We start from the raw sequence: 141,913 nt of genomic DNA, 5'->3' as shown, positions 1-141,913 counted from the left end.
GTCTAGGTCCGTCCCTGATTTTACCTTAATAAAATATCTAATTACAATGAACCCTTGACTTTGGAGATGTTCTTTACCTAACTGCTGAACAAACTCTTTAAAACAAAAGTGACTTCCTTTATATCTAACCCAATTTTAGTAAGTTCCTCTTCGTTGTTCCTCAGGTTAAATCCTTTAAGAACGTACCAATCAACTTTTATTTTAAAATTGTCTTCTGTTAAAACTACAATCAATGATTTGGTTAAACATTTAGGTGTGAGTGTGGAAACTCCTCTGTATTGAACCCCCGTCTCGCCCTCCTACATAAATTCAAGGTCGCAATCTGTATTGTCAAATAAAAAAATGCCAGGATAGACCTCTTAGCCAAAAGAGTGTGTCCCTTGGTATTCCTACATGGCAAATGGTTGTGCATTAAAAATGTGACGAGATGGGCATAGATCGACCATTCAACAACACTGAAAATGCACGACACACCCCTCGTGTTTGTTCGATCGGAAGGCAAGAAGTCGGACGAAAATCCAAATCCCTTGATATTTTACACAACGTGCAAGTACGTCTGATTTTACCCATACACTTCCGATTTCTTTGCCCGATCGTGCCAACTGAAGAAAAAATGCAAGTCTAAGGGGCTCTTAAGTCGTGAATTTCGGCGCCTTACACAAGGCGAGATTGGGAAATGTTTGTGACTGGTGCAACAGTTTAAAACCGACTTGAAACTCAAGCGAGGCTTTAGCAACCCATTACCAAGGATTGATTTTTAATTTCCATTTAAGCTGTGATTGATTTTAGTCAGTAGGAATTTTCATGTAAATAGGTTCGAATGTATTAGTCGTAAGATATATTTTTTTGTTACGAAATCACGTGTATTTTGAATGTGTGGTTATTGAAATAAATTATAGTGAAACCATCTACTTTCGGTAGTAAGAAGTTATTGCCCTCTTACGCAAGAAAATGTGTAGCTGTCACTGCTGCGAGGAATCTAATTCTGGTTTTTCTGGAAAATGTGCTCTAATATATTCTTGCTAGTCTGAAAAGTACTTTAACACATTTACATTCTGGATTATGCAAAGGCAGGACGTTATCTGTTACACTCATTGTTTTACCAATAATCAAGATGTGTTTTTATGGCATGGACAAATTGAATATCGACAACACTAATACAAAAAATGACCACTTTATTGGGTAAGCAACAGTCATAAAGACCCACGGTAGAAGAAGCCGAGATTATATCGCTTCGTTATTAAATTATCCAATGGTTCATAACCCTATGTGACTTTGAGGAAAAAAAGATGGACCGATGAGCTTCTGTGTTGAATAGCAGGAGCACGGTGAGTTTTCAACCTTAGGTATGGAGAAATATGAGTTTTAAAACAAAAAGGCAGAAGGAACTAATCCAAAAAGATTAAAGTCAAGTAGGTACACGCTGTCAACAATACGACTGTGGATAGATTGCATACCAATAGTTAAACTTACACTGAGATAGCGATTGGCTGAATTTTTTGCTGAATCCGTCACGTACTTCATTCAATTATTTTTTGAATCCCCTTAATTGAATAATTAGCATAAAGTAAAACAAGGGATTGTCAACTGAAGACGTTCATAACGCCACCCTAAAACGTTTCAGTTCATATTTCACTACAGAGCGCTGACCCACCGCTACATAACGTTAACCAAAGCTGAAATTAAAATTCAATCCCGCAGAAATAACGACGTCTCATTCCGTCTGGATTAACGCCGTCTTTCATTTTACATACTTTGTATTACCTTCATAATGGAATAAATAGTAAAATAGGTCTCGTATAATTGATTGGCATTCGCAAATTTTCATTCGATTGAATCGAAAATACAATAAAAGCTCACGCCGGGAGGGAGCTTAGGAATCGGCGGAGTGTAACAAATTATTAAGAGAAAAATTCGAGGGACAAAGGTAAAAAAGAAAAAGTTTCGAGTCACTTACAAAAATAATGCGTTTTATTGAAATTTGAGTAGGCCAAAATGGGGGGAAAAAGATCAAATGGACAGTGAAAGAAAATCTGTTCCGATTACCATCTTACACACAAGAGTCCTTTAGAGAAATTCAACGAGAAGCGAATAAAGCTTTTTCCGATAAAAGTGAAGCTAGTAAACAAGGCGTGAGGGATCAGTCAGTAAGACAGGCAGACTGGATGTTGTAAGGATGGGGGAGGCAGAAGTGTAGGTCCCGTCGAAGAACAAGTGTATCAACACGTAGCGGCGGGCGCGTGGCGTACCCAATCTAACCGATGTCTGCCCATTTCCGGCTCTGATCCCACGGCGTTTCCGTGCCATGCCAGCCGGGACGTCACGCTCACGCTTACGCTTACCGAGCGCCGACACGCCACGGGACATCTCCATTCATTGCGGCGACAATTAACACCGACTAATATCCTAAGTCTATAACCTGTCGGGAATTTCCATTTAGGGATGACAGGATTTTTATGTCGTTATGCAGATCGCGATTACTCTTTTCCACCCCCTACCCCTTCGACTGGCTAGCGCCTCTGACTGAACAGATGGTCGGTGATAATAAAGTTTTTATATTGTTGACTGACTGCACGAGCGTTGAATGATGCAATAAAATTTTCGAAATTACTTACCAGTAGTAAAAGAAGTTAAAAGCCGTTGGACGTCGAGGTTGTGGGCAATAAGCGAGCTGTAAAAGAAGATTCGGTATTAAAAGTAATTCTTGTAATCTCTATCATAAAACAAAGTGTCAATTTAATAACAAGTGCTTGAATGAAAGAGGCGCGTGCCTAAAATTTACAAGGTGCGTGACTGCTGTTGGCAATCTTCGCCATGGGATGCGTCATTAACAATGTCTAAACATGAAACGGGACTTTTAGTAGTCGGTGCATCAGGAAGCCTTAACGGCGCCTTTAGTTAGCAATTGGCACCGTGAGATCCAGAATAATGGCTGCATTTGCCTACAGGATCCCCACCCGCCGCGGAAACACAACACCAATGAAAACCATCTTTCCCGTCGCACCCCCCTCGGTGTTTTCTCCTCATTTCGACATGGCGCGCGCAACATACCGAGCTATTACAGTAAGAAAACAGACATATAAAACTGAGAGCGGGTTAGGGGTTGAGGGACGTAAAATCAATATCCCCGGGGCTGCTAAATCACGCTTATCAAGAGCACTTTTCCCCCTCGGACCTCGCGATCTGCACACCCTTACAATCCCCCTCCTCCTCCCCCGTCGCACTACAAAACATTCAATTTGAACGTCAAGTTAAAACGAAATGGATTTTGCAGCGGGCTGAGAGAATGAGATTTAGATTTCAAATTTCATTTCAACGGGAACTGTGAATGTCTCTAACTCGCACGTTGCACGCGAGCTCTTATTACCCAACTTCAGGAAGGAACAGGTAGGGCCGTTCATAAACAACCTTCAGGAAGTCGCATAATAAATCCTTCCTTTAAAGAAAAAAGGAGGGAGAAAAACTCTTAACTATGTATGCATTACGTGCGCGATTATAAATTGAGTTATTGTTGTTAATAATTGTATACGAGCCGAAAACAAACGTTTTAATTCGAAGGGTTAACCGCGCCAAAGTTGTCTTGTGGGGGTTGGGACGCGACGCACTCCCCCCTTTCAACTAGCGTCCACTGAATGAAAATTGAAATTCATCGATTAGGTAACGTATAAAAAGTGAACTTTACAAAACTAAAGTCTACTTCCACGCGATGATGGTCTTCCCTAAGGAGAACTCCTTATTGTAAAAGAAGCTAGTTTACACATATGAAGCCATTCGCAGACTTTTCAACATCAGTTACTTCCAGAGTATAACTAGTAAGAAACATTCAACAAGTTTGACTTAATTTGGACCACCGATAACCCCTTCGGGCGTCCTACGAGAGAGGCGCGAGAATTTGTTATTGTCCACAAATTTACTACAAATAGGAATATTCAACACAATTGTACACAGAGGGGGTTAAGCCAACAACATCGACAGAACGTGTAGCCAAGTATCTGAGATGATTTGCAGGGGTAGGTATGTGATAAATCCGCTGGCAGATACCCAGATATATTCTTGGGCTTCGGGAAAGTAGCTTGATGATCAGCCTCTCGAAAAGAGTGTTGAATCATCATTCTGTGCGAAAAGCATCATACACAGTAGCTATAAGTGCCGACTCACGGATTTATAATTAAACCAAACAACCCTGTCATACGCCTCCAATTTGGCGTTGCACCGAATACATCGATGATGATTCGAAACCGAGAAAGTCATCGCATTGCCTAGAGGTAGGTACAGGCATGCAGTTGGTGTAAATAAGTAGATTCATTAGATTCATTGAACAAGAAACAAGAAAATGTATTTCTGCGCTGAAAATACAAATAAATTAATAATTGTAGATAAATAACAACGATGAAGAGTTCGGTAATTCGGACCGTGTACGTTATAAAAATCGAAAAAGTTATCTAGATTTGAGTTTCACAAACATTGGTATTGGCTGCAGGTTCTAGCTGAAACCCTACAAATTTAATAGTCCTGTTAGTCCAGGAAAATTATACTTTTTACAAAAGAAAATTGTTGATGGAACTTTGCCAAGTCGATATGTTAAAATTTTCCATACAAATAAATAAATACGTGAGCAAAGGAATGGGTCTAAGTTTTTGGGAAGGGTGAACAGGAATGAAAATCGTATGACAGGACAGCCATTGACGACAAAAGTTAAGATCAGAGACAAAAGTGTCCAATGGAAAAGTAGATCCTGACAACTTTCTTTCTAGTCACTTTCTCACATCTCAAAATATCCGAAAACATCCTGGAAAACCGTGATTATCGTTTTTTATTGTTCATTTCCACAAAAATGATTTTCTTTTAACGAGACTTGGTTGAAATATACTATTTTATGATTCAAACAAATTTTTTCACTTATAATTGCACAAGAGGGTCGATTTTTGGTAAAAAAGGAAGGTTATACACTGCCTTTTTTTGAGCCCCCAAAAAAAATTCTAGATCGACCCGGAAAAAAAATTTTCTTATATGTGGCCTGTAGAATCCATAATTTCAAACAGTTCCAAGATTGGGCTACTAGTTCAAAAAGTTACAGCCCTTTAAATTTTTTTTCGAAATTGGTTTCTAGTCTATAACTTTTGATTGAGAAGTCTAATCGAAAAAGTACGAATTGTTTTGGATTCTACGCACCAAACTTAATAAGAAAAAGTGTTTTTCCGAGAAATTTTTGTGCAGTTGATTTTTGGTAAAAAAGGAAGGTAATAACTGCCTTTTTTTGAGCCCCGAAAAAAATTGTCTCAGATCGCCCCTGAAAAAAAAATTTCTTATAGAATGTGGCCTGTAGAATCCATAATTTCAAACAGTTCCAAGATTGGGCTACTAGTTCAAAAGTTACAGCCCTTTGAATTTTCTTTTGATTGAGAAGTCTGATCGAAAAAGTACGAATTGTTTTGGATTCTACGCTCCAAAATTAATAAGAAAAAGTGTTTTTCATTGTAAAACACTTCAATTCAAACAGAATTTTTTAACAACCTAACATCAACCCCAATTAGAGAAACGTGTTAATAATTTATTAATAGTGCAAGAAACTAAATACAGCACATACTTATAAATTTCCAACGGGCCATTATGATCTACAGGCTAGGTGGCAATCGCCACCCGCCCCTCCGTGCCAGTCCGCCCCTGCATATTTTCAATGTAATTTCTATACATACGATTTTCACAAGTTCAAGTGTTCTGACTACGGCAACTATTGGTAGGTACTAAAGACATGTTTTGATAGCACCTCACGGAGTATTTTAACTAGAATCATCAATTTACTTTCAGAATTTTGCTGTACGTCGATCTAAATCAAAATGACAAAAATTGAATGATCGCAATGTTACTGCAACGTACAGAATAGGTAGTTGACATACACTTCGTTCGGAAATACCTATCAATTATGAAGGGGATGCGCCATTCAAAATAAGCAAAAAACATCCATCGTGGAGAGAAATTGTAGGGAATCTAAATTTAAATCTTACGCTTATCGGAAATATTAAAGCTTTCCTCTTGCAAACTTTTTGTATTGATTTTATAATTATCCTGTAAATACATAAAGCTGAGAAGTTGTAAGGAAACTTCTTTAATTGGTAATTACAGTGTATTGCGCAAACAACCTTTGCCCTTCCCTTACTATTGAAATTTAATGCAATGAAAGGTGAGCTTTTACAAACAGCCATCCACGAAGGTATTCTTGTGCATTCAAAATTAAATACGTTGGCGTTCTATGTATGTACATATGGAAAGTATAATGCACAGCCTCAATTTGGAGAAGCACTTCAATTATTCTTAATATAAAGGATATGTTCGTGTTCGCTCCACATGCTAGGGAGGGAAGATTAAATGAAAAGCGACCAGCACTGGAACGGCATGAAAATGAACAATAGAAGCTTAGATTATTTCTGCATGCCTTGCCCACCGAGACATAAATGGATTTATATGAGATCAAAAGTGAAGACCATTGTGTAAACCAATTTATTTCGTATGTGATTTGACGTTTGTTTAAAACAAATAAAATAAGGAAATGGTAGGTTCGCTAAGTTTTTCAATTCCCCATCATCACAAGATGACGAAGGAATATCGTGACTAATTAATTGCCATTGTATAATTTCACAGCTAATATTATTGGACGGTGATGGTTTTTTTTTGGCATCTTTCCATTTGCTACAAATACTCCCAATGCTACTAAAACAATATAAAGGTAAAAAATAAAAATCTAGGCATCATAGTTCAGCCGTATTGAATATATTTTTAGACGTACGATTCAATTAGTGTTACTAATACAAAATATCACTTTCCCTTCTAAGAAAACGTGCTTAACACGCTTTTCAATGAAATCTTCGTAAGCGAGCTCTAAAAATAAGCACACGTTTATAAGTGGAAATAAATGTGTGAGAAATTCCTCTTCGATTTTATTAGTTGAACCAGATATGCGTGAAATTATTATTATTAGATCAATGAACATTGCAAATATAGATAACAATATGTACTTGCCTATGCATTCGAGAAAGATGCATACCATAACAAAATAAAATATAAATTATATAGATACTAAATAGCAATTAACTCTTCAAGGTGGTACAAATCTTCCACGTTTTGTTTCAAATGGCTGTCGTGTTTCAGTTCTATTTTACATTTTTTAACTTTTCGGATGATAAGACGGCTATGGCGAATGGCTAGAAGTTAAAACTAAAAGAACGTAAAGATTTTCTCTAAAGTACATTTTCGTTTTTTGTTTTTGAAAATATTACTCCAGAATAAAAATGTCGGCAGTACCAGTTGTGTTTCGATTCCCGTATGGAAATCAAGATGGGTAGGTACCATAACAAAATAACTTGCTAAAATTAAATAAGATGATTCGTGACAGAACTTTTTATTATACGCACATGACTCGCTCCTTTTAGTGACAAATCTGAAATCGCCAAGTTTGGCTACAGATTTGGAATATTGTGGAGGTTGCAGAAAGTTCTGCTACAAATCTTGGTTGGTAACAAAGCTTGCATCCGATGGGGATGATTTTCTCATAGTTAGCGTAATTCCATAGTTGAGTTGGATTACAAGTTATACGTACTAAAATTGTTTGTAGCTTTACATCGTGAAAACATCCTCGAATTATAGAGTATATCATTTTTATTCGGGAGTTTTTAGTAAAAACATACTTTCACTATGGGTAACTTTTGAAGTTGTTGGGAATCTTGCACTTTTGTCTCGAATGTCTTTCGTGTTTTAGTTATATTGTATATACGTCGATACATATTTATATCTTTCTTCCTCGTGCGAGGAAAGACAGAAAAATTTTGTGTTTTTGTCTTTTTTTGGTTTTCAAAATCAAGTTCGACACACAGAACAAAAATGCACAAACAGAAACGTTCAGGTGCTTACACGTACCATTCTTGACATTATTCTGTTGTACTTGTAGGTATATTTTTGGTATAATTCAAACCAGTGCTTTCTATTTTGTAATCCAACCACAAATGCAACTACTTCGCAGAATTTATTTTAAAGCGCGTGAAGCAAATAAGAATAGCTTATTTCTGATTTCATACAAAGTACGACCACGTATATTCAAGTATTCCTAATCGTTTTTCAGAAATAAACATAAAAACGATGGCACATAAAGGTAAATCAACAAATAGAAAAAAACAAACTGCCACGCCTATCTCAAAAGATTGTTTAGATTTTAAAAAATTACAAGATGTTCGTCCTACACGTTTTAAACAGTATGTCACTATCCCTCTTCTAATATTTTATTAAATGCAAGTTACAGATACATTTAGTAACGTTAATTGATTTGGCACATCTGTAAATAAATAGGAATATAGGTATAAAGTGTAATGTTGTTACATTAACAGCCCTCAGAGTTAAATCAAGTGTAAAATGCTTAATTTAATTAACGAGTGCACTTAAATATTCACAACTATCAACAGTGAACTTTTAAAATAGGTATAAGTTGTAAAAATGAATGAATATAAGAATATTAGCCCAAATATTGATCAGTTTAAATAACAGGAGGATAAAGGACATTTTAATTATTCGTTAGAAAATAGAAAACGGCAATGATTTCAAAAAGTTGGTGATCACTTCGTTTACGGAAGGGACACAATTTGGGGAGAGAAATTTAAAAACGCGCTATAAAGGATTTATAGTCCTTTGTACACAAACTAGCGATTTCTTTGTGATCAAAGGAAGATGAGATAAAATTCAGCTGAATAGTTAGGCAGGACCTTCAAAGGATATATAGTAACCTACATGCTGCCTATATCGATCGTAGTAGGGCGTGGTATGGTTCTGTGTGATTGCCCTATATATTCAAATCAAATTTGAAAGATGGCCATTGACTTCAACGGAAAAAATAATTTTCATAACAGTAAAAGTGTCCGCTATGAACATGCAGAACAGTGTTAAAAATTGCTTCGACGCAGCATCCAAACTTGGCCAACTCAAAACAAGGTAGGTGTGTGCGAACAACACGCGAGCTACAATTTTTTTAAACAACTTCGGGAAGTTTCAATTGTTAGTTTACGATTGTTAAAATTTTTGCAATTACATTTTGTGGGCGATGTAAAGGGGCAAGGAAACAATTCTTACCGGAGCATACGACAGACTGATCCATAATAAACAATTCTTTGGTTATTTCTGTGAGAAGTTAAAGCACAGTCGATCTCCATAGCTGAATCACTGACATTACAATAGACACAATATTAGAATGTTACAAATATAGGCGATCGCTAAATCACTTTTACATTTTTACTTTAGCGTAATATATTTTAAAGCCTCACCCCGCATTATATTTTGCGAGTTCGGCGGCTAACAAACTCGACGGTGCGACAACGAGCGTCTCGGCGCTCATTTCAGTGCGCCCTCGCCCGATTTCAGTTAGAAGTAGGTTCGGACGTCGTCGTCGTTCTGAACTGCAGAATTAGATTTTATTTTCCATTCTAACTGCTCGTCGCCGTACAACTTAAACCAAACATCCGTTTTACGTCTTATATTGAGCTGACACTGTCTAGCTTTTACTAAAAATAAATCACCACAAAATATCTATTACTTGCTTTATAAAATCGCTTCCGACGAAAGGATATTTCTTAATTAATAGGCGGTAAACTATAACTTTGAGATTAAATCACAGCAGTAGTTGAACTTACCAGTATCGATAAAGTATCATATTGTCCCAAAAAAAGCAACTTCCCTCACAAACTTATTTTAAATTTAAAAAGTCTACAAAATATTTCATTTAAACGGATTAGTTAATAGCGAAACGTTTATAACGTGCGATTCAGATGCGCGTTACGTATACTCTCGACAGAAACAGAAAATGACCTGCTATAACGAGCAGAGACTAAAATATACATGGAAGGTTCCACTAGGAACAGGGAATATGTAATACATACGAAAATGTTCAGCTCCTTTCAAAATTTTGACAGCTGTTCACGGCGCTGTATGTGTTGTCTACCATAAAGCAACTTAAAACGAACAATTTCGACCGCAAACCAAGAGAAAAATGGGATAAAAAATTCCGGCCGAAATTTATTGAGATATTTTGACGTAGCATAGAAACAATTAAGTATAGGTAAAAGTATTGAGAAGAAAAAAGAACAAGGAAACTATAACAACTTAGCTCACAAATAGAAAACTAAGTGTACCTATACTCAAAACTTTGTACGAGATGAAACTAAAATCAATAAAGTAATTTAAAATTTGAAAACAATGGAACGTGTTTGAATATGTTGGCTGGACCGCGCCGACATCACATACGTTGTCGCCTCGGTTCAATCATTTGGAAAACGCTTGTAATGGGAATAACAATAAATTTTAATTGATTAGAGCAAAAAGTATATCCCTTGGTCTGACCAGCAGTAATTTTACCTGCAATGCTAACGTAATACTCATGAATTCGATATTCAATCTAGATTTCAGCATTGTAACACGTTGTATGAAGATGCTGTGATAAATGTAAACGCAGCAGCATACATCAGTTTTAATTTTATTTTGGCCCCTTTTACTCGTACTATCTCTGACTGTAAATCCCTGTTCTCGTTATGCCTAAAAGTACGAACCCCATTCCCAAGTGATAATTTTTTGAGCTTTTTTCAACCCATTCTTCTATTGCTCCGCCGCCATCACCACAGTAACGCTGATGGTCTGTGGTAAGGCTGATACCTCCACGGTGATGCCTATCGAATGAAACTTTTCGGAGCATTCTGCAAGGTGTCCAGAAAGGGCGGGGGGTATTTGTAGCGTTGTTATGGAAGGACGCGTACTCTTTGGAGATTTAGTACCAATGGAAGCGTACCCGAGAGATCATCGTGCTTTTTGCATACGCGCCTATTACCGTAATGGTCTCAGTGCGTCAAAAAACAGAACTGCCACTACTGGGCTAACGAAAATCCAAGAAAGAAACATGAACGACCACCACATAGTCCAAAAGTTATTATGTGGGCATGTTTTTTGAAGACGGCTAATTTCCGTTTTCCATTAGAAGAGTGCCAGAGGCACGAAGGTCATCATTTGGAAAACACAATCTCTGCCACATAATTTTCCAAAGCTTTATTTATACAAAGATTCCGACTTCTTTTTTAAATTGAATTTACAAAAACTCCCTACCCTTTCTGAACACTCGTTACAACATCCCTGTGTGTTTCCTTAACCTAAAATCTGCATATAGAAGGCTACTATCGGTATCTAACAATGCATCAGGGCTTAGTTTCATATAGCCATTCTTACAGATGTATGTTTTATATCTTCAAATTTCATCGATGCAATAAATAATAAGTAAATATAACTTATGATACACCAAGTACAATATTGATGGTAATCTCCAGTGTGTAAGTCAATTTGGCTTAATGTACATTTGAACGGGAAATTATAGATACCACTGGAAATCGCCGTAAATCAATTAGTACCAAAGACTGGCGCAGTATGTGTGTACTTAATCTGGCTTTTTTTGCATACATCTTAATAGAACAGGCGAAGTGTCCTTTCGTTCATCGCCTTTTTTGTGTTATCTTTTGACAACGACAACTGCTCTCGACTTTCATATGAAAGAAAAACGTAAGCCTGCGTGATGTAAAGTACCTATAGCTGATATTTGTTTGCGCCGAGTCTCGAACTCATAATTTATTGAAATAGGTATATATTAATTGCTCGTGAAAGAATGACCATTTTAAGAGTGCCAAATAGACACCCTTTTAATTTGAACATACACCATTATATACCTATTATATTTGAATAGACCGGTAGCAAGCTATTTTTGTCAATAAATTGCTCAATGGCTTATTCAGTAGTTCTAACATCTTTATGAAATTGTATTTCGTGTACGTAAAATCAAACTCACGATCAGGGAGAAAGCAAACATTTATCCAGGATATCATATCATTTCACGAGCTACTGCAGATTGAGCACCGAGTCAACTATATAAATGAGCAAGAGGGGTTGAATTTATTTTAAACGTCCCATTGTTAATTTAAAATTAGCAAAAGGTATACATATTAGAGTATCTCCTTTCATTTTGGAATACTCCCATTTGAAAACACGTGACTATTTCTCAGTACTATGCGACACTCTACCGTATAAGGGTAGAGATAGGATTGCTCCAAGAGGTAGTGATTGTGATATAATAAAACATCCTTTTTTCCTGAAAACAGGCGGAACAAAAATTGCGTTGAATTTTAAGAAATTCAATTAGACCGGAGGCAAATTTAATTTTCAATTTCCAATAACGTATCTACTGCTTACTAACTTCGTTAACACCATTTTATGTAATTATAGCCGATCTGTAATTCCGCTACTCATTCAATTACTTTTTTCCATTTTTAATTCGGAACTTGAAATGTACATGTTTTACATTTAAATGCTTGCCTTTATTTCGAAACACAAAACCTTCAACACGTTTGCAACACGAAATATTTTTTTATTTTCCTTCATCCTTCCATACCTAACAAAACCCGAATTCTAAACAATTTCACTCATTTTCTCAATTCCATCATCCAAATGTTAAAATTAAAAGCTCTGTTTATAAAACTTATGGTATATGGTTTTGTTAATAAAATCCAGTTGTATGGAACTTCTTAAAACCTACTTCTGTTTATTCTCACCTTAGAAAATGCTTTTTTTGCGAAACATTAACCACTTCTATGGACATTTGAAGTACCTGTCGAAACATCAAATAATAGGTCACTATACCGTGCACAAAATTCTTCCTTAAGAAATTAGTTTACCGTCCCAATTTTTTCTAAACCTTTGTTTGGTAATAGATAAGTATGTTGTCTGTGGTAATAGTTGCGATGGCATTCTCGCTAGCAACATTGTTCAAGAGAATAACATGCATTTTTCCAAAATAGTGCTATTTCAACTGTCATCAATCGAATGCGTTGACAGCTTTATCGTGATCAGCTAGGGAGGCGTCTTTTTTAAACTTTCGTTATTATTACACGCTTAGGTATATACTGAAAGGCGGTATTAAATTGCCAAAAAAACGCCACATTTTTTTGGGAAAACATATGCATTATCATCCATTAAGTGTAAAAATTTCTGAAAGTAATGAAATTCTCACAGCTTATGCAGCTCAATAGCCTTCTATTTTTCATTTTAATCTTTGCTTTACGCTATAGACAATAAACTGCTACAGTTTGTGGGTCACATGTAGATATAAACTTGATAACTTCAAATATAGATGGTGGGTACCGCAGTAGACAAATCGATAAATCGTGAGCAAAAACCATAAATACGGATATCTCTTTCGTAAAAACGCAGCTATCGATTTTAAAAGTTTTAATAAAGTTCTCTGTATTTTCTTTATGATGAGAAAGCACATCATAGTTTACTTGGCGGTAATGACAACAGGCTCTGCCAATAGGTGTTTTCAAGCATACGTACCTATACTTCCAATTTTCTACCCTACCCTGCCAGGCCCTATGACAATGACCCTATACAAGACACGAAACACTTATTGCTGCGTCCCCATACATATGAATTTACCTTTTTTCCTTATTTTAATCATTCCCACCGCAGAATACCTTTTAGTTTGAAGGTAACTGTATAATTATGAAACGCGCCCGTCGACTCAAATAGGACTGTTTCCATTGCCAGAGGAAGAATCAGTCTGTGTACGGAACATTTTCCATTTTCTTCTTCAAAAGTATGTTCCATATATGAATTTATCTGTTACTTCCAGGAGGGACTTTACTCTGTTTAAATTATTTTCCCTAGGGGCCGTCGAATAATCTTGTGATGTTTTTCAGCAACTTTGTAACCCCCCCCCCCTGGTGATGCGTGGTGCGGTTAAGACTTAGCCCCCACCTCTACCCAAAATCACGTGTATTTCTTTATTACAAACCTTTTCAGAATGTACCTTATAAATAATCTAATTTCATTCTGGAAAGGATCGTGATAGAAATGTCCACACACATTAAGGTTGCTGGTTTAAAAATCGCGTGTTTTAGCAAAAAATAAATACACATGATTGTCTGACTACACCCCTCTCCCTCTTGTGATATTTCATGATTTTTACTTTACTTAACTTTGTCTTAAAGTTTTTAGTCTGAAAAACCATTACTACGAGGCGTCTTTTACAAACTCTCAACTCGATAAGATCTTCCTGCAAAAGATTTGCGTGAGGAACAAACGGTCTAACAATAGTTACTTCTCCTTCTCCAATTTTTTGCGTAAACATTATAAACATAAGAAGCCACCCCTTAAATTAATTATGTTTTTTTAATGTGGTTCAGTGCAAGAGACGGAAATTCGCAAAATACATTTCTATTTCTCACGATGAGTAAACATACAAAGTATCGGGTTGGAAATATTTACTTGTGAAGTGCATGATATGGCACTATATGGTAGCTATCTATCAAATAATAAACGCACCCCTAGCTGCTGCAAATGCATAATGTTGAAGGGTAATTGAAACGAAAACGAAGTAGTGAAAGCGTCGTGAGAAACAAATATAACAAAATTAATATTTAACAATGAGAAATAAATGTAAATGTACAAAGTACTTCTTCACGGTGCTACAAAAATATAACAACGTTAATAATTACGGCGGCATGTCAGTTTCAACACGAACTTAAGCTACTAATTGTTACACTTTCTAGGATTGAATTTGTCTCATTTAAAATGGTAGGTACTTAATATGTAGATAGAAATAGGTATACCATGAGTACATACATCATCACTTACATATTTATTGAATTGTTTAGTTTATTTCTATATGTTTAGTATCAGTAACTGAATGTATATAGTCAACATATACACAATTTTGATGTATTTATTGGTGTATTACCAATAGATTTAGAATGTAGACACAAGACCGTAAAATAGGAAAAAACGTTGTACGTCCATACCTACATTAAAATATTAAATATAAATAAACCGATACAACAAAATATCGAAGGATCCTCAGTATTACCATCACTTTTAACGACAATTTATTTTAATCTTACAAAATACATCAAATTCATGTCTTGGGTATTGAGATAATGCTCTTAATCTTGTTCCCAATAATCTTGATGCATGATGCACATCTTTTGATCAAAATCCATGTCGTCGCCAAACATGCATCAAATTCATGTGGTGGTCATTGAGCAATCTTGGTGGGGGGGTTTAGCTCTGAGGTGCACCACAAAAACATTTTAAAGTACTCCTTTCTCGAAAATAAATTACCATACAGTTTTTTTTAAATTGCAGCTGATAATTAAAAGTAACAAAATATACAATCCACACGAGGTGCGTCGCCTATCATTGTATTTCAGCACTTTCATGCTACGACAAAAAATGATAAATTCATTGTAAAACACTTCAATTAAAACAGAATTTTTTAACAACCTAACATCAACCCCAATATTAGAGAAACGTGTTAATAATTTATTAATAGTGCAAGAAACTAAATACAGCACATACTTATCAATTTCCAACGGGCCATTATGATCTACAGGCCAGGTGGCAATCGCCACCCGCCCGCCTTTTTTGAGCCCCGAAAAAAAAAATTGTCCCAGATCGACCCGGAAAAAAAATTTCTTATAGAATGTGGCCTGTAGAATCCATAATTTCAAACAGTTCCAAGATTGGACTACTAGTTCAAAAGTTACAGCCCTTTGAATTTTTTTTCGAAATTGGTTTCAGTCTATAACTTTTGATTGAGAAGTCTGATCGAAAAAGTACGAATTGATTTGGATTCTACGCGCCCAAATTAATAAGAAAAAGTGTTTTCCCGAGAAATTTTGGTGTAGTCGATTTTTGGTAAAAAAGGAAGGTTATACACTGCCTTTTTTTAGCCCCGAAAAAAAAATTGTCTCAGATCGACCCGGAAAAAAATTTTCTTATAGAATGTGGCCTGTAGAATCCATAATTTCAAACAGTTCCAAGATTGGCTACTAGTTCAAAAGTTACAGCCCTTTGAATTTTTTTTCGAAATTGGTTTCTAGTCTATAACTTTTGATTGAGAAGTTTGATCGAAAAAGTACGAATTGTTTTGGATTCTACGCACCAAAATTAATAAGAAAAAGTGTTTTCCCGAGAAATTTTGGTACAGTCGATTTTTGGTAAAAAAGGAAGGTTATACACTGCCTTTTTTTGAGCCCCGAAAAAAAATTGCCTCAGATCGACCCGGAAAAAAATTTTCACTTATAATTGCACAAGAGGTTTGTATTTTACCGAGTAAATTTGGGTTGTTTAGGTAATAAAAATGTGTTGCCTAGTAATTAGACGAGAAAAACTGTCAACTAATAAAAATGCGACACCGCAGGTGGAGCATTTTTAGGTTGACAGTTTTTCGAGTCCAATTGCTAAAAGGAAACAGATTTGAATTGCCACAACCCAAATTTACTCGGTTTAAATACAAACCTCGAGTGTAATTCGGCAGGACAATTTAACGAACAAGAAATTCACCAAATTAATCAATTATTGACAGACGTCAAACTAGTCATATGGGAAAGGATAATGCGATATTGGTTCGAAAATGAATAAGTGAAAAAACCACTAGTGCATTTGTCGCTGGAAAAGTTGCAGGTAACTTTTGCCGCTGTCAAAGTGACAATTTCACTGCGGCTTATGCGATTTTTTATACATGAGTTGAATTGTCTTATAGAATGTGGCCTGTAGGCTCCATAATTTCAAACAGTTCCAAGATTGGACTACTAGTTCAAAAGTTACAGCCCTTTGAATTTTTTTTCGAAATTGGTTTCTAGTCTATAACTTTTGATTGAGAAGTCTGATCGAAAAAGTACGAATTGATTTGGATTCTACGCGCCCAAAGTAATAAGAAAAAGTGTTTTCCTGAGAAATTTTGGTGCAGTCGATTTTTGGTAAAAAAGGAAGGTAAGGATTAACCAAAAAAATCGAAAACATTCGTTCCATCCATTATAGGCGCCAATACAATCGAAGTAAAGTCCATTTAAAATTTCGCCCTCATAATTAACTGAAGATAATATAGATATATTTATTGTGATGATTTTGACCTTACTCTTTTCTAGATAATATAACGCTGAACATCTACCTATATAGCGGTTATTAAATACCATCCACCATCCAAACATATGAATGGAATAATTTGCTTCGTGGTTGCTGCTTGATATGTTTCATTTACGTGAAACCCTTTCGATTTTCAATTATCCCGATAATTAAATTGCTTAGTTGTAGAGTTTAATTGTTAAACAATAAACGCGTCAGTCGCAGTAATATGCCAATATGTGTAATACATTAGGTAAATTACATTTATTTTCATAATCACCTATTTTACGATGTACAGTATTGCCTATACAACATAGACGCCCTACTATATCCACTAAAGTTCGGCGTGTTCCATTTGAGAGGGTGATGGATAATAAATCACCATTGCGAACTAGAGCGCATACTATAAAGCGAGGACTAGATATACCTACAGTGTTTCTACTCCAAGTGGACAACGCAATAGGGGTTATAAAACTCGTCATAACTAACACTTTTTTAGAGTAATTTTTTTTTCATTTTGGCTTTTGTTTCCGAATTATGCACCTTTACAAAATGGCGGTCACTTTACATTTTGGAAATTGAAATTGAATTGTGCTAATCAAAAATGAAAAAAAATTACTTTAAAAAAGTGTTAGTTTTGACGAGTTTTACAACCCCTATTGCGTTTTCCACTTTGACTAGAAATACCCTGTATATTATATATTCTTTGGTTTATGCATTCTGGATTAACTTTATTTATGCACTATAAACATATACAAGGGCTACGAAGAGGCAAGTGAAACAAACCCGCAATAACAATATTAGTCGTAATTCCTGAATGTTGTATCTGATTCTTACTCTGCTTGAGAAGAGGCAGCACTCTCCTAAGAGAAAATGTGGAAAAAAAGCTCCTGATTTACCAATTAGTAAAAAAAAAAGCTCTCGTCGCCATATTTCCGGACGAACAATATATACCTTGGAAGAACGGCGAGCAAACGTAGTGTATAGGTTTGAAACTTTGAAGTGATACAATTATTGCCGTCTACAAAGTTTACAAAACGAAGCAGTACGCCCAAACAAAATTCAAGACAGAACCACCTATTCATACCATCTCCGAAAATTAACAAAAACGCAACCAAATCTCATAGTAGGTAGTCCTTTTTTGGTTACACTTGGGAAGAATACAGAAAAAAGGAACTTCTTCGTTTCTTTACCGTGACTAAACCAGAATACAGAAAGTTCTTGATAACATTTACGCTACTTTTACTTTGCAAAGTAATGTAAAGGAACATGCTCTACAGTTTACACGTTTCTTTACATTTAATGGACCGTCAGGGTGCCCTGTTCGTGGAAAAATTTTAGTTAGTAGTTCCAAAATGTTGTAACCACTTTTGATTCGACTGCTTTTATAAGTAGATTTTTCTAGTCCAGGCCAAGGTTAAATATATCTAGACTTCCTATAGAAATTATCTTGGTGTCCTAGTAATTTTACTTTGTATTTCGGAAGCAGTTTTCTGGCGGTTGGAGAAAAATATTTCTGTCATATGTTTGAATACAATCTTATATATAAAGGAGCCTGACGACAAAATGCGATTGGTAGGTACGTAAGACGCTTTTCATTTCCACACTGTAGTTCGCTTTTAGCAAGATTTAGTTTATTCTGTGCCATACAGATTGGCTTTTCGTTTTTCTATTGGCATAGAATTCCATATGCATTTAAATTTAAAAATAGGTTATCAGTTTTCCTAAAATTAAATCTTGGGCGCTTCTCTCTTTTAAGCGTTAAAAAACAAAGAGACAGGATATAATCTCTTGGGAAGCACGATTCATCCCGTGTAAGTTGTGTTCATCCATCGGGAATTTAAATGATGAAAAAATTATGTCGTGATTCCATTACATCGATACCGTGCCTTTTTTTGAGCCCCGAAAAAAAAATTGTCTCTTCAATTAAAACAGAATTTTTTAACAACCTAACATCAACCCCCAATATTAGAGAAACGTGTTAATAATTTATTAATAGTGCAAGAAACTAAATACAGCACATACTTATAAATTTCCAACGGGCCATTATGATCTACAGGCTAGCTGGCAATCGCCACCCGCCCCCCCCACCGTGCCAGTCCGCCCCTGAGCATACCTGCAATATATCCATTTAGTATACACTTTCCGTCTTGGAGGATTTGTGTCTTTATGTGATGTTTTGGTTTACAAATTAACAGCATTGATGAACATTAGCGAACCTACTAGTTTGTTTATATAATATGCATAATGTAAGGTAGTTTCTTTTGTTTTCCCTTTCAAGTAATGAGATATCGCCTTAGGAGTTTTAAGTGCAACTTGAGTTGCTTATCTTCTCGTTAGCGTTTTACTTTTTTGTGAAAATCTCGGAATCTATTTTTTAAAATAAAAAAATGAATTATCATAATGGATGAAAATATCATCTTAAAGTGCCAACGTAAAAAATACTGTCGCATTTCCATATTGATGGTTGGTCGTTTTTCTACTCTCATTAAAACGACTTTTCTATTCATGGATCTAACTGAAAAACTTCATTTAGATTTGCTGGAAAATGTATCCCTGGGATGTATCCGTTTAGTAAATGCAACGAATCGCTTTAATTTGTTGCATTTCGATTAAACAAGTTCGATAATTTTATTTTAAGTTTTACACTTGCTCCAATACTCTTTTACTGATTTAATGGCATGAAATTTGTGTATCTACTGATCCAAAACGAATGTTTGAAGAATTTTTTTAATTAGTTCTATAGATAAATATGTTATAATCGTATATACCTAAGTTTTAATTAACGTTTATCAACAAAAATTGTGAACACAAAAACATAAATTACGAACAGTAAAAATGAAGATTGAAAACAGAAAAACCGAAAATATAAAATTTAAACTATCTTGTCAAAAACTGTCGTCATCCGAGCGCTTACATTTCATTTTCAATAACACAATCGTTTAATCCTGAAATTATTAACAAGCAAGGATAGGTAATCAAAATGTATTATTTGTTCTTATTCAGCAACTTTCTAGTAATTGCTTGCAAGTGGGTATATTACTATTTTGAAATTTGATCAAAGATCTACATTCGAAAATATACTTAGTCCAGTCCATCCCCATCACAGTTCTCTTTCAAGTTGATTAAACAAAAAGTCGTTTCCCCAATCTGCCAGAAGATTCGAAAAGTGGAGTACCTATACCTTATTCCTGCATTGCACCTTTGAAATTTAAAGGAAAAACCCATGCATTTCTATCTCACTAACTTAAATCGGATCACGTTGTTTTACCAAAAGGTGTCTTTTGATTAAAGTGAAACAACGACCACCACAATATTAAGTAAAGGTAAATTGTGGTTTCTGGTTGACCAAAAAGCGTACAGCATTACAATATCCGTATAGGTATAAACGCATGGAAGAATAGTGAACATTACAAGCGAATGTTTTATTTTTGGTAAAAACTATTTTTAGCAACGTTAACGTTGGTTTTTTTTTTATTTTATACTGATTACTTTCAAAACTTTTACTTTCATTCTAAGTTTAGTTTATTGGGGCATAAAACTACTCTGATAGTCACGATAATGTTAAAAACGACGAAGCCACTCAATGTGGGACAAGCAACACCATTTTGCACCTCGAGGTATAAAGATGCTACTAAGCATTTCACCTCTTCAGTAACTTCTTCGAGTCTGACCTGCATGGCTATTCGTGTCGTGTTAGCATTATTTACTTGTGATTAGTTGTGAGTGTGCACTATGAGAATTGATAGATTTACACATATTTTAGTGAGTATCACGATTTTATTGATAATTGATCAATTAATCCTAATAAAAATTGATCGCCCTAATTCTAAGAAGAAAGTTATATCTGCCAATCTCTTATATTTCAAACGAGTGCGCCTTTTTAATTTCATAAGATGATTGGTATTAAACTTTAATTAGTGTAAGTGCATCAGAAAATAGGTCGGATGTAGGATAATTGTAAATGTTGGACCACTATCCGCAATTTTCGGTGATTATTCCTTGTAAAAGTATGGCTTCTCAAAATTTTAGCTTTTAGTACTTTTATTGGTTAAAATCCGGGTACTAAAGAATTATTGAACTGAACTATAATTATGAATTAAGTGTTACTAATATGTAAATAACTACGTGATTTCCGCTCAATGGAATATGTCGATACATGGTGAAGTTATGAATAAGAATAATCTAACATGTTTAGGTATATATGTAGAGTAACACATGAACCTTTGGATTTAGGACAAAAATTGGGATAACCTTCCACGGTGCTTCACGTATATAGGTAACGATGTTTCTAACAGCATGCCTTCTACAAACAGGAAATGCATTATATTTGATGTGCATTCCTGTGACCATTTTGAAAAGTTAGTAGCGTAATCAATATAGGTACTTTACTATTAAAAGTTGATTTGTAAATATTCAATTTTGTAAGACCAACAAGTAAACATTTTGCAGTTGTGTCAAAAAGGACATATTGTAATGGACTATTGGAGGGAAAAAAATTTAACATGTATATGAACTAATTACCTACCCAGCACTACACCATAAAATGGTGACAATTATATACGCTCTAATACTTTGTACGTATACAGATTCAAATGAAAGATTCATGCGGTAAAATTTTCCTTTCCTTGACCTTCCTTTTACTGCAAATTGGTGCCGGTTTCGACATTCTTTAATTATCTTGCAAGCGCATTTGCTTTTGTTAACATCGTACTTAATCTACTAATTTAAAAACATTTCTTGAAAATCTTCATAGAGAAAGTGGTTGTGGCTGGTCGATCGGTACCTACATCTTTTTAAGAATAGTTATCTTTTTGTAAAAAACGACAAATGTGGGAAATGTGGATGTAATAAGTTTAGATAAAATCATGTGGGCGCGGATGTAACTTTCTAGTATAATTCAAATACGAAAACGACCCGCATATCTTATTGCTTACTGGAATTATTGAAGGTTTCTAGGCATCAATATGAATATTTGAAGATGCGTACTAATGAAATTTTTGTTCAATATAGAGTTTTTTGGGTCACATTGTTGTGTATGAATATTAATTTTTAAACTTTTTATAATGTATCCCCGTTAAATCACATATTCACGTGGTTGAATACAATGTACCTTTATTTCAAGTTATATTATATTTGAATACAAATAGTAATTAAATCTGCACTAGTAGAACAAGTTGCATTTTAAAGTTATATGGCAATGACAAGCAGAATATTTTTTGTAACGTTAGATTTCGTTTCAGCTTTTCGTAGCTACGTGCCTTAACGTGGACGTGCAAGGAGATGTATCGCTTATCACGAATCTAAAACGTCCCAAAAGAGAACCTCCAGTATATAGACCAACAAAAATTATACGCACAACAAGAAGGAAGCCAAAACCAATTTATGGCCCACCAAAATTGAAATATGGACCTCCACCTAAACCAGTATATGGACCACCATTTTTCTCATATCGCCCCTCGATTTCACAATCCTACGGTACACCATCTTCATTTTATGGAGCCCCATCTCCGACATATTCAGATCCTTCACCCAGTTATGGTATTCCATCCGCATCATATGGACCTCCTGCATCAGCAAGTCAAACGTATGGGGCGCCTAGTCCAAGTTATGGACCACCATCGCAAAGTTATGGTGCACCATCCGTAAGTTACGGTCCTCCTAGTCCTAGTTACGGCACACCTAGCATGAGTTACGGACCACCCAGCTCAAGCTACGGAGCTCCTAGCCAAAGCTACGCATCCGCAATGCATAATTACGGACCTCCTCTATCGACGTATTCACAACCGAAACAAAACTATGGTGCTCCACAGAGCCCATATAGTAGTCCTGTAGTATCAACTACTAGCTACAACTCTCCTACCCACACCTACCGGGCACCCATAGTCAACGAAGTTTATAGTACTTATAGTGCTCCTTCAAGTACTTACGGACAACCTTCGACAACTTACAGCCAATCTACGTCTCAATTCCCATCAATGCCAACATATCCTGCTACGGTACCATCTCATGGCTACGGTTCCCCTTCGCCAAGCTACGCTCCAAGTATGCCATCTCATTCTCCAAACTATCCTTCACCTTCAAGCGGGTACGAACTTCCATCGCCGCATTATGGCACACCACCGCTGAGCTACGAGCCACCATCTGCAAGTTACGGAACACCAGGAGCAGTTACATCATATGGTACACCTGTGCAGTCGTCGGCTACAGGAGATACTTACAATCCATCACACAAAAGATCTGAGTATGTGGAAAACAGTGCCTTCGTAACACTTGACGACAGTTATACGGCACATACTTTTATCTCTCCCATTGCAACCAACAGGACTAAGGCACAATTAGACAGCAAACCTAAAACAAACCATTATAAACCAAGTACAACTATCGAATTACACAAACTTACAAATCATTCATCCGCAGATTATAAACAATCCAACCACAATTACGAAGGTGGTGGAATTCAAGACGAGCACTTCATCACCTTCGCAAATGTTTTTAGAAAGCCTTCAAGTAAAACGAAGCCAGAAAAGCATCTGAGTAAATATTATCAAAATTACAAATCGACGAAGAAAGTTTTTAAACCTTCACCGGAAATAAAAGCAGATTCTAACTTTTATTCCAATGACGACAATCCTATGGCCTTTGATTTTAAACACGATTCAGAAACGGGAAAATTGTTGCAAGAAGTTTTATAAAGTACGCACCTAACCAGATAAAACGGTGTGCAATTATAAATTGGGAATGTTTACTTTTTCATTTTACATGGCCATAAAGAGTTAGTGCATAAAGTAAGTTGTTTCTTCAACTAATTTATTTATTGTAAAATCATAAAGCGCAATAGGTATATATCTATTACCGATGATGCGTCTAATTTCGGTTTTATTTTTATTTATATGTAATTTAACCAAAGATATATATAATAAAGTGATGAAAGTCGTAATTATTGCATCCAAATTACCCATCAGTACAGCAAAAGAGCTGGAGGAGATCGGGTCCACTAAAATGTATACTATAACGGAAAGTGATAAAATTGTACATATATTTCATTTAATGTACGTAATTAAATATCGCTTGAGATTTATAACTCTCATGGGACTCTTAGATATAGAGTGATCTAGTAGAAATATTTCAGTGCTGTTGCTGATAACTCTCAATTTAGTCGATCTGTCTACGAAAGGGAAAAAGTCTATCAGAAAAATTTGGTTCCGCAGTAAAAGCAGGAGTTAGTAATCCCTCTACGGTGAAGGTATAGTATTGATCTAGTAAAATATCCAGCAGGCCGCTACCGACTCTCGAACTGTAGTACTAACAGGAAACGCTATAGTTCGAGGGGCGTTCGCATTCTGAAATAAGCGGTTCATATCTTCAAAAAGCTGCAATAAAAATCCATGTACTCCTTTTTAAATTCTGTATATAAGAAGTTGTGAAAGATATATTGAAATACTTCGATATGTTCGATATTAAATGTACTAATTACAAATTGTAATTAATGATGAAAACAAACTCGTTAATAAAGTGTTATGTTTGTATGTAGCAGTTAAAATTCTTAAACAACGATTTGTTATAAAATAAATATATTTTATCTATATTTAAATTATGTGCGCTCGTACAAAAATACAATGTTATAATCATTTTTTGAGGAGAATTTGTAGGTAAGTGTTTATTTCGTAACTATGCACGTTGCCTTAATCCCCTACATATACACAGCTGAAAATGCGTGATCAATACGTAATGATAATTTTTAAACCATCTCAATTGATGTATTAACGCAAAGATTTTTTTGTTTTTCATGTATAGGTATTGCCCACCACACAATTTAATGTACGCAAAGTGTGTTTAGGATAGGCACAACAATAATGTTTTATTGTAAAGTATAGTTTCATTCAAATGTCTTATTTTGCAGATGTTTACCTAGACATATTCATTGTATGTAAGTGCAGTAGTTAGAGCGCTAAGCACCCTATCTAAATGAACTTTTAGAATACCTACATATATAAGCCCTTAACCATTGATGATAACAGTTCAGTAACGCATAAAACGTGGACACGGGATTTGGCGTCATCAGCTTTTAAAAAATATGGAAAATTCAAATCCACTTGGTGGAACAGATTGTTGAGTTTATTTGATTAGCCACCCTCCAGAAGAAGGCACCTTTGGTAAACCCAATGATCGGCATTGATCTGTTTCTTGAGTTTTTCATTTACAAATTGGAGTAGGTACCTACACTTAGCTTCATACCTTTTTAAACGAAGGGCATTTTTAAAATATGATGCTTTGGAGATGAGTGACGCCCGTCCACATGTTGTAAGTGATGAAAATTGAAAAATTTATTTACATTCCTGTTAAAGGTGTTACGAATTATTTATTCATTGAAAAATGAAAAACATATCTGTCTCAGTAATCCCTCTATGAATCATTTTCCGTTAGTATTGATTACTCGCTCATTTTAAGGAGTACCGTTTTAAGTAACCGATTTAAATGTAATAGGAGTAATTTCAATGGCAGTTTTGCTACAAGTGAGAGAAGGAAATATAAACTGAAGTGAATAACTTTTGCTATTCTCACGTAGTTACATCAAAATTTAATTACTTAATATTCTGAACCCTCCCTCTAGAGAATGACAATAAAGTCTGCACTCTAGAATTCCACAGAAATATAAAAACTCGAGGCCAAAACTGAGGGTTTTATATACAAAATTAAGTCGGGATTCACATTTAGATGAACGAAGTCTATATACTGCGCCAACTTCTGAATTTGGAATTTTGCCATTTAAGTTCTGAAATGCTTCTTTCTCTATGTAAATTTGCATTTTATATAGGTACTTCTGACACTTAAAACTTAAAAATTCGTATTCCTAAATTTCTTCCGAATTCGATGTAGGTAGGTATAGGTAAGAGTTGAGTGCAGGAATCGCCTTAACCGTATAAGTTGTACCTTTTGGTTGCGTTACTGCCAAATTATTATGAAATACAGGTAGGTACCCTTTCTACTAAATAAAATGCTACTAACAAAATTCATTGTTGTACAATGACACGTGTAAAATTTGTTTTTAAGGAAAGAAAACTTGATTTTCGGGAAATGTCAATAGTTACACTCAAATATAAGCACAATTCCATCACCTCCTTTGCGACTATCTATATTGGAAAATTGAAAGTAAATATCACTCTCCTAAAAAAATGAAGTTGAATATTACTTGTCTCTAATTACTTATTTTAACGACATTCCTATAGAATTTTCATAAACTAAATTCAACAACAATAGGTATCGATTATATAGCAATGCGACCGTTGATATTACATTATTTTTAGAATACACCCCAAAAAACCCAATAAAATAACCCTAATGTCCAACGTGAAACGATCATGGAAAAGATAAAAGCGGTCTGAAGTAATATACTGAATATGAAATGCTTATGGTTCTAATTTTGTAACACGCATAAAGGCAATTTAGAAAACAGAACATAATATATCATCTGGCACCGGATTTGACAAGTGAATTTGAAAGAAGATATAGAAGTGTTTTTATTATATTATCGCTTCAGAATTAGTTGCATTAGTTACTAATTCGTAACGCACAAAAAATTTTTACACCTGCTTCATTGACCATTGTCGACTACATACACCATTAACCTAGCAACTTCAACTCCCATAAATGTACCCTGTTTAATACCAAAAGATATTAAACAGAGGAACAAGGAAGCTGCAGCAAATACATCGCTGTCGCAATAGTATAATTAGAACTAGGTTACAGTTATTACATTATCATGAATTCGTAAGGTAACAATTTATTAAGAGTTGTGAAACGCAAGCCAGCAATCTGGCCGCGAAATACTACAAAGGCATCAAGTTTCAATGGAAAATTAGGTACTATAATTGCATACGTAAAATGCAACGTATGCCAACTAATGCAATAAGAAATAAGGACACTATGTCAAACAAACACAAATACGTCATAATTAATTGTATATATAAACTGTAAATAGTACTCAATAAATCACTATCGATTTGAATGTCGTTTAGTCGTTGGGGTTGCGAGGTCTCCAGTCTTTCAATTTGTACAAGTGACGGTGTACAGCCTCATCTAGCAACCCCCCGTCAAGCAGTCTTCTATTATCCAGAAGATTGTTCATACCCACTATTTTAACTTCAGTTATCAAAATCACTACACTTTGACATAGCTACTATAGTTTCGTCATTACAATATTACCATTATTAGCTATGAGTGTGTCATCAATGATAAAAACGTTCACCCTCGTGACGAACGGTCTGTCTGTATCACTTTTGAGTGACTGTGGCCGCCCATAAAGTCATTTAGCTCTCACAAACCAACCCTCACCGGGGTTGATCTCGTCATCAAAGGGTCAATCGATTACCAACTTCTCGAAAAGAGCTCGAAAGCTAGTATGAGTATAATTGTATAAATCTCCCCCGCCTCTGAAACAATAAAATAAAATCTTAAACTGTATATACTTAGCGCATCTCATATGGTAATGGTCAATGTTTTTAGCAGACCACAACCAACTTGAAAAAGATGCAATTGTTGCCATCTATTGCCTTACGAACTGTCAGCTAGCCAACTGACGATAGGTTCATAAAAAACGAAACCATCTGACATGCCCTACCCGAGTACATCAGAAAAGTCTTTGAGAAGCTGGACCACCTAAAAACCCTCACTCGCTCAAGCGTCCTAACCTCTTAACTACAATGAAATAACAATAACCATCGCATACCTACATATTCACTTTACCAGTGTTATAATTTTTTAACGATTTATAAATGGATAGCAGACGACAGTTTTAGACCTCCATTCTCACTTGGAAGTCCGGATAAGATATTCAAGATCCTTCTGGTCTAATAACAGTTACAAAATAAATGCCTAAACACAAGATTCCAACTATTATATGAAGTTGTCCTGTTCATACTAACATAAATAAATAAATAGTATAGAAACAGAAGGCTACAGTTGCTAAAGGGTGGGTTTTTTGTGATTAAATTTCAGATGATCATTTCTATGAACAAAAGTAGCTTTAATTTGAATTGACGATGGCTAAGAAAAGAGGAAAAGCTCTTGAAACTAATACTTCACAAACCATACTATAAGTATCACTGAACACAGTTAAGGACGGCATACGAATTAAAAAATTGAACCAGTTATGAAATGAGGCAACCCTGATTCAGCTAATAAATATCAGAGGGCGCAGCATGTTTTAAAATCGAAAGATAGTGAAGTATTATCTTTGTAGTAAATAAATTGTGCTGCCACATCGTGTCGAGTAGGTAGTACTCTACTTACACAATTGGTTTGTGTATGCTCTAAATTTAATTACTTTTACATGTTGGCTTCCATATGACCTTGTGCACATTCCTTTGCTTATTTTAACGAGATAAAAAACAGCTGGTTGACATAGATTAAATTACATTTAAAAGTACACGCAAAAACAGATTATGCACTATTACCAGAGATTATTCAACAAATTGAAGGCATGTTTTTTTGTTCAAATACCTAGCCCTTCTGCTCTCGCTCTGCAGTCGAAATCGCAAATAAAATTTTTGACGTTCATTTGTCAATATTCTTATAATTCTTTGACGTGGTGAATTTAAAGGATACATAGGGGAATTTGCTTTATTTACAACCAACTGTTTATTTTGTCAAACCTACAATTTGTAATCATTATTTTCACGAATACTTCATACTATGCGATCAAAAAAGAGTTGTTGTTGAGCAACCTTTGGAATTTTTGGTTACCCAGAAAATCGGCGACTCGATTGTCAATCCTTTTTTGATCGCTCCTTATATGAAAAGCGGGAGAAATCCTACTCGGGGGTTATTGGGGGTGTAGAGTCCATCTCTGCTCTCGAAATTGACAGACGATGCCCAGGAGCGGCGCTACGAGGGTGCAGTGAAGTAAAAAATTAACCGTGCTGAAAAAATTGTTACTCGGGGCAATTCATATTTTTTTACTGAAAATTCACCCCCGCCCCCATGATCTCTACCCCTGAGCATACCCGGATAATTTGGACAGTAGATCTGGTCTCTGCGCCAACGAAGATAATAAATGCATTTTTGCACCCCTGTGATTTTTAGGAAATGCACGTCGTAGGATAGACATAGGATAAGGGCAGCGTTGCACAATCGTGTAAAATTACCAAACGGATTTAACTACCTGTCTTCTTTTCTGGAGGGTCGCCCACACACATTCAAATCACAAATGTCATTTTATCTTAGTAAAAGAGAAAGGAATGTTGGCATAGGTCGCGTTTATGTACTCGTGTTTAGACAAACAACCATTCATTGTACTCAATGACATCATAATGGGATGCAGCAGTTCCTTTATATTTTTTACAGACGCGCGCCAAGTTAAGTTGTACCTTAGCGACATCTAGAAGTAAATAGCTGCACTACTGCTGCTTGCCGCCATTGTGATTGATGTAACTTTTTAAAAATGAAATCTTTGAGAATGACTCCTGGCCGCAATATTGGGTTTTAAATGACAAAACTTTCAATATTGAAAGAGGAGGAGCAGTTTTACAGCGACTGTACTTTAAAATTCAACAATTGCTTAAAATAAAATATGAAATGTGCCCTCTTATTTTAGCAATATTGTAGTAATTACTGTCTTTTTAGTAAAACCTTTATACAGTCGCTCTAGAGTAATGTATGTAGAATTTATATTTTCAAAAACCAAGCTAAAAAATGATTGTATAAGCCCAGGAGTCATTCTCAAAGTTTGATATAATTTTACAATGCAATTTGTCAGTGGCGACCTCTATTGGTTCTCATGAATAGTATGCCGTCCTTAAATAGAATAAAAATAAAAAGTACAATGACTTAAGCAATTATGTACCTACTTTTAAGCAAAGAGCAAATTATAAAAGTGTTTTTGAGACTGAAATTGACATCGTTGATGCGTGAAATTAGGACTCTTTGTTTCATTGTTAATTCACTCTTCTAATTTTTTGTTACAGATCTAAAATTGACTCAACGTCAATCTTTTTATTGTATTTTTATAATGTTTTTCCAACATAACACAATATATATTTTAACAAAGGCATAATCACAATATACTATCAATAGTAGTTTTGATAAAATTCAATAATGCAATAATTATTGCGTAATTAATTTAGCCACACAAATTTAACGACGCTGCATTCATACAGACATGAACCACATTTGACTATAATTAATTCCAATGACTTTGTAGATCTTTATTTTGTGTACGCCCTCTTTATTTCTACTTTCGTTAATTTATTACATTGCGTTAGGTTTCCCGGAGGGTAATTGTGAATAGCGTATTCTCCTATTACAGTCAATGGTGTGATGACTCTGACTGATTAAAACGTATATGCTAAATAAATGTACTTGACAAATAGGTACCTCTCCCTACACATTTTGATAACACCTATACACAAACCTGATACTTGAAATAAATAACTGTAATAAATGAAATAAACGGATAGAAAATGTGTTGATCTTGTTACTGGTAGCACAGATATACGTATATCTGTGCTGGTAGTTATAGTATAAGATACGCTTATAAACTGAACTGAAGCATAGCATGTAACAGCTAGTTACAGATTACAAGGGAAAACGGAAATGTCCCCTTATACTAATAGTTTTGATTTTTTTAAATAATACAAAAATATGTCACGTTCTTGCTCATAAACCTCATTCACCTCCACCGCTTTTTTCAACAAGGGTTCCTCCTAATATAAAAAACAAAAAAAAAGTAAACCTGATGCGATGTGAGTTTCAAATCTGGTACATTTTAATATAAAACAAGGACGAGGTATTCCTATCGGTGACGTCGAACCGAAGGGGGTTCATAAAGGGTAAGTCGAACGTCTATACGTGACACATCTACTGATGATGTTAAAACTTCTACAAGCGACGTGAAAGGTTAAGTGTGACTATATCGAAAATGGAGATTCGGAGGAAGGAAAAATGCAATATATTGCCACTTGATTCTTTTTGCATTATATAACGTAGATTTTAAATGTGTATATATAAAGAGCCCCCGTCGCATTACTATTAATCATCTAGCAAGAAGCTACAGATCGAGAAATATAGCATGCTACTACCGTATAACCCAATTATAATCTACTTTGGTTTAAAAATTGCCCTTTATCAAACGAAAACCTACTACTTTATACATTTTTCACGTCGTTATAACATCCTTTACCTATAAAATGGTTTCAACTACCATCTAACCGCATAAATCTGTTCAGCACGAAACACTATGTCTTAATTAAACAAATATGTATAGATCTCCAAAGCCCTTACTATAATTATAAAGTTTATTTATTTCATCTAAGGTTTAAGAAACTTAAGGTTTTGTACAGCTTCAATTTAATAGTCAGTCTGACTTTCACCACTAAATTTCTCGCGTCTTGTAGAGAGCGTAATACGCCCGGTTTTGGTACAAATTTATTTAGAATGTCGATTCCTGAGCTTCACCACGTTATCTCGCAAACATGTACCTAGCTACTACCTTCACAAATAATTTGAATTTTTGACAATGATCAAAAACGCCCAATACGAATTTAGTATTTAGTTTTTGGGCACGTGTTTTATAAAATTTGAAGGTCTCTATCTGAAACGTTACTCCAACGCGCAACTTGACTTTAGCAGACGCAAAAGCTACTACCCTATAGGGCTCGCCTGGCTGCCACCAACTCGTTTACGGCGCATTTAGTACTACCCTTACAAGCATTCAGAACCAGAAGACTCTGGTAAAAAGCTATACATACTTGTAGAATCACAGAACCTTATGACTTCTTCAAGAGTTACTTGCGCCTTTCCATTGGCATGTACTCGAATCCATACCTACATTTTATCAGTGTGTCTGGGACGAAATTTGGTTGTCGGTATTCATTATCATAAAAGATTCTTGTGTCTCTTTCTGGAATAAATTGCAATTTTCCAGAGTTGTATGCAATTTCTATTGGGTGGCCATTTAAAACTGAAATCTAAATTAATTATCTTATTACATAGTTTTTGTAACGTGAAAAAGACAGTATGACTAGCCAATTCATTTTTTAACATTGTCCCTAAAATTGAAATAATAGTTAGGAACCTTAATCACATTTGATTAGATAAGAAAGGAAAACAATACTTCCTGCCGAGCGTTAGTTTCGCTTAGTTCTCTCTTGCAGTGGATACTTTATTGCAGATGTGTGTGTGAGGCTCTCTAACGTTACAGTGCTTTATTGAAGTATCTATTTAATGAATAATGATTGTATATTGAACGTGAGTAATATAGAAGTGCTACTTATATAGGTACATAGAGTCATCATTGAACTCCTTGTACGCTTACCTATATTTTTAAGGACATACTTATTATTCTGTATAAAAGAAAAACATTCGAAAAATGAAGTTTTCAACATTAATAAAATCTGGCAATATCATTAGGTATTGCATAAACTAAAAGGAAATAATGGAACTTGACGCGACTGACTAAGCAAAAGTCAAGTACATTAATTACAGATATCAGCTGGAATTACTTTTTCTTGGCCTATCTAGTCTAATCGTGCAGTTTTTCAAATTACCTCAATTTATAATCTGTAATTTGTCAGTATACTTACGTCAAATTTCCACTTCTACTCATTAGATCAGTCGTGTCACAAAGTCACATAATCACTAGGTTTCAAAAGATAATAATCACAAATTTGCAATTCTTCACATATTATGTGTAGGTATCTTTAGACTGGGGTACTGATTGCCTTTGTTTTGTTGAAATTAATTAGGTAGTTATCTGTTTATACCTACTGCGATTAAATGACATCCGCCAGATAATGTTGCAACTTTGTATTCATCGCAAGGAGGATTCGAGTAGATTTTAAATGAATTAGCGACGTCAGCAAACCACACCAATTGTTATGAGTTTTCCATGGCAAATAAAATAGCACATTCAGCATATTTAAACCGATTACCGCATAAGAACACATATATAACAAAACAATACAGTCTTCCATTGTTATGGCGTTGCCAGGAACATATAGGGTCTAAACTATACTATTTGACATTCATCTTCATTATTAGGTACAGTGGGTCAAGTACAGTATTGAATTGAAACTCTTAAGTCGAAGTAAATAATTCTGTAACAAAAATGTCGATTATATGAAAAATAACAGCCGTTTTTTGTAGACCGAAAATCATATTCGTTAAAACAAATCAAGTACTAAACATATCTAAAGACATTTCGTTCGCGGTACAACGGTCAACGGTGGAATGGTGGTGCATTTTCTGAAGAAGAAGCCTACCCAGCAAACACAGGTATTACTTCTACCTAAATGTTACTTTAGAAATGTTGCAGTAAGTGGTGTAACTGGAATGTTGCATGTAGCCTGCAATATCCTCAGAGGCTGATTAGAGATTTTTGCTCCCTTAGGCCAATAAGAATTTGCCGCCCTTTAAAATTGAATAAATAATTTAAGAATAAAAGAACATTTTCACACAAAGTACTACAAACAATGTTATTCTTTTACACCACCTAAAATATATTTCTATTTATCTATTTGGTTTTAAAATAACATTTTTTGGCAAAAAAATACTACATTCAAAATTTTAACTAAGCAAACAAAATGTTTTAATCATTACAATGCAAATGATTTTTTTCTAGCTTTTTTTTCTGCAAACTTTTGCAGTACTAACTCAAAATCTAATTTTTTACACTACTCGGCTTCAATACATAAGATATCGTGAGACATGCTAGATCGTAAGTAATTCAAAATTCGTTTTAATACGGAGCAGTTTGTAACGGCAATATCCAAGTAAGGAAAAATGTGTACTAACCTCTCAGTACTCATCTCAAGTAGACTTTAGTTTGAGCTACGTATGCTTTAAAGTGCAAACATTTATCGTAAAGCACTAAAGCTTCAGATTCAATAATTTTTATAATTTTATAATTTTTTGAATTTTAGACATTTTATTTATTATTTTATTAATCATTTTTTTGTACTTTGGTAAAAATTTACCGCCCCTAAAACACTGCAGCCCCTAGACCATGGCCTATAGTGGCTAATATGCCCCTAAATATCCTACTCAAAGCAGCACTATAACTGTAGTAGTGCAGCCGTTATATACCGTTGTGGAAAAGGAAAAGTGCCAATATAAAGTTTACATAACATAGGGTGCTAACCACACTACCTAATACTGCAGCTTTCATTTAAAGATTTGGAGGTTATTGATGTAATAATAAACTGATGTTTAATTAAGTTTCTATTTGCATTTTTGTTATGAGTAACATTTGTAACAAACACAATTCGAAGTATTATACCTTCTGTTAACATGCACGTACTGCTCTTATAAGCTAATGATTTGTGCAGACAAGAAGCCCATTATTCTTTTCGCTTTAGTTTTAACATCGATACTCTATCGCCTAATTGCATTTTGTCATTTTCGAAGAAGCGATAAATACTTATATCGTTGAGTGAAGGATTAGTTACTCAATGCTTATATTAAATCTTACCTATTGCTGTTAACGTAACCGAACGTGAATATATTGATAATTATAAATCAGAAGAGCAATAAATGACCGCAAACTGTGGTTAAGGGTTACGAATATGGTATTGAATACTTTGTGACTATGTAGAAGTTTTTGTTATACGAGGGTCGTTTTTTTTCAATCTCAAATTATGGTCCACTCGAAGCACTCCATTCTTCAGGTCTATAGTAAACACGAATTTTCTCCTCAAATCCATTCCTAAAATGTATATCTATAACATCAACCTACATATAAACTATTTGGTTGATTCATCAATGACGCAAGTTGGATGACAGTCTTCGGGATAACGCGCTGCTTATACCCTCTTCCCATCAACCCGTTCTAGTTTTCTTGATTATAGGTCGCTGTATTGTCGGGGCAATTTCGTTTAATGTGCCATTTTTAACCACATCCCCACGCAGTCCTCGCCGTCTGTCGTCTTCATAGCATTATTCTGCCTAAATGTCTAAATTGTCGCCACGATCGTTTTTCATTACTATCACCTTCGCCAATAGCACAATCCAGCAGCATCTTCCCGAATGGTCAATGGATTGCACGACTTCTGCTGTTCATTTGTTTTTCTTTTTCAGTAAGAACGGAACTTTTATTGCACCCGAATCTCTCCTATGATTCAGTGGAACTCGCTAATACATGAATATGCCTGCTAATCTCGCAAAATTATGTACCAACAAGAACAACGTTAAATATGTACTCATTATTTATAACACATACAGTAGTGACTCTACAAAACAAGATGGATTATGGTAATCAATAACTATATAACGTATATGAATTATACAATTGTGGACGCGTTCCAATTGAAATAAACTTATTTTGAATAATTTCAAACGTATGATAGTTCGTGATCTTGTCACTTGCTATTGCTATTTTTTAAACCATTTTTTGTCGTGTCATATTTATATTTTGTATTGAGTCTACTCGAATCCCAGGTCAATATCAATCAATACCCAAAGCTGTGTATATGCCTGTCAATACATTCTTGAAAAATAATTAATCAATGTTTCCTTTCCAGGAATGGATTTCTTCAATTATGCGTCTTCCTATCAAAATGTGTCTCCTTATAATTATCGGATGCCTAGTGGTATTGTATCAGTACCACCTGACAAGATCGTGGGTATTACCACAGCAACATTCCGACATTCAAGAAATGTACAATATAAAGGGATTAGATGGAAATAAAATACTCGATTCCAAAGACAGTGACGCAAATAATAACTGTGTAAGATTCTACGGAATGTGACGGAAATCTTTTAAATTTTAACTTTCAGTGTTCAATGATGCCGCCGTATTTACGAAAAGATATCAATGTACCTCCATTGTATATAATTACTCCTACATATAAAAGGGCCGAGCAACTGGCAGAATTAACCCGATTTGCTCATACTTTGATGCTGGTTCCAAATGTTTCTTGGCTTGTGATTGAAGATGCCTTTGAAAAATCACCCCTAGTAGCTAAGTTACTAGACAAAACTGGTCTTCGTTATGAACATCTTACAGGTAAGGGTTAAAAATTATTGTGCGTTGAACTTTTAACTGGAGTTCAATCTTGGTAATCAATGTAGTACGCGATTATCTAGGTGATTATAATGTTGGTTTCCTGTGCGTTATCAAACTTATTGATATCCATATATCGCAACCTACAGGAGGGTCATTTATGGCCAAACAGTAAATAGGTCACCGTTAGGAGAAATTCTTATTTTACCACCCGCACGTTAGTAAGGGCCTAAGGGGGTATTTAATTGGGGTAAAAAATGACCCTCCGCTTTTTTAGGAAAATACACATTTCGCAACACCAGGAGTCCGTATCAAACAAATCTCTATGTCTGTCGGTCTGTCTGCCTGGACTCTTATTTAAAATACACATTTCGCAACACCAGGAGTCCGTATCAAACAAATCTCTATGTCTGTCGGTCTGTCTGCCTGGACTCTTATTTCCGGTTTAACGCCTAAACCGATTGGAACGGGTAGTATACGCGCATGTTCGAGTGGTATATGCGCTAGCCACACCAAATTTTTGAAAAACCACCGTCGTTATTGATATAAATACCTAATATAGTGTAGTGGCGGATATACAAATATAAAATTGACCATGACCAAAACCAAGCGACAGTTTTTTTCATTCAATACCTTCCATACCTACGCGATATTTAATTTAAATGATTTCATAAGTCAAAAAGTTGGTATTGTGCATGCGCAAAATTAAATTTTAAAACTGGTGTTAAATTTGCTTTTATTCCAAGTGCCTATATGTATTAAATTTCATTTAAACCTTTCGTAAATACGAAAGTTGGCGTTGCGCATGCTTAAATCCACATTTTTAAATCGTTACCAGTTTTACTTTTTTGCAAAGTACCTACCTACATGAAATACCTATGAGATTTAATTTAAATAACATCATAAGAAAACATTGCACATTTTCGCCTCCCAAGATATAGGACTCGCGAGAGCCAGGGTTGCAGAACGGCAAAACATGTAGCAAAAATTCGGGTAACAGACTACTTTATGTGTTCAAGATAAAATAAAGAACTTTCTTGCCAATAAGCAAAACTGAACGTTTTGACAAGACAATGTATACCCAACCTTCTGAGTTGCCGATTGGGTTTTCAGTGAAACTTTTGATTATGCAAATTTTAATGTGATTGAACATAAAAAATACCTACAGCAGAAAGGAATTACCTAAGCCAGTTATCTTAATTGAGATAACGAATGACTTTACTGTCCCCTACACGCCCTGCCCTAATTTTCTATTGTTTGACAAAAATATGCGTATTTTAAATTTAAGACAGTGATGCAATTATTAATGAATTTTTATGACAATTTTAAGCGGATATACTTATTCGATATACACTGTGTCGGAGATAAACACTGAACCGGAATTAAACCGTAAAGAACTATCATAATTGAATTTAGAATAAGAACGAGATTTAAGAATATAATATCGGAATATTACGAAGCCGTACACGGGCCACATATACACTTGGTGTTCTTCTTCTACAAAAAAGTTAAAATTTCGCCAAAAAAGTGAACATTTCTACAAAAAAGTGGAAATTTCTACAAAAAAGTGGAAATTCCCATAAAAAAGTGGAAATTTCGACAAAAATATTTGATGGCCTTTAAAATGATGGGTCACTCGATGGGGCGGCGGGGGAAGGTCAAATTTCTGCTTTGTTGTCGCCGCTTTCACTTTTTTTCGAAATTTTCACTTTTTTGTCGAAATTTCCACTTTTTGTAGAAATTTTCAGTTTTTTGTGAAAATTTCCACTTTTTTGTCGAAGTTTCCACTTTTTTTGTCGAAATTTCCACTTATTTTTGGAATAAGAACACCAAGTGTGTGTATGGCCCGTGTACGGCTTCGTAGAATATAAGAGCCGTGTTTAAAAAACCTTCGACTGCACAACATTTCTCTTATAATATTAAATTAGTATCTCTTATTGTTTCTAGAATACCTATTGGCCCGTATGAATAAAAATAAGCAAATGCCTATACTTGCAAAATTCAAAGTAAATACTCGTAAGTGCTCCTTCGCACTGGCCGACTTAGCAGAAGGACAGGACGTAGTGCAGCGCTGCTAAACCATGCTAAACAGACCAGTATGAAGGGGCAGTTACGAGTATTTACTTTGAATTTTGCAAGTATAAGCATTTGCTTACTTTTATTCATACGGGCCATTATAGTGGCCCTCCCTATCTAGTATTTCGGACACAGTGTATGTGTAACGGGTCTCCTCTTCACAATAAAATACTGAAACACAATTTGAGAGATTCTAACAGAGGCTAAAAGAGTAGGTGAATTAATATGAAAGAAACTTGCAAAATGAAATAAATACCAAAGTAAAGCAGATTGTGCTGATTCCAGGCAGTAATAATAATATTTAATATTCATGTAATAATAGTTTACCCAAATGATGTACTTTTATAGCTCCGATGCCAGAAGAATACAAAAACAAGAAAAGTGGTCCTAAGCCTAGAGGGGTGTCCAATAGAAATAAAGGTATTCAATGGGTAAGAGCCAATGCAGTCGATGGGGTTTTGTATTTTGCTGATGATGATAACACTTACGATTTGGAATTATTTCACGAGGTAAGTGTCAATTTCTCAATCAACGTTATAGCACTAATTACTATAGATCCGTTACACTAAACGCGTTTCTATGTTTCCTGTTGGATTAGTAACAAAATTAGGAGTTAGTTCACCTATTGTAAAGAATGGAATTTTTTCGGGTTTTTATGATGGTTGGATAGCGGGTCGCAAATTTCCAGTGGATATGGCGGGTTTCGCTATATCCGTAAAATTTTTGTTGCAACGCCCTAATGCAACAATGCCGTACAAGCCAGGATACGAAGAGGATGGATTCTTAAAAAGCTTAACACCTTTTGAACCAAAGGAGATCGAATTATTAGCGTCAAACTGCTCTAAGGTAATAATTAGGCCAAACATAGACTGAACAATAATTGTATATTTATTTAGATACTAGTATGGCATACTCAAACTAAACGAAACGATCCGTCAACTACCTTGGACTTAACCAAATACGGAAGCACAAACATAGAGATACTAAAGAAGAGTATTATGTAGATGAATTGCAATGAAGGGAACTTTCAAAATGGAATACCAGAGTAAAGCAGCTGATTGAACAAGATCCGACTGAATAATTATAAGTATACCTACTTGAATTACGACGATAAAGTTCGAGCCAAACACGAAATGAATATATTTTAGATTCATTATAAACTTGAATGATTGTACCTACGTATATAGGTACATCAGAAGTATAACAGCCTTGCTGAATGTATTCATTAATATTCATAAAGGCATCTTCACAACAAAACTTAACCATTCAAACACTTTTGAGTTCTGTTTTGTTAGAGAATGATACAGTATAAACTAAATATTTTGTTATAAGCAATTTTTTTTATTTAAAATTTATTTAAAAACTATTACTATTTGAAAAACATAGGTATTAATCCATGGTATATTTTCATGGCATTTGTGATAAACATCGTAAATAGTAGTTTTTATAATACCAACTATTCAAAAAGTTTAAAAATGGCAGCTTTTCACACTTCCTAAATTCCAATATTCCCTTTTATTGCGTTTTCGCATTAAATTAGTTTTAACTCTTATAATTAACGTATGTTAACAATCTTTTCAAAGCAAATCCCTAGAGGGGCACCTACTGCTCATTGTATAGGTTTATACTATTTCATCAAAGAATAAAACTATAAAATCTCGATATTGTACCCTTAACATAATCAAAATGAATATCTACATCATATGCTTCAGTTTTTTTGTGTCTTTGGCATGAACTTTCTTCTAAAGAAGCGGTGCTTCAAGTTGTGATTTTTACGTAGTTTCATATTATGACAATTTTTTGACATATCAAAAGTTAGTTACACTTATATACTTTATATTTTGTTATTGAATTCTTTCGTAAACCATGTGCTAGGCATGTACTTAATTCAGTATGATGTTATCAGCGACTATATGAATCGATGAGGAAAGAGTAGTGGATTCCTATTAGTTATAGGTAAATTTTTGGTTTAATTTTTGAGTTTTATAAACTTAGTAGTAAATTTTCAATACTACTCCTTTCTCGTCCTTATTTATACATAGGAACAAATTGTAGCATAGTTTATTTTAGATAGGTAAACCATAAGGCAATATTGTTTTCATTCTCAGGAATTTGCGGTTAAGCACATTCGCAATATTTATTTAATAAATAGTTACAAAACCATTTATACCTACTCTGAAAAGACATGCTTCGTTTTATTTCCATTCCATACCCAGTTTCTTATCGGTTTCTAAGACTCTGTGTGGAAGCAGGGGCGGACTGGGTAACTGCGGGCCAGGTGGAATTGCATCGGTTACGGGCCATTAAAGTATTAGTGTAGTAATGATGGGGAGGGGGGGGGTAGCTCTGAGGTGCACCACAAAAACATATTAAAGTATACTCCTTTCTCGAAAATCAATTACCATACAGTTTTTTTAAATTGCAGCTGATAATTAAAAGTAACAAAATATACAATCCACACGAGGTGCGTCGCCTATCATTGTATTTCAGCACTTTCATGCTTCGACAAAAAATGATAAATTCATTGTAAAACACTTCAATTAAAACAGAATTTTTTAACAACCTAACATCAACCCCAATATTAGTGAAAAGTGTTAATAATTTTTATTAATAGTGCAAGAAACTAAATACGGCACATACTTATAAATTTCCAACGGGCCATTATGATCTACAGGCCAGGTGGCAATCGCCACCCCCCCCCCGGGCCAGTGCGCCCCTGGTTATACACTGCCTTTTTTTGACCCCGAAAAAAACATTGTCTCAGATCGACCCGGAAAAAAAATTTTCTTATAGAATGTGGCCTGTAGAATCCATAATTTCAAACAGTTCCAAGATTGGGCTACTAGTTCAAAAGTTACAGCCCTTTGAATTTTTTTTCGAAATTGGTTTCTAGTCTATAACTTTTGATTGAGAAGTCTGATCGAAAAAGTACGAATTGTTTTGGATTCTACGCACCAAAATTAATAAGAAAAAGTGTTTTCCCGAGAATTTTGGTGTAGTCGATTTTTGGTAAAAAAGGAAGGTTATACACTGCCTTTTTTGGGCCCCAAAAAAAATTGTCTAGATCGACCCGGAAAAAAAATTTCTTATAGAATGTGGCCTGTAGAATCCATAATTTCAAACAGTTCCAAGATTGGGCTACTAGTTCAAAAGTTACAGCCCTTTGAATTTTTTTTCGAAATTGGTTTCTAGTCTATAACTTTTGATTGAGAAGTCTGATCGAAAAAGTACGAATTGTTTTGGATTCTACGCACCAAATTAATAAGAAAAAGTGTTTTCCCGAGAAATTTTGGTGTAGTCGATTTTTGGTAAAAAAGGAAGGTTATACACTGCCTTTTTTTGAGGCCCGAAAAAAATTGTCTCAGATCGCCCCTGAAAAAAAAATTTCTTATAGAATGTGGCCTGTAGAATCCATAATTTCAAACAGTTCCAAGATAGGGCTACTAGTTCAAAAGTTACAGCCCTTTGAATTTTTTTTCGAAATTGGTTTCTAGTCTATAACTTTTGATTGAGAAGTCTTATCGAAAAAGTACGAATTGATTTGGATTCTACGCGCCCAAATTAATAAGAAAAAGTGTTTTCCCGAGAAATTTTGGTGTAGTTGAATTTTGGTAAAAAAGGATGGTTATACACAGGGGCGGACTGGGTACTTACGGGCCATTAAAGTATACTAATACTTTAATAGTAATGAAGGTGGCGAGGGGGGGGGGTTAGCTCTGAGGTGCACCACAAAAACATTTTAAAGTACTCCTTTCTCGAAAATCAATTACCATACAGTTTTTTTTAAAATTGCAGCTGATAATTAAAAGTACCTAACAAAATACACAATCCACACGAGTTGCGTCGCCTATCATTGTATTTCAGCACTTTCAAAATACTACGACAAAAAATGATAAATTCATTGTAAAACACTTCAATTAAAACAGAATTTTTTAACAACCTAACATCAACCCCAATTAGAGAAACGTGTTAATAATTTATTAATAGTGCAAGAAACTAAATACAGCACATACTTATAAATTTCCAACGGGCCATTATGATCTACAGGCTAGGTGGCAATCGCCCCCCCCCCCCCCGTGCCAGTCCGCCCCTGTGTGGAAGCAGCTTCTATAGAAGAAAAAAAAGAAAAAATATACCGCCAAGTAAGTATAACAAATTGTCGAGAATATAATTGGTATGGAGATCAAGTAGATTTGAGAAGAAATGCGTTACAGTTTCCTACCCTCCATCCTTACGACTCATAGTGACTAATAAAATGGCGACCGATCCAAGATGACGGATTTAGTGACTAATAAAATGACAACCGATCAAAGATGGTGGAATTAGAGACTATTAAAATGGCGACCGATCCAAGATGGCGGATTTGGGAACTAATAACATAGCGCTCGGTCCAAGATGGCGCCTAATAAAATGGCAGACCACACCGTCCATTGTCCCTAAAGGCTCCGCCTGGCGCCTAACGTATCCCATTGCCCAAGAGAAGGGGCATAGGGCTCGTCTCTGATTGGTGTGACGTCAGTTCCTGGTCCAGAACATACATAGGTCTGCTACTTTGATAGATGTCCAAAAATGGAAAACGAAAAAAGAGTAGTAAAATTGCTCTCAAGAGTAATTGTACACTGGTTAAATCATGGCCTAACTCTTATTAGGCCATGTGTTAAATCTCAATATGCGTAACTGCTATTGCATAAATAATAAACATTGATATTTAAAATAGAAAAGGTAATAAGTAATGTAATGTAATGAACAATTGATGCTATAGTGGCACAATATTTTCATCTACCTAATAAGGTACCACCAAGCAATAGGTACCCACTCGACTTATTTAGCTTGGAAATGATCTAATGACCTCGTCAGACAATATAAGAAATTTTTAAATCGCATAAATGAGTTGTGGAATGTGGATGTATGTCAGCATCATTATGCTCTTCTGATCAAATATCACATACATTCCGTATTATTAGGGATTGTTTGGCAGAATTGGTGTATGTTTGCCTTTTACCCACTTCGTTTCTTGAACTTGTCACAGTACAGAAGGTGGCTAACAGTTTTTTTCCAGATAGATAATAATAATAAATCATAGTTGATGTGTTACAAAGAAGCCATTTGAGAAAATGCAACTTGTGTCAATTATGTCAGGATACAGTGTTATATCCAGTCTTAATAATACGCGATTGGTATTTCTGCATAATTATGACTGTATCTGGGCATGGTTTACTTTTTGCTATATGCAATTTATAAACTCTGACATTAAAGCAATGTAGGTGATGACGAATAGTATTATTATAAATTTGAGTAAAAACAATCTTTATTGAATTACCCACATAAATACATTAAATATTCACTTAGTTTCCTTGGTAGCACTTTGAGTGCTCGACTTACTCTCCCTTAAACTTGCAGATCTTCGACGTTTCGCTTCTAGCTTCTTTGCTTTAGTTTCCTTTTTACGTTGGGCCAATAATTTGGCATAGCTGTCCGCTTGCTCCTTGCGTCTCAGACAACGCTTCTTCTTAAGAGCCAATCGATGGCGTTTTCTCTATAACAGAAATCAAGTTAGAAAGCAAATTAATACCAATGTAACAAAACTGTAACTAAATATGGTAACTTTTTTCAAAACAGGAGTGAAAAAATTACTCATTTTAGTTTTACTTTTTCATACATTTGAACGTTCTATAGCTATTAAAACTATGGAACTGCCTGAGTATGAATGCATCACTTTTTTATAACTTAGATGGAACTTTAAAAAGAGAGAGGTTTAGAGAAAAAGGAAAAACTACCTGTAATACACTGGGCGTAATTAATCTTTGAATTTTAGGTGCCTTAAACCTTGGTTTTTTACCATCCTTTTGAGGCAATGGACGTTTTACAACATATTGACGTACATCATCCTCTTTAGTTAAGTTAAATAGCTTACGAATACGAGATGCCCGTTTGGGCCCTAATCTACGTGGTATAGTAGTGTCTGTAAGTCCAGGAATTTCCTAAAAAAAACCTTACACATAAATTACACCTCAGTTAATACATCGTACCTGTTCACCTTTCCGAACAATAACTAGTGCCAAAACACTTAGATTGGCATCAACAATACAGCCTCTTACAGATTTTCTTTTCCTTTCACCTGTACGACGAGGTCGGTAACATGAGTGTCCCTTCGACAGTAACAACCTAACACGACCTACAACGTAATTCCTACACAAAAGCACCCAGTTAAGCTGCCATACCGTTTGTTAGCACTCCTTGTTTCATTGGGAACCCTTGCTTGTCATTGCCGCCTGTAATTTTGAGAACATAGCCTTTCCATTCATTTCCTAGAGGATCAGCCTCAATTTCGGCACCCATACGCTTCTCGTAAAATATACGTATTTTGTGCTCATCTACAACTTCGAATAGCTTCTGACATCCCGTTGCCGGGAACGAAACATTTAGCTGAAAAATAAAACCGAACATGTACCGTTAAATCTGAAAATATGTTCATAATCCTATTAAAGAACGACAAGTTTTCGAGACAGTTCTCTTCAAAAATCATCATTTAGCAATGTGTTGCGTATATTGGGAGATCCTTTGAATTACCTTCATGTTTTAAACAGAAGCTAATGTTAACCAACACGTCAACACGATTCCAGAACCAGCAGATGTACCTTCCGCCGCAAAACCGAAGAGTTTAGTAACAAATTACAAATGTTGTTTTGTTGGCCCTCCTGTTCTAGGTCAAAAAAGTCACCAGGATCATAGAATACTCACTTGCCCTTCAATGAACTACACACCATTCCATTGGTGCATTTAATTTAAATTCCATAGATTTGGGGGATGAGATTTATAAAAGCTATGGTAAACTCTTAGGTGATTCTAAGAGCCTTTGATAGCTCTAGAAAGTTTTCAAGTCATTTAGTACTTGGTAGATCATTTACTCAATATTGTAGCGAATATTCCAGAAAGTTGGCAAACTTTCGAAAAAGATTGGAGTTTGCTATGTAAGCCAATAAGGGCTTCAGTCAGTTTTAACTTGGATGCCAAAATGATAAATAGCTCCAACCACAAACCAAGCATTTAATTTCAAAGTACGCCCATAAAAGAAATCTTCCAAATTGAATCATCACAATTTGCAGAATAAATGTCTACTACTCACAACGTTGTTTAATAACTCTTAAGAATATATTAACAATATATAAATCAAGTTAAAATGCAATAAGACATTGTAACGTCACGGAATAACAAAAGTCTATGCACATACACACACATATATTAAAAAAAGCACAGTTCAGAACTGAATATTGTGGTATACATCATACAAGAGAATAAAAACATTTTGTTTTATTGTTTGTCACCTATTTCACATTTATGTATTCCAACAAGCAATTTTTCCAGTTGAACAAATGTTGTACAAACGCAGTGACAAACAGGGAAACCACCACAGATTCAATGCCTATTCCAACAACTCGTGACATGGTGTCATTTACAGATCTTTCTTTTACACTATTCAAGATTAATGGAGGTTTTTGGACTAACTTTTAATAGCTTTGGCACATTTTTTTCAAAATAAAATCATGTTCGCTCTCATTTGATTTATTGCTTGAATGGTAAACAGCGGAAGTCCTGGCAACAATTAAAAAATTTACGCTATAATTAGCACCTAAATTTATGCAATTTTTAATCTTTATACAATACAATACTAACGGTTTATGTGATATATCTGCACATTATATTTATTTTGTTACTTTTGGTCTTATTTCTAATTGCTGGGGTTTCAGCCAAGGCTGCTCTACCAGCCCAACCGCTATACATTCCCTCAGCACCGCAGTCAAGCTTCCACTCCAGTGCGCTACACAAGCGTTTTCTTTGATGAAATTACAGATATTTCAATTTCGGAATCAAAAAAAGAATTTTAGTAGCCATTCTAATCTGTTGTTTTAATATTTTCCATTTTCATTCGGAAGATACATTTTCTTTTAGTCGCTTTGGTCAGAATAATAAAGTTTAAAACTAAATTGGCGAATATTGCATAACAATTTCAATAAAGTGAAAATTGCAAAATAAAATTCAGTTAATTGTATCAAATTTGGAGAGTCATTATTAAAAAATGTTTACCAGTAATCAAGCAAAAAATTGGAAATCCCACAACTTCCGCTCACTAGATATTATTATAACCTTCCCTTCAGTCACTGTTCCCTTTATAGTCTGGCAGATTTCAGTAAAAAATAGCAACAACTGTGCATTAGATGAAGAAAACATGAAACTCACAGGTATTGATCAGGGTATAGTCCTGATGATTTTAAGATCGGGAGGCCTACAAAAAGTTATCAAAAATCAAAATGGCGGCCGTTCAAAGATTAGGCCTTACTTAATATGGGGAGTGCCTTATTCTGCAGAAACTATGAGTTTTTATGGAAACATGCTTTTGATCTTTGTTATAACTCTTAAAAATACCTTTACAGCGATATATTACACGACTACTTCCTACTTCCGGTTACCGGAAATGGCGTAAAAATCCGAGGTTTTCGTATTCATGCAGTTGCGTACTTTGGTTATAATTGAATAGCCCCTGGTTTTAAGAAAACCATGCTTCTAGCTTTTTTTATAGCTATTAAAAATTATTATATTGCACAAAATCCTAGTTTTTAGTATTTTAACTCCGTTAAACGCGAAAGAAATGGATACGGCCCAAAACGTGTCAGCTCCGTTACGTGTGTAACGTTCATTGCCACATATATTTTTTCTTTTGTTTACAGATAAAGGGACTACAGTTAATTTAAGTCAGATAAAGAAAAGAAGAATAGAAGGAGAAGAATAGGACAAGAAAAGAATAAGGATAAGAAAAGAAGGGGGAAAAGAATGGAAGGAATATGGATTGTAACGCACTTAAGGCGTCAGTTATGGACTGGAAAAAATGTGCCCTTTGTCAATGTGTTTCATCCAAAAAACTAATTGACCCAAGAAAGAGAAAAGGTCTGACTCCCGAAGACTGCTACAAGATCTTGGAGGAAATCATTAATTCATTAAAGAGCCTAGGAACCGTCCCGGTAAAGATCGACATATTCACATATCACTACTACAGCGCGTTCGCACCTCCAGATTCAGTATGGGGTCATTCTTCGATAATACTATCCTTGTTTCTGACGGCATTGATCTCAAATTGACATATGATTCAATTGAAGTATTAAAACAAAACATAATCTCCTTGTGCTGTCATTGTCACAGCATGCACTGTAAGCACAATACTGAATTTGGAGGTGTGAACGCGCTATAGATGAAGAGCGGAGGAGATACGTTAATGAACCATAACGCAAAGTGGCACAAGCCTTGAAGGGCATTCGGTTCCGGTTCCCTGAGCCTTTTTTTAGTTAGCCCTTCCATTGTCTTTGAGGTCAGCTTTAGGCGGCACGACTTGTGCCACTTTGCATTGTGGTTCATTAACATATCTTTTAACCCCCGCCCTTCATCTAGTAGTGATATGTCGATCTTTACCGGGACGGTTCCTAGGCTCTTGAATGAATTAATGACTTCCTCCAGGATCTTGTAGCAGTTTTCGGGAGTCAGACCTTTGCTCTTTCCCGGGTCAATTAGTTTTTCGGATGAAACACATTGACAAAGGGCACTTTTTTCCCAGTCCATAACTGACGCGTTAAGTGCGTTACAATCCATATTCCTTATATCCCTCTCCCCCTTCTTTTCTTATCCTTATTTTCTTATCATTATTCTTTTCTTGTCCTATTCTTCCCCTTACTTATTCTTACTTTTCCTTATTTGACTTAAATTAACTGTACTCCCTTTATCTGTAAACAAAAGAAAAAATATATGTGGCAATGAACGTTACACACGTAACGGAGCTGACACGTTTTGGGCCGTATCCGTTTCTTTCGCGTTTAGCGGAGTTAAAATAGGTACTTAAAACTAGGATTACAGTACAATATAACAATTTTTAAGAGCTATAAGAAAGGCTAGAAGCATGGTTTTCTTAAAACTAGGGGTTATTGAATTATAACCAAAGTACGCAACTGCATGAATACGAAAACATCGGATTTTGACTCATTTCCGGTAACCGGAAGTAGGAAGTAGTCGTGTAATATATCGCTGTAAAGGTATTTTTAAGAGCTATAAAAAAGATCAGAAGCATGTTTCCATAAAAACTCATAGTTCCTGTAGAGTAAGGCACTCCCCATATTAAGTAAGGCCTAATCTTTGAACGGCCGCCATTTTGTTTTTTGATAACTTTTTGTAGGCCTCCCGATCTTAAAATCATCAGGACTATACCCTGATCAATACCTGTGAGTTTCATGCTTTCTTCATCTAATGCGCAATTTTTACTGAAATCTGCCAGACTATTACCCAGAACATAGGAAGTTGAAAACATAACAATGGTTTGATTGGAAACATAAATGTGTTGTGCATTTTTTGTAAAAATACCATTATGTATAAGTATCAGGTAACAATTAAAAAATTACCACAAAAATCAGATTGCATAATAATGATGATACAATGCTAAATAAATGTGACATTCTACTTCTTTGTTTAAGTATAGTCCAAATGTGTTGTGTGTTTTAAATTAAGATTTGGCATTACGAGGATGACCTTCCCATGCATCCTTTTCACTTTGTCGTTCAAGTCTTCTTTGTTCTGCAAAAGTTCGTTAAACAGTGCCGTCCAACAGAAATCTTACCTCTAGCATCACGAAGCGCTTGTCGTTCTAATTCAACCTCTTCCTTACTTAATGACGATTTTGTACCTAAATGTCTATTAATTAAACGCCTAGCAGTTTGCATACTAGTTTGAGGTCTTTTCATGGCAGGTTTTAGATCACTGCTATTTGCTGTAACTATGGCGATTGTACTGCCACACTCCAATGGACGTGATTTTATAATGTCATGTTCTATTTGCAACGCTCTTTGTGCTAAAAATTGAAAGTAAATGCGCTATTGACGAAAGAGGACCGCCCACCTTGCGCTGGCGAACTCAGAACCAGTAAACAGTGTGTGTCGTCGCACCATTTAACATACATCGGATTTTCAGATGCATCTCTATACAATTGCATTATATCTTGAGTCTTAAGTGTAGATGGAAAGTCGTACAACTCTATAACGTGTTCTAAGTCTCCATATTTTGTATTTTCGTAAGCGCTATAGTCATTAGTGGCTTTTACTACTTTCACTTCACAGCCTATTTGTTTCAAAATCTGAAAGAAAAATGTAGTGTCGACGTTACTGTTAAAACTGTTTAAGGTTTAAAACTTCTAGTCAGTGAAAATTAATTGCAACTGTAAACCAGTTGACACTATCCAAATTTGTGAAAAATCTTTTGCTTGTACTGGACTATATCCATTTTTACCTAAACCCCTAAGTTGCTTTAAATAGCGAGTCAAATGATGAAGACAATGTTCCTTAGTCTCTACCCTTTCAGGCTCTAGTGCATTTACTTGCAATTTATGTTAAAAAAAAGTATATCTTATACAAAAAATAAACATTTTAGTTTGAAACTAGGCATATTGAAGAGATGCGTACTCTTGGTTGCATACGTTGTGTACACTTAGGGGTATCCAAAAATCATTTCAACAGTCATTGGTGATATACTGATATACATTATTTATCTTAGAGTAATAGCAAAATAAGAGATACAGCGCAATGCTATAAACGCGTGTTGGCTATAAGAACTCGCCCACTAGGATTCCAAAAGCGGGCCCTCGCGTAGAGGTGGCCAGAACTAACCGCCTCTTTAAATATTGGCGCGTATTGAAAATTTACAGAATTCTTTATAGAATTTCGGTTTAAAATATTTGCGCGGTTGTCACATTTAATTTTCTTTCTTATTGGCTGTATAAAATGTGGACATGATATAATTAGAAAACATTACTTAAGTATAAAAGAAAAAGAAATCAGCAACGATTCAGTACCTATTGTTAATTACATTGGTATTTTCCTGTTTAGTTGGCGTCTATTGAATAGACAGTAATTACTATTTAATTTAATAACCAATAACAGATACAATTGTAAAAATGTAAATTAAATTTGTTATTATCCATCCTTTTTAGATCGTCTACTACAATCAAATTAAAGTAGACAACATATTTCATAAAATTGGATTTTATGATGAGCATAGCGATTATTTTACAGGAAATTTTTTTTTCTTTAATTTTGTATAGATGCCTACATATGCTGAGTTGTTTAATCATTAACAATCAATCATTACAATGCAATAATCCTTATGTCCTCAGAAAAAAAACATCAGTCTAATCCAATAATCAGTCAAAATATATAGTGCAGTTAAATAATAAATTAATAAATCTGCACCCGTCGAATAAATTTAATTAAATATTTACACGTTATTCTCATTTAAACGATTCAATTAAAAAAATACTCTCGACCCGCATTTTAAGCTGCAGCACTAGCGCGCATCGGTCTCCTAGCAACTAAGCGTCATACACGTTTTTCAATCACCATTGGCTAGTAGCGGAAAAAACACATAAGTATATGTATTTAAATTTTCCGCTCAACTTGAGCCACCGCGCACTCTGCTAGTGATTCATCCATCTAAACGATTGATAATGCAGTGTATGTTCTCATTTTTGAAAACAACATTGGCTTCCACTCCAAATATAGGGTTTCTGGAGCTTTTAAATATCTCCGGAATGCGTGGGTCGATCGGACTGAAATGTATTGAGATTAAAGGGGACATTAGTCACATCGACTGGTAAAAAATATGGTCCAAATCGGTCAAGTAGTTTTTCAGTTATCGCAAAGAAACCATTTTTAAAGAGGTGGGGTTGCGTCAGGGGTTGCGTTGGTCCACAGTTTACATTTTTAACTGATTTGAAACCATTCGATCACAACTATAATCCAATTGAGGCAGTTTATTTTGGATTTATTATATTGTTTATAGTTTGGCCGGCAAAAATTAAAAAGTGATTGCAACATTTTTTTCCGGGAATCTTTCATTATCTCATTATTTGTACAATAAATGCTATAAAACGTCTATTGGCCTTTTTTTTAACAAAAATGTTCGTTTATTTCCGCGCAAGTCGGAAGTAAGTATCGTTCGTTAGACTACTTCCTCTACCTAAACTATCTAGTTCGGTCGACTTTTCCATACGGCCGTCGACGGTAGGGCGACGAACAGTGTGCACAAAGGGCAGAGACGTAATCAAAGCGAGCTTATTACTCGCGCTTACTGGGAATACACAATACACACTAAAAAATCTATTATTTACCGCTCAAAAAACGGCTTATTGTTACACGAAGAACATATCTTCGCACCTATGAATCAAACCAACAAGCGTTCGGACCTTAATAAATTGTGCCATAAGCTTAGAATGGTATAACATATCTCTAAACATCATACATTTCAAGGAATAATAGATTCCTAAATAAGTTCAAGCAAACACTAAACATTTGGCAACGCTGGGATTTCTGCAATGATATTTATAAACTTCTAAACAAGTAGTTGCCTTGAAATAGCCCCTTAGGCGTAGCGTACGCCAATAAAATTGAGAAAAAGCAGTACGCAACACACAATACATATGCAACACTATTCTCTATGCCGTTGAATCTCTTATTATGGTTACTCTTTGGTAATAGTTAACAAGTTGTGAGGAAGCTGTATTTTTAAAACAATAAGTAAATTTTTTATTTCAAAGTGCAAGTTAGGTGCATACTGCTGGGCGACCCTACCCTACACACATACATAGTAAAATTGACATTTTTTTCTATTACTCTCGATAATCCGGTACTTTGATAATCTGGCGATTGCGTGGTCCCGTATCTGTCGGATTATCAAGATAATCAATCAATGATAACGTGTCAGATGTCTTGATAAAACGTTACCTAATTGTTTGAATAGAAACATTCATAGATGGGAAATTGTAAAAATGCCATTTCAATAAGCCATGCCACAAACTATACCTGCGAAATTGCCTACTGAAACATCTGCTTGAATACTTTACCGCATAACTATTTTTACTATGTAATGAGTAATCTGTAGTGTTTCAATCGGTGATACAGTACTTGATTACGATTAGTTCAGCAACCCGTCATGTAGGTCTAGGTATTTTCTAGTTCCACAGATTGAATTTATTGAATATTATAATAGGGCATTTATCTTAACATTGCGCGAAAAATATTTCAAAATTGTAAATCGTTAAAATAATTAGTGAAACATGGTTTGTGAAACCCACATTATTTTAAAATGCCTTTTTTATCTCTATGTCTCATAAGGCTTTGAAGAACAACGCAGAATTTAATGATATTGAAAAGTAGAATAAAAAACAGCAAAAATAATTCAGTCCCCACCACAACACACTACTTACTTCTCCTAAATATTCTGAATGTAATTCCCCATTTTCGTCAAACATATCTTCCCAACAAGCAAGATGGCTTTGTTCATCATTAGTGTCCGGTTCAAGTTGGCCTAGATTTTTTGCATTTTCTGTTAAATTGGTACTATGCTGAGAAGTCTCCTTCGATTCGCTCGTCCACAATGAATTACCATTATGGGTATTTTTAATCAATGGCCTTCTTTTCCTGCTTATGTTTTCGATGGCTCTCTGCATCTCCTCCTTCTCATTATCAGTGTCACAATCTTCTAGCTTCTTCTGATCTTCAATATTATACGAAATATACAATTGCGAAAAATTCACATCTTCTTCCACAACAGTAGAATTGGTATCGATAGGTGCCACAGCACTGTGAGATGATTCAGTGTGTTCCTCTTTCTCACAGTCATACTTTTCTGTTTCTTCATTTTTGGATTCAATTTGTACATTCATTTCTTTTTTATCACAATCTAATGTGGCACATGGAGGCAATTCCTTAGTACTGTCATTTTCACAAGATTGCACAATGTCATTGGCATTTGTTAACTCAACACTACTAATTTGATCGAGGGCGACACTATTATTATCATCATTACTAGATATCGCCTGACTAGCACACAAACTATCATTAGAGGCAGTAAATAAAGATTCTTCGACATTACCTTTGCATTTTGGTAACTGTTTCGTGCCTTTTTTAGTTACATCATGTTCTTTTACCTTCCTGAAAATCCTTTGAGCACAATAATGTCACGATGAACACAATACTTACTGTTTTCTTGTTACGGAACGCTGTGCAGGTGGAACGTAGAATGGTTGTGTTGGTCTTGTTTTTGATTTCTTTGAACTTTTCGTAAGGTTTTCCTCCGATTCCATAGTTTTCGGTTTTGGTACCGAAGGACAATCATCAGTTCGCTCTCTAGAAGAATGAAATTGCAGTCAAAAATAAATACAAGAGAGAAAATGGTTACAAAAGTGCCATGTTCCAATATATTCTGTAGGTACACGATTGCTTTTGCAAGGAAAGAAAACGAATTTAAAAATAAGCAAGATTACAACAGATTAAACTCAATCCGCAGGTACGTGAAACGTGACATAATGAATACAACTTTTAACCAAAATAGACGCAAACCGATTTATGTAAATACCGCTTTTTAACAATATTACCACATAATAACCCACTATTAACAACAGCGCAATTATTATGAGTACAGAAACATGACATTAGTAAAACTAGAAATATGCTACTTACTTTATTTTTTTACACACAACAGTAGTCTTCTGATGGGGTGCTGTTCCAATACAAAACACGCTTAAATCAAAGATAAGCGCTTGATATCTTAAAACCTTCAGAAAGATGGGCTTCAACTTGGGAAATAAAACACTGAAAGTAAATGAAAGTAAAAGCATTAAATTTTACATAATAGTGAAGTCACAGACTTTCTCTTTCCTTCCGTATGTAACAACATTCCTTTAGAAGGCTTCTGGTCTCGCAATGAGAGTTATTAATTGTTTAAAGTATTTCCTTGTTTACCTGAATAACATTAAATTTATACGTACCAGTATTTATTGTCTTTTAGAATGATATTAAAATCATCTCGTACACAAGCAACAAATTCACGATCACAGAAGATTTTGTTTATTTTAGTAGATATTAACGACAATATTTCGTCTAAATCGCCATCACACATAATCATTAAGTGATTTAATTACAAGGTTACATTGAATTGAAAATGAAAGTTGTCATGTGGTCTATGGTCAAGAAGACTCAGGATCGTAATCAGAACATACGCCCTTTACTTTCTTTACCTATGTTATTGATTATATACACTTATATAATCAATGCCTATGTTGAATTATAATGTAACCAGAGCTGGACAGAGCTTGAGGGGTTTGTGCTTGTAAAAACTAAACCAAAACTAAACTTTAAGCGCACTTTCTTGTGTTTGTAATTAGGACTTGGGGCTTTAAACTTCAAGGAAAAGTGCTTCAAGCCCTTTTTCCTCTACAAGCTCTTTTCAAAAGTGCTTTGTGCTTGTAAAAGTGCTTTCAAGCTCTTTCAGGGCTTCCGAGCTTGTCTAAATTACAATTTTATTCAAGCACTTTAATCACACATGAACATTGTGTGGTACGAAAAATTACCTCTCAGCATTTCTTTTTTAAGAACACAGTATCACATAGTGCAGAGCATTCAGATTCAGTATGCTTTAGCGTTAATGAGATGTGTTTGTGTTTTAATCTTACAATTTAATTTTTTTTTAAGTTTTTGGGCAGCCTACGTAGCTGAAAGACTATAGTGACTTTTCATATACCCTTAAGAACATGTGTACCAATTTTCAAAGCGACTGGACGTTTCTAAACAAAGTTGTTGTCAGAGCTGGACAAAGCCCTCTTGAAAAGGGCTTGAAGCACTAAACACCGAGCACTTTGTTTTGATAAAAGTGCTTGCAACCCTAAGCACTTTTATGTGATGAAAGAGCTTGGAATTACCAAGCACTTTTTAAAGTAATTGAAAATACAAAGCACCAAGCCCTTGGAAAGTGCTTGAAGCCATTTAAAGTGCTTGAAGCCCTTTGAAAGTGCTTGAAGCCATTAAAAGGGCTTGAATCACCGTAATTGACAATATAAATTAATATAAATATAAACAATATAAAGCAGCTTTCATATTACTGGAAACACTCTAAAAAACACGCTAAAAACAGTACTTCCGCATCGTAATTATACTGGAGGAATTAGTGGTTTCGCTAAAGTTTTGCTTGTCCAAATTTTCGTTTAAAACTATTAGGTAAACAAAAAAATGTTGTTATCGGTACAGTACTCTCCCCGTAACCATGGGTAATGTAGAAGTAATAACTGATGCATGTGCTATAAAAGTAGGTACTACAAGAAAAAAATCCAGAATGTTGCTCAGAAATTCCTTGACACTTGTTACTTGTAAGTACCTACCGAGACGTATCTTCTGAAATAATTGAAATTAGTGATAGTATGTTATGTGAAGAAATACACAGATAAAATTTGTAAACTTTTAGTATGTAGGCAATCATTCTTAATTTACAAATATAAAAGGACAATAAAAGATAACAATTCCTTATAATCAAAGTAATACAGATATAAGGGTTAAGACTTAAATAAAAAAATAACTTGCAAACAAAAATTTAAACTTCTACTATTCTTGGTATTTACTATTTTGGTGGTTTGATGTTATATTCTGGCCTTTTATAAAAATGGTTAGTTTAGTGGCAAGTGCGTGGTAATTGATTAGGTACTTTTTTTGCCGTTCAGGTAATGTATTATATACGCGGCATTAAATTATCTGATTATACCTATCGTAATAACTATAACAAAACTTAGCGTATGCCGGTATGCCCTGAATATGAGAGGGCAGCGTTAATAAATGGCAGAACCTACCTCTTCCTTTTTTTGTTCGCGAAATCGTACGACCCCTTTCACAGGAAACCACACAATACGAAAAACAAGAAGTCAAAAGTGGGATGTGCAGACATGCAGACTAATCACTAACGAAGCACAGAGCACGGTGGTAACGTCAGAGTAGGAGCGAAGGAATGAGTAAGACCTTTGAATAGAAATTATATTCAAAGGTAAAATTATATTCAAAGGTAAGACTAAGGGTCTTATAAATTCGTCACCTAATTCACGATAAGAGCTTCGTTATGAAAGTGCTTGAAACTCTTTGTAAGTGCTCGAAGCCCTTAAAAAGTGCTTGAAGTTCTTTGAAAGTGCTTTAAGCTCTTGGAAAGTGCTTTAAGCTCTTTGAAAAAGCTTGAAGCTCTTTATAAGTGCTTGAAGCCCTTGAGAAATGCTCGAAATTGTATGAAAGTGCTGCAAACACTTCGATAGGGCTTGAAGCCCCAAGCACTTTTAAAAAGTGCTTGGTAATTGAAGCACTTTTTCCTGAATTAGAAAAGTAATTGAAGCACAGAGATCTAAGCACTAAAAGTAATTGAAGTCCTTTAGCAAGCACGTTTTTTCAAAGCACTACCCAGCTCTGGTTGTTGTGCACACGGCCAAACAGCAATGACAAAATTATAAACGATCTCAAGGATCGTTAATAAGGACTCAGGACTTCGAGCAAAAGTGCTTCAAGCCATTTTCCTAAAAGTGCTTTGGAAAAGTGTTCGAGTCCTTTCAGGGCTTCAATCCCTCAAATTGTGTACAAGAGTCTTGTCCTGAAGTGCTTTGTGCTTGCAGTTCAAAGCCCTTTTAGAAGTAATTTCAAGTCTTTCTGATGACCGGTAGTAATTTGTGCCTGAGTAGCGAAGCACATTGACTAAGGGCTTTGTGCTTAGAGCTTCAAGCCCTTTCAGTAAGGGCTTTGCCCAGTTCTGAATGTAACGAACTGTACATCTAAGCATTGATTATTTATACAGTTGGTGTATAATCATTAATCAATGATCAAAAGTTTCTATAAAGCATACCTACCACCTACCACTTACTGACATACGCAATGTTGACAAAGTTGTCAGAGCTATTTTTATTTATTTCCGACTTCATTCAAAATGCAATTCAGAAAAAGTTTAATGAAAATTTCTTAAAATATGGTAAGTAGGTATATTACCTATCCTACTTTATTTAGAAGAACATAAAAATTTTTAATTGATTATACAGTGTGTAAAGCGATGGGGTATACAAGAGGGAATTTGTGTTTAAATATTGATTTATGAAAAACAATTATTATTCATGATATGTTTTGCTTGCTTTGAAAGTACCAATAACGTTTTGATAATCTAAAATTTATTTATAGAAATCTGGAAAAAGAATAATACTAATTTTTTTAATTGAAACTTATCATTCTACATTATAATTAAAATAGAGTATTGCTATCAAACCACAAACAATCGAAACGTTATTGGTACTTTCAAAGCAAGCAAAAAATATTATGAAGAATAAATTTTTTTCATAAATCAATATTTAAAAAAAATTCCCTCTTGTATACCCCATCGCTTTACACACTGTATATGTGTATGCAATGTATAAAACAACATATAGTAACACATGATGGATAAACAATTTAGTGCGAACATGATATGGGGTAACACGCGTATCTTAACTGTAGTAACATTTACCACATAGGTACCTATTTCATAAGGCTTCGAATTTAGGTAGTTCAGGGTATTATCTTTGTTTTTGTTTATTCATTTATTTATTATTTCATGAATAAACAATGGTATTACTGTTGTTCAGAGCTGGGAAGAAATCGATTACAATTGTGATCTATTACAGTATTTAATTACTTTCTGACTTCTGTGTAATCAGTAACTAAATACTTTTAAAGTACTGTAATCAGTATTGTAATTTAATTACTTTTCTCAGTAATATAACACACTACAAAACGAATGTATCAAAAAGGAATTATAACATTTCACATTCACAGTTTATTTTATGAAGTATATGAAAAATGAATTAAAAAATTACACTCCATGCTCTAGTACTTAAAACACTTTTCTTAACAAAATCTTGCCAACTGTGATATAAAATTTTAACGCCTCTTATTTTTCTTCTTATTTTGTTGAGGCTTCTTTTGTCGGTTTTTAGGTTGTGGGGAAGGTTCGACACTTGACATAGGTGGACTCTTTTGAATCTCCTCCGAAATTTTCGAAAAGTCACTAAAAACGAACACTGTAAAACCAAAATTCAGAAATCAGATTCGTACTATTGATCAGCCTGGGCTGATGTCGTTCCCTGAGAGCCTTTAATAACCTCCTTAGCCCTACGGTCGCGTCTTTTCCTAAAACCTGTTCTTTCATACTTTGGTAACCACCGCTCTGGATCTGGCGCCACAGTTGAATCGTAATTTTTGGGTAATCTGGGTTTACGTTTCTTTTTATTTTTGACTTTATTCAATTCAGCTTTTGGAGTGCTACAAAAATTTTGTAATGATAGTTCTACTAAACTTGGGCTCAGTTCTTACCCGGGGGATTGTTCCGGTTTATGTGCAGTTTTCTTGAGAGTTATCCAACTTGCACTTTCCAGGGCATCAATTTCACGTTGAGACAATTGCTTTTCAGATTTGGGAAATTTGTTCATTAACGTTGCGGCCTTTTTCTTATCAAACTGGAGAAAATGAACTACAGGATTTGGAACTTTGTATTTGACATACCTGCATGTAAGCGAGAGCTAAATGAGCAACGGACTTAAAGTCAGACGGATTACTGCGTACGAGCTCCTCAAGGCTATTTGCTGCTACCACCGCTTGACCATTACGCATATGCATGTCAGCGGCTTGCCTCCACATACTGCTCAGATCAGCTTTTATCTGCGTGAATTTTTGATTTTACATTCAGAGATGTAAATATAGGTCATGTTATAGACTAATCTGTGACATTAATAAATTACCTTATTAGTTTTGTACCAGTCAACCGTCCTCTCGAAGACTTTTAAGGCAGTATCTTTCTTCTTCATTCCTAAGTATAACGTAATCAACGCTCCAACAATGGCTGGCTTGTAGCTATCAGGTCCCATGCTTTCTAAAACTTTACAAGCCTCTGCTTGCTCTCCCTGAACCGAACTATGTACTACATTCTGTGGTTAAAGAATGTCCACATACCTGTGTGAGAAGAAGGTGAACAATAACCAATTTGACATAAAGTTGCTCCTCATTATTTTGGGACTTATAATTATTCAAGAGTGCAATTGCTTTGCTATGGCTGTTACATTTGGTTAAAGAAAGAGCGTGAGTAATTCTGGCTTGCAAAGCAACAGACGGCCACGCTTCTTCAACTCGTTCGCATGCCTTATTGCACAAATCAAAATTATTCGTGTAATACGTTAAGATTGCATTGTTCAGAGCAATTTGCCTCCTTTGATTTGCAGGAAGTTTATGAATTAAGCCTTCGCTCGTAGCTGCTTTCATTTTCTTCTTTGAGTCAAACACATTTTCACCCTTGTTAATGGAAACAATATTATTACTCGCCACTGCAATTAATGCTGTATCGTCTAACTTCAATTTTAAGGCAGCCGTATACATTTCATACGCCTCTTTCGTTTGGCCTCGTTTTTGATAAACGTAAGCTAATTGCACTCTGAAAATCAAACTCTGAGATCAAGTAAATAATTGCGCGTAAAGTACTTTAATAAAGCCAACTCGATTTCAATCTCATCCTCAGAAGCGCCATCTTCTTCCAAAGAGCCACGACACAACTTCTCACACACCTTTAGTTTCTTCTCCGCGTCACTGTACCGTCCTTGTGCAATTAAGATACATGCCCAATTGTAGCATAGTTCGTACGTGTCGCTTCTGAGCTTTACTGTATCATTTTTCTGTGAATATAAAGTATTTAAAATTACAAGTAGGTACAGTGTGGCACAAAAAGAATGCACGAATTTCCAACCCTCGCAAATAGTTTTATTTTCATCATACAAGTTTTTTATTGCCAGCAATAACTCAATTTCAGAATTGATAATTGCTTCTTTTTTAAGTACACACATTAAATATTTATCTTTGAAATTTTGGATTGTGTTTGTTTGATGTAGAAACGCAGCAACCTATTTACATTGTGAAGTGATCCAGGTTACACTACGCTACTGAAATCCAAGCGTTCTTTTTGTATCACTCAATAATAATAATAATAACCATGTTTACTTCATTTTGATATTGATTATTTACAGAAAGTCAATACAAAAATCGAATTACTTACAACATTCATATGCTGTAACTGTGTAACGACAGCAGTCAAATTCGTCTCGCGTTCATCGGAATAATCATCATGAGTGTTCTTAATTACATCTCTGTATAACGATAAACACTCACTGAACGACTCTAGGCGATATAAAATTTGCGCCTTAAGTTCCTTTATGCGGTAACTCTGTTCAGCTTGTTCCACCGTAGCCAATGCTTCCTCAGTTTGATTTAATCGATACTGACAGTAGGCCTTCTCGAAGTGTAAATCTCTGAAAATGAATGTGATGGTATTGATGATGTCAGAAGCCACTTACGTACTTTGAAAGTGCAGCTTGCCTTTGCATTAGCTGCAACACCTCATTAAACTTCGATAAGTGAATTAAGCAAACAATTTTGCAATTAAACGCATTTTCATCTTGGGGACTGAGTTGTAGGACTATAAAGCAAAAGATATAAGTTCTAGGAAGAGGAATATCTTAGCCTACTTCGATTCGTGACTTTTAGTGCACGATCATATTCTCCATTCTGGCCTAAACGCTGGAGATCCAAAAAAGCATTTGACAACAACTTCTCCTTAGGGTCTGCTTTATCGCCATCCATCTTTCTATATGCAATATCTAAAATTAATTAACTAATGATCACAGTCACTTGTTACACTAATTGCTTTATTTAACTGTGCTTCTTTTATTTATTAAACAACAAAATCATGCACGAATCACTTCCATCTGTGAAAGTGAAATTGGAATGTATCACGTGTCGCTCATGCGGGTTCACTACCACAACACAACCAAATTAAATGGCTGTGGTTAAAATCTCTACAGTGTAAACTTCGCGGGGGGGGGGGGGGGGGGGGATGAAGGGGCTTTAATTAAATACCCTCTATTATTGTATATGTATTACAAGTAGGCCAACGGTCGTTTTTCTTGATCCAAAAATGGTTCAACTTTTTGTGTAATTCATTGTGTAATGTTAGACAGCCTTTATGTAACTAGGTAGGTATATATCTGTTTGGCCCTGGTCATTGAATATTAATTTTTTATTCAATGCCCTGGTGTAATCTATTCTTGATAGCATCTCGTTTGCTCTGACTTTCAGCGGTCTAGTATGGATCTGATTCCAGTTTTACTTTTGATACATGATTTCTTCATCTACCATTAGGGAATTTAGTACATGGTTATATAGATAGTTACCTTTTACTTTTAGGAGCTTGGTTGGCAAGTTTTTCAATTGGCAGAAGAGTTTTTCGTCACTCCGAACCATAAATATATCACTTCCATATTTTATTCTAGCCATAGGGTTGCAACAGTTATACTTCTTATACTTTCAAAATCTGCACCCCGTGTATAATGTGCTATGGTTCTTATTACTTGGAGATGATTTCTTAGACTTTTTGCAGATTTCATGAACATGGGTCCTTACCCAAGTAACACAAGGCGTACTTGATGGCTTTTTAAACTAAAATGTAGTTGTGAAAACGTTTTGATGACATTTGTTTCGCTGTATTCTGGCATGCTGAATTGCGGCACTCGGTTTTCGCCGTAAAGTAGCACGGGCATGCCCTCTTTAGCTGGTTAAACTAAAACTTGGTTATGAAAACGTTTAGATAGCAGCCAATAAATAGCTGAAATGTGGAATCATTTTTTCGTTGTGAGAAGGTGTTTACAACCACATAAACAGACAATTTGGCTTAGAGACACTATATAGCTATTTGTAGCTCATAAACAGTCATAACCACTTAAAAGCTATTTGGTTATGAAGCTATATTTTGCTGTGTCCTAGAAATCACAGCCACCTTAAATACTATTATGCAGTTAAATGGCATTGAAATCCATTTTACTTTTCACATGTACTAATACAGCAGTTTTGGCTGCAAAACATTTTCCAACACCTAACCTTTAAATCTTTAATAATGAACAAATTGAAATTATCAACCTCCGATATAAAAAAGTTAAAAAAGTTCAAGATGAGTGGTACATACCATAGACAGATCCAAAAATCAGTGAAATCAAAATTAGCTACTTATAAAACGAAAAAGTATGAAATAACTACTGTAGATGATACGGCTGAGTACACTTCGACAACCAAAAAAGCGACTGAAACTATGGACAATTTAGATAAAAGCCATTTCATTAGTGAGGTAAGTCTGTTTTTATACTACCTTGTCAAGACTTTGGACAATGATTATGTTAATATTTTAATTGATATCTACTAATTGTAGATAGTATAATTGTGCATATTTGTTCTAGGCTTTGTCGTCTCAACAGTTAGTCAAGGATCTACCAAACCTGTTACAGAATAATTTAGATAACGATGAAGAAATTGAAGAGCATTATCTATTTAGTGAAGACAGTGATACTGATGAATATGATGGTAGTAATATCTCCAATGAAACATTAAACGAAAAGTTAAGAAATTGGGCTATTTCATTTAATATATCACACAGTGCTGTAACAGCATTATTAGGCATCTTGAAGCTACCTAATTTACCAAAATCTTCTCGAACTTTGTTGAGAACACCTAGAGATGTAACAATTAAAAAAATGGGAAGTGGTAATTATTGGCACAATGGATTAGAAAATTGTCTTCTACATTATTTACGAACTAGTGATAATTATTTAAGTAATTTGGAACTAAGCTTTAATGTGGATGGCTTACCCATTTATAATAGCTCAAAAATGGAGTTTTGGCCTATTTTATGTTCAATATCAAATTTGCAACCCATGGTTGTAGGCATATACTGTGGTACAACAAAACCACCAAGTGTCAAGGAGTTTATGACACCTTTTGTTGATGAACTAAAACATCTTTTAAAAAATGGCATTTCTGTGAGCAAACAGCATTGGACTATCAGCATTAGATGTTTTATTTGTGACACACCAGCTAGAGCGTTTGTGAAAGGTGGGTACAATAATTACACTTATATAAAGTAATTTTAATATTCCGAGTAGGTGTTGTTAATTTCAACGCATACAGTGGTTGTACAAGATGTACTGTAGTTGGGGAATATAGTCACGAATCCCATCGGATGAGTTTTCCTAGAACCGACTTGCCTAGAAGAACCAATAACAGCTTTCGGGAAAGAACTGATCCTGACCACCATAAAGAAGATAGTACACCTCTAGAAGATTTACCAATTGACATGATAAAAGACTTTCCTGTTGGAGATTCGTTGCACCTACTTCATTTGGGTATTATGAAAAGGTGTCTGATTGGATGGAGAGAGGGGAAATTTAAAAAACATTCAAAATGGTCTGTGCATGATACTGATTTAATTACAAATTTTCTTCATCGCTGTAAAATGCCCAAGGAAATTCACAGAGCAGTGAGAGGCCTCGATACTCTTGCATTTTGGAAAGGGGTAGAATTTAGAACTTTTTTATTATATATTGCACCCGTTATTTTAAAAGATTTTTTGCCAGTAGATGTTTATCAACACTTCTTAATGCTTTTTGTTGCAATAACAATTTGTTCAAGTAGTAGATATTCAAAATATCTCAAAGTAGCTGAATCATTATTAGAAAAATATATAGACAAATACATAGATATATATGGACTTGATTCGATTACTAGTAACGTGCACAGTTTATGTCACCTAGTAGACGATGTGGAAAGATTTGGTGAACTAGAAACCTTTAGCGCATATCAATATGAAAACAAGCTTTATAAAATTAAGCGTTTGCTACGAACCGGAAACAACCCACTGGCTCAAGCAGCTAAACGAATTCAAGAAATAGAAATTTCCCAAAATTGTGATAAACATAAAACTCCTAATCCATTTCCAATTGTTAAGAAACAAATTAAATCAAATCTGGACGAATTGAAACATCGTCTACCACATTGTAATGAATTTTTTGCACATATAGAAGTAAATGACAGTTTAATGTTTAATTATGAAGAGAAAAATAGGTGGTTTTTAACAAAAAATCAAATTGTCAAAATGAAATGTGCTACTAAAGTAGACAATAACTGGTGTTTGTATGGTAGCCCTTTAAGGAAAACTGAGGATTTTTTTGAAACCCCTATTAAGTCAAGTCGATTGAACATTTTTATGTCGACATGTGAAGAAGAACCTGCAGTACTGTTTCCATTAGCAGACATAGAATGTAAATTAGTGGCAATTCAGTGTCATGATACAAAGGTTTTTATTCCACTAATTCACTCACTTATATAAAAAAACATGAATAAACAAAAATTTGTTACTTTAAACTTATTGCTAATTATGTTATAGTTGTCTAAATACCAAGATCATTGTTGTATATGATAATGGGCGCATTTAAAATCGTGTCATCATTGACTATAGCGTTTACATCTATTTCTATATTATCCATAGGTTTGGTAGGATGTACGTTTTTATTGTTATTTGCTCTAGTGGCACTGTTCTTTAGCACTCTTTTAAAAAAACTTTCATTTTCTTCCATGGTGTACCTGGAAATTAGATTTTAAATAAAAAAAATGCACATAAGAATAAATACCTTGAATCGGCCATTTTTATGACTTTAAAAAACATTTGTAATGTTTCCTTATATTGCAACATCGAAATCTTTTTTTTACCTTTGGTTTTTGTGGAACCGGTCCACGAGATTTCCATTAAGAATTTTCTTTCAAATATGGCATCTAGTACCATATACACTATTTTATTGAAATTTTTTTTACCATCAGTACCACCAATGTCAGACAATTTCTTAATCTATGAAAAAGATTATCAACTTCATAAATTTGTAAATATATTGACTTACTAATAACATCTGAAAGTCTTTATCTTGAAGTCTCTGTTCCACTTCGTTTAATTTGACAGTATCATCAATGGGAAACAATCCTAAATCATTTAGTGTGTCATCAGCACTTTCTATGAGTGGTTCACGATTGCTGCTCGCAGTATTTGCAGCCATTAAATCCAATAGTTTATCAAATTTAATATGAAGTCCTGCTACAGACTTGAGCAGTTCTTCTTGTTTTTTTTCTAAATACTTCAGTTTTTCTTCTATTGCTAATAAAAAACCGAGTAAAAAACCTAATAAAAATTTTGTTTCTTTAATTTGTACCTAAAGAATGTAATACAGGATTTTCGACCTCAAGTTCCAATGCTTTATCCTCGGCTTTATCACCAGGTAGAGATTGCACATTATTAATATCTTGAACAGAGTTAATTACTGTCAATTCCATGTTTGGAGTATTGTGGGTGTTGTTATTCATCAGTTCAGGTTCCGGGTCAGGGTCGGCTTCAGTCATTAAATGATTAAAATCATCTACTGCGATGGTTTTCATTACTGGATGTAATCTATTAATTGTCTTGCATAATCTGTAACTGAAACACATCTATTATAAGTATAAAATAATTGCTGTACATTATTAATGATGAGTTTGCAACATTAATTCGTATTTTCAAGAATGTGTATAATTTGTACATACTTTTCCTCATCCTCAGTGTCCTCAAATTCTGCTAGTATTTTCTCCTGATGTAATGCTTCTTTTAACGTCAGAATGTTATCCCGTTTGATTTGACATTTTGTCTTGGTCCATGTATTGAGATTCGGTAAGTTACTCGCATCCTTGCGAAGCGTATACGCTTTCTTACCAGGTCCAGGTGGCCAAAACAAGATCCCATTTTTTTCCCAACTTTGAGGCACCGCAGTTAACACTTTTAAATTGTCTTCAATGGTTTGTACAATTTTGAACATTATAAAGTGATGTAACCTCAAAATATGTATTGTAGTAAATTGAATAAATAAATACAATAGTTACCTTTGAAATAAAATATACCTAAGAGCACGATACACAAATACCCTACGAGTTAAAGAAACAAACAATGGTTAAAGTTCGCAAAAAAATCCGCACGGCGCACACAGATTATTTAGATATGGAATTGACAATTTACACACCTACAATTTATATAAGCCATGTGATGAACGCACTTAATACAAAAAAACCAACTCGTTTAGCATGTTACAGATTGGTCGAGTGGTTTCGTTCGGTGGATCTATAGGGTTTCTACAGTAAGTAATGGTAAACGTCCGGTTGAGCGGTTGTGGTTCGAATCCCGTCGAAGGTAATGTAAAATAAAATACGTAAGTATGGTATGAAGCACAATATACGGAACGGGAACGCAAGAAAGTTTAGTAAACTCCTCAAGTGTACTTCCTAAAAGTAACAGTAATAACGCGACCATTAAATTAAAATTGTTGATTTTTCATTACATTTTTTATTTTATTTTCATTTTTTTATTTTATCCCGCAGCAGCCAATTAGCTTCTGTGGCGTTTTGGCAGAGTATGAAAAGGCGATACGACAGCTTCTGCGATTTCGTCACAACAAGGTTATCACAGCTTCAAATATTCGTCATAAACGACAAAGCCAAATAGCTTTTATGGCGTTTTAGAAGCTGTAATTCGTCTCTCCATTCGGGCATAGAAAACGATTTCATATCGCTGATATATAGTTTAGACAGTCTCTGTCATAGACAATTTGGTCACGCTACCCAGCTGTCATGACCTTCTCATTATCAAAATACAGCAGCTTGTGTTACTTGGGNTCAAAAGTTATAGACTAGAAACCAATTTCGAAAGAAAATTCAAAGGGCTGTAACTTTTGAACTAGTAGGGCAATCTTGGAACTGTTTGAAATTATGGATTCTACAGGCCACATTCTATAAGAAAATTTTTTTTCCGGGTCGATCTGAGACAATCTTTTTTGAGGGGCTCAAAAAAAGGCAGTGTACAACCTTCCTTTTTTACCAAAAATCGACTGCACCAAAATTTCTCGGGAAAACACTTTTCTTATTAATTTTGGAATGTAGAATCCAAAACAATTCGTACTTTTTCGATCAGACTTCTCAATCAAAAGTTATAGACTAGAAAAATACCAATTTCAAAAGAAAATTCAAAGGGCTGTAACTTTTGAACTAGTAGCCCAATCTGGGAACTGTTTGAAATTATGGATTCTACAGGCCACATTCTATAAGACAATTTTTTGCATTAATTATGATCGAGAAACACAATCGTGGCAACATATTTCTGGTTTACAATGTACAATGAAATATCAAAGTACCTTTAATTTGCCATTGGCCATCAAACCACATGGAAGAGCAGTGCCTTCATCCTTTTTCCACCCGTTGTTTCACTTGCAGGGGGGGACCGGCACGGGGGGGCGGGTGGCGATTGCCACCTAGCCTGTAGATCATAATGGCCCGTTGGAAATTTATAAGTATGTGCTGTATTTAGTTTCTTGGACTATTAATAAATTATTAACACGTTTCTCTAATTGGGGTTGATGTTAGATTGTTAAAAAATTCGGTTTTAATTGAAGTGTTTTACAATGAATTTATCATTTTTTGTCGTAGCATGAAAGTGCTGAAATACAATGATAGGCGACGCACCTCGTGTGGATTGTATATTTTGTTACTTTTAATTATCAGCTGCAATTTAAAAAAAAACTGTATGGTAATTGATTTTCGAGAAAGGAGTACTTTAACATGGTTTTGTGGTGCACCTCAGAGCTAACCCCCCCCCACGCCACCTTCATTACTACACTAATACTTTAATGGCCCGTAAGTACCCAGTCCGCCCCTGTGTATAGCCTTCCTTTTTTACCAAAATTCAACTACACCAAAATTTCTCGGGAAAACACTTTTCTTATTAATTTGGGTTGGGTGCGTAGAATCCAAAACAATTCGTACTTTTTCGATTAGACTTCTCAGTCAAAAGTTATAGACTAGAAACCAATTTGGAAAGAAAATTCAAAGGGCTGTAACTTTTGAAATAGTAGCCCAATCTTGGAACTGTTTGAAATTATGGATTCTACAGGCCACATTCTATAAGAAAATTTTTTTTTCGGGTCGATCTGAGAATTTTTTTTCGGGGCCAAAAAAAGGCAGTGTATAACCTTCCTTTTTTACCAAAAATCGACTGCACCAAAATTTCTCGGGAAAACACTTTTTCTTATTAATTTTGGAACGTAGAATCCAAAACAATTCGTACTTTTTCGATCAGACTTCTCAATCAATTAAAGTTATAGACTAGAAAAGATACCAATTTCGAAAGAAAATTCAAAGGGCTGTAACTTTTGAACTAGTAGCCCAATCTGGGAACTGTTTGAAATTATGGATTCTACAGGCCACATTCTATAAGACAATTTTTTTTCCGGGTCGATATGAGACAATTTTTCTTGAGGGGCTCAAAAAAAAGGCAGTGTACAACCTTCCTTTTTTACCAAAAATCGACTGCACTAAAATTTCTCGGGAAAACAGTTTTTCTTATTAATGTTGGTGCGTAGAATCCAAAACAATTCGTACTTTTTCGATCAGACTTCTCAATCAAAACTTATAGGTAGATTAGAAACCAATTTCGAAAGAAAATTCAAAGGGCTGTAACTTTTGAACTAGTAGCCCAATCTTGGAACTGATTGAAATTATGGATTCTACAGGCCACATTCTATAAGACAATTTTTTTTCCGGGTCGATCTGAGACAATTTGTCTTGAGGGGCTCAAAAAAAGGCAGTGTACAACCTTCCTTTTTTACAAAAAATCGACTGCACCAAAATTTCTCGGGAAAACACTTTTTGTTATTAATTTTGGAGCGTAGAATCCAAAACAATTCGTACTTTTTCGATCAGACTTCTCAATCAAAAGTTATAGACTGGAAAAGAAACCAATTTCGAAAGGAAATTCAAAGGGCTGTAACTTTTGAACTAGTAGCTCAATCTTGGAACTGTTTGAAATTATGGATTCTACAGGCTACATTCTATAAGAAAATTTCTTTTCCGGGTCGATCTGAGACAATTTTTTGCGGGCCTCAAAAACAGGCAGTGTACAACCTTCCTTTTTCACCAAAAATCAACTACACCAAAATTTCTCGAGAACACACTTTTTCTTATTAATTTTGGTGCGTAGAATCCAAAACAATTCGTACTTTTTCGATCAGACTTCTCAATCAAAAGCTATAGACCAGAAACCAATTTCGAAAGAAAATTCAAAGGGCTGTAACTTTTGAAATAGTAGCCCAATCTTGGAACTGTTTGAAATTATGGATTCTACACGCCACATTCTATAAGAAAATTTTTTGCATTAATTATGATTGAGAAACAAACACAATCGTGGCAACATATTTCTGGTTTACAATGTACATACAATGAAATATCAAAGTACCTTTAATTTGCCATTGGCCATCAAACCAGCGGACTATATCCTTATTGTCTTAATCTGGAAACGCAGTAGCCTAAATTCCTTTTTGTGACTATCAACTGCGGCATTTCTATTGATTGCAATTTCGTTTCATAATTTCATTTTTCGGTTTTCTGACGAGAAGTTTCATCAGATCTTCAGATTCATAGTTATATTCCTCTATTTCCGTAAAACTAATCGTTCAACCAATCAATCATTTAATAGCTACAAGAAACCTACTATCTATGTACTGCATGTTGTAGACATTGCAAGATTCTTGTAAGGAATAAAACAGTAGGTCAGTAAATATGTCTATGATATAATTGAAAAAGAGGAAGATTTGAACTGTACTACATCCATGCGTATGCTGATCACCGCGTTCCAAGATACACTGTTTCCACAAGAAAGTCTGATGTGAGGGTACCTTATATGTACCTACCTAGTGACAATTGGCGACGAGATATAATCTAATTATAAAAGGTCGTTGTAAACAGTAAGTAAACCAGTGACTCTTTTGTCACGTCGTCAAAGACTTGATATGACTTTTAGACGCATTTCTTTTTAGAAACACTTCATTGTCACTTATCTAGTCTTATAAAACATCATGTTATCATGTTAATAGAAGTATATGTATGTCCGTCCGTCGTTCGTTTAAAGTTTGATGAACTAATACCTAGGCAGATATGAATTATATGATTCAGGGTATTTGCTACTGAATTAAAATATTTGCCATCAGCTCTTGGATTTCGAAATTTGCGTTTTTTGTGAAGTTTGTTAGTAGTTGGGTTTGTTGTAAACGTACGCAACGCAACATATCCGATATAATACATACCTATGTAGATAAGATTATTGCTATCTATTGATTAGTTCTTTTTTGACACAAAAAAGTATTCTTTTACAGATCGTGTAAAGCATAGATTCAAGAATGCTTCAAATTCAATTACAAAGTGCACCGGAAAATTCGTATATTATAGAAAACCATATTACAGGTGAGTTCATTTTCACACCTCTATCATCTTCTGGTTTCAATTGTGCTGATTAGTCATTTTGATGGATCTGATTGCTTTCTTATCTTTTTGAAAATGTTTAGGAATAACTACAATTTTTAGACATAGATTTACCCGTCTATAACGACAGAGATGGTGCAGCAATTTCAATTCAGCCGCAGAATACTGGTATGAACAAACCGCAATGAATTGCACAAACATATAAGTAATCCGTAGATCACAATAATGCCGTCCCCAGAAGACCTATACCAGTTTCAACTGTAGATTGGCAAACAACAAACATTTCGCAATTTATACCATTGCACGGTTTGGATTTTTTGAGAGGCGCGGAACAGCTTTACATTCAACAAACAATTGAGCTTACTGATTGCAAGTTTTTATGCGTGTTTTTCCATTGTCATATTGCAACCATTTGATTCTTTTAGTATTGGCACATTTAGAATCTGAAAGTCGATACACAGTAAAAGTGCCTCATGGTGAAACGTTATACTATGCCGCTGAACAATCCTCGTCGTTTCAACGGTTGTGTTTCGGAACATCTAGATCGTTTGTTATGAAGTTGTATGACCAAACTCAACAAGAAGCTTTACAATTTCGAAGAAGAAGCTCATGTATTTTCTGCTACGCACAAGTTAGCGATAAGATTTACTTAATCCTTGTATCATAGTACCTATATCACTCTCTTGCAGAGTTTAGAAGTTTGGCTGTCTCCGGGAGATTTTGTGGGGGTTGTAAAACAGCAGTTGAAGTTGTCTGTACCGACATTCAATATTTATAATAGAGATAATGACATTGTATATCGCATTGAAGGTCCTCATACGTTTGCATGTACTTCGTTAGGAAAAGATGCTCATTTCAAGGTAATTTGTCCATTCAACCGTAGATTTGTGTAAAATTTTTAGGTATTGAATTTGAAAAACGAGTTTAATTTTTTAAGATATTCACTGCTGATGGAATGACTCAAGTAGGAAGCGTAAATCATCAATGGGATCAGTTACAAGTTGCATACAATTTATGTGTCCAGTTTCCCAGCCGCACCACTGACACAAAGCATAAGGCTCTTTTACTAGGAGCAGCATTTTTATTGGCAAGTTACATATCGTGTCTACTGATTGATAATGTTCATTTTGTAGGAATATATGTATTACCAAGGCTCAAAACTATTAAGGTGTAGATGCTAACAATGGAGTAGGTATCTTCTTTTATTGCAATATACCTGGCTCGCTTGTATTCAATATGCGATAAATGGCTACGAAACGATATTGTTTTACTTACCTGCATGTGACTTTATACTTCTTATGATGTAGATGCTTTTGAACATATTGATTAGGTACAATATTTAAATTAGTTTTGTGACTTGAACCGATTCTTTACCTACATATAGCATATTGAATTAAATATATCTCTTTAAATCTCTATTCTTGAAACACCAATTGGCGGCTAATGTAATAATCAGACGTTATATCATTGAACAAAAGAAATACTAATTCTGGTTCGAACATTACACATTCCGCCTTTAGGGAGACGGAATGGTAACATGACTAGTCAAACATGAGTCTTGAAGTACCTACACACACAAAAAGGGACGGCAAATTTTTGAGAAATCTAGAGAGAGTTGTTCAAACGAATTTTTTAAGCAGCGTATAAGCGTATATCCATAACCATATCAAAAATGTTTCAACGAAGTTTTTTACATTGAACTTACTTTGTTATTACATGCGAAACGTTGATACTTACTCCTTTCCTATTGAAGAAAGTTAAAAGATAAAAAAATTAAAGTTTTATTATTAAACAATAAAAAATTACTTTACAAAATTTTAATAGGTCATGATATTTAAAATTGAGTCTTTCTTTTGTCTGTTTGAATAACAAAAATTATTCGCTATCACTGTAGACACTAGCCTTAATATTACGTTCCAATTGTCTTATATTTTTGATCATACCTAATTGAGTTAATTCATTCATTAAATTATTGCGCAAGCGTCGTTCTCTGATAATATACAGTATTACTCCTATCACAAATAAGCCAAACATAATCCAAAGGAAAATATAAACTTTAAAATACAATTTGTCTAGTTGAGTATTTGTTACTACATAATTAGGGTAACAATAATGTTCTAAACTAGAAACTTGCATCAATATTGCATCTGGATAGCATAATGTGCACTGGTAATCGTTTGACCCGGAACACCTCTTGCAACTGTAGTGGCACGACAAACAAACATTCATTTTCTTATCCATATTTTTTTTCGCGCCCAACTCATCTAGGAAACTTGCATAAAATTTTTCAGGACACTCTGAATAACATCTACCATTATGCATAAAATAATTAACCTGGCATTCTGAAAATAAACAGCATTTAATAGTTGGAACAAGACTACAAAAAATAAATTGTGACTGAAACAGTAGCATGCAATTTAGAAGTGTAAACACTTACCTGAGGCATTTCTGGTACAGTATTTCACAATTACGACTACTACATCACTCAAATTTCAAAATGAAACAAATGTTGACAAAATTTCAGCCACAATTTATTTTTTGAATATAATTACAAACACTTGCTTTTACATAGGTCAACAATCTTTTTAAATTCAGTAAACCTGCCTGTTGAGATACAGAAATTATGATTTGGAAATGAAATTAAGTACTTTGTCGAATAAAAAATATATACCTCAACAGAGAAGGATTAGTGCGCTAGGCCATTATCATGACTAACAATCACTGTTAAAATTACCTAATCCTACTGAATTGCCGTACACACATACTATACATTTTTCCATGAGCTAAAACACTGAGTAGTACTAGATTGAACACATATTATATAAATGAGGAAGGTGCAAAGAACTAAATACAGATCTATAGCAATATTAATAAAGTCATTGCAAACTCTCCTCATTATGCAACATTAAAATCTACTTACTTAAACATAAATAAAAGAATCTTTGGTATATTTTGTAATATAAATAAGTTAAAAATTATTGGAAGGCAAAGAAATAGGAACCGCTGTGGTTTTATGTTGTAAATTCGCATATGTACTAAATTTACTAAGTTCTCTATATTTATACAACTAAAAGTAAATCACAGCAAATTCCTCAAATCAATTCTTACAAACATGCACAAACACCGTTCATAAATTTCTAAAGTAACAGAGTATGCAGAGGTTTTGCGGATGATTGATTAACTGGAAATTAGACATAGTTTGTATTTATTAAAAAAAGAAATTTCAAAGTTAATCACAGTGGCCAAGGTATCTATCAAATTGATGGTTAAATCCCTACCCTGAAACTTTTGTTGGATTCTGATTCTAGAAACAGTACTAATAAAACAACATGGTAGAGAAACCATACAAATAGTTGCTCTCAAAGTTTTTGCAGAGCATAATGATATGTTTGTTATAAGGGAAAGACAGACCAAACAATATCAAAAAGATTTCTGGTGGACAAGGAAATACTGATTTAGCACAAGTCATTATTTGCAATAGAAATCCCAAGCAGTCACAGCCCTAGACAATCAATTAAAAACGAACTGTGGTCAAAATTGATATGATTCGTTCAATTTATACAAAAGACCTACATTTGGCAATTCTGGAGGATAATTAAAAAAATGATTAACTTAACAGCATAGAAATATATGAATGGTTATTGCACATATTATTACTAAGATACGGATTTTCTAAGATGAGTGATGTTATCCACATTTTTCAAGATGCATTGGTACCTTTAAATATTAATTAATTGCACTTATATAATCTTAATAATGTTCAGTCATCAATGCACAGAAACGATCATACATTATTTCTAATTACTACATTTATTAGGTAGATAGGTTATAAATTTGGCACATGTAATATCTTTAAAGGGAAGATCTGTCTTATATTGTTTTTGCGCTAATGAAAGATTTCAATCTTAATACTTGTCAATTTACAAAACATAATTGTAAATAATTTTTCATTGACACACTAACTCGGGAACTGACTAGATTAAGCTAAATGTGTACCTACATCAGACAAACCAATAGGCAGCACAGATTGAAATTATCGAGGTGACTAGCATAAACCACCTGCAAATGGTTTATTACAAAACTTCAAAAAAAAAATTATAAACGCGACACTAAACAAAGCAATGGATACAACAAAAAAACCTATTTTTGTAACGCACACAGCCTCTATAAGAGTGCAAACCATGTAATTAAAATATTAGCACCATTAAATCATAGCAAATTAAAAAAATTAACCCGTAATAGCACTGTAATAGTACAGAGTATTCCGCCATGACCATCTATTAATATTTTAAAATGACACCTAAACAACTTTTTTTTTAATTAATCAGTGACAACTAACTCTCTACTAATTATTTCTTTAGTCTGCATCCATGGTCACATCGCAGTGGCATATTTCCTTGAAATCACATATTATGTACAGTGCATTTACTACCGCAAAATAACATGAGAGATAGATCATGGTAAAATACACTGCACGTAGATACTTTTAATATAACAATACAGCTATAGATATTTGCCAATAAGAATAATGAGTATTTACATAGGGCCGCTTTACCAATTGGTAGATGTGGTTAATGATAAGAACAAGTGGCAAACATTTTAGCAAACATATCATGTAATAGTTTAATCGATCTACAGGTTTTTGGATTTCTCCTATTGCGATTAAAATCTATGGCCATATCACATATATAGTCTATCGAACTGAATACTACAGTTTTTAAAAAATTAAATTTAATTATATTTACTAAAAATTGAGATATATATCTTTTTAATTTGTTACAAAATATTTTTTCTAATTGCTTGCTGTTACGTGTTGAACAATAAACGTTCTTAAATGACCTATTTATTGGAACATCTATGCAAATTTCTTTGCACCGAGTTAGTTCCAAAGTTGTGTTTGTAAAATATATTTCATCGTAATTTTGAAATCTGCGATTCTCCAAAAATGAAGATTTCAAGTACGTTACCAGATCAAGCACGTTTTTGCTTTTACTGTATAGATTAATATCAGTACACGTTTGTAGTATGAACCTCCAAGTTATGTTTACGAGGGACATGAAAATGTGATGAAAATACGTACAGCATAACATAAGTGTAGCAAACAAACCTAAACAAAATTGTCCATTGGATTTTGCGCAATTTTGAGCAGCATTGGCAGGTAAGAATTCTTCTAATACTGATGTATCTTTTCTGATCTGAAAGCGTATAAAGCCCCGGTGTTAAATATAAAACAACAGTGTCCTTTAACGTTTGAAATTGTAAGTCTTACCTCAGCATCACTTTTCCATGATTCGTTTGGTGGATTCAAATCCAAGGAGTTGTGGTCCATTTCATTTACTTCTATGTTTGTTTTACCCGGTTTGTTGTTAACCTTTTCGTCTTCATCAATTTTTGGGGGAGATGATGTTCCGTACAATATCAAATCCCATGTTTCTATTTCAGCTAAAATAAGTTTTCAGGTACAAATTTATATTCATACAAACGTACCACCTATGTATACTAATACGAAAAATTGGAATCAAAGTTGCGGTAGCATGATTCAAATTCTCTTCGCGATTTGGAAAACATGCAAAATTTTAAAAAGCAATAGCATGCACTAAGACACAATTAATATTGCTGAGTTACCCAATGCTTTGTCCTTGGAAGTGATTACATCAATTAAAGTAGTTGCTTCAGGAGGTCTAGACGTAAACGTTTTAGTATTGCGATTGGAATTAAGATCGCGACTCTTTTCTTTTTGCTTTTGCGCCTTTTTAAATGGATCGCGAGACTTTATGCCTTCGCGTGCAGGGATCATGATGGGATATGTGATGCTGATATTTTTAATAAACTTCCAATAGGGCTTTCCACCTTCGCCTACGCTTTGAAACTTTGTGTTGTTCACAGAATAGAAGTAAGGAGATGTGGTTGTTAATAAAGAAATATTTGAAAATTGCTTTTTTTTGTTGAACTGCACGTTCATATTTGTAGTATCCAAGTCTTTTGTAGTGGAGGTGAAAGTTTTGTTTTTTCCTCGATTTAGGTTTTTGAACGGTTTGGGAGACGGATTGATTAATTTTAAAATGTTTTTCGAATTTTTTGGTTTTTTTGCGGGTTTCTTTTTATTGGCGTTTTTATTTTTTACCGGTTTGTCTGAATCTGTATTATCAGAAGCAGAAAAAAATATTTTAGTTCCATAAAGAATAAGTGACCAATTTTGGAGCGTAGCTCGCCCTGTAAAGCGAATAGTGGGTTAGTAAAGCAAAATGGAATAGTATAATGTTAATTTTAAAGTGTCAATTTTTCATTGTGAGCGCTTACCTAACATTCGTCCATCATTATGAATTTCCAATTGCCACGTCCCAAATGGCGTTTCCCCCCATGAATGGACAGACATAAAAGGCCAATGATTAAATCCTGATCGAGCAATGTCGTGTCCTCTGTAATCAACTTGTAGAAATAGAAGCTAATTTGAAAATCTTTGTACCTATGAGCAAGAAGGGTTACTCTGGTACCCATTGGGGACGTTAACTGGATATGTAAATCACCGCGCCTTTGTGAGAAAATTGTAAGTTTCGCCTGAACATGTTCTAAAATTTGAACACCTTCACATTCTGTTACTTGCAACTGTAAAACAACAACACTCTTAGCTGGGATCGACCTATAATCACTTGTTAATGTAAGCGCAACCGCGAAGTATAACTGACTTTTGCACATGAGGCGCAGTAATTTCGCATTTATGTTGTTCAGGAACCGTCACCCATTTCCTTGCCAATTGGACCATCGCGTACGCATCCATAAGTCCGTATCCAAAACTGTGCGAGACGTTCCTTCCCACCCCATTAATTTGCCAATCTGAGGTAACCAAATGATGAGGTCTAGCAGTTCTGACAACGATGTGTTGCATATCTCGCCATGTAAGATTCGGATTTGCTTCAAGCGCTAGTGCACAAATACCTGCAGCTAATGGCGCAGAAGCACTGGTACCAGTGTGACTGCTTGTGCAGGAGTGATGAAGATCAGTGGTAACAACCTGCCTTTCTCCAACAGCGCCACTGCTATACGTAGATGCCAAAGTAGAACTGCATGCTTCACTGTACCATGGCACATGACCTTGCTCTGTGGCACTAGAAATTGATAAGCTATAGATGGAGTTTGTATAGCCATCGCAGTTGCAATTATCATGATCCCTTCCGCCATTTCCCGAAGCCCACACAAATATAGACCCTTTGCCGTTACGACCCTAAAACTGTAACATTAAATCGCGCAAAAATCACCGCATCATACTTTTGTAACTCCTTCAATAAATGCACGAGTAGCCAATTCCCCTGGGCCATCCACAGTTTTACCATCATCATCTGGTCCCCACGAGGCACTATAAATATCAATGTGTTGTGGATTTAAACTTAATGACCGTGCCTCAACCGCATCAGTAACATCTCCATCAAGCATGCGTACGCCGCCTACTTGAGCACCATGTGCAACACCTAGCGCGCATACAGAGTTATTACTTGTTGCTGCTACTTCGCCTGCGCACCTAGTACCATGACGGTTGGAATCAATCATGTCATAGCGAGGACTAGGATCCGAGTCATGATTGTTCACATCGTAAGATGCCATTGGATCCTATATGAAAAAAGTACCGTACAAAATATTCTGTTACAGATTAACCCACAAAGTTAAGATACTAACATAGTTTTTCACCAAATCAGGATGGTCTTTTTCCAATCCATCGTCCAATATCGTCACAACTGCACCTTTACCTGTAACACCCTCTAACCAAGCGGGAATAACATTCATGTCTAAACCGTTACCGCGATTCTAAAATTTAATAGCGTAGGTACACTTGCGGTGATACGTGAAGAGTTTACTTACCAAATACCACATACTAGGCCACCGTGGATCTGAATCTTGAAGTCTTAAATCTCTTTTAACTCTTTTTTTCACTATTTGTTGCTGAGCCCACTTTACCCTGATGTCAGCTGCTAACTGAATTTTCTTTTCTAAATGTGGAGTTGATCTTTTGGTAATACCCGGATGCGTAAAATGGTAGTGATCGTCGAAAATCTGCAAAAGAAAATTATTTTCAGTAAAGGATTTTTGCAAAAAAAATTAGGTACCTATGTGTTAATCAAACCCTCGCTTCAAAATTCATTTCCCTAAAGTGAATAACTGTCTATGTCTAAAATGTGTAACAGGAGTTCATTTGCATTGAAGAGCAGCATTTTTTGTTGAATATGTACATCGTTTTCCCTTTCCCTTGGGGGAAAGTTAAAAACATAATCCGAAAATTTAAATTCTATATCCCTGTATAAAGTAAGATAAATGAGTATGAATGAACATGCCCTTCGAATGGAGTTCACGATGGTAGACTTTAGCTTATTTTCCCGTTGATTTGTAAATAAAATGTGCAAACTATAAGATCACATGTGTTGTTCATTATTTAGCACTTTCATTGGACTTGTGTGCTTTTTCGTATGTGACAATTTAATGCACAATTCTTAATTCCATTCATAAACATTATGTAGCTGTAGGTATACTTGACTTAGCTTTACGTATATAATTAAAAAAGCCTTGCAGTAGGACTTTCATCACAAAATTAATGAATATAAAACTTTTTATGCATCAAGATTAAACGTAAGATAAAAGTTTTAAAAAATGGTTTGTAAGAACTTAATTGGAATACGGATTTAAACCCTATTGCTCATTTTTTCATTACAATTAATGGCATCAGATTAAAGAGTAAAGAAATTGCGGGTGCAGGATATATAAACGAATTTGAAATGCAAACCTAAGCCTTTAAATTTAAATCAGCCTGGATCAGAAAGATATAACGAAATGAAGCTGTGGCGAAACGTTAAGGCTTGTTGAACTTGTAACTCTTCGTCCCTTTTACATTGGATAGAAATTTGGCAATTAAATCGGTTTGAAAAAATTACTATTTTGAATGCGTTGTGTTGGAAAATGCCGTTCGCGATTAAACGAGGTACAAAGTCAACTGCACCATTGCATTTCTCAATCGGGTTCAATTTAAATTGTAGGAAACATGAAAACGCTTTCAGGATTCACCTTTTTCAATTACTGCATCTCTGCAGTAGATTATCAAATAGACAAACCTGCTGTAGGTGATAGGTGTAATTTAATGGTACAAAATATAGATTTAGGGAAATTCGAAATCCTATAATAAAAAGCGTGCCAAAAATTAAAAAACAATCACCCTTGAATCCGACAAGTCAATAAAATTAAAAAAATCATTTCGGAAACAAAACATGCGATTGCAATTACTATAATAATGTAATTCAACGCAGACAATTGCTCGCTCTACTTGATGATGTACACATTTATATTACTTTCTATAAATTACTATTGATCACCATTCGTAGGAGCGACAAAAGTTAGGTTCGCCAACTTCATTTACCAAAAGGTTTCACTAAACAGCATTCTTCGGCATTTGCCGTGGAAATGGGTAAACATGCATACTTCTCGTATCTCCCGGTCGGAAAATACTAAGCTTTTGAATATGTTATGGTTGTTCATGTGAATAACTTAGAAAACAGACGCAATTTTTACTTATAATATCTAAATTGCAATATCGTAAATAAATCAAATCTAAAAGAACGTATTATAATCCCAAAATAGAACCATTTGCGAAATTTTCGATTAAAACTCCGTGACACTCAACAACAATTAAATTACAATTGACTTGATTGACAAACCTATCGTCTCGAATTAGTATCAATGTTGATTTCTTTGTACATCAGTTAACCTTTATATTCGCGTTTCTAGTTCAATATAACACAATTTTACTGAACGAAGCAACCAACGCGTAACTTTTTGACTTTCGAGTCGCAATTTATACCTTATTGCGAAATGGCAAACGTATATGAGACTCCTTCCTTTTGTACAACAAAAATCGGAATAAGTGTGGCGGAACATCGTCATGCAAATTATGACAGCATAATGATCATAACACTCAATGCAACTACGCCCTTATATAACTCCAAGAGTTCTTGAATATCCGTAAAGGGTTAAAATTGGATATACATCGCACTTTATAAATCGAATTCATTATTCACATTAAATGAGCTTACTGAAAAGCTTATTCGCAAAAATCCATTGTAAATGTCCATTTGGGCGGCTTCCACCGCTTTTTTGTATGTCATTATTTTTAATAACAACAGGCTAACAACACAATTTTAAATAATTTCTCCCACTCCAAATGAAAAATACCATTTTTACGGTAACAACAATATTTTAATCCGTAAACAAGTACAAGTAGTTTACTTAAACAGTAAGAAAATAATTCCTCAATGCTTCTCATGAAACAAAATAGACACAAATAACACAATAACAGACGTAGAATAGCGTACGTAATTGGCGTTTAACATCTAAGAGAACAAATGGCATTTAGTTGAATGAAGCTTACAGGCACAGAAAGTTAATCTTAGGGGAGAACGATAAGGGGACATTTTTTATTATGACAATTTTAATTGGGCACAAAAAGGAATGGCGTGGTAATATATCTCTATAATATCCACGAGTTTCCTTCCATGCGCACCGCCAAAATTTATCAGCTAGGTAACTTATTTGAAAACAGCTTATGATGTGGTAAACCGTGTAGGAAATAAAGATATCGGTTATTTACTACGGTTAATAAATGATATTTGTTACAAAAACACAGGCAATTCTTTTAGTCACTTGTACTAAATTCAACTGTTATCTCGACATCCGCAAACGTCGGTTTTAAACACTCGGCTGCAGTAAAAAACAATGTGCGGCAGGTTAAATTGTCAGAAAAGTCCGTTTATTTCAAATCGCCACCAAAACTTTAATACAAAACATTTTAAACCCCTAAAACTTATTTATTACTATTATTGAAGAATTAAGTGCATGGAAGGCCAATTTATTGTGAACATATTATAATACAAATTAAAAGATGTTAATCGACATCGTTTTCCATATTGCACCTTTTGTAGCCATCCTAGCACAAACTCCTCGCAAGGTTGAATGGTCAGTATGAAGTAATTGACTGGTACCTTTGCATCCTTTTGTTCCTTCCAGCTTAGCCCATTAATTTTTTGTTCCGTGTTGATAGCTTCGTTATTTTTCCTTGTCTTTTGCTATAAAATCCTCTTGAAGCGTGGCCTGACACCGATACCCTTAAAAATCTTTGCAATTAGTTATACCGTAGCGTAGGTGATGCGTTTACTTTATCGAAATGTTTTCAGAACTTTATCCGTCTGTCCATGGTGACCAACAGACTTGAACTTATAAGGAGTAATATTGTCAGCAGGTGGTAAGGATTTAGGAAGCACGATCACGACCTGGTATTTTCCGGACAAGGTAAGATATGCCTTATTGGTTCTGGGGATGCCTTTTGGTTTTGTTACAAACTTAAAGAGCGCAAGTACCATGAGACAGCCATCCCCAAATAGACCACGCTTTCCGTATTCCGATAAGATAATCGTACGTAATGAAGAGATGAGACAGTAGTTTTCTATTATCATTTCTTTTTTAGAGAAAACTAGGTACCTATCCTTATTTTTAAGTGGAAAAATGGTTATGAAAATAGCACAAAGGGTGTCAATAAAATGAAGGGTGCAATACTTAAAACAATCGAATTCGTGCTGACATGCCTGTTTTCAAATTCGTTTAGTTTTCTTTTTTAAGGCACGTCATCAAAGTAGACCTTTACACATATACCTATACTCCATACATTGTGCGGTGTGCAGGCCACTAAAGCTAAACTGCATTACGGAAAATATGATGAGGTTTTATAAAGGCAAGTTGGGTTTGGTAGAGTGCATTGAATCTGAAATCTGAAATACAAAGCTCGAGATTGGTGTTCTAAATGTAACACAACGGGCTTTGCTAGTTCCTTTAACCGAACACATTGCGACTTGTAATTTTCGATGGTTCTGATTTTGAATATATGAAACAAGCGAAAAAGAAATGCAAGACGAATAGAAGTATTTTGCTATAATATAATCGTATTGTTTGCGTATATTGCACTCTGCAAAATATAAATCGACTAAAGGACTAAAAAGACACGACAGCTAATGAAGAATAACATTTCAATTACATTCGGTTGCTACAGATAAAGGGGTTGGGGATAGATTGAATAAGCGAAAAAGACCTAGGTTGACATTATTGTTTTGTTGAGATAACGAATATTGTGATGTTTCCATCATGAACAAAGTATAACATAAAAACGAAAGAAATTTTTTATATATTTAGATACATGATATACCTACGCAGATCATATATTTTTTATGGAAAGTAGACTGCCTCTTGGGTATCACAAAGATGTTGTGGCAATGTATATTGGGTTGTCAGTTCACTTATAAAGTTACTTCTCATGACAATTTTAAAAAGAAGTTGACAAGCAACATATGTTACTCCTTTGTTAGACGTTTGCGAGTTGTCGCCTTTTACGTTAAACTTTAAAAAAAATCCTGAATGAATGAAAATGCCACGAGTTTCTTTCTCTGCAGATATTGATTCTCAAGTGCAAATCATAGAAACACATAGGACGCTGTTAATGTTCCAGCTTTAAACAAAATTTATGGTTCAATATAGGGTATAACCTGCTTTATATTTACGTAAGAGCTAAACGTTCCGTGATTCTCGTACAACTTTTAAGTGTTTTCAGAAATAAATTTCAGATTTAAACTCTTGCAATGTAAAGGAAATTAGTTTTATTGTAGAAAACAGCAGCTAGAGGCAAAGGAAATGTTTTGAAACGGAAATCAATGGCTACGGCGGTCACCATACAAACACATGTATAAAACGTCAACATCTCTAACCACAAATCATATTTTCTGATAAGTGAACGTTTAGAACAACTTTTAATACATAAATAAAGTGATCTTCAAGTGGGCTTTCGAAAAGTACAGTTACTGACTGAATTATACATTAGTCACACATATAACAGAGTCTCCAATGATGAAAAAACCAATTGTGTTAAGCAAGTACGGTTCGGTAATATGACAATTGGACATTGGACATGTTTTTCCATTTGAAGTGCCGCGATATTCTTGCAGAACGTATTTTAATCTGTTGTTTATCCCCGCTTCTGCTACTGTATGGTCTCGTGACCAGTGAGTGTTGGTACCTCAGGCACACTTTACCACAACCTTTTAGCGGGTATCATATGCAAAAACTATAGGCCCAAACATTTTACGCTATAATGTCACCCGCTCGATCAGAGCGTAGCTGCGTATAGGACATGAGTTCTTGTGAAGAAAACCTACATTTGAATGAATGGTAATCCTTCAGAGAGTACTACCTACTCCCTTAAATCGTCAACATTGCGTTATAGTGAATATTTCACGATGTTACTGCAGCGAACCTCGAGAAGAAATTAGCCACGACTGGCCAAGGGGAGCGGATCTTCTAGCGAAAGCTGATATAGTGTTGGGCGCCAATTTAAACAAGTCACAGCAATTGAATAAATAAAAATACAAACTAAAAGTGAAATAAGAATACGAGCTTTGTAGATCCTCAAGCACTGGTGGGCATAATACTCTTCGCTTGGGAAAGAACGATATACATATACATATGATATGTAATTGCATAAAACAATAAATAAATTGACAATTCGGATCAAGGTTACTAAAAGTACTTAAGGTTATTAAACGCGATTCTTTGGTCAGAATGATCACAAATATTTTAGAAACATAGCGAGGATAAATTGTGCACAATTTTACTCCCACGATTTTTTCAGTATCTTTTCTGATTGTTGTGCGTTTAGTTTTACTCGACAACTTGTACTACTACACAAGGGTGTACTAAGTATATCACAACAAACCACAACTTTTTGACATCTTTTCTTGTCTCCATTTTGTTTCACTAAATCATTTCCGCAGAAGATGTTTTCCATCATATTTCATATTTTCAGCTGCTATATATTAGTTTTGGCCAACAGTTTTGTTATTTTTCATTTTTTATGTGATCTGATATTTCTTGCTTCTTCTATGTCGCTTAAATCATTTTTTGTTCCGTGTCTTCCTCATTAAGACGTCTCGAAAGCATTCTTTCCATGTTATTTTCATTTGTACATATTCTCCTAATAATTTATTTCCCTTTCTTATCCTTTATAGGTTTAGTGTGTCTGATCTATAAGATGTTCTTTTCGTTCAGCTCTTTATAAAATTTCCTTCCGTTTTTATATTAACCCGAAATGTTTAACTTTTCGTTTTGTGTTTTTCGGTGTCTCTGCATTTTTCATACCACCATATGATTCTTTTCATACGCATCACTCGTAAAAATCTTATCTCGTATTTAATACGAGATTCACTTAATTTTTTTGTGAAAAGGAGAAATTCTCTACCCACGCTACTTATTTCTGTTCAAGGATATCACATTTGCTTTTTACTATTTCGGTGGTCATTTCGGTTAGTTTAATGGACATCGACAGTCTCATCTGAAACGTTACCTTTTATCCTGCCTTTTATATCTTTTGTACTGAAAGAGTTACCTATGCGAATAAAATAATAGTCTTGCTATCATATACATCGTATTTCTTTATTTGTAATAAAAAGTTTTAGAAAACTGTCAAGTTGAGATACATTATTCATAAAGCACTAAAGCTGAAACACTCTTCTAAATAGCTTGAAACTGAACAGTTTTATGTAGTAATAGCCTCATTTTTAAACTGGCACCTATGACACCTACAAATACTTAACGCTTTGCAAACTAATAGGACAATTACTTACATCTTCCGTTAATTTTTCTACCGATGAGACAACTTAGCGTACAAATTTCGATTCGTAAGTATCGTTACTATGTTTTAATAAATAGTTTGAGGAGACTTATTTGTGTATCGAAATTACAGTACAGCGTTCTAACAAAAGGATCCACTTTCGCTTCCTTTATTTCACTCTGAAAAACTTAAGACAAATTGAGTTTGATGATCGAGATCAGCGAATTCAATTGAATTCAAAACGTTGCTCTCGGAGTTCTACATTGTAGGGGTTGATATGAGATAAGCGTCCAACTGTCCTTCTCCATCGATAAAGAAATTCAATTCCGATTGCTTTTTGTGATATATAGCTGGTCCCCTTGCGTACCTACATATGAAAGAAAATAATGAATCACCCTTAAATGTTACGACCATTTTTATGTACCTATGTCCATGCCATTTTCTAGATATGTACCCATTACATTAAACTGTTTCCTACTCTCGCGAATAAAAACAGTGGTATGAAGTACATAAGAGTGTCTGTCATTGCCATATAAAATACCTAACTTGATTTGTTAATTAGCAGCATCGTTGCTCTCAACGAATGAAACTATTTTCTACTTGATTAGACATCGCGGTGAAGAGCAATTTCAGGCTGTCGAGATATTGGGTGTCGATTAACAAATATCCCAAAAATGCGACGTGGAACCAAGACTCGAAACGCAATAACTATAAGGGGAGGATAGTATAATGAAGATGTTTCTACTGGCGCCCGACGCCTTGCTGTCTTGTCTTGGCACACTAGTCATATTATATTAGAAAGTTATAGACTGCTGAAATTATTGCTTTTACACGACATAAAGTCGGTCGAATACTTCTCAAAGCGTCTTGGTGCTGCATCCTTCTCCCATGCATTACTTGCTTAAAGGTTGACAAAGTTGTGGGTACTTTATGGAAGTGAAATGGACAAAAAATTTGGTATACCCTTGAGAGGCTGAAGTCACGTAAATGTTACCTGTTAATTTTTGTTAGATATATCGTATCGTTACACAATTTCTAAGAGCAAAGGCTTATGGGTAGAATTCTTTGTCATGTGAATCCGAACGTTATGCTATTGACAATTAGTAATGCAGAAACATATGAATTGGCAGATATTGTGCATGCCCTCCAAGGGTTAAACTTGCAATACAAAATGCATCAACGTCAAGCAATGGCATTGGGAATCGTTGAGCACATCTCTATAATTAATCTAATGCTGCAATCAATCAGCAACAATGACATATTCTGTGAATGCGCGCATCGATTATTAGGCAGTTTGCAAAGGATATCGATGTAAAGCACACAATTGGGGAATTCGTTGGTTCATACAAATTAAATCTGATTTAGTTTTTAATTATCTTTGATTTGTTAGACATTTATTCCTATCCACGAAATATATAACTAGGTACAAAATTAATTAAAATGTAATCCAAATATCTGCCACAATGAGGTTGTGCATACAATGTCTAAAAATAAAATTGCAAACAATTATTACGGTGGGTGTTACATTTTATGTAATCATTGTTTGATTAAGCGTATCGACTGAACATGATAAAGAGGTATTACGCGTACCCTGACTGCAATAGTAATTTTTCGTGGATACATTGCACTACAGATTTTCCGAAGAGGAAATTTATAACGGTAGAAATTGATTGCAGATTACTCTCCCATATAATCACGTAGTCGCAATAAATTAAACGCACTCCAAGTTGCGATACAATTTTTCAAATAACGTCTACATGTGTACTAAACGATTATTGTTACACATTCCAATAAAATTACGGCATGTTGCCAAACTCGTGAGCATTTTACAATTGGTTCCAACTTAGTGCATATGGTTTATAGCAAAGGAAAAGTGATTGCTCAAATTAGCGGGTAGGTACACATTGCGAAATACTATAACAGATTTTTACTATACTACGCCGAGTACGAAATTGCATAAATAACAATTAGAAGACAGGTTCTTTTAAAATACCACGTAACAAAAAACGTAAGTATAACTCGCTTGCTCTTGGACAACTTATATTTAATAGTTAGTACCTGTAGATACATAATCCTAATATATTAAAATAATGTTATGGGAATTGGGAAGCATATAGGTACTATCGTAATTTAATTACCGGACTGTATGTATGGTCCACGTATTGACCAAAGAGATTACACGAGAATTCAAAAGATCCAGAATATGTATGTGGAATACGTAAGATGACAGTGATACATTTAAGCTAACGAACTTGAAATGGCTAAATATGTGTAATGGTAGATTGTTATGCATTCCGCTTGTTTGTTCCATAATTTGGCTGAACATGTTACTCTCTGGGCTTGTACCAATGAACGTATTACTATTATTATAATCCGCCGGTGCGATTTAGTTTCGCTCCAATAAAAATCACTAACATGAAGAGTATAGCATGTTACATAAAATAAGTACCTACTTTTCCAATACTTTTCAAATCTGCAATAAAAGATGAGGTGTTCCAGTTAAACAAACGTAAATTTAATTCGCCACGGGTGATCAGAACTATTTTAGAAACATAGCGATGATAATTGGACTAAAGAAGGAAAACACTTCAAACAACCCCCGCAATTTTTTTTATTAATAAGAGTTATAATTCATATATCGAATTTAAAACAATCATTCCGGGAGTTGTTTGAAGAGTTTTCCTTCCCTCTATGTTGTGTTTGTGTATATTCACATTGACCAGTCATTATGAATAATCCCCAATTAATTACTTTGACCGTAACATATACAGTACCAGGTCTTTACTAATTTTCCCAATTAATTGTTCTTGTCCATCTTGTTTATTGAAGGGTTGAGTGGTAGAGCAGACGGGACAATTTGATAGCTCTAGTCTCGGTTGTTCCTTTTTTAATACATGAGTTAAACTGTGACTTATATAACTCAATAAGTGTCATTATTATTATTAATATATAACACAAAAAATCCAGTAAAAATAGTGATTTGGACAAATGCGTATACAAGCTTCAAATGTAGCCCAGACAATAAATACGATTGGTCACATGTGTAAATAGTAGCACCTCATTTGATTTGCAAATATTGTATAATGTGTATTATATACACATTGAAATGGCAAGTAATGAGGATGAGGTCAGTGGTTCATTTTTGGATCGAAATGTCTTTACAACGTTACCAGTAAGGAAGCACCGATCTTTATCAACCCTTTATGAACAATTCCAAGAGATCTTGCAAACTGTTTGGTATAATAAAAATCCAAATAAATCAACGGAAATTTCGCATATTAATGTTTCATTAATGAATATGTAATGAGTACTGAATCATCTGCGTTTTGTGTGAAATGTTACAGCAAAGCATCCATGTGCCCATGAACAAGTAAAAGTCCGGATCGATTCTTATTTACCCACACTTCAACAGCGCGATATACGTTCTGAAATATTTACCAAAGTGTGAATTAATAAGCAAAACTATAGTGATGAAATAAAACCTACTGTGTGTTAAGGTGCAATAGTACGTAGACTTGATGCAATTAGCATGAAAAATTACTCAATTGCTTTTTTTATTTGTAACACAAATACTGCAAAACAAAAAACAATTGATTATACTGTATAGACTTGGCCAATGCGTTGGTGCTTTATATTAGATGGGTTACGGTTCTAACAAGAAGTAATTGAACATTGTTCAGAATACAGTGTGTAATGCGAAATACCCACCTCAATGGAAGTAATTAAAGTTGCAGTTTTCGTAAAAAGATATTCCCCATTGGAAGTTTGAGACAGGTATTGGAAGAACTACTGCAGGTGGAACAGCTCGCTGATTGTGCCATAGAAAGTGTAATATTATAAAAAGCTCATCGACTTACGTAATTCTACTGTGCTCTGTGCCTAAGGTGTATTTATATCCACATGTGCTTGAAATAGAATTAAATTTAGTGTATACGTTAGATTATGAACTATTGCATTTCATATGACAGGAGTAGCCTTAAAAATGTCGATTACTAAATAATCAAGACTATGTATACGTGTTCCATAACATTCAATTGAATGTGAATTAGTAGGGATGAGATTTAAAAACGTCATACGCAAAAACAACACAGTTTCCCGGTAATTAATTACGGAATTAGTAGCATAATCCATAAATGCTGATAAGTAAATTAGCATTGTACGTTGGGAATGATATGGGAGAGACATATATTAGCTAACCGGTTTGTAAGGTATTATCTTGTCGAACACGGTTTTCAGAGAAGCGAAATTTCTGTTTGGATTTAGAATAAGGCAATTTTGCTCAAATTTCAATAAGATTTGAATACGCAGATACATCAATTTTATGCTAATAAAAAATTTATAATTCCCAACTGAATATTGCAATCTGTATCAAGCTAGAACCATTTTATGGAAGCTTTTATAAAATATTCCTTTCTGTTTCTACTCAATGCTTTTCGCGAAACTATTTCTGAGATTAAAACAAAAGGAAAAAAGAATTTCCATAATTTACCAACTGCATTTGTAATATGTTTACAATCGTAATTAGCAATAAATTGCGAATCCCACTGCGCCGAGTTCTTACCACAAAAGTTTAGAATTGGATAGATAAAGAAATCCTTTGAGGTTTAAAAGAATACAGTAAATAAACACGTCTACAGTCTTAATTGTTTTGTTGCTAAGCGACTATATCTTCAGAATATTGTTCTATTCCACCCGTGCGAACAAGCAAATAAATAGACACAAAAAAACGCAGTTCAGCGATGAAATAATTGAATTCCTTTTTTCTTATTTTCCGATTTCTAGATACGAGAACACCTATAATTACTATTTAATAGCAGCAACACTCTATCATTGTTTTTAATTATTTTTTAGTTTCATTAACTTTATACCCGTTATTGACATTTTCGCAGTTACGAAAAAATAAAAAGCCTTTCCATTATTTCGTAGTAATTCATCCTTAGTTACCTAATCTGGTGTAATCGAGTACCTCCATCCTTGACTCTCGTCAATAAATTACCATATTTTGGATATGCATTATCACATTTTGCCCCCTAGTAATCTACTTTGGAGTAGGAATAGGTTTTTACAGTCGACCTAAACCTAGTGTGCTTATAGAAAGGTTGTTAACGAAGCACAAGTTTGTCCCAAATCTATCCAAAATACATAGCGCATGCTTTCAAAATATTGGTAAATCTCAGTCTTAAAACACCTTGAGAGAAATTGTTTTGTTGAAATACAGCAATTAAAGTCCTATTCTCATTTTATCTTAAAAGGATTGTCCCCATTCCTAACTTTGCATTATAATCCCTAATTCATCAATCAAAATAAGAAAATATTGCTGTGGATTGTAAAGACTACGAAGTTACCACTGGAGCATGAAATTGCATAGAGAATAGATTCTGTATACGACTAAAAGTTGACAACTTGCTAAATAACAAACTTGTGTTAATAATTAAACCTGTTAAACAATGAAAGTGTGCACTCATAGTTATTCAGAGTACTTACACCTCACTTCACACCTTCTGCTGCACATTAATATCAATTTTATAAAGACAAACGAGATGAATTTTTAAACTTTCTATACTCGGGAGGCAACTAAATTCACGTTAGATAAAAAGTTGAATCCCCGATTACAGCGTATATATTTTCACAAAAAACTTCCTCCCAGTTTTGTTTACATCGAAGAAAAAGCATACCCTGCAGTGTAGAAGCTAATTAGAATTAAATTTCAATTGAAGGTTAAATGAAATATCAGTTGCTTTTGACAACGTCTCTAATTTCTTTCATGTTCCATTTCAATATAATTATCCACATGACAAATCAAATTGTTTTCGACTGTAAAAAGGTACAGCATACCTACCAGGTTAGGCATCCAAATACGTACATAAAATTACAAACATGTCAGGCTCATAAAAAGTAATAAAGCATATTGTCAATTTTGATGTAGGTAACCTTGTTAGGGGGTCTCATAAAATTACGCTTGTCAAGCTTAGCCGCAATTGCAAAATCGGAAAGGTGTATTCGAGAGAAATCACATTCTGAAATTGTTAATATAATTTATTTTACTTTGCTTTATCTGATAGCGAACATTTTGAATACAAACAAAAATTGGAGATTGGTTTACCAGTGGGTCACCACAAAAAAATTGTTTAGAAGGCTAATATATAAGATTATCACACTTAAATAGTTTAGACTTCACCATTCGCGGTGTAAAAAGTATTGTAGCGAATATTCCACAAATCCCGATACACATAGAGGCGCCATGAAAGATTAGTCATCGGCGGTAAATAACCAAGGCAGATGTGACGCAGTCTTTCCCAGAAATATAACCTTCTAGAATATTCGGGAGCGTTCGAGAACTTTCTAGTAAGAAAGGCGTTTGCTATATACGAATTGCGTTTCAGTCAGTTCCAATTTCAACATCGATGTAATAAATAATTCGCGCTTTATAAATTGTGAGTGATGCATAATATTTTAACGATTATAAATTAATTCATTTCAAGACTGTTCAATTTTTATTGTTAATCAATTGTAAATAAAGGACATAATTAAATTTACGTTACACTAATGTGCGTGAAGAATAAATTAATAGAGCATGGATTCTTTTAAAGTTCATTTCACTAGTAAGATTGTTAAACCAAAGGAAGTCGCCATAGACCTCACTTCAAGTAAAAAAGTAAAAGTACCTCTATTTTCATACACTTTTTAAAGTAATTTTGACCACCAGGAAAGCGTCGCAATGAACCTTATACACTATTAAATTAACTGCCGTCATTTGTGCTAATAGCTCGATATAATATTTGTAATCTGTACTTTCTTTTCAACGTTCCCGGTTGTCAAAAAGAACTTCATTCTTTTATATCCAAAGGCCTTTTTAGCTTCGAAAGGTTGACGCTGTCGCAAATAACAATAGAGTTGTAGGACTCTATTATTATCCCATGCAATTATACACAACAAACAAAATAAAGAACGCCGCCATTCATACAGTAAGCGTGTGCTTGACAATTCATACTTCATTTTTGTTTTATATTTTAAGGTTCGATACCGCAAAATTATTTTAAGGTAATTGTAATTTGTATATGATACCCGTTAGTCTAGTCTAGAAACGTTAGCAAAAGACGGTAATTAGCAATAGCAATGAATTGTTGCTTCGCACATAGTACCTTCAATTCGTGATGCTATTTAACATACTAAACGTTATGACTGGTATGCGCTAAAGCCACCACTTTGTAGTGGATAGGTTAGTTAGTGCTCCACATTTTGGTGAAGACTTGGATCTGTTTGGTCAAACTAGCAGCAAATCCTCAACCGGAATTCACTATTATTTGTAGATTGAAACTGAAACATTTTTGGCGTGGTGTTTTTAAATTAGATCAAGTTTTGGCGTGAGAGACTTGTGATAAAAGTAAATGCAGGAGTCACACATAGCTTTTAGTCTCTCGCGCCTTTGGCTCTTTTTAATTACTCCTCTTCATTTTCAATATAGGAAATGAATTTATACTTATACCGTGAATTTCGTATCCAAATTCTGGTAATTAATATACGACGCAATTTAATAATTTCGCATGCATGTACGTTGAGAAATTCATACCCATAATATAGAAAACGAATAAGGGTGAATAGTTGACAAAGTATTTCTTATAAATTATTGTGATGCTGAGAGTGTATTACTATTACGTACCTAATGGTTTTGCTAAGTTAGAAACCTGGTTTCAAGCTCCACTGACCTCCCATTACTTGCAATCTGGCATTAATAAATTTCTAATAAGTTTTGTTCACTCTCCCGTACCATATTTATTATACATCCAATATAATCTGAAAAATATGACGTAGAAGGATGCAGTTCATGCAGTGGGGGTCAAAATATACATTGTGTACTGAGCACATTAATATTGAAGCCTTCGATACATTATAGGTTTTTTCAAATTTTCATGTACCTATAAGCTCAAACGCAGAAAAGCGCCACTATTCCACTATGCGAATGAAACTGTATTTATTACAGCATGTTAACAATTTTTTCTTACAGGGTAAGAGTATACAAAGATTCTCGATCAAGGGAACTCTATACTAAGGGCTAAGTTTTACGGTTCTGATAAGAACACAAACTAAAGTACGCTCGCAACATTTTATCTTTAAATGATTCTGATGGATTCCCGAAGAAATGGGTGAAGTTACCGCTCCTTACAATTCTAAAGAAATGCATGTTGGTTCTTTTGTAAAGTACTTTCAATAAATTAAATACTATACCACAATTGTCATGGGGAAACGATAAATTCAAATAGGTAGGCTGGAAAATTGTAGGCACACCAATTATTTTATAGATCTATTACGCCCTATTCAATATTGCGTAAGAATCTGATTAACTTACCTACCTAAATATTTTATTGTAAGGTACAATTTATTTTGAGCGGCTGACGCCACATTATGCGAAAAATTAACATTTTTCCTATTGGAAGGTGTCGTTAACGCAGATATCCGCAACGGATTTCTTTTAAATTTCTTATTCCCGAATAAACCTCGGGGGATTTATTTTCTGCTGTGCTACACACATTCCTAAAGGAAGCTGATTTCTACTAGCGGTATCCCCTTTGTTGTACCTGAGGGAGATTCACTATGGATACGTTCAGGAAAATAACCCACGAGACAACTTTTTTACTATTCAACACACTTACAAACCCCTTGATTATTTTATATAATGTGTATCACAAGTAGCTAGAAAAGTATACGTATCATCATGTATGCAATACAAGCTAAACATTCATATACACTTCAAACTTGGAATAACAATAAGGGGATGGTAATAATAATGTTTATCTGCAATGAAAAATATAAACTGAGACGAGACAGAAGTAAGACGAAGGAAAAAGAGGGACATTATAAATGCTTACTCCAAAAAAAATGTACAAATTGGAGATACTAAAAAGTATACTAAAGTTTTTATTGCACTTTACTTTTGTCGTCAACTCCTAATGCAAAAGAACATTATACCTACATTTTGCGGAGTTACATACGTTTTATTTCCTGATAAAAGTCGGTGTTAATTTCCTGATTTTGTTTAGAATCATTTTTGCTAAATCTACTTTTTACGGGGAAAAGGAAATGTCGGCGGCGACTGCTATCTGCTTTCCGAAAACGAAAGAAGTTGTAATTCAAATGTCGTTAACGAGCTCAATTTGTCACGTAAAGGTGGATAAAAACAACTTTCAAGCCGCACAGATTACCAAGATTCCATAAAACTGCCGACTATTATACGTTTACTGAAATGGTTGGCATATTATCGCAATTAGTGTTATACCCTTATTCGTCACGTAAATGACGTTTAAACGTCAATTTTCACACAAGATCAAAACTGGAGTGTATACAGGCAAACACATCAGGGGTGTGTGTTTGTTTTTTCCTCCTAGACGAAACGTAGAGTATACCTAACCATGTTTGTGGTATAGATATCATATTACAATATAAGAGCCGTGACAGATTCAAACGTTTACTCCGTTTATACATTGGAGGAAATTGCCAAATTCAAAATCAAATAAATTGCAAACCCATCAACTTTTTGTTTGCCAAATAATGAGTAATTGATTCAGGAGTAACAATTAGGGAAGAGTTATCTGAATTCAGATAAACAGACAGAGCGACAAAGTAAAAAAAATTATTAAAGTCCTCGTGTGAGATCGAAGGGACTTCAGCGCACTTTTATGTGGCAGATTAGTTTTATTAGTCCGTTTTGACTCCACCATCAATAAGATCTTGTCGAAGGCTACCACATTCACTTTGATGTCCGTACCCGCTTCCCACTTCCCGTGTATCCGCAATTCACATTTATAGTTTTGACTCCACCATCTGTACCACTTCCGCTGTCCCTTTCACTCGCAATTTGAGTTTGAAGATTTGACTCCACCATCAGTAAAATATTGTTGGGAGCAGAGCTGGGCAGAAGTATTTGAATACTAAATACTTTTACGTCCAGCACAAGCGAATACTAGATACAGATACATTGAAAAGTATTGATAAGTATTCAAATACTTTAGAATGTATTCGAATACTATAAAAAGTATTCGAATACTTTGAAAAGTATTTCATTATCTTACTTTGAAAAGTAAAAAGTATTCAAATACTTGTCACTCAAATACATTAAAAATTTAAAATAGACTAGATAAAAGGCTTAATACTACTAAACAAGTTGTAAACTTCAGCATAGCATGGATTAAAGCGCATTTTTGGTAATGCAGGTCAGTATTTATTAGCGAAGTTATGAAAATTATCGATCTCACGAGTAATTTTGGCTGCGTTTAAATAATTAATTGTATTTAATTTCAATTCACCGGTACGTCTTCATTTGTAAAACAAATCAACAAAGTAAAATAATAAGTTTAACTGTACGCTATCTTAACGGTAAAATTATAGCCACCTCCGAACCCATATCGAAATTATTTTCTTCAATTATTCTACTACAAGTAAGAACTCAAAAAGGACTAGTGCCTGCACATCTACAACTAAGCAGGAAGCTTTATTGAAAATTATGAAGTCTGCTAGCTATTGTAGTTGTGGAGATCTAACGCGGACAGCCGGCCTCCGAGCAATAACGAAATAAATAGCTATTTTTCAAAAATGCGCTAAAATTAAGTTATACTTTGTATGGGGTTAGCTTTTTTTATATTTCTATTGTTATATACAAATTTAAGGGGAGTAAAAGCGTATTATTATTATATAGGAGGTACCTACCAGGACCTTTCTTATACCAGTTATATCCTTAAGAATACGTGTACCAGTTTTCACAGCGATCGTACGTCGTGCACATGATACGTACGCCTTTCTTAAATTAATCCTAGCGATTTTGGAACAGATCCATTTTTGACCATCCGTTTGTCCGTGTGCATGATAACTTGTTTAGAAACGTGCGATCGCTTTGAAAATTGGTACATATGGTCTTAAGGATATAAGAAAGGTCCCTATTGTTTTTAAGTTACGTAGACTATCGAGTTCGGTATTCAGATGTATCAGATTTTTATATTTGATTTTGTGACAATGGAAACTTTCCCTAAACATTTCTAAGTTGTTCTCAAATATTTGAATAACTTAAAAGTACTGACTTTTTTTGAGGCCGGAAAAAAATTCTCTGAGATCGACCGGGAAAAAACATTTTCCTATAGAATTTGACCCGTAGAATCCATAATTTCAAACAGTTTGAAGATTGGGCTACTAGATCAAAAGTTACAGCCCTTTGAATTTGTTTTCGAAATTTGTTTTTTATCCATAACTATTTATTGAGAGGTCTAATCGAAAACGTACGAATTGTTTTGGATTCTACGCACCAAAATTAATAAGAAAAAGTGTTTTCCCGAGAAATTTTGGTGTAGTCGATTTTTGGTAAAAAGGGAAGGTAATACACTCCCTTTTTTTGAGGCCCGAAAAAAAAATTGTCTCAGATTGGCCCGAAGAAAAATTGTCTCAGATTGACCCGGAAAAAATTTTTTTCTTATAGAATGTGGCCTGTAGAATCCATAATGTCAAACAGTTCCAAGATTGGGCTACTAGTTCAAAAGTTACAGCCCTTTGAATTTTTTTTCGAAATTGGTTTCTAGTCTATAACTTTTGATTGAGAAATCTGATCGAAAAAGTACGAATTGTTTTGGATTCTACGCACCAAAATTAATAAGAAAAAGTGTTTTCCCGAGAAATTTTGGTGTAGTCGATTTTTGGTAAAAAAGGAAGGTTGTACACTGCCTTTTTTTGAGGCCCGCAAAAAAAATTGTCTGAGATCGACCGGGAAAAACATTTTCCTATAGAATTTGGCCCATAGAATCCATAATTTCAAACAGTTTGAAAATTGGGCTACTAGATCAAAAGTTACAGCCCTTGGATTTTTTTTCGAAATTTGTTTTTTGTCCATAACTATTTATTGAGAGGTTTAATCGAAAACGTACGAATTGTTTTGGATACTACGCACCAAAATTAATAAGAAAAAGTGTGTTCTCGAGAAATTTTGGTGTAGTTGATTTTTGGTGAAAAAGGAAGGTTGTACACTCACTGCCTTTTTTTGAGGCCCGCAAAAAAAATTGTCTCAGATCGACCCGGAAAAGAAATTTTCTTATAGAATGTGGTCTGTAGAATCCATAATTTCAAACAGTTCCAAGATTGGGCTACTATTTCAAAAGTTACAGCCCTTTGAATTTTCTTTCGAAATTGGTTTCTAGTCTATAACTTTTGATTGAGAAGTCTGATCGAAAAAGTACAAATTGTTTTTGATTCTACGCACCAAAATTAATAAGAAAAAGTGTTTTCCCGGGAAACTATGCGAAGTATTCGAATACATCTCAAAGTATTCAAATACCTTGCGAAGTATTCGAATACTAAATATTTGTGAAAGTATTTGAGTTACAAATACAAATACTGCTTCCATAAAAGTATTTAATTACAAAGTATTTGAATGCTTTAAAGGATTTGAATGGTAGTAGATACACCCCATACATGTGTAAAATCCAACCCAATCTTGACTCGGACTAATAAGAAAATATGAAATTTTAAGTCAATCATTTAGTCATTTATATTAAGGTTGATGTCTCACTCCCGTTTCATGTAAATTTTAAATGCACGAACGATAAAAGGGAAAGGTTGAACTTTAATCCTATTTAGCTTCAAGCCATAGGGTGGCAATTTTGAGCGACCAATTATTATAATCCTTTGCTACTTTTCATGCCGTAAATCTCTTAGGGAATTACGAAAATTACCTTACATTAATCAATTGCAGGTGGCGCGTTCATTCATTGCGATTTCACCGTTTTATTTAATCATATTGAAAATATGTAAGTCTTTAATTTATAACGGCCCTATCAAACATTTTCAATAAAACCATAGTTTTAAGTTAGAGAGAAGTCCATCCTCTTTCGTGTAATCCAGAGCTGAGGAAATTAAGGATCAAGTTAGTAAAATGTCAACCCCTTGCTTTCAAATAAAGTCAAGCACTTACACTATAAAGTAGGGAAACAAAAACTACAATCGCTCTTTTTTAAAATTCCAAAGGTGCTTCGACCATAACTAAAACATGACCCGTACGTCATTTGTTTGTCGTATTTTAAATAAAATGGCAATAGCTCTTTGGGAATTATCGTCACAAATGTACTGTTTTATATAAATAACTAGAGACCCCTCTCCAAAATGATCTTTAAATGAATTACATTAACATGTATTATTTTGTTTATACCTAGCCACTTAAAGCATTCTGTAAATCAACAATTAAGGTAGTGCGAATACAAGGCTTTTGTCATACACAGACGTTCGCTGTGGATGATACTGTTTTAGAACTATAACCGCAACTTCAAGCACGAGAAGCTTATTTTACTTTGCAAAGAGAATTCGTTTGAATAGTCTAAATATCTGGTACCTAACTAAAAGGGATCTCGCAAAATAAAACGCGGAATTGTTGGTGAGTCTCACAAGTTGTAAGGAAGATAAACGTATATATGTCGTAGTCTTTTAATGAAATCCGTCATTTCACGAAAAGCCTAGTCATTTATATGAAACTGTGGCACAGTGTACTTTCCAGGGCCAAGCGATTGGATTCCGTTCCCATTGGAAATCGATAAATGGTATCCTTATCGATCTAGAAGGGGAAGGGAAATTACCCCACACGTACAAATTTTCAGCGTTTCACTAAATGACTAGGCCTCGGACTAGGCGTTTCGTGAAATGACGGATTTCACTAAAAGACTACGACATATATACCTGGAATAAGCGTATGTATAAAAAAAATTAAATTAACGTGTACTAACTTTTATGAGAATTGTCTTTACGTTTATGATGATGTATCAGAATATGATGCGATATAGTTAGTCCTTCAAAATATATTTCAACTGTGTGGTTCTCGGAAAAAAAATGGTATAGTATCTTTGTACAGATTTGATAACATAAAGGTAAATTTCAAATATCTAATTCCTAAAATTGCATTTTAAGTAAGATTTTTAGATTTTGTAAACATATTTGGCTAAATGGCATAGTTTTCCTGTAACAATTCTAAAAAATTAAGAGTTTCTCACCCTCTTTCCCCCATTCCTCCATTCTAAAATTTCGGTTTGAGCCAATGGTCATCTGTTTCAAGTAGTTTGCTTTAGTCAGTCATTAGTCATAACAAAGCAGACAATAAATAGGTACCTATACTTAAATATTCTGCATTGAGAGAGTGGGAGGAGGGGGAGTCAGATTTTTTTAGACAAAAAATGTTGTACTCCCTTTTAACTGGACATCTTTTTGTGTAAAATATTAGTGCAGTTTTGGTGAAATCAAATCATCTTCAAAGGTGTTTTTTTGTCAAACGTAAAATGTGAATCAACTTTGAGGTTCTGTTTTACTGGTAAGAGAATTTTATGCTCGACAAAGAAAAGTAACCACACCTTTTGTTATAAAGAATGTAGTTTTCTTGTAAAATGCCAAAATCTAAAAAAATACACTTTTAGGAATGGCTTCCCTCCCCCCTTCAGAGAGGGTGGATGGCACCCCTTCTAAAAACGTTTCTTTTGGTCCAATATAATTATAATCATGCAAAGTGGTTTGCTTTATTCATCAAACGCGCATTTTCCGGTTTCCCACTTGTAGGGCTAGGACTATCAGTAAAAGGGTCACGTCAAGGTATTTTGTATTGCATTTTGTTTTTGCATAAGACAGTGATGGTGATGTAAAGAAAGCGATGCTGTTCGTTGCTTTTTTGATAGGTATTCTTCCGTGCGTATGCACACTACAAAGCAAGGCTTTTCACTCACTAATTTATGTGTAAATGTAAAATTAGGGTTAACACAAAAAATGGATCACTGAGTGCGTCACTGATGATTACCAACACGATATCACTATAGACCAAGTCAATAAAAATGGTGAAATTCATAAACAGCGTATGTCGAAGAACCAAATTTGGAATCGGTGATATAAAAATTCTTATACGCATTTCGTTTTATATTTTTATAACAGCAACATGGTCATATAACAACAAATTTGCTTGTAAAATGATCAATGCCAACCACTAACAGGTTTTACAGTTTTACTTGGTCAATAAAAAACCAATTTGGTGATATTAGTTTGGCAGCCATAATGTGCATTGTGCCTTGATTTCATATCGAGTAATATCGTCTTTAGCCCTTGGCTGAGAGTTTATAATTGCTATTCGTAGCATACGAAAACAGTAAAACATTACGTTTTTTAATTCGCTACATAATTAGACAGAAGCAAAATGCAAGAAGAAGCATCAAGCGGTTATTGTACTAATGCCAAGAATACAAATTAAAATCTACCCCTTCAAATTTTCTACATCATGCCAACAAACACCCTTAATTTACTTAAAGGAATAAATGTCTTAGAATTATGACGTTATCGTGGTAAGAATATTTAACAAAGCACGTTTAAATATGATGAAACGCCGAATTAAATTTAAGGAATTGTTTCTAACTGCAAAGTTAAGCTTGTGGCTTTCTTTAGGAAGTTTTTACTAGCATTTCATTCTAGTTAGTAAACTAAACGATTACATCAATGTAAGCAATTAAGTAATTCATTGTAATAAAATAAACGTATCTCAATATGGTCTAATTGTAACCCACATTAGAAAAGAATATAATTTGAATCTATTAGCGACCGAGATAGCCGCATGGGTCGAATCGGAATTTCTATGCCTTTTTTGGCGCAAAGCCCAGTTACATCTTAAATACAGATTTGAATTTTCAATTTTATTTTCCTTTATATTATAATTAAAATACATCCCAGGTAAAATGTCAGATAGCCCACAATAATTTACTTAGTCGGGTTATTGCGTAATTATTGACTCGCGAACAAAATATCAGGGAAGCGAAAATTAGAATTATACTACATGGTTCTCGTATGTGGAAATGAAATGGATGTGGCTCGAACACACAAATACTTGGGTAGTAACGTTTATTTCCTCGATAAAAAAAGGAGTAAATAACACCCTCGAGAATTATTGTTTGATAAAATCGGTCGTGTTCTTTCGGCTTTAAAAGGGGTTTTTAAGATTATTGCAGCGAACAGGTAAATTCAAAAGTCTTCTGTATGCTCCCTCATTTTTTCCATTCGAGAACGCTTGATACTTCGTACACACATTCTACCTACATCTTTAGTATCCTATGATAATTTACATTTTTCTTGATCAGACTCCAACTTTCTCTGGTGGACTAAACTAAATAGCTTTGTGGCGTTGTGCAATGCTTAAAGTCAATGAACCAAATTGTACACTTTTGTAGCGTTAATGTGGGCAAATAACGGTAATAATGAAATTTGAGTACTCGCTATTTGCATTCTATTATCCAAACGTCATATATTATTTCAAATGTGAAACTTGATAAGCACTGTATCTTTAGGGAATAATCTCACGAAAAAGCCAATTTTGCACTTTTGGGCTTCCTTGTATGGGTTGTCCGAGCATACCCACTGAATGTAGGCAGACAAAAGCGGCTAGTTAACTTTGTCCTTCGTTATTGAAAATAAATTCAAAAGGGATACAGACTTTGGATTGTTGTTTTCCGGCCAATAGGAAACATCAAATCAACACTAGCTGAAGTGGTTTCATTGATCCGTAATAAAAGGAATATGCCCTCAGCGCTAGTGGCTAGTGGATAATAAAAAAGTGTACAAAGAAAATTGTGGCAAATCGTCCATTTCTTGATGCGCCCTGTATGGCGAATGCTATACGTACGAGTAAATTGTTGCCAACGCGTCCCTATTGTATCTTGTAGTATATACTTACTTAAATATGAAATAAGTAAATTCCACTAAGGTATTAAAGAAACCAAGAAAGTATAGAAACTTGCCAAATACAATTATTGTAATAAAGCGAGATCCCAGGGCCCTCAGACCTTACTTATTTTCTGATGGACAAATCATGTACTAAAGAAGTCTTAGTGTAAAAAGAGTAAAAACAGCAACCAAGTTTACCTATTTGGCGATCATTACTTTTATCAATGACCGTACACTGAATGTAGGTATGCATACCCCCTAGTTTGGACCAACGGCCAATTCTCAGGTACCAGGTGCTACGTACGTGCAAATTGTACTCACTTTACTTACAGTCTGAGAACTGATTCTTACTTATGTTGTAGGGAATACTGTATGCAACTACAAATTAATACTGCCAGGTACCTTCTTTTGGCAGTATCTATTGCCAGGAACTTTAAATATCAAAAGCACGCTATCCGTATACCTATAGTTAACTCACTCACTCGACTCAACGATCAAGTATGATCTTTGCTAGGGGATATACGTTCATTAAGCTATATGCAATATGAAAAAAGTAAAATGAGTTACTATGCATGTAGGATTATATTACGTAAAGGACAATTTAATAAATAGTCATATATTACTAAGTTCCCACATATCGCAATAGAAACTTTTATAAACGCGAACCCTAAGTACAGAAATTCGGTACCATAGAAATTTTAAAAAATGTATATTAAGAATCGATTAACAATTCGACAGTACATATACGCATTTGAAGTGTGATTACGGACATCAGTAATATCAATTGAAGACCTAGCAATTTTGTGGCAAATACGTCAATAATGACTACTACGCTATTTCTTCCCAGATAAATACGGGAAGTGGGAGCTTTAAGAATAGTGCGACTTCAGATATTCTTAAACGTTTCTTAATTTAAAATCAATACGCACTTTACGTTTGGTAACGTTGCTAATAACTTATGTCATTTTTTTCTTATCTCAACGTATATGATTAGCCAAAATTCAACCATCATTATTTCATCTTCCATCACAAACTAAATCAATAATTCGGTATTACGTTAAATGTAATTAACTCGCGTTGTCTAAAAGTACACTTTATTCCATTTCATTAAACGAAAGTGCTTACGTTTAATGGGTACTAATTTAGAACGTGGGGTGAACTTCTGTCGAGTTGAATGAAATACAAGTGGAAAATATTATTTTAGGGAGATTAAGTTGATGCAAAGGACTGAGGTGTAAAAATTTTGCCCTTCATTGTTAAGAAACGTGAATTGAGGAACGGAACCGCCACCGATTCAATTGTTTTCTAAATTTATCATTCCTCCCTCAAATCTCGAAATGAGAATTCGAGTACATTTTGAATTAATTTGTATTCATCTTTACAGGACTTATATGTTAAGCATAAATTATGTAAATGCCTCAGAAAGCAATAACCCGGCTTCGGGAATATAAAAATACCCTCAAATGTCGCAAGAACCCTAATACGCTTACATTTCATACAACATTGATTGCTTACCGCAACTTGCGGTTAAATTCGATTGCATTAATTATATGTACTTACCTCCAGGCAACAAAATTAGCGGATTGATTTTGTGTAAAATTTAATTACGCCTCGATCTCCGACGTAACTCTAATAAAAGGACGAACTATACTTCTTTTGAAATGTTTGAGTTTTATTAAGTTAAACTTTATGTAGGTACTTCCTACAATAATTAGACTATCTTGATTGCCACATATAGGTACGCTCTACAAGAGCAATAAATTTTAGAAACGGAAATCCATCACAAAATAAAATCGCGTTAGGTTTCGTGATATAGAGACATGAGAGCAAAAGTAACTCGCTTATTTGATATGCATAATGAATGGGTTTTGTAAGACCCAAGAATCGTCTGCGGGTAGCAGGTCTGAAGTGAGGCGTAATGCTTTGAATGAAAATGTTCATTAGTATGTAATTTATGTATATCTACCTCAAAGAAATATTATAATATCTATCTATTGAACCTCCCTAAATGAAAAGGACTTTGCGCATTCAGGTTGGCAACGGAAGTCGGTTTTCCGGTTTTACATCTTAAATACTGGTGAACTTGGTCTAGATGGAACAGTATCTCAGCCAAGTGTGGCACCATACCCCCACATCTTCCTCGCCAAGAACGCAATTCTCCTCCAATATCTACTTAGAGCAGCATTTACTTCCAGGCATAATCCTAGTATAGCAACTATAGTATTTAAAAAATATTCGCAACCACCAAGCGACCACGAAAATAAGATAGCGGGTGTTTCCGGAGTTTTAAGGCTTAGCAATATTTTTAATTTTTTATTCAAGGTTAAAAAATTTACTTCAAATGAGCAACTTAAACTAAAGCATCATGAATGCACATCCGCTACCAGCTGACCGGAGAATTAAAGTAGTTGCATCATTTACTTCAGACACAGTAGTCAAGGTATGGGTAAAAATTATCGACTGGATGTATGTCATGCGAGGTACAAACAAAAACTCGAATTGGTCGTTCACTTAATAAATAAATTAAAATTTTAAGTGAAAAGATAAAAGTTTGCGAGGCGTTGAGACTTGTGCATGTAATCGTAATTTATGTATAAGATTTGATTTAATTTAATTTAATGTAATTTTAATCGAAACAGTTTCCAAAACGCTCGGAAAATATTTGTTTAGACGCCTACTTTGCTGATGGTACACTGGATTACTGTATTCATTTTGAGAGTTACTTTGATTTATGAGTTTAATTAACCATTTTCTTTTTATATCCCCAGGCTATTTACGCTTCGTTGAGCAATAGATTTATCAAACATAGGTGTAATTGCATTACAGATTACATTTCTCCTCACGGATGCATTGTTACCATAAAACTTGCCGTAAAGTTTTTGGTATATTGACAATAAACGTTTAATGAGGATGTTCAATTATTTTAACAGATCAGCTACATCCAGACACTCCTCGGCGTAATTTTGTATTAGAGATCCAAGCATCATTACATGGGCTTTTAAATTTATGTGAAATCTTGCAACGTATTAAGGAGTAAAAATGACAATAAATAAATTAAAGCCCAAACAAAGCATGCGAGTATACGCGCTACAAGCCACAGCCGCTTTGCATGTTAACAGACATTAGATTTAATTAGGGTAACGTATTGATCAATTATGTAACAAGCGATCCGACGATGTATTTCTAACAACACAATTGAGAACACAGGAGGGTAAATATTGTCGATTCCCCGGCCATGTTACATTAAATTCACACACTTCCTTGCACCGTTTAACATAATAAATCATGTTTTCACTCTTATTGCCTTATCTTGAAATATGCTAATTTAATTAATACATTATAAATACCCTAATTTAATGTGAATTTGTTTGTAAATCGCAAAAACACTAAAATTTTGCGTTGTTTTTACCATTTCATGAAAATTGCACTTTTTTGGTGATCTCGACCATTAAGGTTGTGTATAAGTTATGTTATAACAGTTCATCTCTCTAAACCAATTGTATTAAAAATCATATCGTTGCAGTATTGGTAAGTAAAACACGATCGAGAAAGTTATTGAGAGGGTTAGTACATTACAGGGTTACCAAATGCAATTTGTCTAGTGGAACTAATCCCCATGGTGATAACTTATTAAGTTAGGATTCCGGTAGCTGCAGGGAATTTGATTACAGCGCACGCCTTCACAGCATTTCGTTTAGTTAGCTGCAAGAGCATTCTTTACAACATCGATATACGGCAGTATGGTTTCTTCAAAATTCAATCATATGTTTGCACATTCTCTGCCTGGCAATTGCTTACATTTCGCTGTCGAATTTTGCGTTCGTGAGAAAACTGCTCATTTGTAAAAGTTAATATTTGAAACGTAAATTACTGAATTTGTCTTCGCGAAATGGAGGGTGCGAATTGAAGGCACGAGCTTTAGACTACTAGCCATAGGTTTTTTTTCAACAATGTTTCCCGAAACTTAATCAGAATTGATGGTACAGTTTCGAATTGATAACAGTACCTCTGCAATCGAGCTCAATCGTATAAATTCAACTTACTAAAAACAACAATATCCAAAAAGGACGCCACCAGAAATCGTACTATGTTCTAAATTATGTATAATTAGGCAATTTCCGCATTGTTAATTAACGTACCTAAGAATTTATCGTGTCTTCAATTTCATATCTAGAGCACTTCAAATAATTAAGCGATAATGCCAATTGTGTTAAGTTTAGATAGTTTTGTGCTAGAGTACAACCTTAAACTTAAATCATAACCTCCCCACGTCTGTTTTATTGTAAATTTGATTATCTTAAGCCCGATTCATAACATAATATATGTATGTAATAATTGCATGCACAAACTGTGTATACATTTAGTTTCCTTATTGCGTTTAATATATATTTTTTATTTTATTTTGTTTTGTATTCCTTCATATTCTTCTTTTCTGTACATAATTGGATGCATTGCATTAATAAAGTTATAAGGTTAAAGTAGAATACTCGATTAGGTTTTACTTACAAAATCTGAACTTTCGCCTGATTGATACACGCAATACTTTGGAAGGAATTGCACGTGAAACGGTACGAGCTTTGCATGGTGCGAGATATAGGTAAAAGTGTTTTCAAATATTGTTCAAAGGAAATTATACGTGAAACCGCGATCAAAAGTATGTAAAGGTCTCAATTGCAGTGACGGTGAAGTGGTTGGGCAGAAAAATTAATTCAACCGCCCGAAATGGTGAAGTGGTATAAACAAACCAGTTAACACCAAAGAAATTGAATCAATGTCAGTTTATGGAACTATATTGGGGAGTAATTTCGAGTTGAGAGTTATTTTGCATGAACATTTTTACCTACCGGAAGCTTTCGTCGTAGAGTACGTACATTTCGCGCCCAAGTATGTAAAGATCAAGCCTCGGATCACGCTAAAGGTCCGTGAAGTAAGCACTAACGATGGTACATGACTTCCTACTCTCGTTGAAAGCACTAACGACCGGACAAGTACTAATCGTTAGTGCCTGTTCATAACTTGCATCAGCACGACCAGCCCTGTCCGAGAAATCGACCCCCCCCCTTGTGTAGTGCTGACTTCCTACCCTCGTTGAAAGTGGGTTTTTAGTTTAGACAACAACCACGATGACCGATGCACAGAACTCAATGTCAAAGTGGATCCGGATTGGTGTTCTTACTGGTACTAGTGTGTGGGGATACAAGGCATGTTGGAAGCAACTCCTGACTTCAACGCAACAATCAGGACCGTAATGTAAAATGTTCGAATATCCATGATTATGACACCCGCAACACACATTATATCTCTGTACCTTATTGCCGATTAATTAAAATCCGAAATACTTTTAATTGATTAGTATCTGTTCTGTACATAGTTCGTCTGGATGTAGTTTGGTATATTGTGCGGTTGGTTAGGATAAGGGTAGAGCTTGTATGTGATTTGACCTAAAATGTGTAGAATTGTATAGTCTCCAGCAGCACAAACAATAACAGTAGATTTAGCCTTACGTTCTAGACTCTAGAGCCATATCAGTGTATTTTCGGTGTTTTTCTGTATATGCATTTTAGTCAAATTGTTAGTGGATTCCGGTAATTGGATTAGTAGAGGTGTCGCATTTCATAATGAATTATCGACCCACCACTAGACTTAACATAATCAACAGGTGTAATTTCATAAATTAATACTTTCCATGCAATACCTTACCCTTTAATAATGCAATCAACAATACAAGTGCTAGGTGTCGAATATCATAGATCTACAGCGTCAACTTCGCACGCACTGATAATTATTCTACAATGAAATCGATCATTGTAGTTACAAATGCCTATATACCTATCTTTAACAGGAAAATTCTTTTTGCATCCAATAATTGGGAAATAAACACGACGATAGTCACGAGTGTTATAGACATCCGTTTTAATTGATTGTTGTTATCAAACAAAGTTGCAAGTATGATATATTTTTAAATAAGGGGTAAACATTTTTTACACTTACCGGCATTTTACTATACTACCCGATATTATATACCGAAATGTTACGTAATTTGTACTCCCAACTGACGCCTCAAGTTAGATTTTAAAGCAAAAATTTAAATGAACGAAAGTTACTCGAACGGCGTACAACATAAATTGATACATGCCCTCATTTCTCGTAACAATGGTACAGATACTATGTTGGAAGCTATTCACATTATTGATTATCTGTTTAATTACCAAGCGGAGGCCACTTTGCTTGCTTTGAAGGGTTCTTATTTTATCTTTGCGTATCAAATTGACACTCCATTTTATAACGATAATTAATTTAATTTAAAAGGCAATATAATGTTAACTAAGGTTAAAGTGAATTTCTTTATTATCATGGATTATACTCTGATATACCATTTATATAGGATTTTAACTTCTGTGTCGATGTAATTAAAAAGTAATCGTGTATCGAGGAGGATCAAGTTATTTAAATATTATTGAAAACTTTAAGATGAACTTGATAGCTTTAATCAACTTTGAGTGGAAGTTTAACAAAGCACAAATGTTAATGAACTTTTTAAACTTTTACATTGTCCTAATTGTAATTGAAAATCTCCAAATATTTTTATGCAAGTATTTAAAAGTAAAGTTCGATTTTCCTACGAAACTATTCAACGGCGTAAAAGTCAAGTTAGAAATTACTAATACCTAATTTACGTTTTCCTCCCCTATCTTAAATCATTGCTAATCTGCACAGTGTATGTGTGACGTCTTTTCAGTACAAAAAATATCGGTCATGTATGACCCAATTACCTGTCAAATACAGAATAGTTATACATAACGAGTGGCATAACCTTGCTATGTTTAAAGTAGAATAGAAAAAAAACCTGAAGAACAGAACAGCAATTCGTGAAAGTTCAAGTTAGAAATTATAAAATAAAACACTCCCACAAAGAGCGTCACCACGCATCAACTGCATTCTCCCTTTTAAACAAACAAACATGGACCAATGCACACAGCTTAATTCTTTCGTATATTCTTTAAATATTATTTAATTTTTTTTGTCGTTAAGAGTAATTTTTCCCATTACATCGTTTAAACTTTTGACCTAAACATGTCCCGCCAAATATTATATTGAAGTCATAAATTTAACTTTTGGAATAAGTGTACGAATTAACTCGTCTGTGGAAAAAGCTATACCTGCTAAGTGCGAAGAGTCAAGTTCAAGAGGATCCGGTGGCTCGTCGACTCGGCAGTAGAAAATGGAAAATAATTTCTTGAGGAACCTCCAAACCAGAAAACGCGCTTCTTCGTTTGAGTGTCAAACCTTTAAAGTTGAGTAACGGTAGATTCTTCTTCTTGCTGAAGCTGAAGAGGCAGCTGGATGCCGGCCTGATTAATGTGCAACATCGGTGATAGATTACAGATAACCATCGCTTCCATTTACAATACCAACAAATTATCTTTTCCTATCGGAATAAAGCCTATTATAAGGTCGACATAGCAATCGGAAATGTTTATTACTAGTTTACTACTCACTATAAGTACACTAAAAAGGGGCTCCTATTGCCTTTCTACTTTTTATTTCACTTTATACCGAAAATACTTTCATCTATTCCAATTTCTTTTAATATAGTTTTGCCAGGCTCCAATACCAATGCACTAAAGCAAATTTTATAAGCAATATTTCGTAACACTGTAAAATAAACATCAACTTTGATGATCTGCTGTAAAAGTCTCTCAGTAAGATCGTAGGGGTATATTTAAGGAAGTTTTTAGTTCTAAAACTCAGAATTAAAGTTATTTTCCTTTGTCCCACGTAATTCTGGAACATTCATCAAAATACTTAATCTAACTTCAAAGACTAACGCCCTTTATTTTCTTCAATATAAATTCTTTCAGCTATGACGCTCAATATTTTGTATGAAAATATAGGGCATAACAATTCGTCTCGTCCTTAAAACCAACGGAACATACCAGCGCCTCTAAGAGATGTTATGTGGAATTAATTATAAATTGAATTGCATTCCCTTTACAGAATGTCGTTAATTGACCCACATTTTTCAAGCACTTGCGAATACTTTACAATAGGCACATATACTTTTTACTTCCTACAATTAACTCGTGAGGTGGGATTACAGAACCTACCAAACTTCCACATACTTTTTAAGTGGTTTAGAATTATTTGATAATGATGTTCGGTAATGCTTCAGTGGGAAAAATGAGCAAGAAAATGACTACTATTGAAAGTTTTGTAATTGTTTGTATCTGCTCGCGCGTGCATAACAGGGTGATAAGCTTTAGTAAAACAGCCGTATGTTCAAGCGCTATTATCCGTAATGGGTATTAGGGCCTATTGAAATTGGAACTCATGTGATTAGGTTTATTATAAACATTATAGTATGATAGTAGTGCTTCATAAATTAACTATTTAATATAGTATAATCCGTAGTTAATTAAATATAAAAAGATAAATCACAACTGACGGAAAGCTTAAGAAATCCCGAGACAGTTTATTGACACCTTATTTAAAAGTTTAGAAGTGTTGTGGAACTCTCTAGATCCTTCAGTTTCATCGGTTTTCACGTAATTTCTACGCACAAAATTTCAAGGGGTCAAATGGTCTATTTTATATAGAAAAGCGTTGGTGTGTAAATATCATAGTCTCGGTAAGTGTCATGAATTGTTTAATCTGCCAGTATCAATCTTTTGTCGCCATTGTGTATTGACATACTTGACACTACTTCGCACGAGGAACAATGGTACAGGAAACAATACTTTTTATCGCTCCTGTCGTTTTCACTTTTGCAAGCTTTATTTTATATACACACTAGAGCTTGAAGGTTTTCCAACACATATACAGGAAATACTCGCATTATATTTTTTAAATGCTAATTTGATTTTATGATTAAATGATATTGAGTCCCTAGCAGTGCCTAATAATCTTGCATCAATACCAATTACTCTATAGCTCCATCTAAATAGTGTATTACTCTAAAAAGAAAAAGATGTAGTATCGTAACTGAATCAGTCCGTCCATTTTACCGGCTGAACTTTCTTCTACAAAAACTACAGTAAAAACGGTACTCTCTCCAGCACAATCGTCATATCGATGACAATTATACATGCGAAAATTTATCATGGCCGGCTGTCTTAGACTCGTAAAATTACTCTAACGTAACATAGAATGATTTGTAAGTAATTTACGCTAAAGCAAATATGAAATATGTATAATCAGAAGCAAAACCAAATATTTCCCCCGGATGTGGATTAACTGTATGAATATTTCCTGCACTTTCAGAAATATTAAAGATTTTGACAGTTCAAAATGGTGTTTATGTTTATGTACAGCATTTGTACGTTGTCATTTAAAAATTTCTTTCTATGGCGAACGTCGGAAAATGTGAAATACAAACTTTAGTTCAGCTTTTATTATAAAATAGAGACAAGTAATCATATTTTCTTTGTACTTATACTAAAAATAACATTGAATTGCGCTCACAACAGACCTCGTATAAGTCATTGTTCCTAACCAAACATTTAGAAAGGTTTATCTTTCAATAGTATAGTAGCTTCTCCCAGATTTTCCATTCAATAAGTCCTTCTAAACAAATATATATGTTTGGTTTGCACCAAATATAACAATGAAATAGCTTTTAAGTACAAAATGTTTATTTAAGTGCGGAAATTTCATAATCAATTAGCGCAACTGTAGATTTTGTAACAAACAGCTTGGCTTCTTCTTTCAGAGAATAATCTCTTATTACTTATAAAGGAGGATTATTAACTATAAGAAATTAAGGTATACCCAGTTATTTCTTATTTCTTTGAAAAATTTCTAGACCAGCCCGTCACCTTATCTGTATTATTAATTAATTTTCACTTTTGCAGTTAAATGTAAGGGGAACTGCCTACATAATTCTAAAATATTTAAGATATTTTCAGTTAGGATGAAAGATGAACTGATCTGAGTTCACTATAGATCCGAATAAGACTTTCTCTCGCCGTTGAGAGAGTTGTCATCTGTATTATTCTCTCGAGCAAGACGAGATCTTTTGTTTAAAAGAAAATCGTCTGCATATTTCATTTGCAAAACTATTGTTATTTCTCTATGCAGATTTATTGATCCATAACAAACAGTTTTCCATAAACAACAAATAATTCATTTCTTAAATACACAACGAAGATGTGTGTACTAAATCAATTTTACAAAATCCTATATCAGGATTGGAAAAAATCCTGTTTCTTATTTTTATACATTCAAACATAATTTATTTCGTTTAAGGCAGTTTTTTTGTTTGTTTTAATGTTATTCATGGGTACAATAACATGTTTTAAACAAATTAATTAGAAGGATTTAAAGAAAACAAACATTTGAATGTCATTAACTGGAAGACGACACTCGTAGACCTGCATGTTATGTATTAATTTCTGAAATTTTTGTTTTTGTGTTCACTTATGATGGTGTGTGAATGTGTGATACAGTTTTAAAATAATATGGTAAATGAAAATATTTGGTCATTATTCTTTCGAATTTGTCAAAAAAAATCACTCTGATCTGTTAAGTTATAGTTGAGTGTATTGACGAAACAAATATGTATTGGAGTTTTTGGATTTCTTTATTAGTTAGTATTCAACAAAAATAAAATACTGTAATCATTTTGTTGAACTTTAAATAACTGTCACGGCTGATTTTAGGTCATCCTAAATCTATAATCTATATAAATCTTACTATTTGCTCACTATTGAATCGTTTACAGTGTAGTGTAAGTGAAGGTTTTGGCAATTTCATAAATGTAAGTATTCGGATATGAATTTATATGATAACGGAAACCTAGCGTATAGAATGTACCTAAATGTAAACAGATCGGCGCATGTATCTCCCGCGGTACGTGAAATATCAGAGTGCGATATCAACAAATTTTTAAAAAATACCATAATCCTATCGGGCCCAAGTGTGTATTATAATTATAAACCGACCGGGAACCCACAGAGGCACATAAAAACATTCAGAAAAGTGCCTAAGAAGCCGGATTATTCAAATAGTTAATTATATAGTGGTTGGGAACGTTTCAACATTTCAAATATTCAACTACTCGAAAAACCTGTATAAGTATATCAGTTCAGAGCCATAGTACATATCGTAGAGAATTTTTTTCGTTGAGGAGTGAGCCATTTTACAATCGAAAATTGTAAATAAATAAAATATGAATGAAGCGCCTATAACGACGAGGTGTAAGCCGGGAACTAGTTATTTTGACAAGTGTAAAGGTGCGAGAGCTAAGTTTGGTTTAGACCAGTGGTTCCTAAACTTTACCATGGCGCCCCCTTTCATAAAACTAAAATTGCTCGCGCCCCCCTATCCCGATTAAAAAATAAAAACTGCTTACAAATGTACCTATTTATTAAAAAAAATTACAGGGTGAGTTTTTTTTAATTTTCACTGTGGGGACTCGCCCGCTTAAATGGGCAAAGTTACGCAGAATTGTATGGTGATTGATTTTCCCTTTCAACGTTTGTTGTAGGTCTACGAATAGGGAAAAAACCCGAAAAATTTCATTTTCGAGAATGCCCCTTTTAACAGACCTTGCTCCCCCCCCCCTCCCCCCAGATAGTGACACACTGGTTTCAACTATTAATTTGAAGAAGTTATGGGGGTGACGACGTTGTTGATCAATATTTCGTCCGCCCGTCTGTGCATGCGATACCTCGACCACCAAAGCGAATTTTCAAATTCTATTTTCGGCAACAGATAGATAACAACTAGAGCTCACAACTCCGTGAATCAGCCAAATCGGTTGACAATTGAAAGATACGCGAGCGCTCAGTAAACAGTGTAAAAAGTAGTTTATTGAGATTATAGAAACGAAAGTTGATATTTATGGGATTGGCGTCGGACGAGGAGTCGTAGTATAACAAAATCGATCATTATACTTTGGAAAATGTTAAAATCGATTTAAAACGAAATCATAATGAGATACTTTCGAAACTCTATGTATAAAAAGTCTAAATTACAAGATGTTATTCCGAAATAATACAAAGTACTCGAATCGACTGTATTTTTCGAATTAGGAAACCCTTTCTAACGGACATTTTGATTATGAGTCATAAATGAACGAAGTCTCACTAAAGAATTTTTTAACGTGATTCCTAGAGATATTGTTGTCAATGGTGAAAGCTTTGCGATGGAATAAAACACAAAGGAACAAAAATCAAAATGTCAACTTTTCCATTTATAACATGTCCATCTTTTATTAGTATAAAAGGCGCTGAAACGTAAATCGTTCCTGCTACTGTCAAAAATCGATAGACAAACGTAAAGACGTGCGACATTATAGGGAACGAAATTTGTGAAAATGATTACGTCTACCTATAAGGGGAGGAATATTACATATTTGAAGAAATCGGTGTCAATTATATTGTTCTAAAAGTGCCCCCGATTTATAGGTACGTGAACTATTTGAAACCTAACTTTCGCAAATAAAACGTGAAAGAAATTTGACACAAAAATTAAATTCCATTTTAAGGAAGAACTTCATCAAATAATGATAATTTCTTGACTTTTGATCAATTATATATAAAAACCTACACTACTGGTCATTTATGCATTATATCATTGCAACGAATTGGTAATATATTTCAAGTAAAATCTAATAAAATTCAATTCCAGGGGCCTGATAACGTAAACCAATTTCCGGATAGCGCGGGAGCACGGGATTGAAAACAGGAAGGTCGCCGCAAAGATACACTTTAGCGGTTTAAATATTAAAACTTCCCACATACATTTAAAAGATAAATAGCAGTAGACGAGAGCGTAATTCGTTAATTAAGAAAAATATTTATCAATGACGCTCTTAATTATAAAGCTCATTACTTTGTCTGCCACTTTTTATGTGCACTGGAATTCGGGCAGTTGAAGGCGTCTGAACTTCTGAAGTCCCAGTATGCTCCCTGCAAGTAATATAGAAGCAAATAGGGGTGCACCGTTAAATTAAAAACCGGATTGGGAAAGTTCCTTTGGTTGCATGGATACTTAAACTAAATTGGCTGCAACAGGCATCAAGTAAATAAAACATAAACTCCACTGCGGAGTGCATGTAAATAGTTCAACTTCCCTGCCGTAGATTTTCTCCAGAAAGTAGATATGCGAATGTAAATTACGAAAACAATTATCTAGGACCTCAACGTCAATATCGTTAAATATTTATGCATTAGACGAAATGAATAAATGCTTAGCTTGAATGGAAAAATTGATTTATTTATGCATTCTCCTTTGTGAAAATCATAAAAAGCTAATTTCTGCATCTTTAGTTTCGCGCTTCTTTTAATCAGTTGGACTAAGTATATGGCTTTAGTTCTGTTCAGCATACACATGTGGAATCAATACTTCCTCCTGAACGCATGACCATAATTTGGTTACAAACTATAACATACAATGGCTAATTATCGCGTTGTGTCTTCATGTCCTATAAGTCACTGGGGGTCAAATCAAGGCTATACGGAGTCAACGTCGATGATTTCCCACTCAAATTTGGCGCTGAGAGTCTGAGACGTGAGACCCGTTGTGATGTGGCCCACCACGTGAGGGAGGCCGTTATCATGGTGTAAATCCTTTGTCAGCCGACCCTATTTGTTACCTTGTTCGCGTCGATTGTTGTGCCTCTTTTCAAATTGTCGATCAGGAAATCGCATTTCTCATCCTAGAATACCAAAGCTATCATCTTTCCCGCTGACGTCATTTTTGACACTTGGAGAACTGCAATGCCGCCATTGTTTTTATTGCTCCTTAGTCTCTGGCGTGAATTAGTGAATCCCAGTCTCGTCTCCCTTTACGAATCTAAAAATTCCTGGCTCTCTTCGGCGTAAAAAAAAACTCACTTGCACTTTAGATATGCGCTTCATCCGAGAGCATTCGAGTCCACCACCTGGCACACACCTTGTGAACTTTAAAATATCCGTCAAAATCTTGTGTACGGTAATCTGGTCGGCAATCTCTCGCACACGCCGATCCGCAAACATATTCTGAAACTGAGGGACGCCCGCTGCCGGCCTCGGTGTACAGGTCTTCTGCAAACTCTCTATACCACTGGGCACTTAAGGCACATTTTTTATGACCATACACTTTTCTCCATACACATAGCGATGGATTTCCATAGGAGTTGACATTTGATTGTTCCCTGCTTACTAATTTATTACTATAGTTACCAGAACACTGGAAGTTTCCTGATGGACCAGTTTAATTGACCTATATAACAAACGCATACGCAGTTGAAGCTGGACTGTGGTGCTAGGGTCCCTGGTTCGAATCCGGGTTCGGGCATGGATATTTGTAAATGTATAGTGGGTTGGGTTGGTAGAGCAGCCTTGGCTGAAACCCCGCCCACTCAAGAATAAAGGCAAAATAAATAAATAAATAAACAGTGGAACTTTCTCAAAACCAGTAGACTCTCAGGATTCGCCGAATTTTCCCTCTTAATCTTTTGCAACTAAATGATGAACGTATAGAAAACGAAAAGTTTCGTTTCCCACAACAATAAACGAATCGTTAAAAAACTTATTAATTATTTAAACATTATCATTTTGGTTAAAATAATAAATAAGGTTCATAATTGGGAGTTCCGCAAGAAAACATTTTTAAAACTGAACACATTCTGAAAGTTTTTACTACTTTTCGTTTACGGCAGCGATAAAACGGGTCTGAGTACCCTACGCTGCAAACATTAATTCCTTTGAATTCAGGACCTCTCAGCGCAGATATATATCGGAAAACTAACCGATTGATATAGCCTACACCGCAAGTCACGTAAAATTTGATTTTGTAATTATTTCATAAGTACTTGGTTGTTCAAGTGAAATTCTTGATACGTATAAATTCTTTTACAATCGAATTTCTATCTAAAGAGTACTTTTTCCTATTTATCTTCGTGCGGACACCCTGTACAGGTCCTTAATGTGTACTGCTATCTACGCAAGAAAAAAGCAATTTGGGAAAACAATACAATATGTGATTGCCATAAAATGCATATTAGGAATATTTCCGGCAATAAACAACGCGAAAAAAGCTGATCGAAATATCAAAGGAATCCCTCTTGCTATTTCAGCGAATTAATTTAGATACTCCGAGTAGATGGAAAAACAACATTTTGTTTCCTTGCCATGTGTTTCTTTCATTATGCAATTGATCGACTACACCCTCAATATCCACTACAGTTTAGCGCCGCGTACATAAGCTTAGTTTGTGAAAGTAAAGTTCGTTTATCTAAATCGCGTGAAAAGGCAGACGTGTAATATACAGCAAACTTGTCGATCTCATTTAGGGAGCATTGCGCCCTCCTGGCTCCGGCGTTTCTTGAACGGTTACCATAGAGACTGGATTTCTGCCAATGTTTTAAATGCTTGTTCCTTTTCGACAGTTTTTGAGACCACTAAATTTGGAGCGATAATAGCCAACTAAAAATTATAGAAATTGCCCTAATCGTCGGTACCTGTGGCAAACTACTTGCTCTAAAGGAACCTGAGTGCAATTGAATACTCAATCGCTGAAAGATCGTACTATACGGGACTATATTATGTTATGGTCGTTCGGTCAATTTTTATGCGGCAGGTTATTAAAAGAACCACCTTAAACGCAGAGTTTAAAAGCGCAATGCAGTTAAATGCACTTTTTAAAATACCTATCAGGTTAATTAAAATGCGGTTGCAAATTAATTTGCATTTCCATAAAACTCAATTACAAAGTTATTGGTATTAATTACGCTTTCAAATAAAATAAGGCCAGTAATTGTATCGATTTTATTTTACATTTGAAGAGAGTGGTGATACGAATCTGTCCTCACACTGTAGCTTCTCGCATTGAGGCGAATGATGACAAATTTTCCTGCAAGATGTATATAAATTAACGATTACCCGTTCGCGGTTTCATTAGTGTGGATATAAAGCAACAAATACATTAGTGGGTAAAATTTCAATTTGCCAGAAGATTGCGAATTTTATATAGCGATTTGGCGCAACACTAACTGGAATGGCTCCCGTTCGGAGTATCGGTGCAGCTTGAATTACATGCTTAAATATAGCTTAGAAATATTCAGGAAACAGATAGGTTAATATCTTCCAAAATCCCTAAGATGTTTAATGTATATGCATTTCTTTGGTTCACTCGAAATACATATTCAGGGTTCGACTCTAATTTTTGAAGTCCGTTACATAAAACTAACATAAACCCTAGGTACTTCGAACGATCAATAAATGCATGCACAAATACTGAATTACCATACCTAAAACAAATACTTAAGTAAGGTTTTTATGAGTCGTAAATAATTGAAATTGTATCGTCCATTATGTGAAATGCATATATTTAGCACATAATGGGCGCAAATGGATCTATGTTAAGCTTTTACCAGTTAATAATTTTGTACCGCACCTTCAACGTTTGCTCGTTTCGAGTGGAATATCGCTTTTGTCTAAAAAAAAACAAGTGTCCGAGGCTGCCACACTAGGTACAATGCCTAGAGGTAGGTATCCAAATTACGAACCGACAGGATACTCGAACGGATACAACACAGCAATCAGCTGCCTGTCGAGATTCCCTTTAGTGCAGAAATCAAATCGGAGGACATTTCCGCCCTATTTTGAACCTAAAACAGCTGCATTAGTTCGTAATCCGAGAAAAATCTGTTGGTTAGTAGTTCACTCAAACTTCGATCAAAGATGCAATTGTATACAATGATAGCCGAGGACCCTTTCCGATTCATGGTAACGGAAGTCCCGATCATGGAGGGGGGGGGGTATTCCGGCAATGTAAATCGACAATATAAGTATAATGGGAAAGAGGCACGACTCGTGCCATGGCGAAAAACTCGCTTTCAAGGTTATATACTTCCGAAAATTATAACATGCGAGGAGCAATTCAAATCCAGACCTCCCACGAAGATTCCTACATGAAATCGACCCAAAGCAAAATTCTATTAGATACTGGAACAAGCCGGCGTTCGCAATCTGTTCAAAATATTCCCGAAATGCAACAACCTTATAGTCCAGTCAACCTGTGTTTAGTGGGAAAAAATAGTATAAAGCTAATTTTTTCCCCATCGACTACTACCATTTAGACAAGTGTTTAGCCAAAAGTCCCCGCCCCTACCCCTCTTGCTTCCCTTCCTGTGCCACCCTAAACATGAAAAGTGTAGGTGTTTCGTAAATCGCGTCTCTCTCGATTACTAAACAACATATCGGATTGCAAATTTGTTTTATTCTCTATAACTATAACCATTGAATAGTGTTTTTATTCAATGCTATAACTATAAGCTATAACATTGTCTACAAATAAGTTTCAGTTGACTTCAGTTTTTTACCGTTTGTTTGTAATTCGTATGAAAAGGTAAAAAGTGGTATATTTTTCGGCACGTAATTTTACTTTTTGTCGCAGAAATTTTCACGCCGACATTTTATCAAAAAATGTTACCTACAAAAGTTATAGCTCCCATTATTACCTTTACAACAATATGAAATAGTACTTACTTTGTTGAAGAGCCTGCGAGATTCAGCCGGTGTAATGCAGAATGCGTGCCCAGTCGTGGCGAGTTCCGTCGAGGTGGGTCCGGCGGCGCGGCGTTGCAATGCTAATATTGTTGTATAGCGAGTGTTTTTTTAAACTTTAAGGTACACTATTGCATTTTCTCTAAACTAAACCCAACGAATCTCAGTGAAACCTAAATTCCACCCTTTTTAAATTTGTGTCAAATATTAATAAGTCCTTGTATAGGTACAGCTAAAAAACGTATTTTCCTGACTTTTATGTAAATAACTATTGTTTAAAAATGCATATAATATTTTTGTTGTTATTTTAGAACAAACTAATTGCGGTATCTTAATTTGAAGTAAAAAATATTCTCAGATTATTCACAATAAAAAATAAATTGGTGTTGACCATTTCCGATTTCCTAAACTTCCAGGACAAGTTCTTCATTTTCCTTGACTTCAACCAATGTTACATTACTGGATGATCCGCCACAGCTCCCTCACATTTCTGTGCAACAAGTGATGCTTTAAATCAGCTGCAAATTCTTTTGCAAGCCTTTTTGCAGTTGCAGGATCCATTTTTGAATCTGATAGTATGCTCGATAGACGATAAGCGTGTTGTTCAGCATCACCAGATGTGCAGACCTTGTGCATCCATATTTGTTTCAAGAAAAAAACCTCTCCTACCTCTTTGAGAATATTTTTGTCTGCCTGTTTTTCATAAAACTGTCATTTGATGAACTTAGCAATTTGTACGCGTTGATTTTGAAAGAGCAATGGTGTCTCCCAGATTCAAAGTGTGAGGCCTACAGTTGTTGTCGGACAGGACACAGATCTTTTCGTTCTATTCTTAGGGCTACCACAGTGCCAAAATGTACAACTATTCTTTCACAAACCTTCTGGCACACCATCAACCTATGACATCAGCAAGACCCGTGAAGAAATTGGTGATATGAAGGATGTGATATTTTTTTATGCTATCACAGGATGTGATACCACGTCTTCTTTATTCGGCAAAGGCAAAATCAACGAGAACAAATTGCTAAGTTCATCAAATGATCGCACAAAAGCTTAACAGTTTTATGAAAAACAGGTAGACACAAATATTCTCAAAGAGGTAGGAGAGGCTTTTTTCTTGAAACTATACCGATGCACAAGGCCTGCATGTCCGAATGACAGTAGATATGCAATGTAACTTAAAGCTGTTGCAAAAATGTCATTAAAATCCAAATTTAACATAGCATCCCTCGCGCCAACATCTGGAGCTGCTGAACAACACGCTTATCGAGCATCTATCAAATTCAAAAATGGAATGGAGATAAGGAAATCAGCGCTACGGACTGGGGATGGATCATACAGCAATGTAAGTGTAACTTTGGTTGAAGTCGAAGAAAATGAAGAACTTGTCATGGAAGTTTAGGAAATCGGAAATGGTCAACATCAATTTATTTTTTAATGTGAATAATCTGAAAATATTTTTTACTTAAAATTAAGATACCGCAATTATTTTCTTCTAAAATAACATAAACAAAATATTACATGCATTTTCAAACAAAAAACTATTTAAAATACGTTTTTTAGCTGTACCTATACAAGGACTTATTAATATTTGACACAAATTTAAAAAGGGTGGAATTTAGGTTTCACTGAGATTCGTTGGGTTTAGTTTAGAGAAAATGCAATAGTGTACCTTAAAGTTTAAAAAAACACTCACTATACAACAATATTAGCATTGCAACGCCGCGCCGCCGGGCCCACCTCGACGGAACCCGCCACGATTGGGTACGCATTCTGCATTACACCAGCTGAATCTCGCAGGCTCTTCAACAAAGTAAGTACTATTTCATATCATTTTAAAGGTAATAATGGGAGCTACAACTTTTGTAGGTAACATTTTTTGATAAAATGTCGGCGTGAAAATTTCTGCGACAAAAAGTAAAATTACGTGCCGAAAAATATACCACTTTTTACCTTTTCATACGAATTACAAACAAACGGTAAAAGTTACGACGAAAGTTAACTGAAACTTATTTGTAGACAATGTTATAGCAAAGAGAATAAAACAAATTTGCAATCCGATATGTTGTTTAGTAATCGAGAGAGACGCGATTTACGAAACCCCTATACACTTTTCATGTTTAGGGTGGCACAGGGAAGGAAGCAAGGGGGTAGGGGCGGGGACTTTTGGCTAAACACTTGTCTAAATGGTAGTAGTCGGTGGGGAAAAAATTAGCTTTATACTATTTTTTTCGTTCAACTGGTGTTTTACGACACAGGTTGACTGGACTATTAGTGGAGTATAAATAAAACGGTTCTGCGATCTAAGTCTTGACTCTGACCTATTCCACTCCACACTAATAAATAAACATTGTCACTATGTTGTCATATTCTTGTTAAATATATTCCACTTATAATTTCATGATCACATCGTTTAAATTAATTGCCAATCGGAGATAATCGGTAATCAAGCAATACAGTTTTCATAAAAAACGTAAATATTGATATACCGATTATGTGTTGGGAATTGCTCCCGTCGGCCATTACAATATTTTTAAAAGTAGAATAAAAGATTAATTGATGCAGGGATCGAGTAAAGCTGATTAAATAATTGTTTTCGAATTAACTGTACATACAATAAACAGCTTTATATGTTAATGTGTTTCATAGCAAGCTTTGTGCTCTCAATGAGTAGCTGTGTTTTAGGTATCAACAAACAAGTTCTTTCTTTGTATGCTCATAGGTACATTCATATACATAGTTACAAAGAACGCCGGGGATTATTTTAATTGTGGGGAATCTCGTCAGTGACAGCACCGGAGTACATGCTTAAATGGAACTACAAATTTTAAAGTACAGCATAGGTACTGAGGTTAACAAAACATGGCCTTTATAGTTTTTACAGAAAACTTAATCTGATTGAAGAAAAGAACAAGCTGTTTCTGTTTCTAATTTCTGTTTCTAATTGAGTTGCTTGTTTGCTGGATTACGTGATGATAATTCTATTCAATATCAACCGATAGTTTTAAAATACATCAGCTATATCGTAAATTTAAGTTATTTTTGTTGTTGAAATGACAATAACGCTTTTGGTTTTGTTTAAATATAAAATTAAAGGGAAATTATAAGGTTACCGTAATTTATGTTTTATTATTCTATTTACAATAATAAAGGAACCAATGGAAAATTAGATTTAAAAAATGTGTACATGTGCAGAACAGCTTTCATCATATGTGCTTATAAATAATATGCAAATATATTATGTGCTCTCGAAGTTTGAACATGTCATCTTTATCGAACCCATACATATAATGAACAGTGTTTCAATGAGGCATAATTATATATCGCATTTAGAAATTCGTTATTCATGTTTGCAGTTTATATGTATTTAATAACCTAAAATATTTAAATCAAAAAATAGTCCGCCGAAATGCTTTACGCAAACGACAGATTAAAATTTTACGTTACACTGCTTCATAATGTAACGTTATATAATAGCATTTGTTTGGTCACGGAAATTTTACCAATTTTTTTTCCTTTAAATAACCAAATGACTTTTCCATTTAAAACACAAGTTGCTATTGTATTTCAAACGTGACATGATATTTAATAATTTTATGTAGATTACATTACAATAATGACATAGGTACACTGTAAGAACATTTTCAATAATAGGTAGTGTAGTTGAAAATCTGAAAATAAAACTTTATAGTATTTCATTCCATCATCCACAGAGTCAGTGTAGAAATTACATAATTTATTCATAAGAGATACGGTTAGAAATCAGATTAACTTCCAAAATTGCTAATTTTACAATCGACTTGATACCAAAGTGATCCAGAAATATTTGCTCCGGGATATTTCGCGCATAAGCAGAAACGGGATATTTCAGCTACACGCCTATAATCAAGTGAGATGGGAAGGGAAAAAATCCGGTAAAACGTAGAAGTACACCTAGTTGAATTGCGAAGAAGTACGAAATTGATTCGCTTCGCTTACTTAGTAAATTAGCAAACGAAATAAAAAAAAGATGTCATATAGATACGTAAGATAAGGAATATTCTCGAGACATGCACCACTTATAAAATTCAAAATTCATGTGATGCTTTATTCGGTCTATTCTATACAGGGAGAGAGGAAGATTGAGTAAATAAATACAAAACCTGCACCTACTGCCTTAAACATTTTATTTTCTAAAAAAAATTCAATGCGGTTAAAAAAGATTCATTAAGGCAGCGCCGATTAGCAACGTTATGCTCGAGATTTAAAATTTAATCTCTCGTTCCATTAGATTGAAAAGATAAAGACTAATAAGAAGGAATAGATCAAACAAAATAAGTACTCTATACGGAGAAGAAGCATGCGGTGGTTTTGGAGGGTTCTGGGTGAAGTTTTATTAGATGCGTTACGTAATACTTTGCCTGAAGCCACTGAGAAGTGGAAGCATATATTCAATTAAGATTGCTCCTGATTTTCATTTAAGCGTTATATTAAAAAACATTCAACTCACAAAATGTCGGAACCAACATTGCACTAATATTTGTGTAGAAATGAACTAAATAACTCAGCAACAGGAAGTATTCGCATTAACTCAATTAGCAACCGCAAAGGAAGTAATTGAATTGTGGTGGATGAGGAAATGGACGTCGTCTAATATTTAAATGCTTCACTTTAAATGAACTCTGTTCTCAAATTAAAAGGGACTTTAGTGTGTGTGCCTCAAACTCTATTAGTAAATTAAAAAATTCGTGCTCGGATTATGAAAATCAACAGGAGATTTTGTATCTACTTGCATTTTGTGCAACTAATGGCAGATGCAAAAGCACTCAGAGTGTAACTCAATTTCGAAGGCGTGCCTTAAATCAATCGATTTTCTATTATCACACTTGACTTTATTTGGGTACAGTTGATAAAAGATAAGTTAATTAATTGCCGCTATTTTTGAATTACGGCAACGTAGAAGCTTGGGATAACAACTGAGTATAAACTAACAGTGCACCATTGTACAGGTTAGTTGTCTTATAATATAAATAATATAAACAGAAATAATAAAATTACGCAAAATTTAAGAAGGGTGCAGATGAAATGCATTAACGTGCCAGGTGGAATGTTTGAACCTTTGATGCAGTCACACTGGCTAGAAAGAATTGATTTATAGCCGCCTTTAAAACTAGTATAGTTAAAACAAAATGACAATTGTTTGCGATATCTTCGAAACGGTTGAGAATAAATATATCCTTTATTAGCATTTTGGTCTTCAAATAGCATCTACTTTAATTTCCCAAAATATTGCCCAGATCTAACGCTGAGAGCTTCCCATATAGCAAAGTTACCTTCCGACCTTATTGTTGCCCTATGATTCCTGTTAGATGGGTATTGCAACAGACGCAACTGATTTGTTTGAAAATCCAAAGGACTTTATTTTTGTGATTAGTAGAGAGTGGCTAACGGTATCAAAGGCTTTTGAGAAGTCCAATAGACATAACAGTGTAACTTCTTCACAATCAATGTTATACTTCAAGGTATGGAGTAATGCTATTTCACTATTGCGCTGTATCCGTTTCTAAAACTCGATTCTTTTTCATAATACAGTTTCCGTTCTTCTAAAAACTTATCAACTTGTTTACAAACTACGTTTTCGACAATCTTTAACATGGCCGGAAGGATGCTAATCAGACGATAATGCTCAATTCTTAAAGCCTCTTTAATTTTTGGAACGGGAGTAATAATTGCTGATTTCCATATTTTAGAGACAGTGGAACTATACATATAAAGAAAAATTAATTTCATCGATCGGTGCATTTAGGGAGAATAGAATGCATAATTTAAGTTCTTCTATCAATAAATTATAAATTCCTTTTGTGGATTTAGTTAAGAAAAATATTGCCTCTAGTAATCCTTTATTAAGCGGCAGAGCAAAGCGATATAGGCAAGCTTTATAGTGTCCCTCTGTCCGTGAACACGATAACTGTCAAACGCTTGGACCGATTCGGTTCAAACTTTTCACAGTTGAGCTATATGCTACAAGTAATAAGCCTATTGAAAAATTGGTCAAATCCAATGACCCCGTAGAGTCACACCCGAGGTTCTCTGCCGCTTTTTTAGATGCTCTTTAGGGGTTTATTAGCTACACAATATAGTTCCAACTTTTCAAGAACAGTCGTAGAGTAATTTCCCTGAATTTTATCTTCACTGGGAATTGACGGAATGTTATCAAATCCACTCTCGTTAGAGTAGATGTTAAACGAAAGTGGGTCTGCAAGTATCCGATACATTGGTTTTTGTTTCTTCATTACTTCAATATTGCCATTGAACTGCACGTGAGTTGTTATCCCTTAATAGTGCAAAACTCATTAAAGAGTGAAAGTAATGTTATACAATATCATATACAATTAGCGTTCAACGTACTACTCCAATCCCTTTCTAGCATCAGATAAGTGGAATAACGTCAAACACATATCAAAGGCCTCACGGATCCTTCGCCAAAAAATACATTAATTCTCTTTCTCTATGGTGCGTTCTCCCTGGGACACACGGTATGTATTTGTAATCAGAAAATAAAAGGCTACTCAAACTATAAAAATATACAGGATGTCCCATTAAAGATATTAAAAACGTATTTGGTTGGTTACTCCCTGTATATTAAATTCAATCAATTTTTAGTCGGTGTACATAAAATACTCACACTTTTCTGTGTTCCCAAATTGAATGAAAATAAGTGGGAATCAAAAACCCTATACAGCAGTAGGTACATCTTTTATGTTACTTTTTTCGTGATTTACTATTTGTTGCCTTATCTACAGACAATAAACCTTATCCTTATAGAAAATATATACAGATACGTACCACGGATTTGACTGCGTTTAAGGTATAAACTCTTGCTTTTTCGGAAATAAACTTATTTTTTTATTGACTTTTATTAATTGTATTATTATGTAGTTCGTGTGAAATATATTGATTTAGGCTAAATAGAGGCAAAGTAGTATAAAAACCAGCAAGAAGGGGCGAAATGTATGTACCCGGGCATACAAAGGTGAAAGTAAGGGGAATTAATTCAATAATGTTGTTTAATTAGCCCCTTCAAGGAGTCGTGAAACAGTTAAAGGAAAATTTAAAACAGGACTTTTGTCATTTTTAATATTTCTCTTAAAGGTTTCTACAAAAAAATCTGCTCAAAGGAGACACCAATTTATTTAATTTGTTTGCAAATACAAGCTTGGGTGTTATGTCTACGTTGAACTTTAGACACACATTCTTTTGTGATAAGGTTGTAAAAGATAGTGGATATGTTCCAATTCTGTTAATAGTGCTGCAGACGGTAATGGAATTGGTCCAAAAACCTGTAACTTGGCGGTTATCCAACGGCAATTTACGATACAAAACCGAAAAGCACATTCTACAATGTACATAGCAGTATCACAACGCGGAAACTTATGTGAACGAAATTTGTTATTAAAATTGATTTCATATGCACATGCACCTCTAATCTTCACGCGAAGAACACCTCGATACGTTGATGTTATGTTATGACACTATTTATGCTGGAGAGTATAACAGTTACAAATACTCTCTGAGACACAATTGCATTGATAAACTAATGCAAATGAAAATCATCGACAAAAACTCTACAACAACTCAAAGATGTATCTGGACCTACGTTATCAGCAGGAATTGGCAAAGATAACTTACAAACGGTTTTGAATAACATGACATCCCCTACATAAATATAATGATAACCGTAATTAAAAGTACATAAATGTAATCATAATCACATTCATTATTCATCGCTCATTTTCAACCAAAAATTAAAAAGTGGGGCTGCCTGTTATTTGGAATGGTCTCAATACACAAAACAAATCAATATCCAAACGAACGAAAAGATTACTTCATAATTGAAATAAAGTACACGCATTTATACATTTTTCTTTTTATTTTTGTTGATTCCGTAAAATAATTCATTCAATACTAAAAAAAGTGTTTTAAAAAAGTCGGCCTTTATTCGTAACAGTTTGGCGCATTTCCGTATGTAGTCCCTAAAACGATTTTAAGTTTACTTTTAGGAAAAATGATCTCGAGTCCTGAAATTTCGCGCAATTTAGGTCAGATACCTTCGACTTACAAAAGGTGACAACTTTAGTTTAAATTATATTTTCTAAATGGTATTATATTGCGAGCTGTGTTCTAAAATTGATGAAAACACTATGGCCACCGGAAACAAAAACAATAAAACTAGGTTGATTTACAAATAATTTGTGAAATGTGCAATTAATTGAGAGTATCGTCGAAAAGCATTAATATATAATAATTTCAAATCGTCCTTTTCATTGTTAACTAAAGAGCAAACACAAATCACGCATAGTAAAAAAGGATAAAGAAAACAATATAATAAATATAAAAATTTGGTGGATAAGTAAATTTTCATATCTTACATACCCACCTTTATAGTTACACCTACCCGATAGGGTTTGATGATGAATCCTGCTTAATGAACACATTACCTGGAACAAGAAGATCGGTTAGATACGAGCAAAACAACAAACAGGTAGTGTGCTCTTTTAGTAGGTAATTATACCTATCATCAAACAACACGACAAACCAAACTGATAAATTAAAGTCTAACATCTTTTTTTATCAATTGTACACAACACAAATGTTATTTGTGCACTAATTTTGTTGGCAAAATCTTCAAACATTGTTGTCTACATTTGACGGAAATATACTTACTACATTTTTTAATAGATAAGATGAGGAAAAATTAACTGAACTAAAAAAGTGGCTTGGTATTTTGTCTAAATAGGCATGATCAGCGGTATTAAAACCGAGACACTCTACTACCTATCGTTTCACTAACAAGGAGAAGCTTTAAGTTAAATAATATTTTCGGTGTTATTTTACGTTATCATCATCATAACCGTATAACGTTGTTTGTAAGGGATGTAACATCAGCGTAGCTACTTAGGACCACCAATTTCTGCAAGCATTAACGATTATAAATCATTTCGTAACTTTGCTTGTACTTTGGGTCGGAAAACATCATCCAATTACTTCATAACTGTTAGAGAACTTGACGCATTTTGTTAGTTCTCATTAAATATTCTTGCATTGAAACTTTACTCATACAAACTTTAGCCAACAGTAGCAATTAGTACAGCGCAGTATTATAAATTAGATGAACTCGCCAGGTTATTTGTGATACACATTCATTCGTTTATGGTGTCTGCCGTCAGAAATACAGCAAAATGAATAGTAACGGGGGAAAGGAGAGAAGCAACTAAGTGTTGGTTCAGAAACAACTTTGAAAGTGTAAAGTGACATGAAAAGGAAGAGGATGGAAAGTATTAAAATGGATGGCGGAGATAAAAGGGGTAATAACACCGCAAAATACAAGACTTAATTAAGGGACTTCTGCGATCCTAGCACGCTTGACTTCCCAGTAAGGGTACTTGGCCACTATTTATTCTCTCGAATCACCTACAACCTAACTTCCGCCGCAGTTTCCATTATATTGTGCTTATGATGGGGTAACTTGATCTTTTTTACATTCTACAGAGAAACCCCTACTAATAAACGATTGTAAAATATAAAAATCAATTTTCAATCATTAGTATTAAGGCATTTTACAAGCTTTATGGGCGGAGATTAAGCCTATAATTTCATTAAATACTATGTAAAGTGTTCTTAACTCGGTTCTTAAGATATTCTACCCTTTAGAAGCTCGGCTGATAACGGCCAAACTTTACTGATAAAACCCTTTTGATGAAAACAAAATATACATTACTTACATAGTCATGTCAGCTAAATTGACATTATAGGTACTACTACCCTTAGTTGAAGTGCCTATAAAATGTGGTTTGGTCGATGATTGAATGATTAGACAGGTGAAAACACGTACATTACTCAAGAGTATTTTTGAACTGGACAGACGGACGGACACGTAGACTACTATAGAGGAACGGCAGATTTTACAAACATGCAATAGGTGTATTAATGGAGTATCAGCAACGGCCTTAATAAAAAGAATGTATACTATAATATTTAAATAATTATAATTAATATAAATAAAGGCAAATGACTACTGTAGTACAGCGCTATCAAAAAAATAGTTTGGCGCAAGTTTTTACATGGTGTTTGACAAATTGTAACTTTACATGCTTACTAACTTGATGTATACGGGTTTTAACGTACCGTAAATATTTAATGACGCATTACTGTACTTCAGAAGTAGAGAAAGTCTTTTCCAGGATGAGCTTTACTTTCTAATTGTTTATTAGATTCTCTTAATATTGATTTTTTCCATTAAATTAGGATGCCCTGACAATATAATCTGACAATCGCCCTGCTTTCGTACCTATAGCAACAGAAGATAAAATAAAGGACATATTCCGGTAATACCTTTTAATATCAAACTTGAAACACCACTACCCTCAGAGTTCGACCGTGTGTCTGAGTACAAAAAGGTTTAAACAGACATAAATATAAATTTGTGCAAGATTTCTGAGGTAGGCCAAGAATCGGGTTGTTCAATCGTAATTGTTTTCTCTCTTATGTTACCTTAGGTATTTGATTACTAGATTTATGAACGTTAGAATATACGGTTCATTTATCCTTGGAGATAACAACATAACAAATTTTCCAGTTAACAGTTCTCCATTGAAAAGCTGATCGTATTGTAAAATTAATCAGCACCATTAATCATTATTAACGTCATAGTCCAACTCTAAAAACAAGGAAAAAAATAATAGTGCTTCCACCTAAATTTGGTGCAGCGATCAAAGAATTCAGACTTCATTGCCATTATTAAAGTGTCCGTATGAACGGAAGAGTCGCAAACAAGCTTTTGTAGATCGTCACGTGAAATACTTTTATGGGGTATTTAAATTGTTTATTGCTAAAGAAAAGCTATAAAAGTGATTAAACTAACAATAGTTTAAGTAGTGACGTGTTTAGAAGAGAGTAAGCTGATTCCATAACACAAAATAGGGTACATAAGCCTATTTATAAACTGTGGTTTTACTGGAATACTAAATTTCCCTATCTCCTTTTCTTTACACATGTATTTCTTTCGTAGACATGAGAGGGAATTTAAATTACCGCATTAAAGTGTTTTCCTATATGTATTTGCAATTTTAAACGGTATTTCTTAACTATCATCAGCATGACAAAATAGATCAAAACAACGTGCAATAAATCACGTCACATTTCCAAAAGTTTTCTTACACATCAGGATTGAAGGTCGTGTCGAGATTTATTTTCCGGTGCGAGTATTAAACATATACAATTTACTGCGAGATGCGATAAACTACATGTTACCTGAAATGAAAAACTTTATTTTCCTTTTTCCTTAAAGTTTTAATGCAATTACCCAGAAAACCAGGTCAATATCTGCGCCACTAAGCAAACCATACAGCGGCAAACCGTGAATTCTGGCAAACGCAGCAATTAATCCTTAGGATACTTATTTAAATTTATTTTCAGCTTCTTTTTCAAAACTGAATAAAAAAGCAAATGAATTAGAAACGGGCTCTTTGTGACATATTGATATATCGATTTTACCATCTTTTCACTAACATCAGATAATAATCTGGGCGCGCTATATCAGCACGACAAATATCTACGACGCTTTCTCATTGTTTCGCTTCGATTTTCGGGGTTTCTGCATTGTGAATTATTATTGCACCGATAAAGGCGAACCCGAATTCTTTATGCATAATAAGTTTTATTAGCAGGGATGGTTACATCGAAATGGACATCTTAAACTTTTCATACATTAGAACAGAGCTGGGCAGAATACTTTCAAAAAGTATTTGAATACTAAATCGTAAATACTTTACACAAATGAAAGGTATTTGAATACTAAATACTTTTACGTCCAGCACAAGCGAATACTAGATACAGATACATTGAAAAGTATTCAAATACTTTAGAATGTATTCGAATACTATCAAAGGTATTCGAATACTATAAAAAGTATTCAAATACTTTGAAAAGTATTTCATTAACTTACTTTGAAAAGTATACGAATACAGTAAAAAGTATTCAAATACTTGTCACTCAAATACATTAAAAATTTAAAATAGTATACTAGATAAAAGGCTTAATACTACTTAAAAAATCAAGTTATACTTTGTATGGGGTTAGCTTTTTTTATATTTCTATTGTTATATACAAATTTAAGGGGAGTAAAAAGCGTATTATTATTATTATATTATTATATAGGAGGTACCTACCAGGACCCTTCTTATACCAGTTATATCCTTAAGAATACGTGTACCAGTTTTCAAAGCGATCGTACGTCGTGCACATGATACGTACGCCTTTCTGAAATTAATCCTAGCGATTTTGCAACAAATCCATTTTTGACCATCCGTTTGTCCATGTGCATGATAACTTGTTTAGAAACGTGCGATCGCTTTGAAAATTGGTACATATGGTCTTAAGGATATAAGAAAGGTCCCTATTATTTTTAAGTTACGTAGACTATCGAGTTCGGTATTCAGATGTATCGGATTTTTATATTTGATGGAAACTTTCCCTAAACATTTCTAAATTGTTCTCAAATATTTGAATAACTTAAAAGTACTGCCTTTTTTTGAGGCCGGAAAAAAAAATTGTCTGAGATCGAGATCGATCGAGAGTCCATAATTTCAAACAGTTTGAAGATTGGGCTACTAGATCAAAAGTTACAGCCCTTTGAATTTTTTTTCGAAATTTGTTTTTTGCCCATAACTTTTTATTGAGAGGTCTAATCGAAAACGTACGAATTGTTTTGGATTCTACGCACCAAAATTAAGAAGAAAAAGTGTTTTCCCGAGAAATCTTGGTGTAGTCGATTTTTGGTAAAAAAGGGAGGTTATACATTGCCTTTTTTTGAGAGCCGAAAAAAAATTGTCTCAGATCGACCCGGAAAAAAATTTTTCTTATAGAATGTGGCCTGTAGAATCCATAATTTCAAACAGTTCCAAGATTGGGCTACTAGTTCAAAAGCTACAGCCCTTTGAATTTTCTTTCGAAACTGGTTTCTAGTCTATAACTTTTGATTGAGAAGTCTGATCGAAAAAGTACGAATTGTTTTGGATTCTACGCACCAAAATTAATAAGAAAAAGTGTTTTCCCGAGAAATTTTGGAGTAGTCGATTTTTGGTAAAAAAAGGAAGGTTAAGTATTCAAATACTATGCGAAGTATTCGAATACTAAATATTTGTGAAAGTATTTGAGTTAAAAATACAAATACTGCTTCCATAAAAGTATTTAATTACAAAGTATTTGAATACTTTAAAGGATTTGAATACTAAAAAGTATTTACAAAATCGAATACTGCCCAGCTCTGTATTAGAAGCATAAGACACAATTACATAAAGAATGCATTTGCGGTTCTTCAGTCGGTCGGTAGTGGAAAGAAATTTAAAAAAATTAAAAAAGTAATCGTAAACGATTTACCAAAAAGCGCATTTCCACTTGCATTCATTTCCCATTTGTAAGATGCAATTTCCGTTAAAATCCGGCTACAAATAAGAAAGTTCGCGGTGCCATGTGCAACCCATTTTTGACGTGGTACTTCAATTTCAGTTTATAAGAAGTATCCTACCCTAAAATTTCTTCACAAATAACGAATGGGGGTCCGCGTCCACAAACAAGAAAGTTAGCACTACGCATACACAACTTATTCTTTGACATGTCAATCATTTCAATTTGATTTTATAAGAAACATCTTAGCGTATACCTATAGAATCTACAAGCACAAAAATCCGATACAACTGAATACCGAACGATCCTCGAGATCTTCACGCATCCATCAGTTTTACAACACACCTTAAGGGGTTGATTCTGTACTCCCAAATCATCATAGCTTGTAAAACAATTTTTTTGAATTGGCGTTAGTTTTACTTTTATTTGAGGTACCTACATACAATATTTCATGTACATATCTTAACAAATACAAAAATTGGATGGATTCGCATGCGCAAATGAAATGTTTTCATTCGGGATTAGAAAAAATCCTTCCTTGATGCAGGCCTATAACGACCCAAATGGGGAAAAAGTAGAAAAATAGCTCCTAAGATTTTTGAATTTTGGAAAATAAAGCTGCATTTACGTTAAAATATGAGTACGTTCAACTCAGGACCGTATGAAAGCATAGAATAATGTTATTATATAGGTATATTGTTAAGAAATAAGTCAATTAGATATATAGGAAAGACAGTAACGACTCTGAAAATGTGCTGTATATGCACAAAAGAGAAATGTTACGGAAATGAAGTAGAAATGTCACGAAATGTTAGGAAACGTCATGAACCGGAATTATCGTGGCTAATATCAAAGACTACTCTCCTCCAGAATATTCTTTGCTAATATTTTACCTTTTCGGTGGTTAAAACACTACATTATGAACATGATCATGAAACAAACAAATAATAAGCTGATTATGAATACTAAATATTCTGTAAGCATTTGATTGTGCCTACGCAATCCGACTTAATAGTAAGTTAGTCGTTAATTCGTAATTAATGACAATTTTATTTGATTGTGCCACTAGAGAACTATTCGGATGGAAGGCAACTAAATAAAGTAAGTTTCAAGATTGCGCAAATAAAAACCCAAAACCAACAGTTCCGTTTAATAAACCTTCGCGAAGTTGTAAATTATTATTTAAGTCAAAATCTTCACAACTTTTCTTTTTGATTTGTAGTATATATTTCAAGGATAACTGTTTATGGTAGCCATTTACTTGATTCATTATTCAGATTACGTGAATAAAGTTCGGAACTACAGGTAGTAAAAATTCAAGTAAAGTTACTTTAGCGTGGTAGTTATCCCGATATTATTTTTTGCCTGGCTCCGCTGATGATTATTTATTATATGCAGTTTTAATGGCAACCCTCACATTTTCTGCATGTAATTTGTATCTGTGAAGAGGATGCACTTACGCGTGACTTCATACTCCCAATATACCAAAACAAATTGTTAAAATATAAATAAACTTTGGTATGAAAGTATCTTCAACAAGCGAAAAGTTAATCTTCACATTTTTAGAAGCGATGCCAAGTGTTACACATTAAGTGTTTTATTGTGCAAATTAACATCCAAATAAACATACATATCCAAGTAATTTTTTTTAGAAATAAAGTAGGACAAATAGAATCCTAAATGAAATCGCGAAAATTACTTTTGAGCTAATTTGAATGTGACAGGTTGGTACCTATGTAGTGCAAAACCTAGACGCAACTATTCCAAACATAGAATGTGACGTGCAAGTCGCATTAGTTTTATATAGCTCCATATGTTTTTGGTTGTTGATGATCGTATACAAAATTTTAATCACCGTAGGACTTGGGGAAAGTTTTAAGCAAAAATGGTGAGTAGAAAATTAGCATGTAAGGATGGACGTATCGTTAAGTGAATAGAACGGCCATCGTCGTAGGTAACATATTCTATAAATTTATATAACTCTCGACTTGTTTTTCGGTATTTATACAATATTCCCGAAAATAATCAAAACTGATTCGAAAAAACTTTTTGCGTTGAAAAATTTAATGTATGTACATACATTATCGCATTTTTGCTTTGTTCGGAGGAACACCTGCGTTAGAATAGCCATTTATATAACGTACTTACCGGAGCCCTTTCGAATAGTTCCTTTTTAAAATTGTGTTCTCAAATCTTTCTATTAAAAGCTACTATACGAAACGGTTAGGAAATGAGAGCTGACTGTAATTTTAAAGGAATTTGGGATAATGGGCGTCTACCAGGTAGAAATTTAGAGAACGGTCGAGGTATATAAGATATTTGCAAAAGCTGTAGATTTTTCCTCAATGCGTTTGCGTTATTAACGCTTGGCAGTCTATGAATCTGCTCATAAAGAAAAAGCCATGAAACAACATGTTTTACGTTCAGCTTTGTAATTTTTATTTTACTGTGATAACTGTAATTACCTGTATAGCATCTGAATATAGAGACCAGATCTAAATCAATTATCAATTGTAACAAGAATTTGAGTATTCCAAATATTGTAGGAGTTTCAGTGCCGGGTGAAATGAAGGTGGCAGCCGTAGCATGCCGTGTGCCATATCATACAGAAAAAAACCTATAAGAACTTTGTTTGTTGTTTCGTTTTGAAGCTTTACTTTTGCACGATACGATCTCCCCATAGGCACCCTGCATCTTGACAGCACACTGCATGCTAGATTTCATAAATTTTCTAAATATGGAATCACCAATTTCTCTCTTTTTTGTATATCAACCATATGCATATTTTATGTTGTACAGAAAATTGATTGCTATTTTCAAATATCTTTAAAAAAACATAGGCATTGCATTTGAAAAACAAAAGTTACTCGATTTCCGGTTAAACGGGAAGTAATGCCGTAAGTTTGAATATGCGATCAGATAGATCGTAATGTCACATATAAAATTATCTTTAAATTTTTCGTATCTTAAAAGAGATATTTAGGTGACCTGAAACGCACTGTATACAAAATAAGTATACAGAGTCAAGAAAAAAAGGTATAGAGTCTAACTTCGGTTTTTTAGTGTAACAACCTGTATACTGTAGGCTATAACATAGTCTTTTATTTCGTTTCAAAATTTCTATAATGCTTTAATTTACTTTGTTGGACCTACTATTTCTGCTACTCTTTGTCTGTAGTCCAGTATGCAGATAATTTTGACCTGCAAAAGGTGGTGTAAAAGATTTTATTATTTTAAATGGTCGATTTGGGTCCAAATAACATGGTTTGAAGAGTGCACACCAATTTTTTCCCGGTACAACTTTTGGCAGCCAAAAAAACCTCAAAATGTTTGAACTTTTTTCAGTTTTTCGCTTAAAACTCGAAAACGGTCCATATTTTATGAATAACACTTCTTTAGTAAAAAAAAGAAAATTGTTAAAAGCGATCAATAAACACTCATTTTTTCCAACTTTTCTAAAAAACTGAGTTAAACTTTTTTAAATGCGTTGTGGCTCCTAAAAGAACGATCAAATTCACTACCCCTTTCCTAAAGATTATATCCCAACACCACTCTTCCACTGCAACTGATGCCATCATGTAACTAACGTTTCCATACCATATCCATTCCATAACCAATCCGTAAATTATTATAGGCTACGAAATTGACCTTTAAGTGATATGTGCGTAAGACATTCAGTCGCGCGCTAATATACATTCGCCTTCCATATGTAAACGGAAAGGAGAATGTGTATTAGCGCGCGGCTGAATGTCTTACGCACATATCACTTAAAGGTCAATTTCATAGGTATAATCATTTACGGAATGGTTATGGAAAGGATATGGTATGGAAACGTTATGTATAGTGAGAATCAGCCTTTACCCCTAATCTAATAACTGGCAAGCGAAAGTGTATTTCATTTTCATATAAATTGTAAGGTGATGCGTCATGAAAACAGCAACCCCAAACTGCATCGTTTGTGGTAGCGTTACCACCATAATAATTTCATTTCCGAAATTCCTTAACTAACACGCTTAAACTACAGTAAGTATTTTTAGTTAATTTTCTTATCAAATTTAATGAGCTTCGTTTGATAAATAGCACCCGAAATTTAAAACATCTCTAAAACCGTCGTTTTGGATGTTACACTTACCCAAACCACATCTTTACGCAATGGGCTAAAGAATTTGAATTTTCTACAGCATTTCTAATGAGCTTTATTACCACATCCCTAGGGGCGTCGTTTGGAGATCAAAAAAGCACCTCCTTGGGTAGGAATTTTACAGATCAGAAAGGCATGCCCGAAACCTAGGTAAAGCCGCAAATTCAATCGTTCCATTTGTCATGGTTGCTGAGACAAATACCATTAATCACTCATGCAAGAGGTAATTATAAGTTCAAGACAAAATTATCTGGTCTGAATATGCGAAAAATGGAAATCCGCTTTTCGGTTCGCCAAACTCTAAAGCAGTTTGTGAATACGTTGATATATTGAATGAATTTTTGGACCAATTAAATAGTTCTAATAAGGACCCGGATTTAACATGAATACAGAGAAAAAGAATGAAATTGCTAGTCACCATTTTCGTACAGTTTTTAGGCATGAGGTGACACAATAATCTTGAGTTGCATGTTTCGATTTCAAGACATTTCATTTTGCGAAGGTATTTCGTTCACTCATATCAAATTAATTCAAAATTAGTAAACTCTGCGACAATAATTATTATTAAAGCTAATAAATGTGGTTTTTGTTAAGAATGAAATTATCAACAGATTTCTAAACACCTGTTTAAAATACCGACGCGGCCAACGCAATGGACTACACATGTGTTTCTAATTAACTTGAATAGATAAGATGATTGTATTTGTCGTGTATAAATTTTTGATTAGGAAAATGATTGATTAAAACTAACGGCAGTTACATGTGTGGAGGTAAATTTCCAAACACAATATTTAGTCACACTTCACTTATTGTCCAACTCCAAAATCATTTTGCATTGTATGCCCAATGTTTAAATGTAAAAATACAAATTACTTACTGCATTTTACGCGGTAGCTAATCTGTGATTGTCAAAATTCACCCTTAGCTTTCTTGCTTTCGATACTAGGCACTCTCTTTCGAACCATTTGAAAATTTTGGAGACCATTCCGCACAATATGCACTGCACTTCGCGTTAACACGATCGAATGATTTGGTCATGTTATATTTTTGATGGAGGGGCGGTAACATAAGCAGGTAGAGATTAATCATAATCACCTCATGCGCTTATCTGCACATGCGGTCACTTTTACCTTTCAATAATTGTTTTGCCGTACCGAATGAAGTCGTTCCTGATAAAATATGACATGTGAACAATGAGATTGTGTTCTAAATTAATTTTCATTCTCATGGAAAAAGTCAAAATCTGACATTCCTGGTCTACCTTCCAATTGCATTTTGTCACTGAAATAGCTTTCTTTGGTTCGTTCAAAAATAAACTTTAGCTTCTAATTGTTTTACTCAATATTGCCACGCAGTATTTGAAATATAACAATCGCAAAATTGTTATTAATTTATAATACCTGTGAGAAGGTGCGTGACGAAGCGTAGGTTTTTCTATATAAAAGCGGTCGGCGGTAGTAAAGTATTTGAATGGAGTGTCAAAAGCAAGTATGGCGGAAGAATTTAAGAAGATTTCGAAAGGACTTCTGAGGATTTATAAGGAATTTTATCCGATTTCAGGGATTTCCGTGGATCTCCAGGAATTGACGGGGAGCTTACGGGATTTCTTTGATAGCTTGTAACAATTTTTCTATTGGACGATTTTGTTTATTCATCTTTTGATCGACGCAGGATTGTGTTTTCTTTAATTTACTAAAGAGATGTTATTCATAAAATATGGACCGTTTTCGAGTTTTAAGCGAAAAACTGAAAAAAATCCGAACATTTCGAGATTTTTTGGCTGCCAACAGTTGTGCCGGGAAAAAATTGGTGTGCACTCCTCAAATACCACCTTTTGCAGAATCCGCTTACTGGACTATACTGTTAAAATCGTGTATAATATCTTTCGAGCTACAATGTCAACATATTTTCGTTTCTAGGAGATTCGCGCATAGAAAACCATATTTTTGAAAAGAAAATTTTTAATATGTATCTTTTGGAGTGTTCCATTGACAAAAAAATAGGTTAGGTCCGTTAACCGACCCGGGAAATTATTGAACAACCCTTATAAAGAAACTTTTGTATGAACCATTTTTCTGTACCTTTTTTTAAATATATTAGGGCCGTTCTGAAATTGATAAATGGCTAAAATAAAGTTAGTTCACAAAATGTCCACGTTCCATTCATTTCTATAAATATTCTGCGATAAATATAGAGAATAGAGCAATTTCTAAGTCATATTTGATATTAGCATTTTAAGTTTGGCCCAAAAAAGCACACGACGTCTATATTACTTTTGGCTGGCTGACAACTGGAAAATCATGACAACTCTAGAGATGTTGTGTGTAAGAACCTACAACGACGCGGCATAGCTAAGAAGGGGATTTTTAATTGTGGAAATAATTGATGTTGTTAACAGCAATAACACATAAGAGAATTTTTGGAAAATGTTTACAAAATCCGAAAAAGCAATTTAGGGTGAGGTAGTCGACAAACGAACAATTCATTATTTTTAACATACGTAGTCGTATAACTTGATGAACGAAAATTATAACTTGGCTCTTGGTGAGACATTTTGAAAAATTGAAGAAGTCAGATTTTTAATTAATAAAGGCGAAATTAGTGAAAGCTTTCCGACAACAAGCTTCCCTCGCTGACATTAACCGGAAATAGTATTTCGGGATTGAGCATCTCATATCCTTTTATGACGCAATTCCAAAATATGATATTGCTTTATCTCAAAAGCAGCGTATTTTAATATTTTTGGGAAATTATAAATTCTTATAAAAAAACTGCGTCACTTCCCGCCAACTTTCTATTCGCTTTTACATCAAAACGTATATTTTCATGTTCTACCACCGATGTTTGTAATTAGATATTTCGTAAGGTAAAAAAATGTACTACCTACTTTCAACGCAGATTTAATTTGGATTTTAATGCAGAGTACATATAAAAGACTGTGTTAGATTATACGCACAAGAGAGGATATATGTAACAAATCTGCCAATGTCAATTCGAGTAACATGAGTTTTTATAAAATAATAGCATTCAAACCGCCAAAAATGCGAAATTTCCACTCAATAGTTGCCAAAATAAGCATTTCATAACAAATCTATTATAAGCAATCTGCTAATCTGAAATTTCTCAAAATTCGTAGATAGAAAGTGTTTTAACAAATCTCAACATTAGTGTACCTATTAGTAGTATTTCGAGATGGGAATTGCATAACACGTGCCAATATCCCTAAAATTAATTGTCATTCATTTGCAAATATCAATCAGCCATTACAAAAACAGGTAAAATCAGAATTTTATTAGAAATTTATTATATTATAAGGATCTGCTAATCCCGAATATGCACGTTATTTTTTCAAAATACGTAAATTCGGATTTTCGCAAGGATACAACAAAATTCTACATCGGAAGTGTGAGATAGAGGGCGAAATGCTATAAATGAGTTTTGGCATTCTGTAAACGAAACAGTTTCTCAATTTTCGTTTTATCCTTAGATTTCACTTTCAAAATTAATAATCGATGTCATTCTAACGCGTAAGGAATTTATTGATTCTTCCAATTGAAGAGTTCAATTGAAGTTTCGAGTAATCTTCAGATTTATCACAGATTCTTCTATAAATAAACAAACATCGGACACCCTTTCATTCATTATAAATTAACTTTACGGTGATGGTGTAGAAATTAATTAAGGGTGTCACGGAGGGGTAAATTTTTACGTAAAATTTTGGCTCTGGGGGATACTCTGTATATTAGAGCAGCCTTGGTTTTCAATTATAAATGATTGATTAATCTCACAATACGTGTCAAGAATGTCTGTTATTAGAAACGCAAACCCTGCAATTTCCGAGGGCTTTTAAATATATGAGACGATGTATAGCAAGAGTACACGAATTTTAAGCGGATTTTGTTTAATAAACGGGCACCCAAAACAAAAACACCAGAGCAACTTTTTATTAATCACTTTAACGCAATACTACGATTATCATACCTCAAGAGATCCATCATCTTACACTTCAACAATTATACTTGAAAAGTTCTCAAGAATAAATTCGTAATAATGATAAATGAGAAAGTCCAAACTCCAAATTGTACCTACGTTAAAAATAATTACATGATTTGGAAAGCCGGTTTAATTTAATTGCTACAATTATTACTACTAACGACATTCTTGGACCAAAAATTTCGGCAATTGAATTATTTAATAATATTATCAGTTATGATTTTAGTGAAACATAAACGTGGTGGCTAAACGAACAAGGGTTGGTTTGGAGTTATAATTTAGAATTATAGTAGTCATAAACATTGGTGAAAGATCAGTGTCGTCCGATTGGTTTTCCCATTCAAACAAATAGCTTCCGAAATAAGAGTTTCCTTACGAAGAAAAAACAATGAGGAGAAGGAAAAAGGTAAATTGATGATGGAAACTTGGAACGTCAGAAGTCTACTAAAGTAGGAAAACCTCGAAAATCTACAGCGGGAAATCGGTAAAAACACAATGGATTTGATTGGAGTGAAACAGTATGGGAGGAACAGGAACAGGAAAATTGTGATGATGCAAAGTTCTTTTACAGTAGTAAAAAAGAGGGAAAACTGAGTGGGATTTATTGTCAGCAAAAGAACTTTCCAGGCATGATTTATGGCTGTGATAGAATGATGGCTCTAAAGCTGTACCACATAGTGATTCAAGTGTACATGGCAACTGAACTGACCATAAGGATGAGGAAGTAGAAAAAGTATAGGCAAGAAAATATAATCGAGGAAGGAAGAGGTGGTTGTCGTAAAATCGTAATGAGCGACTGGAATGCAGTGGATGGAAATGGAAGAGATGGGAATGTGCGAACTTGGAAAGAGAAATGAGAGAGGCGATAGACTAGAAGATTTATACAAAGACGCAAAAATGATAGTTACCAACACATGGTTTAGTAACCACAAGAGAAGACTGTACATCTCGAAATCCCCTGGAGGTCATTACCGAAAACAAATAGATTTCATACTTGTAGCAAAAAGATACAAAAACGGAGTAAAGCGAGCGTGCGGGTTACCAGGCGCCGATATTTACGATGACCATATACATACTACTTATTCTTCTCTTCTAGTTATGACAGACATGAGAATTAGGCCAAAAGAGCACGGAAAAAATGGAACTTTGACAAATTAGTTTATGGAAACGAATGAAGTGGAGAAATTGATGGATGTGAAATAATGAATCGCGTTGAGGAATATGTACAGTGTAAATGGAACAGAATCAAGACGAGAATAATGGAAGCAGGTGCAAAGAAATTGGGATATAAGACCAAAGATGGATAAAGATAGCAAAGAT

The 141,913-nt window shown here is 34.4% G+C and overlaps 9 protein-coding genes across 20 annotated transcripts; 4 read left to right on the top strand and 5 right to left on the bottom strand.

Annotated features, from left to right (window-relative positions):
• Window positions 1–20,586: 20,586 nt before the first annotated feature.
• On the top strand, window positions 20,587–23,815 carry LOC116166137 (DNA-directed RNA polymerase II subunit RPB1-like). The gene is made up of 2 exons (XM_031480977.1): window positions 20,587–20,733; window positions 22,212–23,815. Exons 1-2 carry the CDS (start codon window positions 20,704–20,706, stop codon window positions 23,661–23,663), a joined length of 1,482 nt encoding a protein of 493 aa, XP_031336837.1. The 5' UTR covers window positions 20,587–20,703; the 3' UTR covers window positions 23,664–23,815.
• Window positions 23,816–24,486: 671 nt separating this feature from the next.
• LOC116166138 (galactosylgalactosylxylosylprotein 3-beta-glucuronosyltransferase P-like) lies at window positions 24,487–40,206 on the top strand. 6 transcript variants are annotated; one of them, XM_031480980.1, is made up of 7 exons: window positions 24,487–24,620; window positions 33,112–33,240; window positions 35,484–35,690; window positions 35,740–35,968; window positions 38,390–38,550; window positions 38,597–38,887; window positions 38,938–40,206. In XM_031480980.1, the coding sequence occupies exons 2-7, from the start codon at window positions 33,196–33,198 to the stop codon at window positions 39,043–39,045; spliced, it is 1,041 nt and encodes a 346-aa protein (XP_031336840.1). In that variant the 5' UTR covers window positions 24,487–24,620; window positions 33,112–33,195; the 3' UTR covers window positions 39,046–40,206. The 6 variants fall into 6 exon arrangements, with proteins under 6 accessions (XP_031336840.1, XP_031336843.1, XP_031336842.1 ...); XM_031480978.1 differs by lacking the exon at window positions 24,487–24,620 and adding an exon at window positions 32,116–32,214; XM_031480979.1 differs by lacking the exon at window positions 24,487–24,620 and adding an exon at window positions 32,157–32,244.
• A 3,124-nt stretch (window positions 40,207–43,330) lies between these two features.
• LOC116165493 (40S ribosomal protein S6-like) lies at window positions 43,331–44,732 on the bottom strand. The gene is made up of 5 exons (XM_031479978.1): window positions 44,612–44,732; window positions 44,263–44,467; window positions 44,071–44,216; window positions 43,819–44,022; window positions 43,331–43,577 (listed from the first exon to the last, which is right to left on the bottom strand). The coding sequence occupies exons 1-5, from the start codon at window positions 44,615–44,617 to the stop codon at window positions 43,383–43,385; spliced, it is 756 nt and encodes a 251-aa protein (XP_031335838.1). The 5' UTR covers window positions 44,618–44,732; the 3' UTR covers window positions 43,331–43,382.
• A 2,726-nt stretch (window positions 44,733–47,458) lies between these two features.
• LOC116165492 lies at window positions 47,459–54,044 on the bottom strand. Of its 2 annotated transcripts, XM_031479976.1 has the most exons (7): window positions 53,895–54,044; window positions 53,587–53,718; window positions 53,107–53,253; window positions 52,332–53,058; window positions 48,974–49,208; window positions 48,696–48,926; window positions 47,459–48,652 (listed from the first exon to the last, which is right to left on the bottom strand). In XM_031479976.1, the coding sequence occupies exons 1-7, from the start codon at window positions 54,029–54,031 to the stop codon at window positions 48,582–48,584; spliced, it is 1,680 nt and encodes a 559-aa protein (XP_031335836.1). In that variant the 5' UTR covers window positions 54,032–54,044; the 3' UTR covers window positions 47,459–48,581. The 2 variants fall into 2 exon arrangements, with proteins under 2 accessions (XP_031335836.1, XP_031335837.1); XM_031479977.1 differs by lacking the exon at window positions 47,459–48,652 and having other exon boundaries at window positions 48,771–48,919.
• A 3,663-nt stretch (window positions 54,045–57,707) lies between these two features.
• On the bottom strand, window positions 57,708–60,750 carry LOC116165623 (signal recognition particle subunit SRP72). Its single transcript, XM_031480216.1, has 10 exons — window positions 60,459–60,750; window positions 60,292–60,409; window positions 59,990–60,242; window positions 59,422–59,612; window positions 58,900–59,374; window positions 58,689–58,850; window positions 58,453–58,608; window positions 58,264–58,406; window positions 58,006–58,212; window positions 57,708–57,958 (listed from the first exon to the last, which is right to left on the bottom strand). The coding sequence occupies exons 1-10, from the start codon at window positions 60,571–60,573 to the stop codon at window positions 57,832–57,834; spliced, it is 1,947 nt and encodes a 648-aa protein (XP_031336076.1). The 5' UTR covers window positions 60,574–60,750; the 3' UTR covers window positions 57,708–57,831.
• Window positions 60,751–60,900: 150 nt separating this feature from the next.
• Window positions 60,901–71,546, top strand: LOC116165626 (phospholipid scramblase 2-like). 3 transcript variants are annotated; one of them, XM_031480219.1, is made up of 8 exons: window positions 60,901–60,965; window positions 70,029–70,116; window positions 70,237–70,302; window positions 70,351–70,503; window positions 70,560–70,765; window positions 70,824–70,994; window positions 71,072–71,221; window positions 71,268–71,546. In XM_031480219.1, the coding sequence occupies exons 2-8, from the start codon at window positions 70,053–70,055 to the stop codon at window positions 71,313–71,315; spliced, it is 858 nt and encodes a 285-aa protein (XP_031336079.1). In that variant the 5' UTR covers window positions 60,901–60,965; window positions 70,029–70,052; the 3' UTR covers window positions 71,316–71,546. The 3 variants fall into 3 exon arrangements, with proteins under 3 accessions (XP_031336079.1, XP_031336080.1, XP_031336078.1); XM_031480220.1 differs by lacking the exon at window positions 60,901–60,965 and having other exon boundaries at window positions 69,900–70,116; window positions 70,243–70,302; XM_031480218.1 differs by lacking the exon at window positions 60,901–60,965 and having other exon boundaries at window positions 69,901–70,116.
• On the top strand, window positions 61,393–65,359 carry LOC116165622. Its single transcript, XM_031480215.1, has 3 exons — window positions 61,393–62,110; window positions 62,220–62,871; window positions 62,922–65,359. Exons 1-3 carry the CDS (start codon window positions 61,883–61,885, stop codon window positions 64,142–64,144), a joined length of 2,103 nt encoding a protein of 700 aa, XP_031336075.1. The 5' UTR covers window positions 61,393–61,882; the 3' UTR covers window positions 64,145–65,359.
• LOC116165624 lies at window positions 64,097–66,494 on the bottom strand. Its single transcript, XM_031480217.1, has 8 exons — window positions 66,168–66,494; window positions 65,853–66,111; window positions 65,716–65,757; window positions 65,383–65,667; window positions 65,016–65,278; window positions 64,710–64,960; window positions 64,446–64,660; window positions 64,097–64,398 (listed from the first exon to the last, which is right to left on the bottom strand). Exons 2-8 carry the CDS (start codon window positions 65,870–65,872, stop codon window positions 64,206–64,208), a joined length of 1,269 nt encoding a protein of 422 aa, XP_031336077.1. The 5' UTR covers window positions 65,873–66,111; window positions 66,168–66,494; the 3' UTR covers window positions 64,097–64,205.
• Window positions 71,547–71,901: 355 nt separating the features above from the next.
• LOC116165621 (furin-like protease 1) lies at window positions 71,902–127,493 on the bottom strand. 4 transcript variants are annotated; one of them, XM_031480212.1, is made up of 11 exons: window positions 86,408–86,522; window positions 77,989–78,180; window positions 77,806–77,934; window positions 77,401–77,739; window positions 76,821–77,356; window positions 76,601–76,774; window positions 76,435–76,553; window positions 75,760–76,347; window positions 75,404–75,576; window positions 75,242–75,329; window positions 71,902–72,476 (listed from the first exon to the last, which is right to left on the bottom strand). In XM_031480212.1, exons 1-11 carry the CDS (start codon window positions 86,438–86,440, stop codon window positions 72,010–72,012), a joined length of 2,838 nt encoding a protein of 945 aa, XP_031336072.1. In that variant the 5' UTR covers window positions 86,441–86,522; the 3' UTR covers window positions 71,902–72,009. The 4 variants fall into 4 exon arrangements, with proteins under 4 accessions (XP_031336072.1, XP_031336073.1, XP_031336071.1 ...); XM_031480213.1 differs by lacking the exons at window positions 71,902–72,476; window positions 86,408–86,522 and adding an exon at window positions 127,451–127,493 and having other exon boundaries at window positions 72,644–75,329; XM_031480211.1 differs by lacking the exon at window positions 71,902–72,476 and having other exon boundaries at window positions 72,644–75,329; window positions 86,408–86,527.
• Between the last annotated feature and the right edge of the window lie 14,420 nt (window positions 127,494–141,913).

The sequence above is a fragment of the Photinus pyralis genome, unplaced genomic scaffold (assembly GCF_008802855.1).
Source record: "Photinus pyralis isolate 1611_PpyrPB1 unplaced genomic scaffold, Ppyr1.3 Ppyr1.4_LG3a, whole genome shotgun sequence".
NCBI lineage: Eukaryota > Metazoa > Arthropoda > Insecta > Coleoptera > Lampyridae > Photinus > Photinus pyralis.
This window is presented reverse-complemented; position numbering and strand designations above follow the sequence as displayed.

Excerpts from the sequence above, each read along its gene's own strand:
- LOC116166138 (XM_031480980.1), top strand. The coding sequence starts at position 33,196 with ATGGTGGTGCATTTTCTGAAGAAGAAGCCTACCCAGCAAACACAG. Across the intron at positions 35,691-35,739 it reads GTGACGCAAATAATAACTGT|TGTTCAATGATGCCGCCGTA; the intron begins GTAAGATTCTAC and ends TTTAACTTTCAG. Across the intron at positions 35,969-38,389 it reads TCGTTATGAACATCTTACAG|CTCCGATGCCAGAAGAATAC; the intron begins GTAAGGGTTAAA and ends GTACTTTTATAG.
- LOC116165493 (XM_031479978.1), bottom strand. Across the intron at positions 44,217-44,262 it reads ACAAGGAGTGCTAACAAACG|GTCGTGTTAGGTTGTTACTG; the intron begins GTATGGCAGCTT and ends ATTACGTTGTAG. Across the intron at positions 43,578-43,818 it reads TTACGCCCAGTGTATTACAG|AGAAAACGCCATCGATTGGC; the intron begins GTAGTTTTTCCT and ends TTTCTGTTATAG.
- LOC116165622 (XM_031480215.1), top strand. The coding sequence starts at position 61,883 with ATGAACAAATTGAAATTATCAACCTCCGATATAAAAAAGTTAAAAAAG. Across the intron at positions 62,111-62,219 it reads AAAGCCATTTCATTAGTGAG|GCTTTGTCGTCTCAACAGTT; the intron begins GTAAGTCTGTTT and ends TATTTGTTCTAG. Across the intron at positions 62,872-62,921 it reads AGCTAGAGCGTTTGTGAAAG|GTGTTGTTAATTTCAACGCA; the intron begins GTGGGTACAATA and ends TATTCCGAGTAG.
- LOC116166137 (XM_031480977.1), top strand. The coding sequence starts at position 20,704 with ATGAGAATTGATAGATTTACACATATTTTA. Across the intron at positions 20,734-22,211 it reads ATAGATTTACACATATTTTA|CTTTTCGTAGCTACGTGCCT; the intron begins GTGAGTATCACG and ends ATTTCGTTTCAG.
- LOC116165626 (XM_031480219.1), top strand. The coding sequence starts at position 70,053 with ATGCTTCAAATTCAATTACAAAGTGCACCGGAAAATTCGTATATTATA. Across the intron at positions 70,303-70,350 it reads AATTCAGCCGCAGAATACTG|ATCACAATAATGCCGTCCCC; the intron begins GTATGAACAAAC and ends AGTAATCCGTAG. Across the intron at positions 70,766-70,823 it reads GTATTTTCTGCTACGCACAA|AGTTTAGAAGTTTGGCTGTC; the intron begins GTTAGCGATAAG and ends ACTCTCTTGCAG.
- LOC116165623 (XM_031480216.1), bottom strand. The coding sequence starts at position 60,573 with ATGGATGGCGATAAAGCAGACCCTAAGGAGAAGTTGTTGTCAAATGCT. Across the intron at positions 58,851-58,899 it reads TTCACCTTCTTCTCACACAG|GGAGAGCAAGCAGAGGCTTG; the intron begins GTATGTGGACAT and ends AGTTCGGTTCAG. Across the intron at positions 58,407-58,452 it reads TAGCTCTCGCTTACATGCAG|TTTGATAAGAAAAAGGCCGC; the intron begins GTATGTCAAATA and ends CATTTTCTCCAG.
- LOC116165621 (XM_031480211.1), bottom strand. The coding sequence starts at position 86,440 with ATGTATCCACGAAAAATTACTATTGCAGTCAGG. Across the intron at positions 76,554-76,600 it reads GTAACCCTTCTTGCTCATAG|AGGACACGACATTGCTCGAT; the intron begins GTACAAAGATTT and ends AGTTGATTACAG. Across the intron at positions 76,348-76,434 it reads TAATGATGGACGAATGTTAG|GGCGAGCTACGCTCCAAAAT; the intron begins GTAAGCGCTCAC and ends TTCGCTTTACAG.
- LOC116165624 (XM_031480217.1), bottom strand. The coding sequence starts at position 65,872 with ATGGCTTATATAAATTGTAG. Across the intron at positions 65,279-65,382 it reads GACACTGAGGATGAGGAAAA|TTACAGATTATGCAAGACAA; the intron begins GTATGTACAAAT and ends GATGTGTTTCAG. Across the intron at positions 64,661-64,709 it reads AAGACTTTCAGATGTTATTA|ATTAAGAAATTGTCTGACAT; the intron begins GTAAGTCAATAT and ends TCTTTTTCATAG.
- LOC116165492 (XM_031479976.1), bottom strand. The coding sequence starts at position 54,031 with ATGATTATGTGTGATGGCGATTTAGACGAAATATTGTCGTTAATATCT. Across the intron at positions 53,059-53,106 it reads CGTTCCGTAACAAGAAAACA|GAAGGTAAAAGAACATGATG; the intron begins GTAAGTATTGTG and ends AAGGATTTTCAG. Across the intron at positions 48,653-48,695 it reads AGCGCTTCGTGATGCTAGAG|AACAAAGAAGACTTGAACGA; the intron begins GTAAGATTTCTG and ends GAACTTTTGCAG.